This window comes from Boleophthalmus pectinirostris, unplaced genomic scaffold (genome assembly GCF_026225935.1).
Source record: "Boleophthalmus pectinirostris isolate CB_2022bp ecotype Guang Dong unplaced genomic scaffold, ASM2622593v1 HiC_scaffold_22, whole genome shotgun sequence".
NCBI classification, from domain to species: Eukaryota; Metazoa; Chordata; class Actinopteri; order Gobiiformes; family Gobiidae; genus Boleophthalmus; species Boleophthalmus pectinirostris.
Window position 1 is genome coordinate 30,323,481 of NW_026571190.1, and position 124,448 is coordinate 30,447,928.

The 124,448-nt window shown below is 38.6% G+C and overlaps 5 protein-coding genes across 5 annotated transcripts; 3 read left to right on the top strand and 2 right to left on the bottom strand.

The window, feature by feature from the left end:
- Nucleotides 1-5,903: 5,903 nt before the first annotated feature.
- On the top strand, nt 5,904-66,991 carry doc2d (double C2-like domains, delta). Its single transcript, XM_020930444.2, is given in 11 exon segments — nt 5,904-5,960; nt 5,963-6,278; nt 7,708-7,787; nt 8,190-8,264; nt 15,546-15,655; nt 42,025-42,151; nt 42,368-42,418; nt 44,303-44,427; nt 57,907-57,988; nt 58,805-58,901; nt 66,852-66,991. Coding segments are annotated over 11 exon segments (1,260 nt in total).
- A 4,799-nt stretch (nt 66,992-71,790) lies between these two features.
- On the bottom strand, nt 71,791-77,439 carry serping1 (serpin peptidase inhibitor, clade G (C1 inhibitor), member 1). The gene is made up of 11 exons (XM_020930555.2): nt 77,336-77,439; nt 77,149-77,193; nt 76,961-77,069; nt 76,453-76,608; nt 76,080-76,382; nt 75,315-75,536; nt 73,606-73,749; nt 73,325-73,528; nt 73,100-73,239; nt 72,194-72,416; nt 71,791-72,114 (listed from the first exon to the last, which is right to left on the bottom strand). Exons 1-11 carry the CDS (start codon nt 77,336-77,338, stop codon nt 71,867-71,869), a joined length of 1,797 nt encoding a protein of 598 aa, XP_020786214.1. The 5' UTR covers nt 77,339-77,439; the 3' UTR covers nt 71,791-71,866.
- A 536-nt stretch (nt 77,440-77,975) lies between these two features.
- Nucleotides 77,976-80,973, top strand: tmem134 (transmembrane protein 134). The gene is made up of 8 exons (XM_020930602.2): nt 77,976-78,171; nt 78,731-78,987; nt 79,309-79,376; nt 79,778-79,864; nt 79,943-80,019; nt 80,315-80,359; nt 80,549-80,602; nt 80,689-80,973. The coding sequence occupies exons 2-8, from the start codon at nt 78,775-78,777 to the stop codon at nt 80,769-80,771; spliced, it is 627 nt and encodes a 208-aa protein (XP_020786261.1). The 5' UTR covers nt 77,976-78,171; nt 78,731-78,774; the 3' UTR covers nt 80,772-80,973.
- A 490-nt stretch (nt 80,974-81,463) lies between these two features.
- Nucleotides 81,464-85,773, top strand: aip (aryl hydrocarbon receptor interacting protein). The gene is made up of 7 exons (XM_020930535.2): nt 81,464-81,627; nt 82,644-82,826; nt 83,154-83,342; nt 83,813-83,989; nt 84,066-84,207; nt 84,711-84,940; nt 85,024-85,773. The coding sequence occupies exons 1-7, from the start codon at nt 81,529-81,531 to the stop codon at nt 85,027-85,029; spliced, it is 1,026 nt and encodes a 341-aa protein (XP_020786194.2). The 5' UTR covers nt 81,464-81,528; the 3' UTR covers nt 85,030-85,773.
- On the bottom strand, nt 85,771-87,846 carry cdk2ap2 (cyclin-dependent kinase 2 associated protein 2). Its single transcript, XM_020930564.2, has 5 exons — nt 87,746-87,846; nt 87,039-87,194; nt 86,861-86,952; nt 86,527-86,647; nt 85,771-86,299 (listed from the first exon to the last, which is right to left on the bottom strand). The coding sequence occupies exons 2-5, from the start codon at nt 87,091-87,093 to the stop codon at nt 86,232-86,234; spliced, it is 336 nt and encodes a 111-aa protein (XP_020786223.1). The 5' UTR covers nt 87,094-87,194; nt 87,746-87,846; the 3' UTR covers nt 85,771-86,231.
- Between the last annotated feature and the right edge of the window lie 36,602 nt (nt 87,847-124,448).

A 124,448-nucleotide genomic window follows, 5' to 3' on the forward strand; every position in this document is an offset into this window, starting at 1 on the left:
AACATCACTGGTTGAGCGGTCAGATTCACCGACCCACAGATTAGAGGTGCAATTCCAGCTCCTGCAGGTGAATATTATTATGTCCTTGGCAAGACACTTATCCCACCTCGCCTCTAGTGTCTGCGAACACTGGTGTATGAATGTGTGTGAATGTGTGAGTGGTTCCTTGACGTAAAGTGCTCTCAGTGCCTTGAAGGTGGAAAAGCGTTGAATAAAAATGTGACCGCTTACCATAAAACATGCATATGTCTGAAAGGTTTTCATATTTCATTCCACACTCTTCTCTCTAATTTAATGTCTCTCTCTCTCTTTTTAATTTTCTGATGATTATTTATGTTTTGATTTGTTTGTATTGTGATTTTAATGTATTTCTTATTCTGTAAAGCACTTGAAATTACTTTGTGTACGAATTCTGCTATACAAATGAACTTGCCTTCCCTTGCCTTACCATTTTCCTCATAGGTAAACTTGTCCTTTGCATTTGACCCATCAAGAACCCCGTCAGGACCAGCACAGAGCCCAGAGACCCCTCAGGATCTTGGCCTTGAGTTCCTAATTGACCATGCTTTGGATTGACGAGGCAAACAAGAGCACCAGACATTTTATTTGGAGCCATTAGCTGTACTTAACCATGATTATTATCAAGGACTTTGCGGATTCAAATAGGTAAAAGCACTTTCACAAAGATTCTTGCATATCCTGAATTTATTACTGAATTTCAGATGGCATCACAACATCCTATAAGCCAACAATATGTAAAGGTGCATTATGTAACTTTTCTGGTGGAGGGTCTGTCATTAGATTTTTTATTTTTCTGTGAAGAAGTTATTGCTTTGCCTGAAATGTTCCACAGTAGCGTTACACTTATCTATCTTGCATTTATTTAATCACATGTTTTCATTGCTTATAAAGAACCTCCCTATCTGGGCCAGAATCAAACCCAGGACCTTCTTATTTTGATCAAAGTGTGCCAACCACTCTGCCACTGTGCTGCCAGCTATAGACGCCAGATATTATATAATCAGAGATGGGGGCAAGAGTGAATTTTTCTTTATTATTTACATGGACTTTGCCATGAGATATCCAAAAGGTAAATTCACAAATATTGGACGTGATGATTCCTATTACAGATAAGCCCAAAAATTCACTATATTATAACAAACTTTTTAACAATATTCATTTTAGCTGCCCCTGCATCTGTATTTAATTTAACTGTGTAACTTTTTTGGTGGAGGGTCTATTGCCTAAACTTCTTGGGTTCTTGTTGTTGTCATGTTTCGGCTGCTGCTACAAGTCGTCTTCAGAACTGTCACCTGGTGTTGGTGGTGACGTGTTGTAGATCAGCTGTTGTTACTTCCTGTAGGTGTTGGTGTTGCTGGTTTTCTCTGGAGGAGGGTGTCCCAGGTGTGAGAAAGGAGGAACGCTCCATCATCACGGTTAATGCTGTCTGTACCTCGTTTCCTGATTTCGACGGGCTCCCTGATCCAGAGTTTGAACTTGTTGTTTTCCGATCCAATGACCCGTGCCCCGTCCCAATCCAGTGGTTATTGCTTTTACAGCGCTCTGATATGGTGGATTTGAGGTTTTCCTCCTCTGCTTTTTCGACACGTCACCACTAACACCGGTGACAGTTCTGAAGATGACTTGCAGCAGCAGTCGAGACATGTCAACAAGGAAAATACACTTTATGGTATTGAGTTAAAAAAAAAAAAAAGAACACAAGAAATTGAAGTACATAAGAAGACAAAATGAACATCTTTGGTTTGGTCTGTTGCCTGTTTGTCTCCACTGCGATCTTGTTGCTTTGTCCAAAATGTTTCATAGTATAAACGTGACACCACATAGCCAAGTTTCAAGTCAGATCTGTGGAGAGGCGACCCTGCTTATGTTTTTTAAAGCAATAAAAACACCTGTAATGGAATAAATTCAAGACAGATAAATGTAAGGCTATTGTGGAACATTTTCAAGCAAAGCAATAACTTCAGATGACAGACATTCCACCAGAAAACTTACATAATGCACCTATAAATATTGGCTTATAGGATGTTGTGAATGAATTCAAGATATGCAAGAATCTTTGTGTAGGTGCTTTTACTTTTTTAGTTCACAAAGTCCTTGACAATAATCACGGTTAAGTACAACTAATGGCTCCAAATAAAATGGAGACTGATTTTCCAGAAGTGATCTCCACATCTCCGCTTCAAAAATAACATATAATCTCACATTTCTAGTCAGACTCTTACGCTGATATTTCATTCATAATAGCGTGATTACATTTGTATTTTAAAATGAACTCACTTGTTTCTTTCCCCGTGTATTTTTTTTCTTCTTCACACAGATTGAGAGAGTGTCAGATATGCACCGTCTGCAATTCACTGGCGGGGATTTTAAGTGGATACGTCACAACCGAGGAAAAAGAGAGAAAGAGAGAGAAAGGGAGGGAGGGACGGCAGAGGAGCGGGAGAGGAGTGCGTGTGATGAACAGACACAGAAAGAGGGGCAGAGAGAGAGCGAGAGAGTACAACGGCGGGAGATATTGAGTCCAAGCTGGTCTGCATGCTCCTCAGTGTGTGGAAAACGCAGGACATGAGAGCAAGCAAAATGCACGACTGGCACAGATGAAGACTGTCCCAGGGTATGTATTCTCTCCCTTTTTCATTTTCAACTGTGATTGCGTGCCTTCTGTGTATCCATATTTAGGGCACTGGCTTGGTTTGACTTTGAAAGCAACATGGTGACAGACATGTGTGCCCTGAGAGGTTTTCTTATTGTTATATAAGTGTAATTGGGTAAATGATTGTAAGTGCTAAAAGGTGTCAGGTTTGATATGAGTCAGACGGACAGAAGTGGAACACTGAGGTATGTATCTCAGGAAATTCAAGTTTCCGAAGGAGCTGCAAGGAGTTCATCCATCCTGCGTGGATATTTTTGGACACCCTCTCGGATCTTGGTAGCTGTAGATCAAAAGAGTTTGGATAAGCTTCTGTTTCAACTCGGAGTGGTGCAATTTTGTAATTCAGAACAGTGTGTACAAGACCACTTATGGCCCACAAGACTTGAAATGATCTATAAAATTATTTCAGAACTTGCCAAAATCAGGGATCTTCTTCAGTGCCTGTTTCATCCTTTGGACTAGACACAGCCTCCAGCAGTTGTGTTAAAAATTAAAATCTTATCAGCTCCTTCCTGACTTCTATAATTGAATTGTATAGAAAAACCACACATCATTACTCGCTGAAAACCTCAACTGCTTGGATTCCAATTTACTGCTTGTAAGCATCATTGAACACAAAAACAATCAGATAATTAAAAGTCGCCACACTAGTTTATGGCATAAGTCGAGGCATTTATGAGAGGTAATCGTCTCAGTCCATTTCATGCCATTTGAATTCTTTTATCCCTCTGTTTTCGGTCATTGTTGTATTAAAATTACAACATCAACCCAAGCCAATTATAAAGAGACTGGATAATAGGTTCTCAATAATATATTAATTAATCAGACAGCACTATGAGAGTTGAAAATGTTGACCTACAGTTTATACTATACAGAAGGTGCTTATACTATATTTAAGATTTGAGGTGTTTTCATAATATAAGTAATATTACTGAGGCTGAATTATGTAATTTTCTATCTGTTGTATTGATGCTGTTTTGTTGTTCATTCCTTTTAAATTCTTACTTATGATTTGTGTTTCTGGCAGTAGTAGAAAGTCTTAGAATAACATCAAAGCTGGAAACGCAGAGAAGCTGTCCTTGTTGTGCTATGAGACTGTCATGATTATACTTTAAAGGTCCTATATTACACAAAATGGACTCTTGTGAGCTTTTAGCCATGTTATATATTATATATAATGCTGTTATCTCATCAGAAACCTACCCAGAGTTGTGCTTTTGAGTAATTCTTTATTATTACTCTGTCTACATCTCTACAACAAAGCTTAAAATGCTCCGTTCTGCCTTTTGATGCCTTTAGTTGAGTAAAGATCATCAATTCCAGGTCTGAAATAATTCAAGTGAATCTAGTGAAGATGCGTGGAGTTTAAAAACACAGTGGAACACTTCAGTCCTTGTATCATTAGTTCATTAATTTTACAAAATAAGAAAACGAAACAAACAATTATTTTCGTCATTATTTGTCTCCAAAACCAAAAATAAAAATAATAAATAACAGATAATGATTTGTTTTTTCAGTTTTCGATTTTGGGGTTAAATGAATATCTGAAAAAACGGATAACGACTGTTTCTCATTTTCGTGACTTAAACTGCAATGCCGGACTTTTGCACTGCATATGGACTGAACCAGGACTAAAACAGGACAAAAACAGGACAAAACAGGACAAAAACAGGACAAAAAACAGGACTAAAACAGGTTGAAACCAGGACTAAACCAGAATTGAACCAGGACTAAACTAATCTCAGTCCTGGTCTGGTCCCAGTCTCACTCCTGATCACCCGACGGTCTACATGGGCACACCTCTGGGCTTGTCCTGACACTCAGTCCTGGTTCAGTCCGTACGCAGCGCAAAAGTCCGACATTGCAGTTTAAGTCATTATTCATTTAAGCCTAAAATCAAAAACTGTAAAAAACTAATCATTACCCATTTTTTCATTTTCGTTTTGGAGAAAAATAATGAAGAAAACAGTAGTTTTTTCATTTTCTTATTTTTGTTTTTATTTTGAAAAACGAATGAATGAATGATACATGGATTCACTCCCTGTATTACAACATGACATCATAAGGTGGAACCGAGTGTATTTATTTTTCTTTTGCGAGAAAAAACAGCCTAAATATGCAGGGTTTGTGTGTTAAACATGTGTGAATGAAACAAAACACAACCCCAGGTATGTTTTTGATGAGAAAACAACATTATAAAATAGATCAGGAAATAGCGTAATATGAGCCCTTTAAACAAATTTCATTATAGGTGACAAATATGCTTCAGAGTGAAAGTTTCAGCCTTATTATGTAAATTCTGTTGAGGGGGCTGCGGATGTGTAAGAAGGAAGAGTGAAAAAAGATAAGAGTAGGATTAGAGTCAAGTCAAGAGATGCACATTTCCCAGTTTACTTCAGTACGTCTGAACACTGATTCACGCTGTGTGTTCTTCTGACAATGAATGACTCATTTGTAAAGTGCAAATGGTTTTAAATGAATTCAGTTTTGACTTTCTAGAAGTTTTTTCTAGAAGATTGTGTCACCGAATGAAACAAGCTTTTACTCTGGTTGGGGGAGTTGTGACTTGTTCATTTGTTGTTGTTTTCAGATAGTTGTGTCCCTTCTGCACCTTCTGTACAAACTTCAGTTGTGACTTTGACAGACAGTGTGATTACGGTTGTGCTTTTGCCTTTTGTTGTGAAGCTTTTCTTACTCATTCTTCTCTTGCTCTAGTGTCCACAGATTCAGTTTTTCTTATCGGTTGTCATGAAATATCCAAAAAGTGAATTCACAAATGCTGGACTTGATGATTTCTATTATAAACGAAACCCAAGAATTCACCGTATTACAACAAAAATGTGCTTTTTAAAGCTATTCATTTTACCTGCCCCACCCATCTGTTTTAAAGGTGCACTGTGTAACTTTTCCGGTGGAAGTGGAGGGTCTGTCATCTGATTTTTTTTATGGATATGCCATTACTCTGCTTGGAATGTTCCACAGTTTGACTTTAAGCAGCTCTACCTTACATTTATTCAATTACAAATGGTTTTATAGCGCAAAAATACCTAGAAAAACAGAAATTCTGACCGTGAGCGGGGTTGCCTCTTCACAGATCTGACCTGTAACTTGGTCTCTCATTTGACAGACCCTCCACCTGAAAAGATACACCTTTAAATATTGTTGATGTGAAACCCAGTGATGTTTTTCTTACTCTTTCTTCTTCTTGCAGTCGCGCTCCACTGTCCACATGAGTGTATCCAAACCTCCACCGCACCCCCCCACCTCCCACCTGACCCTGCCCCCACCTCCTCCTCATCGTCGGCACCCTCCTCCTCCGCCACCTCCCCGTCAGTGGCCGCGCCCCCGCCCTCGCCCGTCAAGATCTCTATGCAGGAGCACTTCGCCATCAACGTGTGCCCGGGACCCATCCTCCCCATCCCTCAGATCTCAGACTTTTTCCCCCGGTTCCACGACTACCCCTGCACCCCGCCGCCGCCCCGAGAGAAGAAGATCCTGAAAGAGGAGACGTTCAATGGTGTGACAGGAGGTTTCAAGGATGGAGAGAGACGAGCAGAGAATGAAGGAGACAAGGAGGAGGTGTTTGACTCTGATGATGAAGACAGTGAGTATCAGCCCGCACAATACTAGTAAAACTATCACTGTCTTTAAAGGTCCTATATTACGCAAAATTGACTCTTGTGAGTTTTAAGACATGTTAGAATGTTTTTAGCTCATCAAAAACATACCTGGAGTTGTTTTTAGTGTTTTGTTTCACTCACACATGTTTGAGTAACCCTTTATTACTTCAATGTTTACATCTCCAAAGCTCAAAATGCTCTGTTTTCCAATTAATAGCTACCTTATACCTTTTGTTCAGTAGAAATTGACAATTCTGCGGCTGAAATTATACACATTTTTGTGAAATTGTTGTGTTTATTAAACCCAGTGGAGACATCACAAGGTGGACCAGTGTTAAATATGCAGGGTTTGTGCGTTAAACATGTGTGAATGAACCAAAACAAAACACAACTCCAGGTCAGTTTTTGATGAGGAAACAACATTATAACATAGATCAGAAAATAGCGTAATATGTTCCCTTTAAGTATCACATTTATTCATGAATATGTGTACATTTCAACTTAAAAGTATTAAAACAAGTTTAAATAAATAAGGCTAAATTATAGTTACATCAGGGATAGGACAATCGCTGGTATTGAGATATTAAGGTATAGTGCAGTATTAAAAGACCGCAGTATCAATAACACAAGGATGGACTTCCTGACGAGATTTAGAGCTCATTTATTTCACTGAGTCTGTGGAAAAAGCAGCTCTCCTCACAGCCTTGAGTTCATAAATAGATTATTTTTGGTCGTCATATGCACGTCACGAATAATAGGCTGAAGTCTATTTTAGTCCATGTAACGTTATGCTTATAGACTTAACCTTATATATAGGCAGTTATAAGACCTGTTGGCTGAGATACTTTGTTTTGCTTTGATAATTTCCCTTAAATGTCCTCACAACAAAGTCGGGCAGCTTTGGTCACGGTTATCCCACCATGGAAATATCGTACCGTCTCATCCTTTGGGATCAGGTATTTTATCTGTTATTCAGGCAACCGTCTGGCAATAACTGTCAATCTGAAGCATGGTTGTTTATGGTAATTGTTGTTATCTTATCACAAAAAAATGCAAATGAGTTCTGAGCTTGTTTAAACAATTATGAAGTTGAAATATTCCTCGTTTTCAAAAAATGTTATCAAGAAAACTAAAGTGTGCTTCAGGGGGATTGCAGAATATTTTCCTAAACCATTCGTCACTCCCACATTTGTGTGAGAATGTGACGTTAAAGATTTATCATCCACCTCTGATGATGTAAGACAGGCTTTTGGTTGCTTCCCGACCAGTAATCAAACCAGACAGATCAATTAATATTAGGTAGCCTTAGCTTTAAAAGGCCATCTGCTGTCCACATGACTCAGAGCTTTCAAGTGTGCGTGAGTGAGTGAGTGCCGTTTACTTCCAGTAATTGCTCTGCTTATGTCTATGCAGCCTACTTGGGAACTTTGGAGTTCACCCTACACTTTGATCAAGACAACAACTGTCTTCACTGTACGATTCACAAAGCAAAGGTATGAAGCACTTCTCTTTACCTCAGTAACATTTTTGTCTGTTAGTCTGAGTCATTTTTTGTTTTGCTTCCTTTCATTAGACTCGCTAGCTCTGAGTCACTGTTCCATTGTTAAGGACGTGAACCTTCAATCACATAGCACTGTGATATGTCATTAATTATGTAAAATGTGTATGTATGGTTCCCTCGAGGACAGTGCATTTGAGGAGGACAGAGACGTGACATGAAAAGAAATGTCTGGGAGCAGTGATATAACTACAGTAGCCCTGTCATAGTCGCTGTCTTTTCCTGACCCTGTCACCCTGTGAAGTGTTTTGGGGCTGCATGACGTCATACTGTAATATAATGTGTGTAGACATTTGGTTTTGTGTGTAACACGTGTGTGTCCTTCTTGTATCCATAGGGACTGAAAGCCATGGATTCCAACGGGCTGGCCGATCCATACGTCAAGCTTCATCTTCTCCCAGGGGCTAGCAAGGTCACTGCTCCAGCCTTACCTCAATGGCAATTAGCGAAACGTGCTCACAGATTGGATAGCACACACTCTGTCCCAGACAATGACACTTTCTGATCGAGCTCGGTGGGGTTTTTAACCCAATTTATAACCATGAGAACAGTTGAACAGCAGTACGCAGCTAATGTTGCAAACCACTGAGCAGAGTGTCTTTTCGATTGCTTACTGCTTAATGTGGCTAGTCCAATGCTCTGCTTTAGTGAGCACGAGCATGTTCTGGTCTGCTGCTCCGCTCCCGTCTTGTCTTCTTGCTCCATAGATAAGGCTTGGAACGGCAGGACCTACAGTTAAACCAACCTGTTGTGGTGTTCGTCGTGCTGGAGGCGGACACAAACGAGGTTACGATAACAGGGGTAGAGTATTTGGCCGGGAGAGGACGGGAGCCTGTCCTGGGTCCACAGAGCTAACAATAACAATGTCTGGGGGATTCTGTGTCCTCCAGCTTCCCTCTGCTTTTGTTCATCACTTCCCTTTTTGCCCACTTTTCCAGCCTATCTGCGTCTGTATCTCACTATCTGGCTGTGACCCTCTGTGACCTTGAAATACCAACAGTGTGCGAATGGAAGGAGGAGCAGACAACAGAGAGGAGAGAGGGAGAGGGAGAGATGGAGGGAGGGAGTGGTGAAATGGGGAAGGAGGGAAGGAGAGACGGATGAGGGGAGGACAGCAGCAGGTGGTTGTCATGGAAACAGGGAGGATTGTTACACGGCTCACGTCAACAGGCTCGCGTTGATGGGCGAGCGGGGCGGCGGTGGGGGCGAGCGTCAATGAGTAGGTAAGTACCCATGAACCAGAGCTTGTTAATATCCAGCAGACAAAGCCGCGTCACTCGAGAAGGGGGAGTGTGCGCGTATGCAATGGGCAAAAGCACACGCCTCCAACTCCTCAGTGCTCCGATGAGTAAGCCGCCGCACATTAGACCTTGTGTTGTCCACGGTGAGGAGATTGATTTCACTTCCACCCTATGCTGTTTGATATCCATATGCTCTGTCGTAAAATATGCAGTGAGCGTGACGACATGGAGAGCAACCCCACCAGCTCATGGCCATGCATTTATTCTGACACATGTGTGAATCATGCAATCTTAACTAGTTTCCTGGCTTTCACGTGGGCCATTTGGTTGCAGATAGTTGATGTTAAAGTCGCACTGCATAACATTTTTTAGAAAAGGGTCTACCACCTACTTTTCTCCAAGGAAATGTTATTGCTTTATCTTTGTTTTGAGTGTTCCACAGTGTAGATTAGCCTATGAAAAGCAGGTTACAGCCCTGCTCTACTTTACAAATCAGATCTGTGGAGAGTCGCTCCTATTCACAAGAGGAATAACTGTGTTTTTGAGCAACACAAACACATGTAATGATTAAATGTTTGATTCAAATGTTTAAAGTCATACCATGGAACAAGCAATGACATGTCCGTGGAGACAAGAAAGTGGCAGTAGCCAGGCTGGAGAAACCTAGTGCCCTCATTTCTCTCCAGCGACTAGGTCAGGAATCAGAATACACTAGACATTTCACAATCAGCAAAAGGCCATACATTCAGTTTTGGCAACGAGATCAAGGATTTAAAGCCGGAACAAAGAGAATGTTCGGTGAATTTTATCAAGGGGAAAGACGTTATTGCCTTTCTTCCTACGGGATTTGGAAAAAGCATAATATACCAGTTAGCCCTGTTAGTGGCGCATTACATACATCACGAACAAATAGCAACGATTGGTTAAATGAAAAAAAAAACCCTGACAACTGTCGAGTGAATCCTAACGCTACGAGGTCAGACGGTTTCTACAAAGTTACTAGATGTTATGCAGTAGGGATGGAACGATATCCAAATCTCTCGGCACGATATTAGCACAGTATGCATCTCACGGTACAATATTTATGCAATATTTTGGGGAGACTGATGTAATTGTAGATAGGAAACTTTTTTTTTGCTTTTAAAACACCTTGACAAGATTTTGGTGTGAAAAATTTCCATTGTAATTTCAAGACTTCAAGTAAAAAACATATTCTTCATGTTCTCTGCACTGAAATGAATCATCTGAAATGAATCATCAATCAATCAATGAATCATCGATGTTTATAAGCCGTTACTACAAAACAATTCGAAATATTGCGACAGGCCACGACATTATTGTGAGACTTTTGACGATACGATATCACGATATTTTGGTTATGGTTACATCCCTATTACGCAGTGCACCTTTAACACCAACTATCCACCAGAAAAGTTGCGCAATGCACCTTTAAGTCAAAAGCAGCCATTTTTTGGGGGTTTCTAGTTATTTTAATGTGACAGTAATACAAAAACACTCACTCTCTACACCAAAACATTGCTAATTAATGACCTTCCTTAAATTTTCACAAACAGAACTTGCAGCCAAACAATAATAATCCCATGTGATTGTTACATTAAGATTAAGACAACGGGTTTGCCTATGGGCATGCTTTGATCAGTGCTTTTTTAATGGATTTGAATCTGTTCATTTATTTTAGCATTTTGTTTTAATTGATTCGACCCCAAAAAATAAAAATATCTGCTGCTTGGAGAATAGGGTTTTTAAATTTATCTCAAGAGGCAAAGTGCAGGTGCAGATAAATAGCAGAGAGGGAGCAGATGCATTGGTAAAGGTATAAAGGTACACAGAAGGCACAGCGAAGAGACTGCTGTTTCCATGTGAGGTTTACAGGCTTTTCTGACTATTAACGAACCAAAGAAGCAACAAAAGGAAACACATGTTCACTTCATGGTTTGAGCTCTGGAGGGGCTGAGTCTGAGTGATAAGCCCCCAAGTTCCCAGCTCAGAACCGAGGATAAAAATGAAACAGTGATGGGGAATGTGGGAAGGAGAGGACAGGCATGGCAGCCCAGGCAGAACAATGGGATGAGAGGAGCGAGAAAGATGGAAAAAAGAGAGAGAGAGGGACAAAATGTAAGGGGACAGCATCTGGCCCAAGGCGCTCTGTGGTGTGAGTGTGGCAGGGAGGTGTTTATCTTGTAAACGTCAGACTCCGCAAAATGAACTCAGCTTCCTCGAAGAATAAGAGACATATGTTAATCTCGCAATGATTTTGTGTGGTTGTTGACTCAAGAAGTTCTTGGTTGACTAATGACTTGCAGTGTTTTCCCACAGGTTTTTCTCAGACTATGGTGGTACAAGTGATACATGTTTGAATAAGTTTAGACAATTTAAGCAGTAAAAATATCACTTCCTGCCCTAATTGATCAAAAAACAACCTATCTGTTACTTCAGTATTTTTACAATCCTGGAACCGTAAAGTAGCATTTGCATTAACAATTTGTGTTCAGTTTACTTTTAGACCATGTGAGCAAAAACCTGATTATGAACGTAGATCACTGACTTGCCCTGGGTATCGATTAAAGGGACAGTCTGGAATTTTGGACATAGGACCTCATTTCCTAGTCAGCCAGGTGTTGGAGACGTGTGGAGACACTTTTTAAAATATTCCATACAGTCCTTGTATTTGCAGAGGTCACTGGTGCTAGGCTAGTGCATGTCAATGGCCATAGTTAGCCTGCCACTAAAAACAGTCTTACCCACTCCACAAAACACCCGACACTTAACAATTATAATGCCAGACTGTTAGTATAAATGTCTGTGTTGATAGAATAATGTTTGAAATAAAACTAACCTTGCATCGCATGAATCGTCACATGTTGAGGGACTATTTTCTCATATATCAGTCCGCTGCTGCCAAGCTTTCTATCAAGAAGTATAACTCGCTGCTGTTGTTCAGACATAAATCCTTCAAATGCAAGGTTGGTTTTACTTCTAAAATTATTCTATCGACACAGACGTTTATGTCGACATTCTGGCATAATAATTGTTTTGCTTCTGGTACCTTGTTTATTGGGTAAGACTGTTTTTAGTGGCAGGATAACTATGGCCATTGACATGCACTAGCCTAGCACCAGCGACTTCTGCAAATACAAGGACTGGATGGAATATTTAAAAAAGTGTCTCCACACGTCTCCAACACACTGGCTCACTAGGAAATGAGGTCATATGTCCAAAGTTCTGTCTGACTGCCCCTTTAATATAACTAAAAAAGAGATGTAGCGTGGATGTAGCAAAAGCTCTCAAAATTATGAAGAATCTCACACAGAAATTACATTTGATACTTTGCAGTGACATCGCTTTGGGGGTGTTCTGCCTGTATGCTTATGACTGAATGTTCAGGAGGTGCCATGGTGACACGATGCACACATTAGCAAACACTGTCAAAAAGTTTTAAGATCTGAAAACTACTGAAAAAAAGAAACAAGCTGAATTTAAGCTGCACATTTTCAGAAGCGTTCCTGGTCCTGTTTAGGTGTTTGATTTTCTACAGAAAGGTGAGACTGACTAACTGGAAAAACTGCAGGCTAATGTTCACACGCTTGTGACTGTAATTGTAAGTGTGAGAGATTTGTTTAACAGCACAAATCAGCTCACCTATTGTAGTTTCAGCCAAGTCAGCTCTTTCTGGTCAGAGTGTTAAAACAAAAATCAGATTAAAGTGTAACTGAATCTGACTAACAGAGCTTCAGACAGATTTCTGTTAGCGTCACACCCCAGGGAATGTTCGATTTCAATTCAATTTAAATTTTATTTTTTCCACAATTTTAAATTATAACCCCACAAAGGCACACATTTGTATATATATGTAAATATGTACAGGCATTTGACATATATATTATTTATGCCATTGTGTTAACTGTGAAAAAAGAAAAAAACACTAGGGATGTAACAATAACTGAAATACTGTGATATTGTATTGTCAAAATTCTCACAATAATATCATGGACCATCACAATATATTGAATTACAAGTCTCTTTGCTCAAATTAAGAGTTAAGGTGCAGCAATAGCTTAAAAAAAAAAAAAACGACAGAGGGAACTACATAGACCATGATCCTTTGCTCCATTTCAGTGCAGACGACATGAAGAAATAACAATTCTAAGCACTTTTAAATCTTAGTTCTTTGGATTAAGTCTTGTCAAGGCATATTAAGAGGAAAAAGTAGCATATTTTGCTTGCCTCCACAAAATATTTCAATAAATATTTCACCATGAGATGTATATCATGAAAAAATCATACCAAGAAATTTGGATATTGTTACATCTCTAATCGTGAGCCTCTCCACCATATCGTGAGTTTTCCCATGATATCGCAATAAATATCGTACCGTGAGGTTCACACCGTGATGTATTGTATAATGGACTCCCAAAGAAGCTGGGCACGCTTGTGTAATATGATGTCCATCACCACAGCATGATTAATTTAGTGGCTTGACAGGTTCAATTTTTGGTTAAGGTACAACAACAGACAAGACAATAAATTAATAACAATAATAATAATAAATGCAAAAGGAAAAAAAACAAAAACAAAAAAACAATACAAAACCAAATTAAAATAAGTGAGAGATATTGATGACTTCAGCTGCAAAGTATCAATAAATACAGAGAAGTACTGTTAAACAAAATCTCAATTGAAAAGACCAGTCATTTCCAAAAGTCCAGCCTACTCAGTTGTTCTTGTCCTCGCTGCTGCTGCTGTCTTAAAAATCCTAATAAAATAACAAGCCAACAGATAAAACATTTGGTCAACTAATTAATACACCAGCCGTTTAATTAACAAAGAGTGCACAGCCAACAAGATTATTAGAATTGAAAATTAAATTTACGCTATTTTCTAATCTATGCTATAATGCTGTTTCCTTGTCAAAAAACAGACCTGTAGTTGTGTTTTGTTTCATTCACACATGTTTAATACACAAATCCTGCATATTTAAGCTGAGTACTCTTTTCTCTCAAACTGAAAACACTCTATTCCACCGTGTGATGTCATATGGTGATACAGGAAGTTCTCCAATGTATTGCTAAACTCCATATATATAGAATCACTTGGATAATTTCAACACTGGAATTGCCAATCTTGACTGAACTAAATGTAAAAGGTTGAACTTAAAAACTACCACTTCATGACAAACACACTAAAAATAAAGGATTACTCATGATTAAACATGTATGAATGAGACAAAACAAAACTTGAGTATATTTTTGATAAAGGAACATTATAATATCGCTTGAAGCGCACAAGAGTAAATTTTGTGTAATATAAGACCTTTAAACAATGGACGTTCTTGTTCTTGTCTATCCAGTGAAAAAAGTTGATTTATATTTGATGTTTTGGAACGATTACTGTACTTCTGCCTCCAGCGTTACATGGTTTAATAATCTGCAAAAAGCGCTTTGTAATTTGTACATTTTTTGCCAGAGGTTTAGATTTTCAAGGTTGAGTTGGGACACACTTTATTTTGGGTTCAGGGAAGCACTTGGAACTGGACGTAACTGGGAGTTCTGCCCAGTCCCCAAAGAACTTAAGATAATAAAGTAAACAGGAGTTTAAAAAAAAAAAAAAAAAGAAGAGGAAGAAAAAATTGAAAAAAACAACAACAAAAAAAAACAAGTCACCCTGGCAAATCTAAACCAATTACAGCAACCTGGGACAAAGAATGCTACAAACAAGAAGCATAAGTGTGATCCTATATCATTTTAGGGCATTTTCTGTTCTCTCTGGGAAGCTTTCATATTTCATTACAATCATCATTATACTGTGCCGTTTTAAAGCCAAGTATTGTGCTATTTTCTGATCTACTGTATGTTGTGCTGTTTCCTGAACAAAAACATGCCTGGAGTTGTGTTTTGTTTTGTTCACACATTTAACTCACAAACCCTGCATATTTAGGCTGAGTTCTTCTCTCTAAAAGAAGTGCTCCACTGTGTTTTTAAACTCCATACACCTTCGCTAGAATAGTATGGAAACAAAACACAACTCCAGGTCTGTTTTCTGATGAGGTAACAACATTATAACATGATTAAAAGCTCACAAGAATCCATTTTGTGTAATATAGGACTTTTAATTGGTTGCATCACAGTCTGGTTAGAACCGTTATGGGGGTGTTGTGCTTTGGGGGCTATAATATAATGTTAAGGGACAGCAGACGGCACAGGTGAGGCGAGGCAGTCATCCTCTCGTTCTCCTGTGCACCCACAGCAGATGTCTGGCCTCTCCTCAGGGACGCAGATAAATGATGTTTTTCCACCCTTCCTCGCTCTACTTCTTTCTTGATCTTTCCCTGTCCCTCTCTTTTTCTCATCTTTCATTTTTCCTTATTTCTGATTTATGATATCCTCTCCTCTGAGTTTTTTCTCTTGAGGTAAACGTTTCCTTTTTGTCCGCAGGCTAACAAGCTTCGCACAAAAACCTTGAAGAACACTCTGAACCCAGTTTGGAATGAGACGCTGGTGTACCATGGCATCACCGCCGCCGACATGACCACCAAAACGCTCAGGTAGGAGCTTCATGTTCAAGTTGATTTATTTTATATGTACAATGCCATACCGCCTTGTCAAAGACTGATCCTGTCAGATACCAGAAGCTAAACATGGCTGGGCCTGGTTTGTACTTGGATGGTAGATCGCTGGAAATACCAGGTTTCACAGTGGGGCACCAGTGGCAAAAACTGATGTTGTGTCCTTAGGCAAGACACTTCACCCACATTGCCTAGTATGAGTGTGGTGATTGTGTGCATGATCGGTAGTGGTCGGAGGGGCCAATTAGGCAGATTGACAGTCTCGCTTCTGTCAGTCTGCCCCAGGGCAGCTTACCACCACTGAGTGAGGAGTGAATGAATAATGCTCTGTCAAGTGTCTTTGAGTGAGTGCTATATAAACCTCTTTTTATTATGATTTATTTATGAGGGGAAATGCCCTTAGAAACACTGACCTACACAAACACGTAACATGTTTGTACCTGTGGTCCCATTCAATACCAGTCACCACATCCATACAATATTCACGTACATACTTACATGGTCAGCACTTAGCTCTATCCCCTGACAGCACATGAACGCTTTATCATGCACAGGATGGGGCCTGTGCTTAATACTCCAGGTGAGCGGCTCTGGGCTTCCCACTGAGCTTTTCCTGTAATTCATTATCGCTGTGTAAGCCAATGGGAGTGGGCGGTTTGATTTGCTGCTTCATCATCTCTATCTGGGTCTTTTTCTTCCTCTTTGGAAGAAATCAGGGTGACTTATCACCAGGGTTTCTCGATTATGGGAAAAAATATAATTAGAACTATTTGGGTCAAACATGAAATTGTAATTATGATTTTGAAGGGTTAACAGTGGAGGAAATAGAGACCGCTGGTATAGAATTAATATCAGTTTTTATCACTGATAATCATATAATATAATCACATGGCAATTATATTCTAGGATATGTTACTGTTTTAAATAAACACACATTACTTCAGGATTTCTCATTATACCTCTGTCTACATAAAAAGACAAGACTTAATCAAATATACTTTTTAAAAAAAATCATGAAAACCATGAATACGTCAGCTGCATTACACACACAATTAGTCACAATAAGTCAATATTTTGTCACACTAATATTTATTATTAATATATTTGCTTTAATAAGTCATGTTTTAAAAGTCAAGATTCTACAAGTTCCATGTTTTAATGGCAGAATAAATGCCTACATCATTTAAATTACACCACTTACACCATTTTATTTGTAATATAATTTTAGACATGATAAAAATTGGATTCATTGCACCACAGCCACTTGTAGCGCGAATACTGGAACAGTCATGTATTTTCCTCGCCAGATTTATTGCACAATTTGATGTGATCGTTGTTGATGTTATGAGGAAACACGCAGCGTTGCGCGTCATATATCACCGGCAAACGTGAGGTGTGTATATTTCTACATGTCAAGGTCAGTCACCGGCGGACAACAGTGTGCCCGGCACCTCCTCTGTAGATGGAGAGGCACATGTCCTTGAGGCACAGCGCACACATGTTCAGAAATAGCATTTACTCTGCTCCAAAAAGAGACACATGTAGAGTGGCTCTTGACGAGGGACCTCTTTAGTGGTTAACTGGAGGATCCCCACTTGACCTCCAGCCAAGGACACAGCCTGCAGAACCACAGCAGCAACATGTGCAGGGGGGCTGGCAATCACAGGGGTCCCTCACGATTCGATACGATACACAATACATGGCTCACGATACAATATTATCACGATATGGTGATACTATTACGCAAAATTGACTCTTGTGAGGTTTAAGCCATGTTAAAATGTTCTTACCTCCTCAGAAACCTGAAGTTGTGTTTTGTTTCATTCACACATTTCAGTAACCCTTTATTATTAGTTTACATCTCCAAAGCTCAAAATGCTCTGTTTCACCTTGTGATGTCATGAAGTGGTAGTGTGTTTGTTTTGTTTTTTTTTTTTACCTTGGACACCTTTAGTTCAGTAAAGACTGGAAATTCCAGAGCTGAAATTATCCAAATCATTCTAGTAATGGTGTATGGAGTTTAAAAACACAGTGGAGCACCAAGTTGGAAAAGCATGTTTTGATGAGGAAACAATCTAACAGAGACCAGAAAATAGCTTAATATGGGCTCTTTAACAACTAAACACATTTTAGCAAAAAATTTCTTTGTTAAACCAGTACTTGTGCAAAGTTAATATGATATCTATTTTAATCATCAAAACAGTGAATATGTCAAGTGCACTGCATTCCTTTCACTAAATAAGAAACAGAATTGTAGTATGTCACACACAAAAATTACTAAAGGATACAAAAAAATATGATATATTGATAGAGCCACAATAATGATACTATCACCAAATTTAGAATAACGATATATCAATACTTGGATGTGGGAAGTGAAAAGACAGGAGAGAAGGAGGAGGCACGTCAACCAAAAGATGAAAGAAGAATGAGCAGGCTGCCAAGTACAAACCTGGCAGAAGAGTGAATGATATAAACGCATAGAAACAGGAAAAGAGGAGGAGAATATGGACTGGATGGACAGAAGCCAGGGGTCAGGGCACAGACGGATAATGTGATGAATAGAAAAATCTACTTATTTCTGAGATAAGAAAGCCCAGTGCCAAATCCGGGTTTACCCCAAGGAGAGCCAAAAGAACTAAAGAATGAGGACAGGGAGACAGAAATATGTGAGTGAATGAGACAGTACGTGATGGGGCGAGATTAGGCTTGGATACATAAAGAATACACTTAAAGCTTCATTTGAATGCTTTAGTGCAAAAAGATAACTGCTGAAACGTGACTATACAGCTCTCCTATAGGCTTGTGGTAAAGAAAGTGCCCTGGGTGAGTTTGTAGTAAATTTAAAGGTGCACTACGTAACTTTTCTGGTGGAATGGCCGCAACATGCTTGTCTCCATGCAGATGTTTTTGCTTTGTCTTTGCAAGTCCCACAGTACAGCATTAAACCTGTCTATATCCATGGAGACTAGCACATGACTGTACCAGGTAAAGTTACAGGTCAGATCTGGGGAGAGACAACCCCACTCACAGTAAGAATACATGTTTTTTAATGTATTTTAGGGCAGAAAAACACCTGTAATTGTATAAATGCAAGATACATAAGTCTAATGCCATACTGTGGAACATTAAAGACAAAACAATAACATTGGCATGGAAAAAAGCAGATGGGAGACCCTCTACTAAAGTTAGGGTTAGTTACACAATGCACCTTTAAATATCATAATTTGGGAAAAAAAAAACTTCTATAAATCTATATCAAACTCTTCAGTCAAGTATAGAAAATCAGATACTAATCCATACCAAAACTAGAAACTAGATATTTATTAGAGCTGCGCTAAAAAAGTCACATTCACAGGACAGAAATAATCTTTGAATAGCTTTAAGGCAGTCACACACAACAGGATTTTTGGGTCTTAAACGATTTTTAAATATGCGACAAAAAGCACACACAACACAGACACGAGGAGAATTTTATGAGATTTTAAATCTCTGATTGCAAAGACTGCAGCGGGATATGTCTGCAGACCACAAGTTGTGAGCACGATCGCGTCAGCTCTTTCCTGTCTGACAGTAAAACGACTCGCTTTGAGACTCTTAAGTGTCCAAAAGATCAGAGCACTGCACTTCTAGTTTAGATACAAGTCAAAACTGTTTTATTATTACTTTTGAAATGTGGTGCGATACTTCAGATACATGATTTTTAAAGCTTCACCTCGATCCGTGCGCTGTGTGGATGTAAACAGACACACCTGAGGAACTACTCTCGCCTTTTTACTTTTAAAGAACACCTCAAACTGGATTAACAGCTGTGTTTTGTGGACTACGTATGTCCATGGGTGTATACATAGACTAGCATGCGCCCATGGACCACTATGGAACCTACTTGGATGACTGAGGGACTACACAGATCACCACATGGTAATACAAAAGAAAGTACTATGATTTAATGCTGAAAATGACATTCCCAAAGTCTGCAGTGCGGTGGCCCCCTATATAGACTTAGACTAAGACAAACTTTATTGATCCACCAAGGAAATTACTTGGACACAGTAGCTCACACATCACATTATATTACAATAACAAAGAGTAAGCAATATATAAATGGCAATAAAACTTCTACATAAGTAGCAATACAAAATATTGATGCAAAGATTGCTTGGAGCCTCCCTAATAATAATTTTCACAACATTTGATTGAAAATGTCATGTTTTTTCCTTAGCAATACAAGTTAAAATGATATAATTATTAGGGGTGTCAAATTATGGCGTTAATTGCGATTAATTAATTACAGTCATATTTAGCGCGTTATGTTTTTTAATCGCGTTAATCTAATTTTTAATCTCTAACTTTAGTATTTCTGTATGCGAGTTGCTTTATTATAAAACCTGTTTTTATGTGTTGTTGGGACAACAACACACACACACAAAAAACACATTTATACATTTTTTTATTTCGGTAATTCCACTCATTGCCGGAAACCCACACAAAACGTAAGAGCGATGTAAACGTCATGTTCACGTTTGCGGCGTCAGTCACACAATTGACGAGGTCGAAAAGCCAGTAGAACAGGTGCACAGGTAAAAACACATTCGTGTCTTGGAAATTATTCTCCCGACGTGAAATATAAAAGAAAATAACAAATATAAAATCGCCTACAACGTAAATGTCACTGGTGAAAACAACCTGCATAGGCTCATGATGTCTGCACTACTGTCCTATAGTGACCTGCCACATGAGGGGACACGCACACAAACACACACAAACACACACAAACACACAAACAAAACACACACCTTCATCATCGTCATTAACCTGAGAACGCGCGGACCACGTTTCCTTCCGTAGTTACTGCGCGGACACCGACGTGCTCCCGTGAGCCGCGTGTGGATCGTGTTTTCTCGCGTACGCTGCGTAAACCGCGCTTCCTCCTGTGAGCCTCTAAACCAGAACTAACACCAAGACTAAAACCAGGACTAATCCAGTCCAGAACTAAAACCAGAACTAAAACCAGAACTAAAACCAGAACTAAAACCAGGTCTAAACCAGGTCTAAACCAGGACTAAACCAGCACTAAACCAGAAATAACACCAGGACTAAAACCAGGATTAATCCATTCCAGGACTAAACCAGGACTAAAACAAGGACTAAAACAAGGACTAAAACCAGTGATTTCATATATAAAGCATTTCTCTATCAATAATATTTTTAATATGGTTAAGGAAAGACTGGACTTTTTATTGTCTTTAGACAAAAGTTATTATGTTCAGATTTCCTCGTCTTTGCTACTTTACAACAAACAGTTTCTTATTCATGGAGACTTGGGCTCAACAACCAATTTGGAGAGATTTGTTAAACAATAAATGACTTTATAAAGTCACTTTTTTTTTGTTCTATATCAGTCTTTTGATCTGCCACAATAATGTAATAATGAATTTAAATGAAAATACCTCAAATTGAAGGCTTTTCTCAGCAATTTTTAGGTGAGATTAAAATGAGATTAATTAGATTAATTAATTACAGATCATAATTAATTAATCTCTCAATTTTTTTAATCGCATGACAGCACTAATAATTATACCTGTAGGCTTAATACTAATATAAAGTAGTAAATGTAACCAAGTATAATATGTAAAACTGATTTCAAAACTCAATTTTCTTTCATGCATGTTGTGTGGAAAACCTTGGGGAGCCCCCTGCAATGCCTCTGAGCTTTCACACATGTTTGGGAACCACTGGTCTAAAGAAAGAGTGTTTTATTTTTCATCATCATGGCATTTGAATCAGTATGGAGGTTGGAATTTATTCCTTAGTATCAAAATTGAGTTTGAAATTTCAGTATCGTGACAAAACTAGACGAGACAGCGCCGAGCAGCTGTCAGTAAATATCGTCCATCCGTGCCAAAGCAGGGTTACTCCAAGGAGAGCCAAAAGAACTAAAGAATGAGGACAGTGAGACAGAAATATGAGAGAGAATGAGACAGTACGTGAAGGGACGAGACTGCGGTTGTCTGCATAAAGAATATACAAAAAGCTTTAACCGAGCGTGCAAAAAGATAACTGCTGAAAATGTAACTACTAGTACATTTAACCAAGCTAATCCAACTTTATTTGTACAGCACATTTCACCAACAACAGTCTCCAAAGTGCTGCACTGAGTAGGCACTGTATAAATTAACACATGAAATAAAATAAAGCATAAGAAAATTAATAAGCAAGTCAATAAAAACATAAAAAAAACATTAGCAAGTTGAAAAATAGAAAATAAAATCAATAAAAGAAAGTCAGAGGACCATACAATTCTCATTCTGGGTTCAAAGCCAGTGAGTAAAAGTGTGTTTTTGAGTAAGACTTAAAAGCATCAACTGAAAGGCCGGTCTTAAACAAATATATTATGTAAAACTGTTCAAAATGTTTGTATCGTGACAACACTACTGCAGACGAGAGAGAGCTGAGAAGACAACGCAGGCGTAGAAATAAAACAGCCCCTCATTTCTTCTTCTTCTCTCAGATCCAGACTCCACACAGCAGCTCCGTAAATAGACTTTGTTCTCATTGCAGCACAGAAAAGCCAGGTTACCCCGGAGACATGTTTTTACTCCGGGGGGTTGTGGCCGGTGCGTGAAGGCCCCAGCAGGAAGAAGAAGAAGAGGAGACGCTGTGAAGGCTGATACCTGCTCCTCTCTCCTCTCTCCTCTCCACTGCTCTCGCTGTCTCTCTGTAGACCGTCTGTAGACACGAAGCCTCAGGGCCCAAAACTTCGATAATAGTGTAATTAGACTAGTCGGCACTAAAAGACCAAAAAGGCAAATTTAAATTAAATATCGGGCATCAATTTGTTTGAATTCGAAACAATATAAATAAATCTTGCATATTTTTGCTGTGTTCTTCTCTCAGACAGAAAACACCCTGTGCTCCAATGTGCTTTTAAACTTCATACACCTTAAATAGGACAATTTGGATAATTTCAGCCCTGGAATTGCCGCTCACTACCTAACAAAAGGTAAAATGTAGCTGTTAACTTAAAAGCTACCACTTCATGATATCAAAGGTGCAACAGAGCATACATTTTTGAGGAAGTAACAACATTTAAAACTGCTGAAAGCTCATAAGAGTCAATTATGTGCAATATGGGACCTTTAAATATCATTGGTCTATAGCAGGAGTGTCAAACTCAAATTCACAGAGGGCCGAAATTCAAAACTGGGACTAAGTCGTGGGCCAAATTAAATATTTCTTGAAAAATTTCAACTACATCTGCATGTTTTATTTTGTTTCTAGATTTGTAATGTTAAACCTTTTTTTTATTAAAATAAATATTTAATAATAGTTTTGCTTAAACACTGAATCCAGAACAAGCATCATATAAAATAATAACAAAATTTTAAATAAATAATGTCTTTATATCCTATCTGTAGCTAGCATACCAGCTCTAATACATATTTGAAATGATCTTGCGGGCCAAATATAATTATATCACGGGCCAACTTTGGCCCCTGGGCCTGAGTTTGGGATGTCTGGGCTATAGGATGTTGTAATGTCATCTTAAACATAGCAAAAGAAACCATACCCAAGAAAGAGGACTTGTGTACAACTTCTAGGATAGTTAGGCTAGTCAGCACTAAAGGACCAAAAAAAAAAAACTCATTCAAATTAAATATCTGTCATAGGTTTGTCTTGTATTCTAAAATATTGGTATCGGGATCGGCCATGTAAATCTCTAGTTATCAAAAGTATAGAAAATTCAGACACTAATCGATAATACAACCAGTGGTGGAAGAAGTACCTAATTTTGTTACTTAAGTAAAAGTATCACATGAATAAACCACTTAAGTAAAAGTATTAAAGTGTCTGTTTAAAAATTTACTTAAAGAGTAAAAAGTATTTCATGCATATTCTGAGGTTTTATAAGGTTTCAAAAGTATTTATTTTGATTATTTCATTTCTGCAGAATTGTGTTCAACAGAAGCAATTAAATTATTTATTGTATTTTATTTCTTTCTAGCTGTTTTTATTTGTTTATTTTTGTTAAAAAATAAACCCACAGCCTTTTCAGCAAGTCTGAAACTAAAATCTATACTTAATTACAGTAGTTTACTCGTTTTACTTTGACTAAAACTCAAAATTAGATTGTCATTTGAGCTGCACTGATACTAAAAAAGTCACATTCACAGGACAGAAATGAACCTTTCCTGAACAGCTTTAGAATGATCTTGACCTGTATCAGAACAAGTATAAGGGCACATAGAATGGCACATGCCCACGGACCACTATGGAACCTACCTGGACCATTGAGGCATCACACAGAAATAAGACCACATAGTAATAACTGCACTCACGGTCTCCCTGCAGACCGTCTGTACACACACAGCCTAAGGGCCGTGCACTCAAAACTTAGATAATAGTGTAATTAGGCTAGTCGGCACTAAAGGACGAAAAAAGCTCATTCAAATTAAATGAAACGACAACAAGTGACTTTTACGTGTCCTAGGACCTACTTTATATAGCTGCAACCTTGTACAGTGAGAGGAGAAGCGTTTTTTTTAAAATTAAAGGGCCCATATTATGCTATTTTCTGATCTGCTAGAATGTCATAATGTTGTTTCAACATTAAAAAAAGACCTGGAGTTGTGATTTGTTTCATTCACACATGTTTAACTCATAAATCCTGCATATTTACACCACCACTAATGACATCAGAAGGTAGCACAGAACTTTTTGAGCTTTGGTTGACAGACTAACAATAAAGGACTGCTCAAACATGAAACATGAATGGAACGAAACGCAAGTCCAGGTATATTTTTTATGAGGTAACAACATTACAACACTGCAGAGTCAATTTTGTCTATACAATGCTGTGAAGTCGTCTAAAATCCACCAGCAGGATCATTACCCAAGAGAGCACTTGTGTAAAACTGCTGACATCTCCTGCTCCTGCATTTTTCTTATTGCATTTGGTATTGTCATTTCTGATGCAATTCATCGGAAACAGGGTGGAAATGCTGTCTGTAACTCAAGGTCCTGCTGCCATCACCCATACATATTATAAATGTATTCTTTCACTTCTAGCTAAAGCAAGGCAAGTTTCTTTGTTTAGCAGAAAACAAAGAAAACAATGTAATTCAAAGTGCTTTACAGAATAAGAAAAAACATTAAAGGTTCTATATTTCTTGTGAGCTTTAAGCCATGTTAGAATGCTGTTAATTACTCAAAAACATAATTGCGTTTTGTTTCATTCGCACATGCATGACGAATCCTGGTTTATTAGTCTGTCTACATCTCCAAAACTCCAAATACTCACGAAGTGGTAGTTTTCAAGTTAACAGCTACCTTTTACCTTTAGTTCAGCAGAGACTGTTAAAGCCATCGCTGAAAACATCTCGATGATTCCAGTGAAGGTTTATGGAGTTTAAGAAGACAGTTGAGCACTTTCTGTATTAACACATGACCTCACATAAGGTGGAACACTGTGTTTCTGCTTGAGAGAAGAGCCTAACTATGCAGGGTTTGTGTCAAACATGTGTAGGGGGTGTAACGGTACATGTGTTCATGCCGAACCGTTTGCCGAACCGGGACGTTTGATTCGATTGTTTGTGATTGGGGTGGCAGTGTCTCCCGCGGCGCTTTATAATTAGGGTGGCCGCCTTGACAACAATTGCCCCCCATCTTGACTACGCTCCTCCAAACCATGTGAATCCTCGCAGAACTAAGGTCGTTGCGCTTACATCCTCACTTTTGCCTTCGTCAGCATGAAATCCCCCCCCACCCCCCAACTGCCAGCAGATCTGCACTTACTGCAGACAATGTGGACAAGATGTTTTTTCTGGCAAAAAAAAAAAATTGAAGATTGAGTTAAACTTTATGCTGGAACTGTAGGTGCTGCGCTTAACTTTTAAAAATGTTTTGTTTACTGTTTACAAGGAATACATTTTGTATAATATTTCATACTTATTTGAGAATATTTAATTTAATTTATTAGTATTACCAAGCAGCACTTTACATTTATTTTATTTTCCTTTTTGTATAATGTTGAAACAAACTGTTGGTTTAATAAACACACAAATAGACACCTGGTTTTGCATTTTGTTCTCATTCTGTACCAAAATGAACCGAACTGTGACCTTAGATCTGAGGTACTTACCAAAACCGTTTTGTGTACCGTTACACCCCTAAACATGTGTGAATAAAACAAAACACAACTCCAGGTATGTATGTGATGAGGAAAGAACATTGAAACATTACTCAGAAAATAGTGTAATATGGGCCCATTAAAATCACAATACAAACAAATCAATACATAAATAATCATCATAAAGTAACACTAAAAGAGAAGACTGATCCACGTGTGAATCATCGTGCAGTAGAGGGCAAATAGTCTGGAGTGGAGAGCTGAAAGTGGAATCTCTGAGAATCCTTTGAACCTTCTTGCACTCACTTCACTCATTAAAAGTTTGTGAGATTTGTTTCCAGGAGGCGTTAAAAGCCTGTGTTTTACATAAAGTGCCTTACGCTTTTTTTCCTTCACATCCGCTCCCTCATTTGTGGTTCCACTGATTATATAAAGCTATTATGCACCAGCAAAACGTACTTAATGACTGAATATGAGTACGCTGCATACAAAAAGTCTGAGATGAATAAAAGCTCCCTAAGTTCCATATACTGTATGTTCCACTACGTTGTTTTCAATTTCCTTTTTAAAGGTCCTATAGTATGCAACACTGAGTCTTTTGAGCTTTATTATGTTATAATGTTACCTGATCAAATCATACCTGGCGTTGTGTTTTGTTTTGTTCACAAATGTTTGAGTAATACTTTATTAAGCTCAGAATGCTATGTTCCACTTTGTGATGTCATGAAGTAGTTACTGTTTACTTTTTGTTTAGTAGATATTGGCAATTCAAAGGCTGAAATTATCCAAATTATTCTAATGAAGGTGTATGGAGTTTAAAAACACAGTGCAGCCCTTCCTGTATTATCACAAGACGTCACAACCTAAATATGCCGGGAGTACTTTTCTAGCTGCATACTTTTACTAATTCCTTTTCTGGCATAAAAGTTTTGGTTATAGTTCCCAGAGTGAAGTGTACAAGGGACAAAAACTTTATGTTGATTTGCACCAGTGTAATTTTTGTGTCTAACCTTTGAAAACAGCAGATTTTGACTTTGTCCTTCCAATTATAAATCCAGTGTTACATCTCGAAAGTTACTCTTTAAAGGGACAGTCCGGAATTTTGGACACAGGACCTCATTTCCTAGTGAGTCAGAGTGTTGGAGACGTGTGGAGACACTTTTTAAATATTCCATCCAGTCCTTATATTTGCAGAGGTTGCTTGTGCTAGGCTAGTGCATGTCAATGGCCATAGTTATCCTGCCACTAAAAACTGTTTTACCCACTCCACAAAACACCTGAAGCAAATCTATTATTACACCAGCCTGTCGATGTAAATGTCTGTGTTGATAGAATAATGTTTGAAATAAAACTTACCTTGCATCACATGAACTGTCGCATGTTGAGGGACTATTTTCTCATATATCAGTCCACGGAAGCCAAGCTTTTTATCAGGAAGTACAACTGCTGCTGCTCAGATGTAAATCCTTCAAATGCAAGGTTGGTTTTACTTCTAAAATTATTTTATCAACACAAACATTCATATCGACAGTCTGCCGTTATAATAGTTTTGCTTTGGGTATTTTGTGGAGTTGGTAAGACTGTTTTTAGTGGAAGGATAACTATGGCCATTGACATGCACTAGCCTAGCACTAGCGACCTTTGCAAATACAAGGACTGGATGGAATATTTAAAAAAGTGTCTCCACATGTCTCCAACAGTCTGGCTCACTAGGAAATGAGGTCCTATGTCCAAAATTCCAGACTGTCCCTTTAAGTTACTCTTACTACCCAAATATTTTTAACTTGGAATTTCTTGTACCACTACTTTGTACTTCTACTTGAGTAATATTATTTTGAAGTGACCTTGCTTGTTCTTGAGTACAGTTTTTGGCTATTCTACCTCATCTGTTTCTGAGTGTGCTTGTTTTATTTGTAGAGGCCACTTGAGGGCTGGACACTCATAAAGGCCGGACCAGCTGTGCAAACGAACTTGTGCCCTCAATCCAGACTTCACGCTTGGTCTCATACTGACTAATCCTTTAATTGTTGTGGAGGGACTGCTTGAGTTTGTGGAGTCTGTGATAGAGTAAAACAAGAATTTCGTTTTGATCTCTCTCAAGATTTTGTATCTGTAATTTAATCCTAACAGTTGTTTTTGAAATACACCATATGGTTTTGAAAGTGAGGGTATTATCCAAAGTCTTTGTACCATGTTATAACGTTGTTCCCCCATCAAAAACATGCCTGAAGAGGTTTTAGATGTCATCCACGTATGCTAGAGTAAGCTTGTAATCTCTCCCAGCGATATTCAAACCCTCTTTATTGCTGCTTCTAAGAGTCTGACCAAAACTCAATCTACAAGCCCACGTCATCCTTCCTCCCACACAACATTCATCCATAAATATAAAAAAGCATTATACAAAACGATACACTACAACTTCACAAACCAATGACGTTTGCAGTAGTTTAATTTGCGAAAGTCAAGCTGATTGTATTGTGAATATTGGGGTGTTTGTATATGTCGTATGTCTATGATTATTGTTTCTCTCTTGGCACAAACTAGAAATAAGAACGAATCAATCAATAGTGCTCTGAAGAGGGAGTGACTCAGCATAGAGAGCAAACAAAAGGGAGACTCAGAACGTGAAAAAACAAGACATACATACATAACGACATTGTTTTTGCTGATTATATCCTTTTCAAAATAATAAAAGATGACATGGTGATCTAAATATGTTATGTATTAGAAATTAATACCTCAAGAAGTAAAATAACGCTTCTTCAAGTACATGACAAAGATTTTAAAGGTGCATTGTGTAACTTTTCTGGTGGAGGGTCTGTCACCTGCTTGTTTCTATGGATTCGTAACTCCTCTGCCTTAATGTTCCACAATATGACATTAAACAACTCTACCTCACATTTATTCAATTACAGGTAGTTTTATAGCTCAAACATACCTTCTGGCTGTGAGCGGGGTTGCCTCTCCACAGATCTGACTTGCAACTCGGTTTAGTTTGGTCTCCATGAAGATCATAGATTGTATAAAAAAAAGAGTGGTCTGAGCGAGTGTAACGTCACCCACAGCGTTCAGCTCCACTCAAATGAAGCTCCTGATGCTCCAGGACAGTTACAGGAGCCATGTTCCATAATTGGAAATCTGACCGCGAGTATCATAGCAACCACAAGAGCCAATCATGATCGGGGTCGTTACATGTGCCCGCCCTTCTCACCGGGAAGCGGGAAGGGGACTTAATTAGCAACGAAACGCACTACCTGTCAATCAAACCTGTTGTTAACGCTAGTGGGAGTGACCTCAGGAAAGCGGAAGGCATCTAATTGGTCCATTATTTATGTCCATATCTTGATTTGGAGATAAAATAACAAAATGAAAAAAACACGATCGTGTAGAGCGGGTTAGTATGAACATTTTAAGACCAACATGATGAGACTCACAGCAGCAGGTACAGAGTGAGGAGCCACAAGATCCCAATGTAGGTCAATAGGAGCCAGGGTCAGAAGGAGCCGGAAGAGCCTCGTGGCAAACTTCCTATCTGGAACGCTAGAGAGTTAATTATGTCCATTCATATATATGGTCTATGGTGAAGATAGAAAGGTTTAATACCATACCGTGAAACAGCAAATAACATCTTAATGAAGAAAAGCATTTGACAGACCTGCCTCCGGAAAAGTTACATAATGCACATTTAAGGACATTTTGTTTCTGAAGAACATTTATTGAATTCACTGGTTTAAAGCAACCATCATCTCCTGCTGGCTTCACTGGCTTCTAGAGCTGTTCTGATCCTCTCCAGTTTGCAGTAAACCCAAAACAGCTGATATGACGTGTCCTTGGCATATGGCAGGTCCTGGCATCGCAGGTTCTACTGGGACTGTACTGCTGTTTTTAATCAGTGGCACCCCATGTTACAACTACCACGTTTAATACTCTTGCATCTATTGTAATTTTCAGATGTTTGGGGGCAATTCTGTTCACTCAAACTCTGGCAAACGCGCTTCAGTGGAGAGACAGCACCAGTCTAGTTTCTCTTTGTACTATTTCTCGCCCCCTCTCTCTGCCTCCCCCTGCCTCTGTCTGGGTTTTGTAATAGACTCTTCAGCAGTTAGGGGACTGGGACAAAAAGGACTTGATTTAGTGGTGAAAGGGCGAGTTAAGATTGGATGCCTTAGGTGAGCTCCAGGTTAGGCTGCCGAAAAGGAAAATCTCTTTGATCTGCTGGAGCTGCAGTTGAAATAGGGAGGACTGTGAAAATCGTCTATTGGCTGGTGAGGCAGATATTACGAAAATGAAAATGCAGTGTAATTTTAATTAGAAGCATGGAGTGTTTCACATTAAAGGTCCTGTATTATGCCAAATCGATTCTTCTGAGATTCAAGCCATGTTAGAATGTTGTTACCTCATCAAAAACATGCCTGGAGTTGTGTTTTGTTTCATTCACACATGTTTGGGTAACTGTATTATTAGTTTGTTTACATCTCCAAAGCTCAAAATGTTCCGTTCCACCTTGTGATGTCATGAAGCAGTGGTGTAGTGGAGATTTTTAGGTGGGAGTACAGGATTCGTGACTGAACCAGGACTAAACCAGGTCTAAGCCAGGACTACATCAGGACTACAGCAGGACTCAACCAGGTTTAAACCAGAACTACACAGGACTAAACCAGGTCTAAACTAGGTATAAATCAGGACTACATCAGGACTACAGCAGGACTAAACCAGGTCTAAACCAGGTCTAAACCAGATCTAAACCAGGACTACATCAGGACTACATCAGGACAAAACCAGGTCTAAACTAGGTCTAAATCAGGACTAAACCAGGATTAATCTTGGACTTGAAAGAGAGGCAAAACCTCGAGTCCACGGAGCACGGTGTACGCAAAGCATGATCGGGTGACGGCTGCTCCTAGCCCCGCGAGGAGCTCTGCACCGGTCCTTTTCCGACGGTCTACGTAGGCGCACCTCTGGGCTGGTCCAGACACTTAGCCCTGGTTTAGACCTGTTTTAGACCTGGTTTAGATCTGGTTTAAAACCTGGTTTAGACCTGTTTTAGTCCTGGTTCAGTCCTGGTTCAGTCCTGGTTCAGGCCTGGTTCAGTCCTGGTTCAGTCCTGGTCTAATCATGTCGCAGATCACTACAGGACAATACTGCAGATATCATGAGCTTATGCAGGTTGTTTTCACCATTGCCAGTAGCTCCAGTTTGACATTTATAAGTTGTAGGCTGTTTTATACTTGTTATTTTTTTATATCTCATGTCAGCAGAAGTGGGTGGATGGCATACCCCCGCGTACCATGCCCACTACACCTCTGTCATGAAGTGATAGTTTTTAAGCTAAGAGATACATTTTTTCTATTTCTTTAGTAGAGATTGGATATTCCAAGTCTGATCCAATTATTCAAATGAATCTAATGAAGGAGTTTAAAAACACAGTGGAGCGCTTCATGTATTATCACATGACATCCCAAGGAGGAACAGTGTTTTTTGTTTGAGAGAAGAACTCAGACACAAAACACAACCCGAGGTATGTTTATGATGAGGAAACAACATAATAACAATAACATTTAAAGCTACCATTTGTTATTAAAATACATTGACGGATGGTAGCTTTAAAGGTGCATTATATAATTTTAAGGTGATTGGTCCACTACAGCCTTGTCTCCATGGAGATGTTATTTCTTTACCTGAAATGTTCCATGCACACAGCACAGGCTTGCTTCCCCGTAGATCTGACAATTAACGTGTCTCCATTGTGATTACCAAGTTTATTTCCATTAATGAGGGCAAAACAGTAATATCTCCATACCTCCTAACCCTAACATCTCCTAACCCTAACCCTCCAACAGAAAAGTTACACAAGGCACCTTTTAACACCTTCAACTCTAAATAAGTTTTAATAGTTTTTTATTTATTTATTTTTTCACATGGTTGAATTATCTCAAAAGTGGAATTATCTGAAAGTGGTTTTGCAGCTTGAAAAATAACACTTTAAGGTCAAAAATGCAATAAGAAAGAATTGATTGCTTTTTGCTGTAGATCCAAAACAAAGTCAGGATTAGGTCAAAGATACCAACTCCAGCTCACGCGGTCAATGAGAGAACAATTGATTATTTGCCACAGTGCGATATAAGGGCGTTTTGGTTCAATAGACAGAGCCTTTGCCACTGAACAAGAAGGGTCTGGGTCAGAAGCAGGTCCTGGAGGCTTTATCTTAACAAGGATGTTGATTCTTCCTCTTACGTCCCAATTATCCTTTTGATCCTATAACATTTTATTTGTTCGAGTTTCCAATGAGGTTAACTAAGGACACGACTCTGTCTGAAGTTAGACTTTAATCTGAGCTTTGTTTTTACACAATCAGACCATAAAGAACTGAGTGAGCCGAGACTGCAACTCGTGAGAGGATTTGTGCTGAAAAATAAATACATAACAGGACTATGAATACTGGTATTGATTACGGGCTCTTGAAAATGTGTTTTTTCTTCAGTTTTCAAATTATTTTATTAACTTCTCTGGCAGTGTTTGCTAATGCGTGCACTGTGTCACCATGCATATATCAATACATATTATTTAAAGGGATAGTTCGGATTTTTTGACATAAATCTGTATGGCATCCCCGTCATCAGTGTTGTGCATCCACACCGACTTACGTCCGGTGAGCCGAGATACTGGCCCGTTTTGGTGCTGAGGAAAGTAGTTTGGCAAGTTGTGTGGGGACTGTATACTAAAGCGTTTTTCTTCTCAAAGCAATATTTGTTCAAAAGAGTGATACATTTGCATCACAAAACCATCGTCGCCAAAAAAGTCAGATCTCATAATCGCTTGGTGCTATTTTCTCTCCGTACGTACCACTGCGCGCGGCCGCCAGGTGACAGCCGCGCACCGATCCATCACTTTCTTCAGTTGTTTGGCAGTGTTTACATGCGCAGACCGCGCCACGCGAGAGAGCTAACGAGAGAGCTAGAGCCATAAGTATATGAGCCTGGTTCACTTTGTTTACTGCTCAGAATGTTAGCGACAACATGTCTGATTATGACACCGACAATAAAGACTTTGCCTTTACCACAAACCCAAGGGGAGATCTTTGTGAACCCGAATATACTGATGCCGAATTTCACCAGATGGAGTTAGAACGAGCAGAGAGAGAGAGAGAAAAGACAGAGAAGTGGTACAAGTTGACGCTGGAGCCGTGAGAGACCGAGTGAGCGACAATCACCATCACGTCATTTATAAACTCGTATACAGCGAACATAGAGCCTCCACTGTGAATGAAGTATGGACTACTAACAGAAACATGGAATCATCCACACGTCCACGTAGCTGCTGCCAATAGTGTACGCGACATTTACAATAGTAATAACAGTCGACTTATAAAGTTACGTTTTGTAGGAGCTTCACTGGTGATATGACACTGAGTGATTTACAGCTGATTCTTGAACCTGTTCTCTTGTAAACATAGCGGCACTTCTTCGTTCTTACCTGGTTTGGTTTCCACATTGAAGCCAAAGGCAAGAAGCCAAAGTTTCTTCAGCGCAAAGTCCGTGACAGGAAAACAGTGAAATATGCGTGGAGATTCAGCCAGATTTTTGTTGTTACAACCTGGATAATCAAGAGTTCGCACCATTTTTTAGATATATTCATATGTATCTTATACAAGCTCATATACTTATGGCTCTAGCTCTCTCGTTAGCTCTCTCGCGTGGCGCGGTCTGCGCATGTAAACACTGCCAAACAACTGAAGAAAGTGATGGATCGGTGCGCGGCTGTCACCTGGCGGCCGCGCGCAGTGGTACGTACGGAGAGAAAATAGCGCCAAGCGATTATGAGATCTGACTTTTTTGGCGACGATGGTTTTGTGATGCAAATGTATCACTCTTTTGAACAAATATTGCTTTGAGAAGAAAAACGCTTTAGTATACAGTCCCCACACAACTTGCCAAACTACTTTCCTCAGCACCAAAACGGGCCAGTATCTCGGCTCACCGGACGCTTTCGGGGGTAAGTCGGTGTGAATGCACAACACTGATGACGGGGATGACACACAGATTTATGTCAAAAAATCCGAACTATCCCTTTAAAACATACATACAAGAAAATAAAGCAAGATTGCACTTAAATTGAAAGATATTTGGATTGGTATTATGCCACTTACTCAGATTGTTATCAAAATAATTAAGCAAAATGTCCTTTTTCCCAAGTTTAATTCCCACACCACGCAAAGATTTTTTTAACTTTTCAATTTCACGCCAAAAAATGTTGAACTGATTAATTTTTCATTACAAAATATACATGGACCACACTTTACTAGGGCTTCTCAATTATGGAAAAAATCATTATCATGATTTTTTTTGGTCAGTATTTAAATCATGATTATGCAAACGATTATTTTTTTAGTTCCACAATGCACTTATTCAGTATTTCTCTCTCTCTCAAAAAACAAAACAAAACAAAAAAAAGAAAAAAAGACTTTGTTATTGATAATTTATGCAAAACTTTGAAAATAAATATAGGCTACAAATATGAACCTTAGAGCAGTTTTATGTATAAAACATAAAATTAATAAAATATACTTTGCACATGAAATAAGGCATAAAAAAAACATAAATGTAACCAAAATAAACTATATATCCAGCTGTTCTACAATCTCTGTTTTAAAACAATAAAATAAATATACTTATTTATATAAAAAAAAATCCACAAATAAATTTATTAAGCTCATTTAAATGCAAATGGCCTCATATAATTGTTTCAACTCGATTATATGACTTTGGAGATCGTTTGACACACAAGTTGACAGTTTGACACTTACTCATATATATTTATTTTCTGTAAAATAGTTTCACCATAGTCACACATGCAGTGCACCCCCAGCGTGAGTATCAGTTGAGTTGTGAGGGCACCTTATGAATCTGGCAGCTCAGGTTGACTCTGGTCCACTGGCAGCTGCTCAGTTTGGAGAGAGTTTCTAAAGATGGAGGTTTCTGTGGGAGCTTGCGTGAAGAAGAAGAGGAAGAAGAAGAGGAAGAAGCGTCAGGACAGAAGGCGGTGACGAGTCTGGCCAAAAGCTTCACGCCATCTCAGGAAAAAAACACGCAGGTCATGTGACAGCGCCGGCCGTGAGTCATGAGTTATTTGAAGAATCCTGGAAGAGATACTCATCGCTCATGAGCAAAAAGCTGGAACCGGCGCATCAAACATCCAAATGTCAGAGGAACAGGATGCAAACAGCAAGATCAATGAGAGACGGAGGGATGGAGAGAGAGAGAGAGAGGGAGAGAGGGGAAGAGATGCAGATAGAGAGAGAGAGAGAGATGGGGGTGGGGGGGGGGGGGGGGGGGGGTGCAAGAGAGAGAAGGGGAGAAGGAAAGAGAGAGACAGGGAGAGAAAAACAAAGAGACAGAGAGAGGGGGGAAAGAGAGGGAGGGGGAAAGAGAGAGACTGAGGGAATGATGTAAACAATGAGAGAGAGAGAGAGAAATTGACAGGAAGGGGAAGAGAGAGTGGAAAGAGAGATGGGGAGGAAAAAGAGAGGGAAAAAGAGACAGAAAGAGAGAGGGGGATAAAGAGAGTGAAAGAGAGAGACAGCGGGAATGGAGTACACAGTGATAGAGAGAGAGATAGAGAGAGGGAGGGTGAGAGAAATGGACAGGGAGGGGACGAGAGAGAAGGAGGGAAAGCAAGAGGTGGGGAGGAAAAGAGAGGGAGAGAGAGAAAAAGAGAGGGGGAGACAGAAAAAGAGAGGGAGAGGGAAAGAGAGACTGAAGGAGTGAAGTAAACAATGAGAGAGTGAAAGAGAGAGAGAGAAATGGACAGGGAGGGAACGAGACCGGGAAAGAGAGAGGTGGGGGGGGGGGGAAGAGAGGGAGAGACAGAAACAGAGAGAGGGGGAGACAGAAAAAGAGAGGGCAAGAGAAACAGAGAGACAGAGGGTGTGATGTAAACAATGAGGGAGAGAGAAATATGGAGGGAGAGAGAAATGGACAGGAAGGGGATGAGACAGAGAAAAAGAGAGAGGTGGGGTGGAAAAGAGAGGAAGAGAGAGAAAAAGAGAGATGGGGAGACAGAAATAGAGAGGGAAAGGGAAAGAGAGAGACAGAAGGAGCGATGTAAACAATAAGAGAGTGCGTGCGAGAGAGAGAGAGAAAGAAGGAGGGAGAGAGAAATGAACAGGGAGGGGAAAAGAGGAAGAGGTGGGAAGGAAAAGAGAGGGAAATAGAGAGAGAGAAAGAAAGAGAGGGAGAGACAGGAAAATAGAGATGTGGATAAAGGGAGGAAGAGGGGAAAAAGAGACAGAGGGAGTGAAGTAAACAATGATAGAGAGAGAGGAGAGAGAGAGAGAAAGAGGGAGAGATAAATGGACAGGGAGGGGACAAGAGAGGGAAAGAGGGAGGTGGGGAGGAAAAGAGAGGGAGAGAGGGAAAAAGAGCGACTGGGAGACAGAAAAAGAGAGGGTGAGGGAAAGAGAGATAGTGGGAGCGATGTAAACAATGAGAGAGAGTGAGAGAGGAAAGGGAGAAAAGTGGGGAGGAAAAAGAAAGGGAAAGGGAGAGAGACAGGAAAAGAGATAGGCAGAGAGTAAAGTGAGAGAAGGGGAGAGAGATAAAGAGAGGGAGGGAAAGAGGGAGAGTTGAGAGAAAGTGAGGGAAAAGAAAGAGAGAGAGAGGAAGGGGAGTGAGAAGTCAGAGGTGTCCTCGTGGGAATACTCAAGCACACAGGGATTTCTGCAGCAGGTGATGTCTCTGATGGAATATTCACCCTCCATTGAATTTCAGCAGAGCTCCACGAAAAGGGTTTGACAGAACCACTACGGCAGCAGAGATTATATTGATTCAGGTGGAAGGAAACAGAGAAAACACAATCCTGAAGGGTGTACGTTAAGATTCATCAACTTTTACCACATCACAATCTCCAACCATGGGAACAGACTTTTATAGTTGGATAAAGTAGGTGCAGTATATGGACTCTATAAAGAAGTGGACTTAGAGAGCGTTCGACTCTTGTCAAATGAAGCTCACAAGTCTAGCAGTTACCAAACCATACCAACTTAATTTATAAAGCTCTTTAAAAACTTTACAGCTGGCCAAAGCGCTGCACACAAACAGAATAGATAAAGACATTATAGGAGCAGATTTAGACTCTTGTTCCACATTAGGAATGGGAATTGATTTAGAGAAGAAACAGCAAAATAAAAACACCAGGATCACGTAGAGCATATTAATTCAAACATTTTAACACCAAAATGACAAAGTGAATTGGAGCCAGAGTTCATGGAGCTGGAAGTGTGCCCATGGTCACTCCCTCATGTCAAATATCACCTCTCTGTAATATGATTAATTACTGGCCCAACTTTTGTGGAACTGGAGTTTTGGATTTTTATTTAGAGTCTCAATATTGTTAGATTAGCAAATTATTTGTTGATAAGATGATTCACTGATGACTCATTCAAACTGGGGACTCCTAATTCTCCTCCAGAAACTAATAATGATGAGTGTTTGGCTGGTTGCTTCAATCCCTTTTTGGCACATAAATCAATACACACAAAAAAGTACAATTTTCAGAAAATAAAAGTCAGAATAAACATAAAAACACACTTGGATCTTAATTATAACATATTTAGCTTCAGTTGTTGTTTTTTCCCCTGGTTCTTACACACCACAGAGCCATTTTAGTTTGTGTGTCCCGCTGCTCTCTGCCTCTTGTGTGAAGAAAAATTGGCCAGTGTTACTTCAGCAAACTGTGAGCCCGCAGGGACTTAAAAACAAATTATTTACAAAGTATAAAACCAAGTTATAATCGCTGTTTTCCTCGCCCAGTGGTTGGGTCTCTGAGGTTTGCCAGTCAAAGTGACAGAGAACAATTCTGGGTTCTGGTTCATTAATCGTCAAATTCCAAACGGATATCAGGCCAGTGAAAGCAGAGAGGGTGTGAGATTTTACAGTTTTGCCAGCTGAATTTTAAAGGTGTCAAAAGTTAGAATGACTTAATTTGGGAGTTGTATCTTGGACAGTGCCTGCATGGTGTTGGATTTTAAAGGTCCTGTATTACACAAAATGGACTCTTAAAAGCTTTTGTTATAATGCTGTTACCTTCAAAAACCTAAACTTGTGCTTTGTTTCATGTACAGATGGCTGAGTAATCCTTTTATTATTAATCTGTCTAAATCTCCAAAACTCAAAATGCTCTGTTCCACCTTGTGATGTCATGAAGCTGTAGTCTTCAAGTTACCTTTTACCTTTAGTTCAGTACAGATTGGCAATTCCAGAGCGGAAATGATCCATATGATTCTAGTGAAGGTGTATGGTTTAAAAACACAGTGTATTTCCACATGACATCATGAGGTGGAACAGAGTGTTTTCTTTTTGAGAGAAGAACTCAGCCTAAATATGCAGGATTTGTGTGTTTATTTATTTATGTATTTATTTATTTATAAGAGAAGCCCCTTGAGATGTAGCATCCTGTTTGCGAGGGGGGTCCTAGTACTTTAACAAAAGCAGCATTTACAGAAGAGAAAGAAAAAAACAAATCAAAACAGAACAAAGACAAACAGACTAAGACAACATTCACACAACACACAGACAGCCTTCATATTATACAATCCAGGATCCTAAGATATCCGTAAATCTCTCTGAATTTTATCATCACCACACCTATATTTGTAAATTAGTGGAAAAAAAGCAACTCTATGTACAACAGAAAGTACATAAAACAAAAATGTATTTTTATCGAAAACAGGAGCAGGAAGTTTTTAATTATCTGAAGACTGATGCCTTAAACTGGTGGATTGATGTAACTGATCGAATTGAGGAGGGTAAGTTGTTCCATTCATTTGGAGCTTTGAAGTTAAATGCTCTGCGGACCAATTTCTTTTTTTTTTTTTATTATTATAGGAACATTAAAAAATAATTGTTCAGTGTGACGTAAATGATATGCTGATCTAAATGGAATCAAAACTCTTTTAAATAGGGTGGGAACTTTGAGTAATAACATTTAAACACAAATTGCAAAAAGTGTAGCTGTCTTCTGGATGTAAGAGAGAGCCAGTTGATGAATACATTTGACAGTGGTGAGTTCTATAGGGACATCTTAATACAAACCTACATATACTATTATAAATGACATCTAACAATTGAAGGTTAGATGCTGAGGTGTTCTTATAAATTATGTCTGCGTAGTCGAGTATTGGTAGAAGTAATTGTGAGGCAATAAACTAAACAATTAATGTTTAGTGTTAAACATGTGAATGAAACAAAACACAAATCCAGGTCTGTTTTTGATGAGGAAAAAACATTAAAACATAGATCAGCAAATGGCGTGATATAAGCCCTTTAAGATTTGAGACTCGTGTGGATGATTAGGCTCGGTGGTCGGCTGGAGTGAGGTGGATACAGAGTGGTGCAGTTCATGTATTAGAAACTATCTTCTGTAGAGCTCTGACAGATTGAGGGCACGCACACTGAGGCTGTAAGAGTAATCACTATCAAATCGAAAACCTCTGTTGTGGCAATTAGAAAATTACAATGGCAGTTTTGGTAAGATAATATTCTGCAGAGAACAAAATACCTCATCTTCATCATGATGTCTAATTGACAATTGATCAAATATGCAAACAATCTCGCTACAAACAAATATGTTCCTAAATCAAGACATTTTTTGTAAAAGTTGGCTACAGCTGTTATATTCTTTATGAATGTGTTTAAAATGTGCACTGTGAACTGATTTACATTTATTAGAACAATTGCAGTTCAATATTTTCCTAGAATACATCCCTAGAAAATAAAAAAAAAACTTGCAATGTTGTTTCCTCAAATCATACTTGGAGTTGTGGTTTGTTTCATTCACACATGTTTAACCCTGCATATTTAGGAATTTTTCTCTCAAACCTTAAACACTTTGTTCCATCTCTTGAAACTCCATACACCTTCACTTTGAACCTAGAATTTACCATCTCTACTGAACAAAAGGTAAAAGGAGCTGAAAAAAACGACCGGCTCATGACATCACAAGATGGAATAGAGCATTTTCAGCTTTTCAGATGTAGACAACCCAATAATAAAGCATTACTCAAACATGTGTGAATGAAACAAAACACAACTCCAGGGATGTTTTTAATGAGGAAAGCTCACAAGAGTCAGTTCTGCTTGATATATGCCTGTTAAAGTTCAGTATTTCATTATTGTAAGTATTATCTGCTTTAGTTAAGTGAGCAGATGGAGCCACAAACTCAATTATTAAGCGCCCTGTCCCGTGGAAGCCCCTGCCCACTCTGCTGCTCACACAAACCCTCATCATTCACGAGTCAGTTCATGTGAAACCACCAGGACCCCATTCTGCGTGAACACACCAAGTGCCTGACTGATTGTTCAACTGCTCTTTAGATATATTTGGCTCTGGCGTCTGCAATGACCAGTGACGTGAAAGCCTCATTTGTAACTTCTCATTGACGTATTCAGTGATGGGGAGAATACTTTAAAAATGTATTTTCTTACAGAATACTGAATACCTGCATTAAAATGTATTTTGTAACTTATTCATTTAGATACAGGGGCTAATTAGAGTACTGTATTCTGAAAACTTAGAATACTTTTACATTGAGTTAGATATAAATTACAGAGTAAAAATCCAACATAGGATTAAAAAAAGCTTTATTTGTTTTGCTGTTCTTAAAGCATTTCCTATCACTAAGCAGAAAAGTTGTGAGATCAGTAGTAGTAGTAGTAGTAGTAGTAGTAGCAGTAGCAGTAGTAGCAGCAGTAGCAGTCAGAGTCCTGCACGGGTCCATTTTTGGAGTCCCACACCCGCCCGTTAACCCGTGATTGAACCCGCACCCGCTTGGACCCGTTAACATTCCACTCGTTACCCGTCCGTGCCCCTGATAAATCGGGGTCAGCCCATTAGTCCGACAGCCCAATATTCCAGAACTAAACCAGGACTGAACCTATGCCGTGTCACTGGTGGATTATAAATATATACACATGCCGCAACCACAGAGTCGATCACCAGGACTACACCAGGACAGGACCAGAACTGAACTAGCACATAATTAGGTCTAAACCCGCACTAAATCAGTGTCATTAGCATAAGTATATACACACCACAACCGCCGAGCCGATCGCCAGGACTACACCAGGACTGGATCAGGACTGAACCAGAACTGGACCAGGTTTAAAACAGGACTAAGCCAGGACTGAACAGGTCTCAACCAGGACTTCACTAGGTCTAAAGCAGGACTAAACTAGAAGCGCGGCGGTTGAGCTGATCACCTCCGCTGATTGTTTTTTATATAATAAATGCACTAAAGTCACCCTCTCAGCCTGATTTGCCATCGTTACTGGAAAAGATCGGGAAATGGCACTTGTTTCCAGGGCAAAGGACATCCTGGATACACGTTACGTATTTTTCTCCTGTTCGTTGTTCATATTATTCACCTGACCTGCCCGTGTGCAATCACTACTCACCCTCATACCTGCCTATAAAATTCCAGAACATTAAAACCCACCCGTTTCAGCAATTATTTGTGGATACCCATTGAGTACCTGCCCCGGTGTAGGACTCTGGTAGCAGTAGCAGCAGTAACAGCAGTAGTAGCAGTAGTAGCAGTAGTAGCAGTAGTAGCAGTAGTAGCAGTAGCAGTAACAGCAGTAGCAGCAGTAGTAGTAGCAGTAACAGCAGTAGCAGTAGTAGCAGTAGTAGTAACAGCAGTAGCAGTAGCAGCAGTAGCAGCAGTAGTAGCAGTAGTAGCAGTAGTAGTAGTAGCAGTAGTAGCAGCAGTAGTAGCAGTAGTAGTAGCAGTAGTAGCAGCAGTAGTAGTAGCAGCAGTAGTAGTAGAAGCAGTAGTAGCAGTAGTAGTAGTAGTAGTAGTAGTAGTAGTAGTAGTAGCAGTAGTAGTAGCAGTAGTAGTAGCAGCAGTAGTAGTAGCAGCAGTAGTAGCAGTAAGCAGCAGTAGCAGTAGCAGTCAGTAGTAGCAGTAGTAGTAGTAGTAGTAGTAGTAGTAGTAGTAGTAGTAGTAGTACCAGTACCAGTACCAGTACCATTTATATTTTTGTACGTACACAAATTAATTCAAAGTGTTTTACAGAATAAAACATTAAAACAAATCAAATCATAAATAATCATAAAATGTACATTCTGAACAACTGTTTTTGATGTATTATATGTATAATCAATGTATTATATGTATTCAGTTACTTCCCAACACTGGACACATTTATCTTTTTTCGCCCAATAGGCTCTGTGTCTGTGATATGGACAGGCTCGGGCGAAATGAATTCATCGGAGAGGTGAGGGTGGCTCTAAAGAAACTGAAGGAGGGAGAGAGCAAGCGCTACAACATGGGCTTGGAGAGAATTGCACAGGTGAGTTCAATACATCACACTCAGAGGAAATAGATTTTTGTCCACGTTACTGCATATAACGAAATGTGTCCAATTCTCGTTGTGGCCGTTCGCCTTCAGGGCAATAAGGAATCAATTTGAACTGTTGTATTATATTATATTGTGCTATGGATAGTCACCTGCAGGCTCTTTAGACAATGCTGTATATATGTGACGTATGTGTCTTTGTGATTGCAGAATAAAGAAAGCAACAATCAAACAGTGGAGCAGGGAGCGGAGGAGGAAGAGGTAACTGTATTTTCAGCTCTCATAAGTGTCATTAACAATCTTGGATAGTAATTTCTGCCAAATGTAAGCCAGTATGGTTTCTGTGATTTTCTGTAATTTACGTACACTAGGTAGCCACTTACCTTTAAACATGTTTGTCTGAAATGAGCGAATCACATTTCCACTTGAGTGAAGCTTATAGGAAAGGTTTGTGCAGATACATGTTGTGTAGTAGTACAACCATAGACTGTATAAAGAAGTGGACTAAGGGAGAGTGAGAGTGGTGTTTACTTTCAGCCAAATGAATCTTATTGAGGCTTGCAGTTATAGGAGCGGAGTTTTATATTTGGAATTACAGCTATGAGTTTCAGCGCAACTAAAGCCAATCTGGAGAGAGGCTGTTGAAGGTAACCCCCCTACTGGTTTCGCAACACTGTCAATCAAACCTGTTGCGAATGCTAGTGGGAGTGACCTCGGGGAAGAAAGACGCCTGGTGGTTTGTTATTAATGTTCATATCTTGATTTACGGACAAAATAGCAAACACCAGGATCATGTAGAGCGGGTTAATACGACCAAAATAAAGAGCCTGACAGCAGCAGCTACGAAGAGAGGGGTAACCGTTTTTCAACAGAAAGTGAATTGCAGCCAAAGTCAATGGAGCTGGAAGCGTGCCCATGCTCACTTCCTACTTAGAACACTGTTAGTAGAAAGTTAGCTCTGTCCATTTGTATATACAGTCCACACAGCAAAAACTGGAGTGTAAAATATTTCAGTTGTTTTGAGCACAAAAAGTGTTATTTTTAACCATTTGAAAGTTAAGTGTGGGTTTGAGTTGGAGTTATTTGCCAGAGTTGATATGATCGAAGTTAATTCAACTTCTACTAGTGTTAATTTGGCACCTCCCACCCATCCCTTCAAACTCCCACCAGAGAAGATCAGTTTGAACCATCTTAAATTGTCTTAAATGAACTAAAATAAAGTGTAAAAATAAAACACCTGTGTGCTGTTTAGCTAAGTCAGGATAACCCTACAAAGTGTTATTCATTTACTCTCAAAATGTTAATGTAATGTTAATATTTGGGGTTAAACAGGAACTTTGGCCCAGTGTTACTTAATTAAAATTTGCAAAAAATGTTAAATTAACTCTGGAACAGATTGTACTCAAATAAACCCTGAGAAAATGTTAAAATTGATTCAGTTTTAACACTCCACTTTTTGCTGTGTATGTTTGCAACAACTGAATGTTCTGAACAGCACATTACTTGTCAAAATGCAAATATTTAGTCCTAGTTTGCAGTAAATATCTGCAAAAAAACAAAAACTTTTCTTCTCCGTCAGCACAAATCCTGCTAAAGTTGCAAAAAGAGCCAATGATATTCTATTATTTAAACATGACTAGCCTGAGGATTAATATTGTATTAAGTTTATGGATTTAAATCAAACAAAAATATGGATTATTTTGAGTTTAAACTTTTGAACGTTGTCCAAAAATGTTATCTTATTCAATTATGCATGAGGGAGATTTTTGTTTAGACGACTGCATAGTCTTTCCTCTTGGGGCGACAACTTTTTATGATCTCCTTGATTTTCAGACCAGTGGGTAATCACATTTTTTTCATGGTCCATAATGCAGCCTTGAGATGAAATCCAACCAAGGCCAGTGTAATTTTGCAAGTCAGAGATAAGGACTTCTTTAATTACTGACTTTCGTTCAGGCACACACAGCACAGCCACACACTCAGAAATCAAAGAGGCTTTATTTGCATGTATTATTTAAGCTGATGCATTTTTCATGGCGGGGACACAAACTGATGGAGGATTCCCACAGTGCGTATTTGTGAGATCAGGACATGTCAGGGTAGAGGCGGGTGCAGGTGGTCTGACGCTTGTTCCTTTGTCTCCAGCGTGGCCGAATCCTGGTCTCTCTCTGCTATAACACGGAGAAAGGCTGCCTGCTGGTGGGGATCATACGCTGTGCCCATCTGGCTGCCATGGACTCCAACGGCTACTCCGACCCTTTTGTCAAAATGTAAGTCACGTCACCAAACCCGACCGGTGACTTATCTGCCTAATTGTACCCAGCTGCACACCACTTTGGGCTTGGCGTCCAAGAAAAATGATGCAATAAAAGGTAATGGTGTTGTGGAGCCGCTGGTTTACAGGACTGAAAGATACCCCAATAACATTTCCTGGGATAGAGCACACGCTTTCAATGTTTACACCTCTCACAAAGTGGCAGGTCTATTAGTAAGAGCCAGGTGTGAAGGAATGCTGTAGGTGCAGAAAAGTAAACATAATACATAGTCATTAGTTTTTTGAGTCTTGTATCTTCTAACAAGGTTTAATCTGCATATGCAACAGTGTTGACTTCTACATAAAAACCTCCAGTGAAAATGTTTTTGACTCGCTTCCCTTTATTCACAATTTAATCTTATATCTATTGCACCATCATTATTATCATTACTTTCTTTATTCTTTATTTTGATTTATTAATTTTGCACTAATATAATAATAATAATAATAATAATAATAATAATAATAATAATAATAATAATAATAATAATAATAATAATAATAATAATAATAATAATAATAATAACACACACTAAATAAAACAGTAGGTGCTGGAAGAGACAAAAAACCCAAAAGGGCTTACATTAAAATCTCCACCTAATGAATACATAAACAATTTTACATTATCGCTGTGCATAAAAAAAAATTAATAAAAAATCACATTTAAACATGATGGATTAAATTTATTTGATTCTACATGGATTAAAACACAATGAAACATCCACAATTGAATGATTATCAAAACATTGCCATGAAATATCACACATTTCCTCTTTTTAAACAATGCCCGTAACTAACCAGATGTGAAAACTGGCTCCAGAATTTACAGCCTCTGTATCATAGGCAAAACTGAGCTCCTGATGTGACACATTTTGGAACATGAAAATTATGATTTTGACAAGTTTTGTATCTATGAATCTCTGCGTTGGTTTTAAAGTAAAATGTGAAATGTCTGGAGATCATTGTTGAATTATAAAGAATTTTATACATAAAAATACAAATTTGATAAATATTAATCTCATAGATATTAAGAATGTTAAGTTTGGTGAATAAATGAGCAGACTCTATCTCTATTAAGCCCTATTTTTACGAGATAAGTAGAACCTGGTCTGGTAATTAGCAAATTACTGCCCCACCTCTGTGCTACTTGCGGCACATTTGCATGGGATAAGCAAATTCCGTAAATTACTCTATTTTACTGAAACTGACTGAGATTGAAAGAGAAAAGAACGCGAAAAGAAAAGACAGAAAAGGCGCGCAATTACAACAACAAACACTGAGATGCAGATTTGCAGGAGACTAGTATTATCACCGGACATCTGTGTTGGTGAAAATATAGTAGGTAATTTGAGGTGGAATTTTTTTTTACGTTAAAATTACAGACATGGCGGATTCGCATGGGATTATGATCTCAGGTATCCTCCTCAATTATTACAAATCACCAAAGGTCCACAGGTAATACTAATCCCATGTGAATAGGGATTTAGTGTCCCAGCTCAAAAACAAATGTGCCAAAATTATAAATGCACCAGTCCTGCTTTTTCAGATCCAGTACCGATTCTGAGGTGCGTTGTGTAATTTTTCTGGTGGAGGGTTCATCAAATCCATGGAAATGTTATTGCTTTGTCTAGAATGTTTCTCATTATGCCTTTCTATCTTCATGGAGACCGATCCAGACCAAGTTACATGTCAGATCTCTGGAGAGGCGACCACGCTCACAGTCAGAATACAAGATTTTCTAGCTGTTTTTGAGCTGTAAAACCACCTGTAACTGTGGAACATTCCAGGCAGAGCGAAGACGTATCCATAGAAACAAGCAGGTGACGGACCCCCAACCAAAATGTTACACAGTGTGCCTTTAAGTATCTGCTAATCCGCAATATCAACTGATACCAGAGCAGAGACTGAAAACAGCATTTATTTCCTTTAAACAAAAATAAAACAAGACAGCGCTGATCCAAATGTGTTATGTAGCTGTTATTTAACCCCAAGTAACTTCAGAACAGCTTTGTATAAATAAAGATTCTAACATTATGAGACATTCTGGACAAACTATGATGTTAATTGTCTTATTACATCAATTTATATGTCCAGCAAGGATATCGCCTGAACCAATATTGAAATCTGATCCAGTTAATTTTTCAGTATTGGTGAAAAATTAGCCTGTCAATATTAAACTAACATTAAAAGTGAGTAAAACCATACCTACCATTTTAATATTTCAATAAGAACCTTGCCCAGAGTATTTGAGAAGCTCTCAAAATCCTCTGTAATTATTTCCATTACAATTTAAAAGTTGCCCCTTTTGCATGTGTTGCACAGTATTTAGTTGTCACTCACCACTCGTTCGTTTTGATGAAGAGGTTTGTTGGGAACTCGAGTGGTTGTGTTCATCAGAGCGAGGCTGCATCCATGGCCTTTACTGTTGACTATAAAAACCCACACAGTTTAATCTTTGATGTGGCCGGTGTGCTTAACCTGCCTCCACCTCAGCAGTGGGAGGACAGACACAAAGCTCCCTGTTTGTTGTTCAAAAGGGTTTTTAAAGTCATAAGTTTTAGCTGTTTACTTTGAGATTTGTACCATTAAGCATGGAACAAGATGCTCCATTAATGTGATAACTACGGGTTTCAGATGACAGCACTATTTAATGTTTTGACATTTTATGGATTCTTTGGAAATGCTGTAATTTGCCTTTGTTTCATGATATGCCCACTCATTTTCTCAGACACATAGTTTTTCCACCAAATACTGAGCTCGGCTGATAGAGTGTTTGTCCTCTGATCTGAAGGTTGGTGGTTTGAATCCTGCTCTCGGCATAAACATCATTGGTAGAACAGTCAGATCCACTGACCCACAGGTGTTTGCGTACACTGTTGTGTGAATGTGCATGTGAATGGGTGAGTGGTTCCTTGAATAAAAGTGTTTTGAGTGCCTTGAAGGTAGAAGTGTTGCTAAATAAAAATATGACTGTTTACCATTTTACCCATAGTTTGCACTACTAGTAAAAACACTAGTTCTACAGTGTTGGGAAGTAGCCAATAATACATATTCAGAATACTAATTTAGAGTATCTATATTCAGTTACAGGTGCAGTTACTTTTTAATTTTTGCAGAATACAGTTATTTTTCTAAAATCAAAGGAATCCATTACAGTACCTGATCATGCAATTTAGGCTTCAAACTGTGCAGAATCATTGAGAAAAATAGACAAATCTGCTCTTGTGGTGAGGTGATTTTTCCATCTCCAGTCAGTGACAAGAAATGCTTTAAAAACAGGATAACAAATATTAAAGCTGTTCTTAATAATATGTTGCATCTTTACTTGTGCTGTCAGTTGATTAAAATATTCAATTGTGATTAATCTTATAAATGTCATAGTTAACTCTTGATTAATTGCATATTAATCAGACATTTTTGTCCCTTGAATAATAATTTTAATACTCTTACCAACATAAAAAAAAAAAGTGGATAGGCTTGCTTTGTGTTTGTCTGCCCCAATCATGCTGTACTAAGGACGATCATGTGGCACTGTTTGTTTACATGTTGCAGCAGCAGCAGAGCTAAAACTTTTAGTGCAGAAAATAAGTCCAGCGGCAGAATCATCTATTATATAGTGAGACAGATATGAGTCATGCTGGGATACACGCTCCTCCGTGAGTTTATGGATATAACAACAGCTTGGAGCAGTGAGGACAGCCAGAAGAAAGCCTGCAAAACTTGTCTCTGTCACAGTCCTTATTGAAGGTAAGTGCAGATTCACCATATGTTTTGGAGCTTTATTTTGTGTTTTCCTCATATGAGTGACATCAGCGCACCTGACAGGGCTACTCAGTTGTTGTTTTCCTTCCTGTTTACAGCCAGATCCTGTAGTTTTTCTAATGTTACTAGCAGTGGCCACAGCTTATGAAAAGACTAGTTCTTGATAAAAATAATTAATTAATTAATTAACGCAGTTAAAAAAAAAAAAGTTTTGCATTAACTTGTTAATAACACGATATTGTTGACAGCACTAGTCTTTACTCTATACATGCAACTCGCTCCTAAGGGTTCAGAATACAATACTCTGATTTGCCCATGTATCAGAATACATTATAAAATACATTTTAAAACAGGTATTCAGTATTCTGTAACTAAATACATTTTCAAGTATTCTTCCCATCAGTGTTGCTTTAGCATGCAATTGTTGGTTTCTGTGTATACCTCTGAATTATGGGATTATGATGAACCTTGTAACAAATAACCTTTGAGAATTTTCCTCTGTGCAGTACTATCCTCTGATTGGTTTACTCTCTACTGCACCTGAATGACAAAGCTGTAGCAGAATTACTGTAACTATCTGTGGAATACAACAGAAACACAAAAACACACATTTCTGAGCTTCTTGGGAGTTCACATAGCAACATAAGGACAAAAAAGTGAGGACTTGAAAGAATAATGTGGCCTTCACTTGATTATAAGTGAGGTACTGTGTAGAGTTTGAAGTGTTGGATGCTGAGAGGAAGTCTGTTGTTTTGAAAAAGAGACGGTATAAACTAAAGACAAGTCTTTCCTCCAAACACACTGAGGCATCCTTTTTCATCTTTCCTCGATATTGATTTGCTCCTCTGGCGCCTGCTCCTTTGTGAGGTACAATGTTTTAGAGAGGATTTCTTAACTTACTTGTAGTGCAGTGCAGTGCCTCGGCTTCTGTAACTTCTGTTCATCTTTTCTTGTAACAGACTCTGCCGCATTTTTAAAACAGCCTGAGGCACTTGAATCGCCTTAAAAGACACTGCACAACATATGCAAATGAATCAGTACAAGGGCCCTAATTTGTTCCTGTCTATCTCAGTCTGACGAGCACAACACAGAAAATCTAATCACCTATTCAAAACCATCTCCTCCTGCGCCCCATTCTCTCAGATGGATTCGTCTTTGAGGGAAGTACAGGCAATGAAGTAAATTATTAAGAGCTTGTGGAATCTCCAGTCCACTCAAGCACACAACTGCTCATCATTCACAAGACTGTTCATGGGAAACTACCAACTATTTATTCTCGTACCCTAGACATAAAGTGTATATATAAATAGACAGAAATAACGCACAAGCCGCTGTTTTCCAAATAGGAAGTGTTTATGGAGGCGCTTCAGGCTCCATCGACTCTGGCTCCAATTGACTTTACATTGATAAATTGTCGCCCATCTCTCTGAAACAGCTGCAGTGAGCCTTGTCATTGTGGTCTTAAAATTTTTATCTTAACTTGCTCTACATGGGGTATAGGTGTTTTTATTTAGCTATTTTGTCCGTAAATAAATTCCTCCTATAGCTCAAGTCAATAAACTTAATTCGACACTCCCTTATTCCACTTCTTTCTACAGTTTTTGACCCCTGGAAATGGATGTAGAGACATAGTATCTCTCTCGTAAGTCAGCCCATTTTTTCTTGCATTCGTCACAATTGTTTACGGTAAATTCTAATATTGCGTTTTATTTCTAAGCTTATTTCTGTCACACAAGACCGCTGCATTCATTTGTAAGCTTTGTCAGAGTCTCAGTTTGGTTCATTTTTCTCTAACTCCTACTTTATTTATCCAGCACAGGGGTCTGCTTACAGCTCCTTATTCATTCTGTCTCAGTGTTTACTACAATGTTATTGATTCTCATCGCAGTTCTCAAACCACGACATCAATATCACATCATTTTGTTCCCTATTTCTCTGTTTACTGTTTGGAATGAAGTGACTATATTTGCTAATACCTGACTATTTGAGAATCTGAATGAGTTTTGTGCTGAAACAAGCTCTAGTTAGAGAACAATTGCTATTCACTATTTATTTGTTAAATTTACTTTTAAAATACATGCTCTTGTTTTAGCAATTTTAGGTTGCCACTATTGATACTTTGCAGCTTATGTTATCAACATTCCTTGGGAGTATGATACTAACTTTACGGACTTTCTGAAACTTTATTAGACTTTAATCTGAACTTTGTTTTAACACAATCTGACCATAAAGAACTGAGTTAGAGCTACAACAGATAAGTTGGTTTGTGCTGTTGAACAAGTCCCTCTAAACTAACATTACAGTCAAAAACTAATTAGATCAGCCAAAAGATTTCAGTAGTCACTCTGGTATATGGTCACATTTTTATATAGCACTTTTCCACCTTCAAGGCACTCAAAGCACTTTACAACAAGGAACCAGTCATCCATTCGCACACCAGTGGATGCAAACACAAGCTGGCATCACACCAGCCAACCTGTGGGTTAGTGGATCTGACTGCTCACCAATGATGTTTATTTTGACAGGGGGATTCAAACTAGCAACCTCTGGATCAGTGGACAAATGCTCTTACCTACTGAGCGACGCCCCAACTGAGCTACTGTTGCTCTCACCTTTTTGTTGAAAATAAAATACCTAAGCAGGACCATGAACATTTGTATTGATCACAGGCTCCTGAAAATGTGCTGTGTAAATCTAATTTGTATTTCAGACTATTCTAAGTTTAAGTTTTCAGTCTGACAGAAGAACTCAGCCTAAATATGCAGGATTTGTGTGTTAAACATGCTTGAATGAAACAAAACACAGTTCCAGGTATGTTTTTCATGAAGAAACAGCAATTACCCAATTACACCCCCAGAGCGATGTCACTGCAAAGTCTGAACATTATAAATAGTTTGGTGTTGGTGACAGATTTTGTTCGAGTGCTTTTCAGAAGTAAACACTAGTTTGCAGCTACTTAAGTCTACACATTTGTTATTCATGTGTCAGTTCAGAGTTAGCGTGAGATGTCCTGAGGTTCACACCAGGCTCCTCTGTTGGTAACTAAAGCTGATCTGGTGCCGATCTCTGACCTGTGCTGCTGTCTGTCTCCAGGCTCCTCTCTCTGACTCACACTCACTCCACACTCACCATCACAGTGACAAAAGGTCAGAACTATCTCCATACCATTTGTTTTCCAATCACAAGGAACCACAAACATTTTAAAATCACTCGAGTTTAATGGTCCTGTTCTTTCTCTCCTTTCCCTCTTTTGCTTCCGTCTGCATCGTGAAGTCCTCAGTAAAAGGTTATTCTGTCACATTTGACATGTGAAGGGTAAAAAATGCTAAATACGTCAATTTTTCCTGCTGACCCAGCGTCACTCCTGCTCCCTTTTTCTCTCTCTTTCTCACTCGCTTTCACTCGCTTTCTCTTTCTCTCTCTCATTCTGTCTCTTCTCTTTCTCTCACTTTCACCTCTTTCTCCCTCTCTGTATGTCCCTTCTCTCTCTCCGTCTGTCCCTGCTCTCTCTCCATCTCTGTCTTTCTCACTCTCTCTCTCTCTTGTTCTGTCCTTTCTCTCTTTCTCTTTCTCTCTCTCTCGCGTTGCTCTCCCTTTCTCTCTCTCACTCTGTCCTTTCTCTCTCTCTCCTCATACCTCTCCCTCTTGCCTCTCTCTCCCTCTCTCTCTCTCTCTCTCTCTCTCCCTCTTTCTCTCGCTCTGTCCCTTCTCTCTCTCTCTCTCTCCCCCTTTCTCTCTCTCTGTCCTTTCTCTCTCTCCCTCTCACCTCTCCCTCTTGCCTCTCTCTTTCTGTCCCTTCTCTCTCTCTGTCTCTCTCTCTCTCTGTGTGTCCATTCTCTCTGTCCCTCTCTTTCTCCCTCTGTCTCTTTTTTCTTTCTTTCTGTCTCTCTCTCTTTCTCTCTCTGTCTGTCTCTCTCCATCTCTCTCTGCCCTGCCCCCCTCTCTGTCTCTGTCTCTCTCTCTCCATCTCTCTCACTCTGTCTCTCTCTTGTGTTCTGAATACTCACGAGAAATGAAATTCATGAGTGCTTTCTAAGCAGAGCATATATTTAGCGCCTTTTTCCAACTGTCACTCAACTTATTTTATCACGTTGAAAAGCATGTTTCTTCTTTGTGCTGTTTGTGGTCTGTTTCAACTCAGTCGCCCTCGCTGTGTCCGCGCCTGTTACTTCGGCGCTTTGATTTTTCAGTCTCACTTTGAGTTCACTTTTTCGCACTTTTACTGAATCAACGCTTCTCTGCCTCATGCCCTGGCCTGCTGCCGTACTCAAATACTGGATTACTCACAGTCACAACCTCAGTCGCAGTGCAGAAAATGTGCAGCTCCACAAGTAGATTAAAGGCGCACTGGTGCGGAACATTTACACTGGAGGGTTCACCACCTGCTTGTCTCCTTGGAAATTTTATTGTTTTGTCTATAATGCAGATTAAACCCTATCAGTCACAAGGGAGACAAACAGGTAACAGCAATACACTACATTACAGTTCAGATCTCCAGAGAGTCGCCCTTATTCACAGGTGGAATTATTGTATTTTTGAGCAACGGAAACACCTGTAATAAATAAATGCCTTTAACTTGATACAAATCATGAGACAATTTGTTTCTGTCAGTTTCACTTTTTTACTGAGTTATTGTATTGCACTGCATTCAGAAACTGGCCGACTCAAAGACAATCTGTGACTCTCTCCATTTTCAGGGACTTTCAACCCTGTGGTCTGGAGGCAAACTCACAACGGTGATGTCACTGTTGCTTCTACTACAGCATGTTAATGATTTGCCTAAAGTTTAACTTTGCCTTAGCATTTGCACTCCAGAAGTCAGAGGTGGTGCTACCATTAGGCAAAAGTAGGTGGCTGCCTAAGAGAGGCCCCCAACCAATTGCCCTCAATGTCACTAATGGCCGAGACCTCTCTCAGTATGACATTAAATGAGAGTAGTTTACTTTTAGACAATAACCATAAAAGAAAAAAAAATATTGTATGCAATGGGTGTAAATAAAAATGTAACTGTATTAGCAAAAAAATAAAACTACTTTCAGTTCTGGTTATCTTGCTGGCTTCCTAACTAATAAGACCAAAAGTTTCCAATCCACCGGTAATTCAAATAAATAGACACATGCATGTCTCAAGAACAATGGGGAAAACAGATTATAAATATACTAAAAAACTAAACAAAACAAAACAAAATAGAAAAACTATGCATTATAGTGAGGGCCTCAAACTCAAGTTCGCTTAGGGCCCCCAAATTGCTAACTCTGCCACTGCCAGAAGTAATTCTATGTGGCATGTTTACTGTCAGCGTTTATGTAAAAAAAAAAAAAAAAAAACATATTTAGATACAGTTTGTGAATCTCACTAAAGTGTATAATATAACACAACAGCACATTTCTATAAACCCTCCCAAAAAATAGATAATCCCTCCTATCTCTGTGCAGCAGACAGAGCTACATTATTTTTTCCCACTGAAATCAGTACAGTAATTCAGCCACATTGGGCCTCTCATGATTATTGTAAGCAATGCTGTCAAATGCTGTTGTGTTCTTGTGTGAAAGGGGCTCTCTGTCAGTGCTGCGTCAGAGCCACCTGTAAAATGTGATCTGGCACAGCTCGCCTCGGCCTGGTCCCACGGGCTCTCACCTTCTCGCGGCGCCTGGTCAAACTCTGCCTTTGTTTGGCTGCTCCTCACCACTGATTCTGCACCCCCGCCTCCCCTTCTGCTTTCTCCTCTCTGAAGAGACAAAGCCTGTCTCGTGCCCAGGGTATTTTAGGATAAGCTCTAATTGGCTCAGGGAAATGGTCATTTTGTACACAATACTGTATAAGCAAACAGCTAGCCTTCGGTCAGCACACTGCTTCACATGTCAGACTGAATTAGATAGTCTCCAGGAAACTGGGAACTGATTATGAATAGTGCAGCTTCTATTTCATTTCATATTGCACATTGCAGACGAATTGTTCAAGGTTCATCCATTGAATATAACAGGGCAAGAAACTCTTTAAAGGGCTTATATTTTCTGGTCTATGTTGTAATGTTGTCTGCTCATAAAAAACATACCTGGAGTTGTGTTATGTTGCATTCACACATGTTTAACACACAAACCCTGCATATTTAGACTGAGTTCTTCTCTCAGACAGAAAACACTTTGTTCCACCTTATGATGTCATGTGGTAATACAGGAAGTGCTCCATTGTGTTTTTACACTCCATACACCTTCACTAGAATCATTTGGATAATTTCATCCCTGGAATTCCAATCTCTTCTCAACTAAAAGATAACTGCGAATTTGAAAACTACTGCTTCATGACATCACAAGGTGGGACAGAGCATTTTGAGCTCCGAAGATGTAGACAGACTAATAATGAAAGGTTACTCAAATGTGTGAATGAAACAAAACACAACTGCAGGTATGTTTTATATGACTTAACAACATTATAACATGGCTTAAAGCTCACAAGAGTCCGTTACACAATACAGGACCGTTAATCGCAATTATTCTGTCCATGATAATTGTCAATCAAATTTTCAATATCATCTCATGTCTAATAACTAGATTATATGGACATAAACTAGATTAGGAGAGAAGATTTGTAGAATGAAAAAGTGAGCTGAACATGATTTATCTGACATGTTTTTTGCCTCATTATTTTGTCAAAACACTCGATGTGTGGATTCAGGGCCATTTCTCCCAGACTGCTTTTTCCTTCAGTTATTTAAAAACCTGAAAATCCATTTGTGTGTGACGTGATCCGCAATAGGCTATGATCACCATAAGTCATGTCAGAATTAATGACTTCATACACTGTCAACACAACCACACATAATAGTACAGCCTCTGCCTGTCAATTTTCACATGGCATTTCCAGGACTGTGGGTTAATATACGCAGACTTCACTATTACTCCCTCTTTCCTCTCCTCCTCCATTTTCCCATCTTTCTTTCTCCTGGTCTGATTTGGGCCATGCACTGACAGCCTGAAGCCCATCTCATGCATCAGCTGTCAGGCAGGGACTCGTCACTGGTCCAGGGAAGGCTGGAGAAGCCAGATATCTCATTCTGAGGTCCAACATCTTGATTCTGAATATATGTTGAAGACAACTCCTGCTGGCCCCCAGTTATCTTATTTTTCCACTGAGTTGGCGTGGTTCAGATCATGGAGTCTGTTGTCTCTACCTTTTTGAAGTTGTCATGTGTAAAAATATCAAAATATCAATATATCGTGATACTTAATTTGATGATAAGGTATTCTTATCGTGGGCTGCTGTATCAAAATATTACCAAGCTTATTTTTGTTGCTTATTCAGTGGAAGAAAACTTGACATATTCACTGTATTGATGATTTAAAAAGATGTATTTCATATTAGCTTTGCACAAGTAGTGGTTTAACACAGAAATATTGTTGCTAAAATGGATTTGGTTCTTAAAAACCAAAGACAATATATTGATTATTACATGTATGGGCATATAATAATATAATATACATGATAATATCCCTGTATCAAGTATCATATTGAATCGTGAGAGACTTTGATTTCCAGCCACACTGTTTACACTTCCATTGCATCTTTAAATCTCACTAAAATAATGAATCTGCATTTTGATCTCTCTTAGTATTGCACAGTGAAATGTGGATAAAATGTGGTTACAATTTAAATATAAAGACTACAACCATAACAAATTTTGAAGTGATTTACCATCTATTGCTGAAGTAAATATACAGGATAAACGATAATGAAACCAAACCATAAAGAAGAATTACCCCCAAACTGGTTCTAAATGCACAATATTGTTAAAAAAAACATAAACTGCAATACATAAATCCCAAGTAGTAAAATTTTATAGTTTCAGTTAATAATTCAACCCCCTATAGTGTCATATTGCAGAAAAAACAACCAAAAATTCCCACTAGCACAAAACAATAAATATTGACCTCACTGTTTCATCAGTCATGTATTGAACTGCAAGGCCTGTATACTGATCATGGACATGGGATTTATCTGAGGACTTTGTGTTGCTTTTCACAATAAAATACTTTTCTCTGCAAAGATTTATGCATTTGACCTGTTAGTTGGTCAGATGCATAAATCTTTGTAAATTGGGCACCCCCCAGTGATCCCCAATTTCCAGGGCAAAAGTCCAGGGCTGTTTTTTGGTCCCAGTCCATCCCTGCCTATTAGCAGCTTGAAATCAGATAGCTAACCTTGATGCTCTGACACCTGGCTACTGGTGCACTATTACTGTGTGTCACTGTTGCTTTTCAACAAAAAAATCTAACCAGAAACCAATGGCAACATTTGGAAAGAGAGAGAAAGAGTCAAGTCGATGTAATCCCTCATTTATCCAGTACAGTAAAGAGGGCATGTATTTGCAACTGTAGGTTAGGTTACTTTATTTTCCATTTGAAGTAAAAAAAAAAAAAAAAAAAAAAAGTAGCCTGATCAGCTGGTTTCACTTTGTGGAAACCATCTGACCTCGCAGCATTAGGATTCTTTCACTTGACAGTAGACGGGTACTTTTTTTATTTAACCAATCGTTGCTATTTGATGGTGATGTATTTAATGTGCCAAATCCTGTAAGAAGGACAATAACGTCTTTCCTTTTGATAAAATTCAACAAACATTCTCTTTGTTCCGGCTTTAAATCCTCGATCTCAGGAATCGTTGCCAACACAGAATGTATGTCTTCGTCTACATTCATCTCGGCCACTTTGTTTACTGTTGTGCTGTACCACAAAAGGGACCCAAACAGGTGCTTGAGTTTGACGTCATGGCTTCATGGCTCTTCACTGATTGGTCGGTGCACGGTCTCACACTTCCAGGGTTATTGCAAATCGACTAGTTTATTCCGATTCCTGACCTAGTCGCTGGAGAGAAATGAAATTGAGTGGAGGCACTAGGTGACGCCAGCCTGGCTAATTGAAAAGAACCACATGATCAAATATTAGACAATAGTTACAAACATGCATCTTGACACAGTGAAATAAACACGATACAAAGATTAAGTAGCTAAAAAATGAAGGTGCTACATCAATGTTTAAAGTGCATTGTCTTACATTAAAAGGTGCATTGTGTAACTTCTCTGGTGGAGTATCAGTCAAATGCTTTTCTCCATGATGACGTTATTGCTGAAATGTTTCACAGTATGGTATTAAACCTTTAAACCTATCTTCATGGAGACCAAATCAGACCAAGTTACAGGTCAGATCTGTGGAGAGGCGACCCCGCTCACAGTCAGAATGCCTGTTTTTCTAGGTATTTTTGAGCTATAAAACCACCTGTACTTGCATAAATGTAAGATAGAACTGTTTAATGTCATACTGTGGAACATTCCAAGCAGTGCAATGATGTATCCATAAAAACAAGCAGGTGAAGGATCCCCAACCAAAAAGTTACATAGTGCACTTTTAATGGAGGGATACCTAAAGTGTGTCTAAATGTGTTTAAATTGAGACAACTGAAGAATTAAGCCAAATGCATAAATACAATAGGTATTCAAGTAATGGTAACAAGACAATAACAGTGAAATTAAAGCTGTAGAAAGTTGCTGCTTTTAATTATTTTTATGGAAAAGCTTGCAAGGGTGTGGGAGTTGTGTTGTGAACAGAAGCAGACTATGTACCTTGTTACGATTCTTCTTCGTGGGCTCTGTGCTAAACATTTTGTATTTCTATTCCAGCATCTTGCAGCCAGATATGGGGAAGAAGTCCAAGTACAAAACGTCTGTCAAGAAGAAGACACTTAACCCAGAGTTCAATGAGGTACCACTCGACCTCTAAGCTTCATCACAGTCTTATTATTATTATAGACCCTTTTTGAAATTCTAAACAAAAACATCAAAAATTCCGCCATGGAGGCAGCTGGAGGCAAAAGCGAAGTGTGATAATGTGATTTTAATGGGAAAACTGGGATTAGCCTCAAAATATGAGAAAATATGAACATACAAAGGAAAATATAGCAAATGAAAATCACTCAAATATATGTGAGTGATATCAGAGCTCGGTTTAAAAACATTTACAGTTGTGTTTTATGTTATTTGTTAATTTAAGTAGAGATTATGATAGACACTAAGCATTTTTGACAAAGGAAGAAATCGGATTTAGGTTTTAGTGGACAAATCCTTACAGAAAACTTGAGCCCACTACAGTTTGCCATTTTATCTCCACATATATTTCACATTTCACCATAAATTATACTTTTTGTGAAGCTAAAATACAATTTTGAGGTTAGAAAACTTTATTTTTCCAGCCATCTTAACAGAGAAGCAAATGAACTAACATGTGTATCTTGGAAATTCAAAATAGTTCATTTTTTGTTATAACATCGTAAAATCAATCAGATAATCATGAAAATAAATTATGTTAGCTTCACTTCTCACTCTAGAGAATTATAAAGATTCAGATGAAACAGGATTTTAAAGGATATATAAATGTAAGTGAAGAACCACCATCACACTCTTTCATTCATTTACATTTTCCATTTGCCTTGAGATACTCTTGTAGCATTATGCCTCTTCCTCTTTCATGTGCCGATGAATCATTGATACGGATATGTGTTTGTGTGTGCCACCTGCATAGGAGTTCTCGTATGAAGTGTCCCTGGACCAGCTGGCAAAGAAAACCCTGGAGATCACCGTGTGGGACTATGATTTGGGAATGAGCAACGATTTCATTGGTAGGTTTGACTCAATCACCGGAGGGTGGAGTAGAGAAGATAGTATATAGGGCGATGTAGGCAGTGGTGAAAGAAGTACTTAAAGTTACTTAAAGGTGCAGTGTGTAAGGGTGGGGGGTTAGTCACATGGTTTTCTCCATGGAGATGGTAAATGGTACATTTTTATACAGTGCTTTTCCAAATTCAAGGCACTCAAAGCACTTTCCAATAAGGAACCACTCATCCATTCACACACCAATGTAAGCAGACACTGAAAGGTTTTCATTCCGCACTCTTCTCTCTTTTTTAATTTTAATCTTCATGTTTTGATTTGTTTTTATTATGATTTTAATGTATTTCTTATTCTGTAAAGCACTTTGAATTACTTTGTGTACGAATTGTGCTATACAAATAAACTTGCCTTGCCTTGCCTTGCCTTACACTAGGAGCAAGGTGGGTTAAGTGTCTTGCCCAAGGACACAACGACAGCATTCGTCTGTGGGAGCTAGAATCACACCATGAGTGGACCTGACCACTCAACCAATTATGTTTTTTTTTTTAATCTTGAAAGCAGGATTTGAACCGCCAACCTTTAGATCAGTGGACAAACGCTCATACCAACTGAGCTCCTGTTGAGATGTTGTTACTTTGTCTGCAGTCCTTCTCAAATAGTGGGGCATGCGGTGAGCTGCTGGGGGGGTTCGTACTAGAATAAAGTGTAATTGCATGTCCACTACAGTAGTTGGCAGTGACACTCTTATTGTCAGAGTGTGCGCTGAGAGTATTAGTGCCATAGTATTGTTTTTTTTTTGCATCGAGCATACGCACACACAGCACAGAGCAGGAAATATGAAGTGCAGCGAACAAACTGTATATAAAGCGTTTGTAGCGCTCGGCTTCACTGTGACTATGGTGGGAAACGAGGAAAGACGGTGTGGTTACTGTGTCTAAAAATGTTGGCAGCGTACAGCATGAAGCCAAATAAATTACAGCATTGCTTAAAGACATTGTACCCCAGTCACGTTGATAACACACTTCATTTTTTTTCAGCGAAAACGTGTCCAATATTGCCAACAATCATCCCGCTTTGTGAATGCTACTTCAGTAAACCAGTGAGCACATTTAGCATTATATAAGATGCCGTACCAAAAAGCAGAGGAGCTGATCGTGCTGCAGCATTAGACACGGATTCTGTCATGCTGGATGATGCAAGTGCCCCGAACTATAACACGGACATGATCTTTAAAGACAAAGAGGACACAGGAGCGGACCGCCTCATGACGCAAGTGAGCACAGCGCAGAATACCCACAGACACATGCTACGTGTGTCAAGAGAGTCACTTTGGAAACGTGACTAAAACATTTGCTCTCGTACGTCGGGTACTGAAGGCCAGGGTGTGATTTGTCCACGTTTAGTAGTGGTTCTGTGGAGTGGTGGGGCGCGAAATGTTTTCATCTTCCTTGGGGGGGCGTGACAAAAAATAATTGAGAAGCACTGCTTTGTCTGAAACATTTCACAGTATGGCCTTGAATCTTATGGAGAAACCAGGTCAAGTTACTGGTCAGTTTAATGTCATACTATGGAACATTCCAGGCAGAGCACTGACATATCCACAGAAACAAGCAACCAGACATACATACATATTGACACTAGAAATGTAACAATATCCAAATCTCACGGTACTACATTTATTGCGATATTTTGAAGAGGCTAATATAATTGTAAATATGACTCTTTTTTGCTTTTAAAATACCCTGACAAGATTTTGGTGTGAATTATTTCCCTCATAACCCCAACAATTCAAGTAAAATTAATATTTTTTCATGTTGTCTGCACAGAAATGAATCATGGGATATGTAGTTTCCCATGTTTATAAGCTGTTGCTACTATAAAACCATGCATTTAAGCACAGGAACTTGATATATTGTAACAGCCCACGATATTATTGTGAGACTTTTGATAATACTATATCACGATATTTCGGTTACTATTAAGTCCCTAATTGTCACTGACTGACTCCCATCTAAAAAGTTACATAACGCATATTTAAGAACAGAAATACTTTTGCTTCATTACATTCCACCGATGGATGTATGCAGTGTTTTCCCGATGAATTATGTACGGTTACAGAAAACATCAAAACGGGATGGGTGAAGGCATCATTGGGGATTAGGAAGCGGAAGAGCTAGCGAGAAGAGGAATAATTATGAGATTCAAGAGAAGTGGATATCCGAATGCCAAATGATTTCTACTGTATCCTCTCAGTGTGGTCTTGGCGTTACAGCTCGCCACTCTGCCAAACTGCTAAACAGCTTTGCCCTGTCTCTGCATGGAGGCAAGTGGGGCACCCGTGGGAGCTTGGGGGAATGATGGGAAGCTACTGGTGGTGCACAGTGGGAATGGATTACCAGCCTGCACGCTTGAAGGCCCTCAGATCAAAGCGCTTAGTCGCCACAGTTACATGTTCGGCCCGTTTGATTGGCCGGGTGGGCGTAGGGTTCAGTGGGACATACTCTGCGTTAAGATAAGCCCAGTGAGTTATTAGCTCCGCTGGTAGAAAAGGCCATCAGAAGAAATGCAAAGCTCCAGATAACAGCCATTTCCCCCCGACTGTTATCATTACAGGTCTTGTGCTACGGCGGGCTGCCAGTTATGTTAATTGGGACTGGGAAGACGAATGACGCAGACACAGAGAAGAATGGTGGGAATGAATTGATAAAGGACAATCTTGAGAGTGGAGCTATGCGGACAGGCACCGCTAACAAGCACGCTAATGGGCTGAGTTGGAGATACAGAACTTGTCAGGTGGTTAAAGGTGCAATTTTGGAACACAGGCAGAGGAGAAAAGTGAGCACAAGACTCAGGCTAAAGTGAGCACAAGACTGAGGCTAATAATCGAGAAATAAATCACATCATGGGACTGCGAGAATGAAAGAAATTGTTTTTTTCCACTCTTTTCTAAACCGTTCAGTGTTTCCTGCCATGTTTAGTATTCATGTATTCAACACGAAGGGCGCATTACACAAGCACAGTCCTCCCATCTTTGAAGTCTAATCTCCTTGCTTTGAATGGTGGAAAGTAAAACAATCGCGCAGTGGAATTTACCAGCGTGGCATTTCATTTTACGCATTTGCGAAGCCGGTCGCAGCATGTTTACACTGTTGTTACGGAGACTAGCATGTTGGCGTGTTTTCTCTAATTGGAACACTTATGAGGTCAAAGCCTAACGCATGAATGTCATTATTTAGTCTCTGAGCCTTTAACGATTAAAGAGTCATTTGTGAAAACTGTTTATCCGTCAAAACCCAGAGAAATCTTTAGGGTTTTGCATGGGTAATTAATTTCTTTATGCAAATAGACATCAGAATGTGTAGCACTTTGAATTACCGACCTTGAGGGTAGAGCGAAAGGCAAACTGTCCCGTCACACAAAAAAACATGGTGATATTTATAACAGTTTTACACACAATTACACTAAAACCAATCATATTATCAGGGTCAATAGGGTTAATGATGTGTAATGTAAAAATGACAAAAAAATGAATCTATACTGGACAAATCTGCATAGCGACGCATACATACACAGCACAGGGTAATTATGATTAGTTTGTGATGTTGTTGTAAATTTTCTAGAATACTAATATGGAGTGTACTGGAAAAATAAAAATATTAGGGATGTAACAGTAACTGAAATATCGTGATATTGTATCGTCAAAAGTTTCACAATATATCAAATTACAAGTTCCTTTGCTTAAATGCATGGTTTTACAGTAGCAACACCTAATAAACATAGGAAACTACATATCCCATGATTCATTTCAGTACAGACAACATGAAGAAATATGTTTTTTACTTGAATTCTTGGGATTATGATGGTAATAATTCACACCAAAATCTTTTCAAGGTATTTTAAAAGCGTCAACAAGTGTCAACAACAATTATATTAGCCTCTTCAAAATATTGCAAGAAATATCGTACCGTGAGATGCACACCGTGATAATATCGTATCATGAGATTTGGATATCGTTACATCTCTAAAAAATATACACTTTTTCATTAAAGGTGCATTACTTTTCAGCTTGTGTCCATGGTGATGTCAATACTTTGCCTGGGATGTCCTATAGTATGGCATTAAATCAGTATTTCTTCATTTATTTATTTATTTATTCAATTACAGATGTTTTTATTTCTCAAAACTACCACACTATTACCATGAGTGTGCCCCCTTCTCCATAGATCTGACCTGTAATTTAGTCTGGCGATGGGGCCTGCTTGTCTCCATAGAGATAGTTAAATTAAATGACACACTGTAGAACATTTCACCTTTAATGCACCTTTAAGGATTCTGCTGGCAAATCATATCACTTCCCTGTTTGAGAAATATTCTAATCTAATCTGTTTGATAAAATGATGCGAGTTCATGATGCCATATGTACAGTGATTACTAGAGCTTACAAAATCCTGGTTTTACTATATTTCTATATGATCTGAGAGCCTAATGCAGGGCTGTCCAAACTGTTTTCACTGAGGGCCTATTTAAGTGTATTGGACACGGAGGCACAGACGGTTGGTCAATACAATGACTCATTCAGTTCAGTGCATTTAACACGGCCATTACAGAGCCACTGTGCCTTTAAAAAAGCTTGGGGCATGGATTTTAGGTCTGTGCCATAATACTAATGTGATGTCATTGAGTTTATAGTGGTAAAATTATCTAAAATTACTTCAATTTGCAGTAAAAAAGTTCAGTCTATGATTCAGCAGGAGGCTTGAGGACCAACAAAAATTGCTCCACATTTGGTGCCTGGGCCATATTTTGGACACGCCTGCCCTAATGGAAGTCATTGGGCTTATATTTCAATTTTTTTCAGACATTTTAGGACATATAGCTTTTTTCCAATTTCAGTATAATTCCAATATAAATATGGCTTTCACAGTGATGGAAATCTTGCACCTTTGTGGAGCAATTAACAACTCAAAACTTATTATTATTTTTTATGAGCTAAGTCCTCAAATATCACATATAAACAGAAATCTGAGATCTGAGTTGCCCACCAATTTTTACTTTTATCATTACACTATTTTCTGATCTATGTAATAATAATTTATCCCCAAACATACCTGGACTTCACGCATGTTTAACATATAAACTGAGTTGTTCTCTCTAATGGAAAACACACTGGTCCACTGTGTAATGTCATGTGGTAATACAGTAAGCCTTGGAATTGTCAGTCTCTACTAAAAAAAAGGGGGTAAAAGGTGTAGCTGTTAACTTGAAATCTACCACTACATGACATCACAAGGTGGAACAGAGCCTACTGAGCTTTGGAAATGTAGACAGACTAATAATAAAGACAAAAAGCACAACTCTGGATATGTTTTTGAAGAGATAACAATATTACAACATGGCTTAAAGCTCACAAGCATCCATTTAGTGTAATACAGAACCTTTAACATTCAATAACAGCCAACAGGAGACAGCTTCTGGACTGTCGCCATCCTCCCGCACAGTCCCCTCTTCATATATCTGATCTCCAGCAGAGTCTCATCCCTCTGCTGTCCCCCGTTCGTCTCGTCACGTTGGCTGACCATTCGTTTGTCACTCGCTCCCCGTCGGCTCAGGCAACACCTCATCCATCTCCTCTGTGGAAGTGGGAGCGCCGCGGGGGCACGGGTGAAGGTGACGCACCAGTCTACGTGATTACCCTGTCAAAACCCTCTGACCAAGGCCACACCTGCGCGATTCTGCTCAGTCTGAAGATGAAAAAGAACCACTTGCACTATAAGACTTGTCATAATAGAGTTTGTAGTGAGATATATTGCTGAAGAGGATATAGAAATGATAATACTAATAATAATTTACATTAAAGGTCCTATATGACACAAAATTGACAGCTTTAAGTTGTGTTATAATGTTGTAACTTCATTAAAACACACCCGGAGTTGTGTTTTGTTTCATTCACGTGTGAGTAATCCTTTTATTATTATTTTGTCTACATCTCCAAAGCTCAAAATGCTCTGATCCACCTTGTGATGTCATATAGTGGTAGTTTTCAAGTTAACAGTTCCTTTTTACCTTTTGTTCAGTAGAGATTGGCAATTCCAGTGCTTAAATCAACCAAATGATTCTAGTAAGGGTGTATGGAGTTTAAAAACACAGTGAAGCACTTCCTGACATCACAAGGTGGAACAGAATGTTTTCTCTTTGACAGAAGAACTCAGCCTAAATATGCAGAGTTTGTGAATTAAACATGTGTGAATGAATCAAAACACAACTCCAGGCATGTTTTTTATGAGGAAACAACATTACAACATAGATAAAAAAAATAGTGTAATATAGACCTGTGGCACGTCCGACTGCTTCTACCTTGATTTCTTGTAGTAACTACTGGCTGAACCAATAATTACCATTAACATTTACATTAACATTAACATAACATCTAATAAAGGAAAAGAACCAACAACGCCATCTGGTACCAGTTAATATAAAAGGCACATAGGTTCGATGTGGATGAACAGAGGCATAATTGACATATAGCAAAAGTATACAGTTTATTTATGTATTTTCCATAAATTTCTTCATTGTGACAGTAATATTTCCAAGAGTTGGGACAATTCAGTTCACAGTTCACTGAATGACTCTTGGTTCCAAAGGCAGTTTGTTTGTAAATCCAGTCCGAGTTCAAATCTCTGGAAAACACCAGTACACATAAAAGGCAAGAAAAAGCAAGACGGCGACAATGCTCTCAACTCCATGGCTCAAGATCGATAAAGTAAAATGCACATTGGCCCCAACTGTACAACTAAGGGATAGTTTTGAAGCTGTATTAGTCCTGGACAAGTCGCTGGACAAGTCGCTGGACAAGGACAGACACCAAACAGTCGGCCCACCTGCAAGCCGGCATGATGGGCAGTGCACAAACGCAGTAGCAACATAGGCCCATGGCAGCAAGCACTAAATTAAAGCAAGTAATCAACGCTACAGGCCTTATTGAATCTTGAACTTAACACTGAATCTGGAATACTACCTGAGAATGGTGAACAAACGGTGTCAACAATGGGAAACCAGAAGTAAGAGACGGAAAGGGAGCACTTTTATAGATTGACTGATGTCACCGCTATCCAATAGTTAGACTGCACCCAAGTGGCAGATCCCGCCTGTAGGCTCTACTGTCACAGACTCTTTAAATAAGTAGCAGAATTAAACACAATTTACATCTATACTGAGTCAAAAGAAGTTATTTATTCAACTCTCAACAGCTCAAATACTAGCACAGAAAAATAAAACATCCCCCACTAGTACAAAGAAAAACTACCCTTGATAAATATAGCCCTCTAAAGAGGAATTGCTCCATCTATCATGTATTAAACAATAGGGCGATATAGTAAAATATTGTGACAGGCCCTGTACGCCCACGGCCACTCTCGGGGGAATAGGAAAGCTCCAGTGATTCACAGATCAACAGCCAAGGCATGTTTTCAGCGTTTTCATGAGCCCATCATTTCTGAGGCTCCAGTGGCAGCTGAATTACCAAAATAATGTGTTTAAAACTTCTTGCCCCATTAGCTTTGAAATCACAGCCAAGGGAGTAGTACGATGATAATGTCAACGGGCTAACTGCAGTGCTAACCGTCTTTGCTTGACAGTCTACAGTGTATTCACCTCCTTTCCCCTCTCTTGGAGTCATATCCGGCTTCTCTGCATACGAACAGATCTGACATCAATCCTAGTCAGTGCCTCAGCTCGTTCAATACATCTTTTGTTATCGCAATCTTCCCAGCTACGTGCGTATTCGTCTTTTTAGAAAATGTCTGCTTCTACATTTGTTTGTGGGTGGTAATTTCTGTATAAAGCAGGTGTTAGGCTTTTGTTTTTCTAGCTCATAGCACCTCCCTGAATGGAAAAGAAGATATATTTTCCAAAGCTTTCTTTTAATCTAAACATTTTGTCTCTTTGTCTCTTCCGTGCAGGCGGAGTGGAGCTGGGGATCAATGCAAGTGGACAGAGACTCAGACACTGGTTCGACTGTCTCAAAAACAAAGGGAAGAAAGTGGAATACTGGCACACACTGACGCAGCAAGGAGCCCCCAGCAATGACAAACCGGACTAGATTACAGAAAATGCTGAGAAAAACACACACAGATGCACACATTGACATATGCCCTGACTAAAAGATGCCTGAAAGCTCCGACCAGGCAAGACAAAAACCACAGCAAAGCTAAAACATGCAATAATGGTGGATATAGAAGTTGTCATTTATTGTTATGCGTACTGGACCAAGTATTAGTATATGGTATTGATACTAATCTTAGTCTTAGTGGTAAGATATAATCTGAATATATTTTAAAGGTAAGCAAAATCGTGACAATGTCCCCGTAAGAAATTCACACGAGATTGTGTATATAAGTCGCTCATAATTCTGTCATTCTTCACCCAATAAGGAACTTTGCAAAACCAGGTCTCCAAGTGAATTTGGGCCAAGCATGTGTGCAGCCGTACTTCATGGTGTGGTCTTTAAGATACAGTATGCTTAGAGGGTACATTCAGATATTTAGTGGTTGTTGACTTGATGCAAACAACACCATTATAAAGCACAAAAAATCCATTTGGTGGATTTGTACCTTTACCTGTCTCAGTATTCTTGTTCTTATGTCTTTCATTGTCTTTAAGTGACAGTGGCTTTCTAGACATCCTCATGTGTGTGTGTGTTGCCGTTTCTATGTGTATGCGCACAATGGACTTTTAGCAAATATGAGTGCCTACATTGTCTGTGTAGTTTTGTCTGTTTGGATTCACTTCGGCTCCATTGGAAACTTCATGTGTCCATCTCTGGAAAAAGGCTCAGAGGTGTGAGGAAATGACAAAGGACACGACAGACACACATTAAAGTCCCTTTGCCGTCAACACAACCCTGTGGTCCTAGTGCTGATGTTGGGAAACACTGACAAGCTGTCAATCATTTGTATCAGACTTTTGTCCAGCAGCTTCAAAATGGCAACCACTTTTATGTGTCAGTGTTTTTGACCTAAGAATATAAATCATGGCGATTGCTTTTGAACCATAGACTGTATATATAAATGAACATAACTAACCCAATGACTCTCCAATTTACTTTATATTGACAAAACATTGCCGCTCTCTCTGTAAATACTGCTGTCAGGCTCCTCATGTTGGTCTTTAAATATTTATCTTAACCCACTCTACTTGATCTTGTTTTTTTTTTTTTTTTTTTTTTTCGCTATTTTGTTCATGAATACATTATTATTCCTAAAATGAAACTGGGTCCAAATTCACCCCATAATCGCTACCCTGTGTGAGCTTCATTTGACTGGAGACGAACACTGTGGGCGGCATCACACTGTCTTAGTCCACTTATGTATACAGTCTATGTTTTGAACAGTCGGCCTTGGTTTACTCTTAATTTTGTAAATGCATGTAGAGCTCAAATGTAATTAAATACTAGTCATTTACAGACATAGAACTTTTGAACAAACATACATTGAATATATACGACATAGAAATATAGAAATATGAACTTTTTACTGAGTTTAAAGGTGCATTGCATAACTTTTTTGGTAGAGGCTCCACCACCTGCTTGACTCATGTTTTTTTCCTGAAATATTCTACAGTATGGCATTTAATTTAACAATCTCCATGGAGACCACCAGGCCACATCACCAGGCCAAATTAGAGGTCAGATCTATGGACAAGAAGCCACACTCATGTTAATAAAGCACGTTTTTGTCATAATATTGAGAAAATATAATAAAGTAATTGAATAAATACAAGATATATTTGTTTATGGAGGCAAGCAGAAAAGTGGAAAGGTTACACAGTGCACCTTTAAAGGTCCTACATTGCACGCAATTGACTCTTGTGAGCTTTTAATCATGTTATAATGCTGGTATCTCACCAAAACCATACCTGGAGTTGTGTTTTTGATTCATTCACACATGTTTGAGTTTATTCTGTCTACACCTCCAAAACTCAAAATGTTCCGTTCCACCTTGTGATGTCATGTAGCAGTGTTTATTTCAATTTTTTTTGTTGACAGTTTTTATAATTTGTTTAGTAGAGATTGGCAATATCAGTGATTCCAGTGAAGGTGTATGGAGTTTAAAAACACAATAGAGCACTTTCTGTATTACTATTTGACATCACAAGGTGGAACAGAGTGTTTTCTGTTAGAGAGAACATTTTAGCCTAAATATGCAGACTTTGTGTGTGTGTGAATGAAACAAAACACAACTCCAAGTATGTTTGTGGTGAGGAAACCACATTATATAATAGATCATAAAATAGCGTAATATGGTCCCTTTAAGAGTTTTATTTCACGTGTGCTTGCATGTGAAATTTTGTCCCTCTATTCTACGCAGGCCGTCACATATTAACCTGTAAATTATTCCACCGGGGAAATATCGTCTAGATTAATTTGAAAGATAGCATTTTGATTGGATAATAATCATCTGTATCCAGCTTGAGATTCTCTCCTGGGAAGGCGGGTGTGGAAAATTAACACGAGCTATCAGTGGAAGCCATTGTTGTGATCAATGTTCCACTCACTCCATTATTTCTGACCTATTAACATCCATGTGTGTGGCTTATATTTCATGGTCTGGACAGGGGCAGGAGCAGTGTGGGGTGACAGACATTGGCAAAATCATGTTTGAAAATCACTCAGATATGACATAAGAAGTGTACAGTGGTGGAACGTAACATAAATAAAAGTAGTGAAGTGTGCTTTCCCTGGAATGCACCACAGTATGCCCTTAAACTTGCTTATGATTTAATTATAGGGTTTTGTACAGTCTGTCTGTCTGTTCTCGTGGGCTTCAGGGGCCTATGTGACTCTTTGCCCTGCCCTCCCCCCAAATTTCTGTTGACGGGCCTGCAATTAAACAATACATGGAAAAATATGCATTCTCTCCATGGAAATAAGTAAGTTTAACATCATACTGTGAAAATTGCAGACAAAGCAAGCGACATCTCCATGGTGATGGAAAGTTACACAGTGCACCATTAAGTAAAGAGCTTAGGATGCTGTACTTTACTTAAGTACCTTTTATTGTGGATACTTTTTATTTTTACTTAACTACATTTGAGAGCAGGTATCTGTACTTTTTACTACACTACATTTCTGAACAGGACAAAACAGTAAAAGTATTTTTTAATTATAGTTTGAGACCAGCTGAAAAGGCGGTTTATTTTTTAACGTGTTCATGGTTTAAGCAAACTGAAATATCCAAATGAAAAACAGCAACATCAATTCAGTTGTTTCTGTTCAACAAAATTCTCCAGAAATATTTTGCGAAATCACTACATTTGAAGATTTATTAGATCTCAAATCAGAACGAAATGCTTTTACTTTTTACTCTTTAAGTACATTTGAAAACTGGCATATTAATATTTATACTTAAAGGTGCACTGTGTGCCTTTTTGGATGGGGGTCCGTCACCTGTTTGTTTTTATGGATATGTCATTGCTCTGCCTGGAATGTTCCACAGTATGACATTAAACAGCTCTATCTTACATTTATTCAATTACAGGTGGTTTTATAGCTCAAAAATACTATAAACAGTCAGAATCTGACCTGCAATTTGGTTTGGTCTCAGTGAATATAGAAAAGTTTAATGCCATATTGTGAAACATTCCAGTCAAATGAATAGCACATTTCCATGAAGAAAAGTATTTGAAGGAGCCTCCACTAGAAAAGTTACACAATGCACCTTTAAGCAGATTTTTTCATGTAATACTGTATGTTTTGCTCCAGTTTCTGTACTTTTACTTAACTAAACTGGAGATGTAGTAGCTATAGCCTGGAGAAAGATGAGCCCTGTAATGCAACTCCAGGAGGTAAAGGCAAAATCCACACATTAGCCAGCAGGGAGCACCAGATAATCACAGATGAGACGATTACATCACATGACGTATTATTTCATTCCGTTTGTCACAACTTTTTGGCCTGCGTAACAGAGAGGGCACTATTCTCAAAATGTCTAATCGATCGGATATTCTCGGAAGTCGCTCTGACCTTGTAAATGTCTCGTTAATTTAGCAGAAAACTGTATCCCCCATGTGTTAAGAGTATAAAAGGGCTTATGTAAAAATAGCTCATAACACATTCTTTATTCAAGGCTTGGGTTTTCTGTTTTCTCTATGCACATCTAAACCCCGAGCACGTCGCAATGAGATAATCAAACCAAAACAGCATCTAGTTATCAGTGAATCAGGAGCACATTTAGGGGAATCATTTCGCCGTTCGGGTTCGGACTGGGCGACAGTGATTAAATTGAGCTCATATTTCTGTCGCCTATTTCTGTCTCTGGGCTGTGCTGGATTTGTGGATTTGTTTACAGACACCAAATATTTCAGGCTCCTGTCTATTAGTCCCGCTTTGCTTATGTAATCTTTTTATCTGCAAATACAGACGCATGTTTTGCAATCATCAGGAGCCGTTGTAAAAGAGTGCAACCTTGGCTAATCCAGCAGAATGCTCATATGTTGACACTCTTATCATTCTCTCTCCTGCTGCTGCTGCTGTGTAATGGGCTACATCAGTTACTACAATGAATCAGGGTATTTGCTTCTTCACTCAAGCCTAAAGTGAGCTACTGCTTTAACAGCTTTTTCCTGTGGTCACACTTGTGTTTCTTAAACTGGTATTGGTCACTAGTGACACTGCAGAAGGTCAACAATGCAGAAGGGAATACATGAGGAGTTATCATTACAGTTTGTGTATTCACTGTTGGTCAATCACGCGGCATGGCTGCCATCATGTGGCCGGTTTGTGTAGTACTTTGCAAAATAAATCAAGTTGTTTCTGTGTTTTTGGACTTCCTTTCAATTAAAGATGGAATAGAAGGCAGACCAGAAGCATTGTTTTAAGTGTTTTAATCATAATCTCATAATGTATGATATCAGGGAGATTAGTTCCTGGAAATATACACTTTTCTACTGGTGTATATTTTGTTACACATCAGGACCCTCACGGCTCCAACACTCTGCCAATAAACAGAGGCACTTGAGCAGAGTCGCTCCACAGTAAGAGGAGGAAGGGGCGCAGAGCGGAGAAGGACAGATGAGAACGAGAAAAGCCCATAGCGGTAACAGCAGCCGCCTCCACACCCTGCTCTGTCAGAGACAGAAAGGCTTTGTGCTTGGCCTCCTCCAACACCAGAGGCTCCTCAGCGTACAGGCCACAGAGGTTGGGACTTTCATAGAGTGAGAACAGCCCTGTGGTGGAAAGAAAAGTGTAAAATATACATAATGTTTAGATAATGGAATAAGATTGAGAGAGATGTGAAAATCAAACCTAATTTCTTGATCATGACATTCATGTCTTGTTCAGTGTTGAGTTTGATTTGGGGCAGGGTGACCTGGATGCGCTGTGGAGCCGCTTCTCGTATTTGGTTGATCATCTGATGCACAGCTGAATCTGTCAGCCTCGACTCCACCTGCTGCAGGTCACTGGCTTTATGACTCTGAGGCAGCAGGATGTACAGACTATTGTTCCCCGTCAGCTCAAACCTCATTACCTGAAAAACACAAACAATGGGAGGTGTTCTGCCAAAGGTAAACAAAACTGTCAAAGAAATGGTTCAGAACAAACCATACGTTAAAGAATCTGTTCAGTTTAATACACATATACACAAACCCTGCATATTTAGGCCGAGTTCTTACCTCAAAGAGAAAACACTCTGTTCCACCTTGTGATGCCATATGGTAATACAGTAAGTGCTCCACTGTGTTTTTAAACTCCATGCACCTTCACTAGAGTTATTTGGATAATGACCAATCTCTACTGAACAAAAGTTACCACTACATGATGTCACAAGCTTTTTGTGCAATGGAGATGCAGATAGACTAAAAATGCAGAATTACTCAAACATGTGTGAATGAACAGTGGAAGGTAAGTCTGGGCCTCCCTGCTCAGACTGCTGCCCCCAGACCTGGCCCCGGGTAAAGTGGAAAAAGATGGATGGATGAGTGTGAATGAAACAAAACTCAACTACATTTATGTTTTTGATGCAGTAACAACATTCTAACATGACCTAAAGAGTAAATTTATCGTAGGACCTTTAAAACTCAAGTAGAGAGCATCTTTATTTCATAACTGAGTGTGTCTTTCAAAATGCTGTTTACGACTAATGTGTCTGTAATTACTCCACCCACATGAATCCTCAGCCTAATGTAAAACTGTGAATATAACACATTTTACCTGTGCTTTCAGCTCTGGTACAAACACCATAGATCCTTGAAAATCGTCATTTCTCAAAGTAGGCACTTTGATCATGTCGCCATCCAGTTTAGTAAAGTATCCTTTTGAGGGCTTTTCATCAAACTTTATGGTCCACAACCCTGAAAAATACAAAACAAAAACACAACAGCCATATTTATTTTTAAACCACAGAGTACCTGCTTCTATAATGAACCATTCACTGACCATTAAAGGACACAGCATTGAGTAGCATCAGTTTAGTCTGTTGTGAAACATCCTTCACCAGTTCTGTGATTTTATTTTTGGTTTTATTCGCCACCCAACTGTTGATCATGTGGACATTCTCAAGGCTGTCTTCCTTCAGCTTGACAGGCTCTGAGTCATAATATTCACCCGACTGCTTTACAAATGATGTGGTGAGATTGGACTCTATGAAGAGATATTTATACATATATAAAGGCTTGCACTGTCCACTGCTGCTATTTTTAGTTTATTAAATGCAATACCTGTGTTGTAGAAGATTTGAGAGGCCATTTGCAAAGATCCAGACAATTTCTCTCTGAGCCTTTTCATCTCTGAGTGAACACAGTGGAACCTGGGAGGGAGAAAGAGAGCCCCCTCCAGAGCAGCCCGGGTTATATTCCTCGATCCTAAACATCACAAAATCAGACAGTTTTCTTTTAATATGTCAAGTTTTATGTTTCAAAAAAGGTTTAAAGGTGCTGTGTAACTTTTCTGGTTGAGTGTTGACTCCACATTGGTGTTATTGTTTTGTCTGGAATGTCCTTGTGTGGCTTTAAACATTTTTTATTGAGCTAAAAACGAGCATTCTTACTGTGACATGTAACATGGCCCTATGGCTTCACCTGCTGAGATAGAGATAAATAAGTCTAATGCCATATTGTGGAACATTTGAGGCAATACCTAAAGAGAGAAGCAAGTGACGGACCCTGCACCAGAAAAGTTACAAAGTGCACCTTTAAATGCATGACAGGTAGGGTATTCATTTTTTTTTTTTTTCTAAATTTGGTGGGATAATACTTGTGGTAAATATATATTATAGTTTTCAGTGGTTGAACGTAACATAGTAAAAACAGTAACATACATTTTTTTAGGTAATTGGATACTTTTTACTGTATTTTTACTTCACTACATCTCAGAGCAGGTATCTGTACTTTCTACTCTACTACATTTTTGAACAGGACTGAAAAGTAAAAATATTTTTATTATAGTTTGAGACCTGTTGAAAAGCCTGAGGGTTTATTTTTTTTTATCAAGTTTGTAGTTTGATCAAACAAAAATATACAAAAATAAAAACAGCTAGAAAAATAACACAATTGATTGAATTTCTGAACAAATCTGTATCAAAATCACTGCATTTGAAGATTTATTAGATTTCAAATGTGTGTTTTCTTTTTCTTTTTCTTTTTTTTTATGTGATACTTTTAAAAATGTGTAGGGAAAAAATACAAAAATACAGTAAGCAGTGCTGACTTATTAAACTGAATTCCTCTGCCTATTTTCAATCAAATGTATCTAAAAAAAATCTAAAAAACAATATGTGCAGCGCTAGGATCACATTTTCTTTCAATATTTATAGAAAAAGTTTAAAGTTGGTCTCTATGTTATTAGGCTAATCATAACTCTTGTCTAATGTATTTTTGGCCCTTGTTAATTAACATCATGGTTGCTAGGTAACCATTTTCATAGGTACCTCTACTTATAGTACATCTGCTGTCCATATTATTTCTATGTTCTGCCCAAGTCCAACCAGTAACCAGTAAAAATGTGTTGTTAACTATAATTTTGTGAAATTAGTAATAAGGTGCATTGTGTAACTTTTCTGGTGGAGGTTCTGTCGAATGCTTTTTTCCATGGAGATGTTATTGCTTTGTCTGGAATGTTTCACAGTATGATATTAAACCTTTCGATCTTCATGGAGACCAAACCAAACCAAGTTACAGGTCAGATCTGTGGAGAGGCAATCCCGCTCACAGTTAAAATGCATGTTTTTCTATTTTTGAGCCATAAAACCACCTGTAATAATGAAAGGTAGAGCTGTTTAATGCCATACTGTGGAACATTCAGGCAGAGCAATGACATATAGAAACAAGCAGGTGACAGACCCTCCCACCAGAAAAGTTACACAATGCACGATTAAGGCAGATACAAGTTTATATAAAATAACATTAATTAAGGATCCTTATTCTTTTACCTAGCAACAAATGCGTCAAAGCTCCAGTGATGCTTAAGGGCGAGTAGAGCAGGTTCTTGTGTTGTTGGGATTCTCCAAAGATCGAATAAAGTTTAAATGAAAACTCCGTCACTGATTCTCTCAGAACAGGGCCAGTGACACGCGAGTTTTCATTGTCGCCCTCACACTCTTCCCAGGGGTCAGTGAAGCCATCGCAGGAGTGAGGAGGAAGGGTGGGGGCAGCTGGAAAATGGACACCAGTTTTGATTAAAGCGTCTATATGCTATTTTCTGATCTATGTTGTAATAATGTTGTTTTCACATCAAAAACATACCTGGAGTTTTGTTTAGTTTCATTTACACATGTTTAACTCACCAATCTTGCTTATTATTTTCTCAAACTGAAAACACTATGTTCCACCTTGTGATGTCATGTGGTAATACAGAAAGTGCTCCACTTTGTTTTTAAACTCCATACACCTTCACTGGAATCATTTGGATGATTTCAGTCCTGGAATTGCCAGTCTTTAGTGAACAAAAGTTAAAAGGTGGCTGTTTAATTGAAAACTACCACTTCATGACATCACAAAGTGGAGCAGGGCATTTTGAGCTTTGACCATGTAGACAGACTAATAATAAAGGGTTATTCAAACATATGTGAAACAAAACACAGCACCAGTTACATTTTTGATGGGGTAACAGCATTATAGCATGGCTTAAGGCTTACAAACAAGTCAGTTTTATGTAATATAGGACCTTATACATTTTGTTGTATAAAAAAACTTACACATCACAACTAGCTCAACTGTGCTGAGCGTAGAGCCATCAGTGGATATACAATTGTACTTTCCCTCGTCTGTCATGGTCACTTCATTTAGGGACATTGTTTGGTCTTGGTCCATGTCGAAGAGCAGCACTGCTCTTCCATCTTTACTGACTGTACCATTACGATGGGTCAACAGTTTTTTATTTTTCATTAGTGTAAGTTTGAACCACTCTGCGTTGCCCCTGATTTGGTGATCAGATTGGTAATTGCATGGAAGACGGGCGCTGGCTCCTTCTCTGACCACAACAGTGTATCTGACTAAGTCTGCAGGGGAAAAAAAAGTTTAGATTTAAGTTCTGTATTATAAAAATATTCTTCACAAATGAAAGCCCACTTGTGACGGACACGGAATAAGATCTTCTCCTCTCTGTATCCAGGAATGGGTCCCTCGCTGAACACACATACTTGCCCTCATGTGCATTACTTACGGGATATATGGACAGGTGTGTGCCAGTGATTTCCACAGAATCTGAGGAAATGATGTCCTCATCTGTATGGTACAATGAAAAACTATTAACAATAAATAATAATACTACATTGTGTTTGAACACATTTCAAGACAGTCAAGGTCACCTTATACTATATAAATACAATATACAATGAAACTACTACTATTACTTGTAGTCGTACTATTGCGGGACACAGAAGAGGGACATTTTTGGTACTTCTCTCCTCAAACTACCCTGAAACAGATCTACTGACCCTCCCTGACTAGTCCTCCTGTGACCTATGACTGAGACACAAAGGCCACTGAGAAGCAGTGTGAATGTTGCTGCAGCAAAACTACTACCCTACTGTTGCTGTTCTTTTGTTTTCTAAATGCATGTCTCATAATTAATCACCATTGAATTTCCAGGTGATGTGCTCTTCTGAGAAGTCTGTTGGGAATGCAAAACATGGCAGTTCCAGTTTAGATCCAGGCACTACACTGATACTTGTGCCTGCACACAACTAGACATAAACAAAATTAAAACCGAGATTTTTACTGAAAAATTTATTATTTTATAAGAATTAAAATATATACATTTACCTCAAAAAGGATCTTCAGTATGAGACAAATTATCCACTGATTCATCTAAATAAATAAGTTCAACACATTAGCAAAAAGTATCTTCATCAGGTCTAATACTAATATTTAATCTATTAACAAGAGTAAAAACAACATCTTGATAATTTAAGGAAATCACTGGTCTATAAATGGTAAAATGTGATCATACCATCACAGAATGTTGTGTCCGGGGTCTCTACAAGCTCTTGAAATTAACTAGGCTTAAACCTCCAGTTTTGCCTGTAATAGTTACACAGCAATGACCTATCTGTGGCAGTGATTGTTGGTTTAGACGTGTTTGTTTGCATAATGTGGTGTTCTGACCACATTCGGGAAACCACATGATTTCTCAATTTGGCAATTTATTGCCAGGATATTTTGTAATTCAGTTTGGAATTTCAATTGGAATACTGTAAAATTGCTGATATATTTCATAGATTATTGCCCCACCCCCATCGTAGTTATAGGCTTGTTTTGTGGTCTGTTTTTTTTTTTTTTTTTTTTCCCCATTGATTTATTTCGTTTTTAATTAAGTATAAGATACCTGTTGTTTTCTTATTGTGTAAAGGTGTGTGTCCCCGGCAATCTTATAAAAGGCCATTCCAGCAGTGGCTATAAATTATATAAAGTGGATCTATACCCACGGAAAACCCAGGTGTGGTTGTTAAATCATGATCTCCTTCAGAACACTTGGTAAGCATAAACATTTCGTTCTGTATTTTAATATCCATAAATAGGCTTAGATATTTTGTAGATCGACTACTCTATGTTCGATTGCGGTGGCTGGCTCTTTGCACTTTGGGCGGAATCAGACATTAGCAATCGAGAGCCGGGTGTTAAAAAGCTGAGGAAGAGCAAACTTTTGAAAAGCTTTGTTGTTGTTAATAATCTCATATTTTTTATGTTTTTAGTACAGTGCTAACTGCGACGACAATCATGTGAAGAATTAGTAAATAGAAAATAGATGGATGGATCCGTGTTGCAGAGAGGAAACCTTTTAAAACAGTAAGTTGTTAGACTTGTTGGTCATCTGACCGACTAGCGGAAAAGAGTACAACAATGGCAGAAATCTACAACAACGTAGATGTTAGTCCTATATTGACTAAACTTAAAAAAATATATACACTGTTTGGATTAATCTACCACTGTTTGTTCTCCGAGTCTGAAATAACCTAACATTAACTTACTTCAAATGAACAAGAACATTTCCCTCCCTACTTCCACATAACACATTACTTAAGGAATTAATGCGCAGCCGTACATACAGACAGCTTTAAAGAGCCTCATCACATTTTACAGTCAACTGAGGTGATCTGATACGTTATGTTTATATTTGTTCTTTCTATACGGGTACTGGCGTGCCTATATTCTAATTCTGTGCATTGTGCTTTTGTGCCTATAGTATAAATCTGTGCATTGTGCTTTAGTGCCTATAGTATAATGTTGTATATTTTGCTTTAGTGCCTATAATCTAAATGTTGTATATTTTGCTTTAGTGCCTGTAGTCCAGTTGTGCATGCTGTGCTTTAGTGCCTGTAGTCTAATTGTGTGCATTGTGCTTTAGTGCGCTTTAGGCTTCAGGAACTCGGGGTGTGAGAGGCTATCACCATGGCAACGCAGTTCAGCATCGATGACGCCTTTGTGCTGGAGGGTGAGGAGGAGGGGGCTGTGTCCGACGAAGACATGCAGAGCTGGAAAGGCCGGGAGAAGGACAGAGAAACTGGAGACATGACGTTTGGCCCTCTGTCCTTTTCTAAACCACAGAGCAACCCCTTGCCTGCAAATACTGGGGCCCCGGAGCACACCAATTTGAAGTACCAGGTAAACCAGAGGACATGTATGAATCTGTCACGTCATGAACCTGTGGATTCTTACAGGCACAACTTTTTGATCTGTTATAATGTTGTTTCCTCATCAAAAACATACCTGCAGATGTGTTTCATTTGTTTAACATGTAAATCTAATCAGACTAATGATAAAGGGTTACTTAAACATGTGGGAATTAAACAAAACACAACTCCAGGTAAGTTTTCGATGAGGTAACAGCATTATAATATGACTTAAAGCTCACAAGAATCAATTTTGTATTATATTTGTATGTAATGTAGGACTTTTAAAGTATTCTAATGTATGTCTTTGCAGAATCTGGAAAATGAAGAAACACTTGGCAGTAATGGAAATTCTACTTTTAATAACTTCTTTAAAATTAAGTAAGTTAAAATTACTTCTTAAAGGTGCACTGTATGACTTTTCTGGTTTAGGGTCTGCTGTCTGCTTGTCTCCATGGAGATGTTGTTGCTTGGTCTGTAATATTCCTGACATATAAACACATCCATCTTGCATTTACCTCAATAACAATTTTACTGACTTAATACTTACATCTTACTGTGACTGGAGTCGCGTCTACACAGATCTGACTTGGCCCTACGGCATTACCTGCTGTCTGCAAAGAGATAAGTGTAATGCCATACATTACAGGCAACATCTCCATGGAGAGAAGCTGATGACAGTTTCTCCATCAGAAAAGTTACACAGTGCACCTTTAAGTACTGAGTCGGTATAATAGCCAGGGGGCAGTGCACTGAGATTTTTCTCTTATCTTTTTTAACAGTGATCCTTCGGCCCTGTCCTACTGCAGCTCTCAGTGGTCTTTCAGCACCTTAAGTTCAGTTACACAGCTCTCTGCACACTGTTGCGGGTAATTTTAGTAACATTCAGCCAAGATCAAAATATACCCAACAGCAACAAATTTAATTTGCCTTGACATGTTTTTCAGGTGGGTCTCTCACCCGCTGATCAAAAACAATAAAAAAGTTGTACTCGCCTCATTTCTTCTCCTTATTACTGGAATTGGTAAGTTTGTCAAAGAAAAAAAAAAAACTAATAATATGGCCATTACCAAATGCGTCAGAATAGAATTGGCTTTCTGTTGAGTTTAATTAGGAAAATGATTAATTATGGGCATGTAGCCAAATAAAGTTAATCTTGAAACTTGAGTTACAGCTCTAAATGGATAATTTGTTTAAGAGGTTAATAAAGGCAATTATTTATAATTTATTCAATTGATGTCAATCATTTTTTTGTTCGTAGTACTATTACAGCCATTAAACTCTAGATTCTGAATTTATTTGTATATTTCTCTTTTAAGCTCTCATCTTCACTGGTGTTGTCATACAGCTAAACCCAAAAGCAGGTAGGAAAAAGAATTATATTTTTGACACTTTGGTATTGTTAAGCTTATTTGTGATTTGACAATACATAGTGTACTATTTCTGATATGATGTAAACTCTAATGTCATTCTTGAGACTATCTTTATTGATGAAGACTTATCTCTTAGTGTGTGTGGATGTTGAATCACCACTGGCCTTGTTTCTGTTGCAGGAGTTTCAAGTGCCATTTTCTTTGTTCCTGGGTTTCTTCTTTTTATTCCTGGAGGTAAAGTTTACACATTTATTATTTATTTTACGTAAACTACATTTATATTGACATGAATGTAACAGTATTGTTGTCTTTATGTATAGTGTACCATGTCATTTATATAAGCTGTGCTGTGCGCGGGAGAAGAGGCTTCAAATTGTTCTACCTGCCTTATTTTGAGAAGTGATGTCTTTTGAACACTACATTTTAATTGCCATTTTACTATGTATTTTATGTGTGGCACTGGTAACAACCACTACTAATTCAACCACTTGGTGCATTTTACAATGTTTCCAAATGAACATGAATTCTCTATGTGTATTTTTCTACATATTTTCTGTTGTGTAACTATAACTGTGAAATTACAATAAAATGTGTCTTTAATGTCAGTTTATATGTGTATGGTATACAATCTATGATGTGTGATTTCTTTCTTTAAAGGGCCTATATTACACCTATTTGTCATCTGTGTTATAATGTTGTTACCTAATCAAAAACATTCATGGCGTTGTATTTTGTTTCATTCACACAAACCCTGCAAATTTATATGAGGTCTTCTCTCGAACTGAAAACCTCATGATGTCATGCACCTTCACTAGTCACTGGGTAATTTCAGCCCTGGAATTGCCAATCTGTACTGAACTAAAGGTAAAAAGTAGCTGTCAAGTTGAAAACTACTACTTCATGACATCACAAGGTAGAGCAGAGCATTTTGAGCTCTGGAGATGTAGATAGACTAATAATAAAAAAAACCTGCAGGTATGTTTTTGTAACAACATAATAATCATGGCTTAAATCTTGGTGGTTTACGGCACTTTAAGTATATACAGTGAGTCTCTGAACACAGTGGGGGCGCCATTTAGCCATTTTATCCATGTCTGACTGTGGGCCTGGTGAGACTCGGCAATCATCGTCATTTGTCGTAAAATCAGATACGCTTAAGGATGGAGGAAGTAGCACGAAAGCTTTTGGAAGAAGGGATAGTAAAGAAACTTATCAGCCCAGGCAAAGGAGAGCTACCTGGATTTCCAAATGGGACCAAGGTAAGAGTGGAGTCTCGTCTGGGCGAGGGATCGATGCTCTATCAAACCGTAATGAAAATAAACCACGGAACAAGCTAGCTTATGCTAACACAAGATCTCCTGGTCTATGTGTTCATTTATGAGGTTACATTTGCACGTACTTTACAACTCGCAACTGCGCATGTTTTATCTACGTGTTGGTTGTGCTGTACGACTGATTTATTGTTGATTTAGTTGTATTTTACTGTTTTTTTTTTCATGTAAAGAAGAAAATGTGTAGGCGGGACTTGGTGTGCTGTTTTCAGAGATCTGATTGGACCGTGGCACATGTCAATAACTTAAGACCGTCTCTTATTGGTCAAAATCCTTTTGCCGACTTTGACGGGGAATTTTTATTTATTTATTTTTTTTAGTTTACAGTACAAACGCCGACATTATTATAAAACCCTAAACAAGAGTACCCATAACTAAAAGTCACTGCAAAGCTAATTTGTTAGATATCGACTGGTGTACTTCTAGCTAAACTTTGTTAATTGTTAGAACAGAGGAAAGTCATACACACGATACAATCTATCCTGCAATCTCTATCTGTCCTGCAATCTCCTCTTGCTCCACATTCAGAGAGGGTGGAAAAACAAAACACAAACACAAAAGAAAGCTTTAATTATTTGGATTTTTTTTTTTTCATTCAGCTAAAACGTCTAATGCAATTCCGTTTTAAGCACATATTCTGTAAAAGAAAAAACGTAAGTAAATTCGGATAAACATCCCTTGTGTATTTGAATGGTTAAAGTGCACATAACACTGTATGGGTAAAATCAACCTTGTTCATAGTTATGGGTGTATTCCTGTGCAAGTGTGCAATAAACAGGAAAGAAGTGAAGATTTCTGTTAATGTCATACATACGGTTGCTGCAGCTTTAAAGTTTAAACCAGTATACTTTTGAATGTACATATCTTTTCTTTATTCTGGTTTAAATTGATTTAAAGTTTTATATGTATTAGTGTTAACACACTGGCTGGTATTTTGTTTCCAGGTGATTTTCCACTACCGCACCAATCTGTGTGATGGCACTCTGCTGGATGACTCCCGGACCATGGGCGGGCGTAGTAAACCCATGGAGCTAATCCTGGGCAAGCAGTTCAAGCTGGCAGTATGGGAGAGACTGATCATCACCATGAGACCAGGCGAAATATCAGCCTTTACCTGTGATACTAAGGTATTTTGAAGCTAATTTATCCAATACAAAGAAATGGCAGCCAATAAATGTGTTTAAAATTTGCTGAAGAATGCAGCTTCTAAACATATCTGCATTGCATTTGCATTAAATGAGCTACATTTCATTCACATCTATATACAGTATATATATGAACAAGTGTACAAAATCATAGGCACACGTATTGCTAATTAAGTATGGTGCCTTGAATTCACCGTACATGGGTGAAAAAACTACTTCCTGCAAATCAGTAACATTCGGCCATTGACCAGTCCGTGTTTGAATAAAATCTGCCTCCTTTGATAATAATTTCTTTGATCTCTTCGTCAGCATACGGCTCTTTACCCATTGGTGTCCCAGTCCCTCCGAAACATTAGTGTTGGTAAAGACCCTCTGGAGGGACAGAGGCACTGCTGTGGCATTGCTCAGATCCACTCCCATCACTCTCTGGGCAACAAAGACCTGGACAATCTTCAGGCGCATCCACAGCCTCTTGTATTCACACTAGAACTTCTGGAAGTGAGTTGAAAAGAATTACTGTTTTTTATTTTGTTTTTCTTATACATATTTAGCATATTTCTAATTATAATACCTTCAGCACATAGATTATAAAGAAGTAGAGTAAGAGAGTGTGGCATCACCATGTTCGGCTCCAGTCAAATGAAGCTCAGGAGGCTAGCAGTTATAGGAGCTGAGTTCTGTATTAGAAATAGGAATTTATTTAAGTACAAAATAGCAAAATAAAAACACCTGGATCATGCAGAGCGGATTAATATGAATATGTTAAGACCAAAATGATGAAGCTCATAGCAGCAGACGGGAAAGGGGTGATGTTTTTTTAACGTTAAGTCAATTGGAACAAGAACTGATGGAGCCGAAAGTGCCGCCGTGCTCACTTCCTATTTAAAACGTGGTGGCTTGTGGGTTAGCTATGTCCATTTCAATATACAGTCTATTATTCAGTTTAACTCTCTCCTGAACTTCCTTAGGTACTGCCTCCAGGAACTTTCCAGCTTGACTTGTGGGCAATGACAGATGAGGAGAAATTGTCTTTTGTGCCTCAAATCCACGAGCAGGGCAATCAGCTGTTCAAAGAGGGCAAAATACCTGAAGCCTCAGAAAAGTACTACAATGGCATAGCTTGTCTGAAAAATCTACAAATGAAGGTTAGTTAGTTAACCTTACTTTTGTGCATTTTGTGTTGTATTGTGTTATTAAAATAGCATTACTTTTGATGTTAAGGAGCAACCGGGTGATGAGACTTGGGTCAAACTGGACCTGATGATCACACCTCTGCTACTGAATTACTGCCAGTGCAAGTTAATGCAAGAACAGTACTATGAAGTCATTGAACACTGCTCGTCTTTGGTCTTCAAATATGAAGGTACAGTTCATCATCAGCTGCCATAGCTCAGCATTAGGCCTGTCACTATATCAATGTATCTTTCAATATAAAATCTGAAAAAAATGTTATTTTGGGGTCAGTTTTTAATCCTTTGATTTTTTTTTTCTTTGCACTACTGAGAAATGTTTGGATATTTTTTGATTATACAATATGAGTTAAGCCATAAACAATTGAATCAACAACTTTATGACTCATTCCAGATGCAAACTAAGTACTAAAGTTTTTCATTCTGATGTTTATTATTGCATCTTATTTTTTTATATATGTATTATAATATTGTACATGTAGAATAGTTTTTCTGGTTTAAATCTATGCTTGGGTTTTTGTGTTAGTGGCATGACTGGCCTACTTAAACTTATTTTAAAAGCTAGGCTAACAGTCAAATAATCATTTAGTTTATACAGTGGTTTATGCTCAGTTGTACTTTTTACATTCATATTTTTAAAGCAGTATTGTAATCAGTGTATTGTCATTTACATCAGATAATGTCAAGGCCTTCTATAAGCGAGGAAAGGCCCATGCTGCGGTGTGGAATGAAAAAGAAGCACGTGATGATTTTGCCAAAGTTTTGCAATTAGACCCTTCATTGGGACCCTGTGTGGCCAAGGAGCTGCGTGCGATGGAAGAGAGGATCCGCAGTAAAGAGAAAGAAGACAAAGGCCGCTATAAAGGTCTATTCAACTCCAACACAGCGCCTGCCACTGCTACCACAGTCAGTACTTTAACATGGTCAAAATCTGCTTCTGCATCTCCTCATTTTTAATATATATACATGTTTTTTTCATTTCTACACAGGGTTGACTTTGAAAACAAGTGCAGTATTTCCACAAATTTCAAGGAGAACCGTTATGCCGCCGGACTCTTTGTTTTCCCACCTGAGCCATACATCCCTGAACCTCACGGTCAGTAGCTGGTGTCACTACGGTGTGCAGATGTGTTAGTGCATTTGATTCTTTTATGGCCACTACCGGACTTAATTCACAACATCCAACCAAAAATCTAACTTGGAAGTATGAAAAACATTGGCCTGATGGCTCTATAATGACGTACAACTTTTGGCTCAACCTTAAGTAAACCTGTATATTTTTTATCTAGATGTAATATGAACATGTATCTATTTGCCGGTTTTAAAAATAGCCTGTTTTCGTTTATCAAGTGTAATACGTTGGATTATGTTACAAGTACATTAGCTCACTCATTTCCAATGTGCAGAGCACACCGTGACCCCCCAAATGTTTTTTATAAAGATATACATTTGGAGCTCCCCCCCCGTTGAACCTCAGGGCCCACGGGGGAGGGGCCCATACCACACTTTGGGAACCACTGAAAAGAACATCCAAATGCTGATGTCCAATCATGTAATCAACTTAATTTCACTCATTTTCATTCATCACTTTGATTAAATCTTCGTCTTCAGGTGACATTAAGGCTGATGATTGTTTAGCTTTTTTATTATGTACAATGTTATGCTTTTCATTACAATGTGGTATAATCTACACGCTTAAAATCTGACATGTATTTCTTTAATAAACACACATATGATTTCTTTTGTTATTTTATTAAACTCCATACTGAACTGCAAAAATCTTGATTACAAAATTTGTATACTTGCAAAATTATTTGATGTACAGAATTGACAGTATTACAAATTTCTCAACAAAAGGGGTACATAAAATGCAAAAACAAAGCAAGAATGTTTCACAATGTGCACATGGGGTTGTATAGGACATCACAATGATAGCATTACATCTATGAAGGTTTAAAAAAAAAAAATTCTGCACTCACCATAAATACGCACTGCATGTGCCCTTAATGATGAGCACTTTGCTGTGTATTTTTTGTTTTTGCTAAAGCCTGAAATGCAACACAGGTGAATTGGCATGCAATCAACAGTTTTATACTAATAAAATACCAACAAAAGGAAGAATTGTAGTAAAAATGTTTTGTAAAAATTTAAGTGGCATTTTGATGCAGAATTACACAGGGAAGGTGATCCTTAAAGGTTACGTGCGTGCACTTCTCTCAGTCTCTGCAATACACTCTCTCACAAGAGCACGGGCATGAATGATACCTGCAAAAATAATAATAATAAAAAAAAATAAAATCCATCTTGAGTCCTCACAATCAACAAAGGAACTATATTTTATTTATTTGTTCATTTGTTGTAACAGTGCAGGCTAAAAACATGCTAGATAGTAGTTATGGGCCATTCACACGCATTCATACACCAGTGTATGGACACCCTCTTTTCTGTGTTTGAACTATGGAAATTATTCATGTGACCTTATGAGTAAATACCTCTTTTTAGTCTTTCCATGGCACTTTTGCTCCCAGCATATGTAGGCCTGATTTCACGACTCATCTCCTCGATTACAGACAAAAGTTCACTGTATGTTGATCCTTGAGATACTTTTACGGGCTGTTTAAAAAAAAAAAAAAAAAAACAAAATAGACCTTATTTAAGATTTGTGCTCATTGCAATCAAATGTTTGCAAAACTGAATAGTTCAAGAAAACCTGTGCACTTTTATTAACATTATTTGGGCTATTCTTACATAAAACCATAATTAAATAATAAGTAACATTCCTAATACACAAACCCTACAGTGTTTTCAATCGGTAGAGATGCATACCTGAACAAATCCCATGGATGGTGGACCAAAGTCACTAAACGCTGGTCTAAAACTAGAGGATGATGGTAGAGATGGAGATGGCACAGAAGAGCCTGAAGGTGAGAGGCATTGCATCATTATGATAAAATCTAAAACAACAAAACTACAAAACTTTGACATCTCTGCGTTATTGTCAAACCTGGAGGGGTGTGGTTGGAGCCAGATGGCGCAGGAGCGATGGGTTTGTAACTCATGACAATTTCAGCAGGCAGCTCCCCGTATGACACGCCACTTCCTTCGGTCCCGTCAACCCGGAGCTTATACAGCTTTACTGTTGATGAAGAGCTCCTAAGAGCTGCAGCCGAGACAAAACAGAAAGTACAATTAAAAATAATCCAATATAGCTGCAAAAGAAAACACACTACCACTTATTTTCCAATTTTACAGAATGACATTAAAAAACAAACAATTAAGAAAAAAAAACGGATTGTTGCTGCTGATTTTGCATTTATTGGCATTTCCTCCTCCAGAAAGTTGCACAGGGACCTTTAATGAAGAGCATCCCTTGTTTTCGCCGCGCTTATGTACAAAATAAAAGCATAAAATTAACACTAGACCAGCACGTGTGGCCTGCATGTTAGCGGGATATTCACAGACCGGTGTGGCCAGAGGGACACGGGGCGACGCATGAAACAAAACCTGAGGAAACAGAGGTACAGAGGAAGGCTCAACTTGTCGATTCTACATGCTAATGCTAGCTTACCGGTTAGCACTACTCAGGACAACAGAATAAAACATTTACAGCCGGTATACTCAAACACGCCAAAGATCGGATGTAGTGATAACATATAATGCATTTGGTAATTCATGATATTTTCGATTCCGCAAAATAACGGTTTTGTTTACCTTTTTTCTAGAGAATAAAATCCTTCGGTGAACGGGAGCCGTCTGTTCCTCCGAGAGCCGAGTCTGCGCATGCGCACAACACCTCTCCGAGCGGGACCGCGTACTTCCGGTGAGCTCGCAGTTCGGGCGCGTCCAGTTTCTATAGGTTGACCAGACGTCCCTATTTGCACGGGACAGTCCCAGTTTTGAGCCCTGTGTCCCCTGTCACAGCAGATTTATCCAAAACTATTGATTTGTCCCAGTTTTATACAAGAAATGTCCCAGGTGTCCCTATTTTTTTATCAATTTGATACCAGCCAACTACTACCCATAAGCAGTCCAAGCTCCTAAAGGTTCCTGACCTTGTAAAATATTATACACTGGTCATTTTATTTAGAACATTCAACAGTTTGCTACCAAGTAATCTACAAAGCTTGTCCAAAATGAGAGAGAGAATAATTTAACCACATAATTTTTGAAACTGTCATGAATAGAGGTGGGTTCATATAAGTTGTTCTTTTTCCCACTCCTTTTCGAGAAATGTGCTTTTCTGTTATTTACAATGTATATGTAGTATACATGATTATTGTTTCTCTCTTTGCACAAACTGGAAACAAAAACAAATCAGTCAATCAAAGAGGGTATGGACATTTCAAATTGCCTAATGTTCGAACTACCCGTAAAAGTTTCTGTGTGTCTATATGTGGTTTAAAAATCAGGAACAGTCTGGATACACATCTCAAGCAATGCCAAACTCTCCATCATTTCAAGCTGTTATATAAACATATGGTCTGGTCACAGTACATAGAGAGTGGGTCTTAAAGAACAATACTGCCTTCTGTAGTGCTTGTTTATGCTTGTTGTTTCCTTACCATTGTTGCTATGCACTGCCTATTACCATTACTTGTATGTGCTACTTGTATCTGCTGTCTGTTACCATTATTGTTTACAAGTAGGGTACAGGAATCACACAAATTCACTTTTTCCACAATCAAAACTGTTAAAACTATATGATCTTGTTCAATTACAAATAATGCAAATCGTGTTTAAAGCAAATAAAAACTATTACCACCCAATCTTCAAAATATGTTTAGTTACAGACAAGGGATCTAAAGTCTAACAGATAATTTCAAGTTCAATCAACTCAGAACACAGTTTCTGTTTCAGTACATGGAGTTAATCTGTGGAAAAAATTATAAAGAGCTTTAAAGGATTGTCAGTGAATTCACTATTTCAAAGTACTAGTCAAACATGACATATTGAACAGCTGTAGGTTGGAAAAATGGCAATAATTCCATTTGAGCTGAGCAGTATTGAAAATGTATTTAAAATGGATTAGAAAATGTGAAAAAGCACATAAGGGTATAGGGATATGTACTTTTTTTTTTACCCTGGATACTTGTTACTTTTACTTTACTACATTTGAGAGCAGGTATCTGTACTTTCTACTTCACTACATTTTATATGGACTGAAACTTTTCTTTATGGTTTGTGACCTGCTGAAATAACTGAGACTTAGTTTTTGCCACATTTAATTTGAGTTACTGTCCAAATAATGAGCAAACCAAGTACACAAATACACACAAAAAAAGCTGGAAGAATTAAGAAATCAATTGAATCACTTAAAATCAGCAAAACCTCTACATTTGTTGCCTTAATTGTTCTTAACATCTCTGCAAAATACTTGTACTTTTTTGCTCTTAAAGTGCATTTTTACAACAACGGGTATTTTAATAGTTTTACCAAAGTAGATTTTTTTTGATACTTTGACTTGTATGTATGTGTACTTTTATTGAAGTAACAAAATAGAGTATTTCATCACTTCACCATTGCCCTCTTGCAAACAAAGAGGCTATCATACCATGACCCTGTAGCCTAAAATAATGCATGTTTCATGTATTCGGCACATAATGCTCAAAGGCACAGAGCCTTGTACCAGAGTCCTAAAATGAACAGCAACAACACATGTCCAATTATTCTTGACAGTGAGATACACAGGAAACTTGTGGAGTCAATGATCTGAGCCAAATTATCACCTGACTGAAATCCATTAATTCATAATCACCAGCCTCTGAATGTCTTTTTACTGCAGCAGTCGGGAGTTTCATTTTCAAAGCCTTTTCATATTGTTGAAATATGAAATGACAAGAAATCATCAAATACTTCATTGTGATTATAAAGGAAGAAGTTGAAGTGTTTTCTATTGAACTGAAATTTCAAATGCACTTTTTTTGAGGCTGATCAACAAGAAAGCTCAAGTTAACATACACTGAATACTCACGCAGACAGTGGCTCCCTCTTTTCTGCATCACTCGAGGAAAAACTAAAACTAAAACACAACTCTGCTCACGCCAGTCCGTCTTTCCCACAATCATTTAGCTCCATGTAATGCTTCTTTATAAAAGAAAGATAGATATTTATACAACTGTACACTGTATCTATACAGCATAAGATGGGGCAAGGATTGAAGAGAAAGATCAATAAATCAAAAAAAGCCCTTTCCCTTTCTTATTTATTTATATAATGAGACAGGGAGAGCACACAATATACATTAACCTTAACAGGAGAGATGCTTGTACCAGGTTGTAGCACCAGTGCTATTTCCACCTGTAGTCCCTGGGCAGGTTCATTGATTGATTGTATTTAATTGACCTTAGCTACCATCTATTCTTCCTGGCGACCTATATAGCATGTCTTGGGTCTTCCACCATTAAAGTTCCTAAATTACACAAAAATGATTCTTGTGAGTTTTAAGCCATGTTATGATGCTGTTACCTCCTCAAAAACAGACCTGGAGTTGTGTTTTGTTTCATTCACACATGTGTGATTAATCCTTTATTATTAGACTTTTACCTTTTGTTCAACAGATATTTTCAATTCTCGGTGGAGCACAGTGGAGCACTTCTTGTATTACCACATGACATGAGCATGCAGAGTTTGTGTGAATGAAACAAAACACAACTCCAAGTAGATTTGTCATGTTTAAACAACATTATAACATAGATCAGATCATAGCGTAATATGGGTCTTTTAAATATATCTGCTCACTTAAAGTTACAAAGGGCTGTGCTGTTATATTTCCCAACTGCGTCCAAACATCTTTGCAGTAAAATTTAAAGCTCAAATAGAACGAGCCTGTTGTGCATAAAGCCAAACTGTATTTTGATTTTGTGCATCTCATTTAAGATCCAGCTGATGTCCTCTACCTCATGCTGATGGATTTCTTTATTCTGTGGAAGTATGAAAAGTCCTGCTGTGTGAGATGTTTTGAAAACGTTACATCCTGTGATTACCTGCATATTGTCAGGGCTGTATAATCGGCCTGCAGCTTCTACCACCAGGATCTGAAACAAAGATCTCCATAACACAAGTAAGCTATTTTCAGGTTCATTGAGCGTAATGTAATTGTTGGAACTATAATGATTGAACCACCACGGTTACCCTACCCCCTGTACACTACATTATTACATACAATTATACAACTCTTTTAAAATAACTAAGTTTTAAAAGCATCAGGGTTTTAATTTAAAACTCCTATTATGCAAAACTGACTCCATGTTATAATATTACCTCTTCAAAACCATACATGGAATTGTGTTTTGTTTCATTCACATGTGTTTGAGGAACCCTTTATTATTTGTCTGTCCACATCTCCAAAGCTCAAAATGCTCTGCTCCACCTTGCGATGTCATCAAGCAATAGTTTTCAATTAACGGGTACCTTTTACCTTAAGTTCAGTGGAGATTGATAGCAGTCCCAGTGCTGAAACGATCCAAATGATTCTAGTGAAGGTGTATGGAGTTTAAAAACACAGTGGAGCACTTCCTGTATAACCACATGACATCACAAGGTGGAACAGAGTGTTTTCTGTTTGAACTTAAAGTACAGGACACACATGAGGTGGAATCACAGTTTTCAACAGAGTAGGAGAAGAACTTAGAGAGGACAAAAACTTACAGGACTTGTGTACTAAAAATGTAAATGAAGCAAAGCATAACTCCAGGTATGTTTTGATGTGGAAACAACATTATAAAATACATCAGAAAATAGTGTGTGATGGAAATTTATATTGTGGAAAGATTTTCTCTAGATTGATGTGATTTCTACCTGAGACCCAGACCAGTCATTAGCATGTGTAAAGGCTCAGCAGACACAACTGTCCCCACCCTACAGGAAACTCTTTGTTGTCTTACCTGTCCTCAAAAGTATGTTAAGTTGATTAGCACCAGCCTGTGAGATAAGTGACACTCTGCTTTGATATTTATATAACTTGTATTTCTATGTAAATACTCAGAGCTCAGAGGCTCTGGGGTGGATACTTGGGCTGAGACTCGGGTCAAATGGAGTGGGGACATACTGCTGGGGAGGATGTTGGTCTTTGGCCAGGCCAGAATAAACCTTGGTGTGCACTCCAAAAACTTATCAGGCTTCGCAAATGGATTAATTATTTATCATCAAGAGATATATAATTTTTTCACAATAAGTACAATATGGGCCTTTAATGCTTCCTTGCTGACATACAAACACAAACAATGAGACATCCTGTTATGAGAAACATTTTCCCAATAGTGACAGACAATTCTTATAGGCCCATAAAAGCACTCTCATATCACCTCAGATGTGACTCATGCGCTTAGAATTAAACTGAAAATATCTTCAGAGTTTTTAAGGAGACATTTTTTTCAGTTTCAGCTCCTTTATTAATATTTTGGATCAGATATGATAAAAAAAAGTGTTGTGTTATTGCATTTTAGCAATAAAGTAGATTAATCATATTTTTGAATATCTAGTATCCTTAAAGCCATGTCATGTTTTACAAATATGTTATTTTTGAATACTAGGACTCCAACAATACGCTCTGCATGCCCATCAGATAAAATAAATATTAAAGGGCTCATATTACATTATTATTTGATCTATTTATAATTTAGTTTCCACATCAAAAACATACCTGCAGTTGTGTTTTGTTTTACACATGTTTAACACACAACGCATATTTAGGCTGAGTTCTTCTTTCAAACAAAAAACACTCTGTTCCACCTTGTGATGTCATGTGGAAATACAAGAAGTGCACCACTGTGTTTTTAAACTCCACACACCTTCACTAACATCATTTGGATCATTTCAGCCTTGGAATTTCCAATTTCTACAGAACAAAAGGTAAAAAGGTGGCTGATAACTTGAACTCCTTCTTCGTGGAACAGAGCATTTTAGGAATGCAGACAGATTCATAATAAATGATTACTCAAATGTATAAATGAAATGAAACACAACTCCAGGTATGTTTTTGATCAGATGACAACATTATAACATGGCTTAAAGCTCATAAGAGTCCATTTTGTTTAATACAGAACCTTTAAAAAACACAAATGACAAAAAACACCTTTGTCCCTTTGGATTATATCTTGACTTATTCGATCTGTCATTTTACCAAGTTTTAATTAAAAAGCACAATACACCTTTACTTGACAGCAATGAAGCATGTCAGCTATTTGAGAAAGATTTGGCAAGGTTTTGAAAAATGCATAAAGCTGTGAATTAAGTGCAGGAATAAATTAAAGTTTTGCCTTTTCCTTGATCAAATATTGTTGTGTAAAAACAAGTTTTTCTGTCTACATATCCGTTTTGAAGCTCATGAAATGCTAATTTGCAGCACAGCTTTCTCCAGGGTAAATCTGACTTTTTATCATTCACAGATACTTTACTTGAACGCAATGTACCGATTTTATAAATACGTACGCTACATTTCTAATAGCATTTTCACCTCAGGCAAGATACATATTTCTATATGTCCCACACGCCACATGGGGCAATTATTTGATTGGTAAGGTTAACCACTTCTGGACTTGTGTTTCGATTTGCATTTAGATTTAAGCTTCTGCACTTCTGATTTTCATTCAGATTTAAACTCAGACTTTTCCATTTATTCTTCCTTGTTTATACACTTGGGAGAGAGAAACACAATTCTGATTCTTCATGTTTAGTATGAAGAACTGACAATAAACTTCTTTGAATTTTAATTTTAAAGGTGCATTGCGCAATTTTTCTTGTGGAGGGTCTATCACCTGCTTGTCTTCATGGAGATGTCATTGCTTTGTCTAGAATGTTCCACACTAGAGATTAAACCTCATCTATTTCAAGGGAGACAACTATAGCAGGTCTACAACCTTTTTTCCTCTGGTGAGCTGCTTTTACAAAACAAAAATGCCAGAGAGCTACTCATTTTAGCGGCCACAAGGAATTGAGATGATTATAAGAAAGAGGACAAGCCTTTGGGTACAATTAGATGCCTATAGAACATAAAGTATTGTCCATTTATTAGTGCACAAAGTTGGGCTTCAAAATTACACATTTACACTTGTAATAGGAATGTAATTAACCACATTTTTGTTATTCAGCACAATGATATAATTCTGAAATCTCTTAGCGAGCTACTTGAAAGGCGTTGGAGAGCTACTGGAAGCTCCCGAGCTACAGGTTGGAGACCCCTGCACTATAGGCTGCATTACAGGTCAGATCTGTGGAGATGCAGTCCTATTCACAGAGAGAATTGTTGTATTTTTGAGCAACAGAAACCCTCGTTATGAATAAATGCTATATAGATGTGTTTAATGTCATACCATGGAACATTCCAGGCAAAACAATAACATCTCCATGGAGAAAAGTTCCGTAATGCACCTTTAAAGGGCTCATATTACACTGTTTTCTGATCTGTGTTATAATGTTGTTTCCTCATCAAAAACATCCCTGGAGTTGTGTTTTGCTTCATTTGCACATTGCTTCATTTGCACAGTTTAACCCACAAATCCTGAATATTTAGGCTGAGTTCTTCTTTCAAACTGAAAACACTCGCAAAGCGCACCTTGTGATGTCACGTGGTCATACAGGAAATGTTCCACTGCATTTTTAAACTCCATCCACTTCTCCAAAATTACATAGGAATTTCCAATAAAAAAGTAGCTGTTAACTTGAAAAGTAGCACTACATTACATCACAAACTGGAGACTGGAGTATTTTGAGCTCTGGAGATATAAAGGTTTATGAAAACACATGTGAATAAAAAAAAAACACATTGCTGTAAGTGTTTTGTACTATGACAACGACAAACTTCCATCAACATGATTATGATTTGCAAACAAGGAAACTATTTGCATAATTGTGATGTTTTGACAGCAGCAGATTGAAACAAGAGTGCATAAATACCTTGTGTCATTAATCACCATGGCAACAGTTTAATTTCACTAGATTTAAAAATGTTACAGCCTGTGGTGATATTCAGTATATGTTTTTCATCAGATCCTGCAAACACTGTGTGGGACTAAACATGAAAGTAAACCTAAGACAAAGCAGGACTATAATTATTTTATTTTATTTTTGTTCTGAGAAACTAGAATAAACAAATTATCTGTCTCTCTCTGGGATAGAACGTGTTGTCAGATGGGTGACAGTTGCATCCATCCTTACACAGCCAAGTATAGAATAACACACGTTGGCCCAAGATAATTTTTTTCATTTATTCAGTTAGGCTAATAGGACAATGTACAGTTACATAATGCTTAAGGGCAAAGATCCTTCTAACAGATTATAGCTTTGGAAGCCAATTTCCTTCTGGGGGAGGGAATGGACAATGAATAATTACAGTGTAGACATACATTCACTTGTGTCTTCTGCGACATCACATCACATTTTACTACCAGTGAATACAACACAGCAGTCTCTTCATATTAAAATAGTGGAATAACAATAAATAGTTTTAGTTTTAACTGGAGCTGGCAATGTCTCCTTTGATAGTGGGAGATCATTTTACTAACATTAATTAAAAAAAAAAAATAAATCATTCATTATATTCTTTCAAACATAAAGTGTATATATAAATGGACTTAGCTAATTCCACTGGCCGCCACGTTCCAATTACGAGGTTTGGATGTGGGCGCTTCCAGCTCTGGATCCCATTGACTTACGTTGGAATATTGTGGCCCCTCTCTCTGTAGCTGCTGCAGTGAGCTTCGTCATTTTGGTCTTAAAATGTTTGTTTTAAACCACTCTGTATAATCCTGGTGTTTTATTTTTTTTCACTATTTTGTCCGTCCAAAAAATCCTATTCATAAGTCCACTTTTTTATACAGTCTGTCCTTTCAAATGAACGTACATATAGTTATTTCTGCTCTTTTCAATGGATTGCCATGCTGTGATGCTACTTTAGAGCACAAATGATAATGTTACATGATTGGAAAAGGGACAATCAAAGCTCAGAAAAGAAGAAAGATGTTTGGAAAATGTATGTAACAAAAGTAAGGGAACAGCGTGTGCTTTTTGACATACAGTCTGTGCTGGTGCATAACTTGCATAATAATTCGTTACTTTCCACCAGTGAGGATGAGTAGCTTTTTTCTTCACATCCCGTTGATAAAATTGCCTCTTTTTTGGTGCTTATCATGATTATACAAAATGTCCCACATACTATTATTGTCAACACTAAACTAAAGTTATAATAAGATAAAACGAAAAGAAAACATAGGCTACACACAATAAATAATGGATCATGTATTGAAAAATCTATTTAGAGACATGGCTGACCACCTTTTTCTGAATTTAACTACCATTTTGTTTATTACACAATCAGTATTTGAAGCAGTATTAGTTGTGATTAAGATTTCTCTCTCACTACACTTGTTTGTACTTCTGTACTTGTTTTGTGAAGACAATTTTCCTAAACCTAGAGCTGATGTTCTATTGTGTTGTAGCAGTGATGAATGAGAGCATCTTTGTGCATCTGTCCTTATTTTCTTAATTTCTCTGAACACTGCAGAGCACATTCTGAAAAACTGCTGAACCTTCCTTTGAGCACAGTGACCTCAAATGCTGAAATTGCAAGAAATTTAAAAAAGTGAAAGGTCCATGAATAAAGAACAATGCTTTTTTTTCTTTTTTTTCCCTTCATTTTAATGTTCAAACTGCATATGAGGAAAATGGTGCACCATGTTTTCCATTTTAGGGGGAAAAAATAGCTTGTTTCCATGGTTATGTCATTGCACTGTCTGGAATATTTCACAGTATGACTTTAAACAGCTCTACATGTGGTTTTATAGCTCAAAAATACTTGCTAAAACAGACATTGTGACTGTAAGCAGGGTTGCCTCTCCACTGAACTGGCCTGTAACTTCTTCATTAGGTCTGGGTATCATTAAAAAGTTGGCAATACAATACATACCTCTATACATAGGCCACAATACGATACATATCCTGACACAGTGAGCTTTCGATTCAATACGATATATTTCAAATTGATTCGATATGGTTCAATAAAAATAATGGCTAACTGATGACTGTGATACTAAAAGTGTTTGTTAAACCACTTCTTATGCGAAGTTAATATGAAACACACCGATTTTAACAAGCGCAATCAGAGATAGCAACCTGGTCCCCTATGAGGCATCAGTAAGGGCAGTTCATCACCACAGAAGCCACCTTATGAGGAGCCCAGCCCATACCCCGGTTATGTGTGTGCCAACTTGTGTGATGATTGGATGAATATTTTAGCCCACAGATGGTTCAGAAATAGCAGAAATCCTTTATAATGCCGTGACCCTTCAATTGACCCGTGTGACCTCAAATGACCTGAGATCGTCACCAAACTTTTTTTGCGGCATCGGGCACAGAGGCTTGACCCATGTACCAAATTTGGTGACAATCGGTCCATAATTGCAGGTGGACTGACACAGACACACACACACAGACACACAGGATGAAGACAAAATCATCTAAACTGTGAATGTGTGTTGCATAAATGAGTTTCCTTCCTCTAAACAAACAACAAAACTGTAGCGCTGTAACAAAATAATTCAGTAAAATATACTTAAAAATACTCTTTGGTGATCTATCAATACAGCAACCCACGATATCGATACTGTATCATCACATTAAACAATACGATATATCGATATTTTGATATTTTTGCACAGTCCTAGTCTGCATGAAGAAAGAAGGTTTAATACCATACCGTGAAACATTAGAGACAAAGCAATAACATCGCCTTGGAGAAAAGTATTTGACGCATCCTCCACCAGAAAAGTTACACAATGCATAATAAAATTTTCTGTATATACCAGAATTATCCTAAACAATAGGACAAGGACACAATGACAGCATTCATCTGTGGGAGCTGGAATCGCACCACCAACTTGTGGGTCAGTGGACAAATGCTCTACCAAGTGAGCTACTGCTGCCTGATATGCAAAAAAAAGACACTGTACAAAATTGCAGGACATGAAAAATATATTACTTTACAAGTAATTAATGAATTGAAATAAATTACTGTTCGACCTCTTTTTCATTTGGACTACTTGTGTCTTTCACATCGATAACTCTTACTAGCCTTTTAATTAGCAAACAGTATACTGAACTGCTTTTATCATCTTACCACCTCAATGCAAATAGCGTCCTCTGTAGGATCCCTTATAATGTCTATTCATTCATAATTTCTCTCTTACCTTATTTAACCTTTTAAAGTTTTGCTGTATTTCATTCATTTTTAACTTTTCACAACATTCATTTCTAAACACATTTTGTAGGGTGTGTGTTGTTCACAGCTGACACAAAACCTCATGTCATTAGTTGATTTATGTCAGAGGTAAATCTTCCCCTTTAATGGTGTAATTAACAAGGCAATGGTTTGAACATTAACCAGACAAGACCAATAATACTTAAAGCTCCAATATTATACAAAATTGACTCTTGTGAGCTTTAAGCCATATTAGAATGTAGTTACTTTATCAAAAACATACCTGGAGTTGTGTTTTGTTTCATTCATATGTTTTAATAACACTTTATTATTAGTCTGTCTACATCTCCAAAGATCAAAATGCTTTGTTCCACCTTGTGATGTCATGTAGAGGTGGTTTTAAAGTACACATCTGCCTTTTACCTTAAGTTCAGTGGAGATTACAGTTTCACGCTGAAATTATCCAAATGATTCTAGTAAAGGTGTATGGAGTTTAAAAACACAGTGGAGCACTTCTTCTATCACTACATGACATCACAAGATGAAACAGACTGTTTGAAAGTAAAACTCAGCATAAATATGCAGGGTTTGTGTGTTAAACATGTGTGATTGAAACACAACACAACTCCAGGCATTGTTGTCAGAACATAGAGTAATACAGGCCCTTTAAGGAAGGAACATATCCATGATTACAGATGCAGGTTTTATTACCCAGCATGCCATGTGTGTCACAGCTGACACAAGTCAAACCTGCTCGTGTGAGCAGAGAATCCAACCTGAAGCCAACAATCCTGGATTGTCTGTGTCAACAGTCGTGAAGAGGATTCATCAAAAGCCTGTAAAACCTTGGGTTGTTAGTTCAAATCTGGACTCTGGCCATTTCAAATTGTGACTGTGCAGTCAGTCGCAATCATTCAGCCACTGTATTCTGTTTTTGCTACACATAGGTATTACTTCTAAGCCTGTCACAATAATTACTATAACAACTTAAGCAGGAACAATATATATTTTTGGGCTCAGTGTTTAATATGGGAACTTTGTCTTTGAGATTTCTGTTGTAGAACAATAAGATTTGAGCTGTAGAGGGTTGAATAAGTAACTTATTATTATTGCTTCATTCTGCTATTTATTTGCTATAACTCATGTCTTTTAAATGGTTCTCAAACTGTGGTTTGAGATTTACTGTTTTAATGATACTGATGATATTTTACAATTGCTTTACTGGGATTATGTTACTTTGTGTCAGTGGCATAAGGTAGTTTAAATATGATCAATTATCATGGTATTTTTTGTAGCAATATACCATGCTTCAGAATATGTTATTGTGACATGCGTAACATAAACATAAGCCCTTCCAGCTTCGAGCTAAGGGAAGAGCATGAAGAGCTGCCTTTCTCTTGCCATGTCCTTGAGCACTTCAGTTTATAAAACAGAATATTTCCCTTCCACAGGAAATAATATAGAACCCCATCCATTAGACCTTCCTGTAAGATGTAATTAAAGTCATCTGCTACTTACAGTATAAATGAATCTGTCACTGTCACATTTATAGCCATCCATCACCAGTGATGTGAAGAATACTAATTATTTAATTAATTAATTTAGTTACAGAATACTGAATATCTTTGTAATGTATTCTGATGCATGGGCCAATCAGAGTACTGTATTCTGAATACTTAAGACACTTTTACATCGAGCTGTAAATAATAGTTTTAAAATGGAATGGAAAACAGCTTCATATTTGTCTCACGCTTATTGTTCATTTCTTATCACTGGAGAAAAATGATGCTTTTTTAGAAAAGTAACTTTATTCTGAAAACTGACTATACTAGAATACAGTTACTCAGAACACATGTAGTCAGTTACTTTCCAACTCTGTCTGTCACTCAGAGCATAACAGATGCTGATGAGTGCGTGATTAAGTGTCTTGCTAGAGCATTAAAGGTGCACTGCACAACTTTTTTGGTGGAGGGTCTGCTACCTTCTTGTCTTCATGGACAAGGGGGAAACACCTCCAAAGGTTGTGGAGAATGACCGAGCCAAGATCCTGTGGGACTTCCAGATACAGACTGATAGGATGGTGACGGCGAACCAACCAGACATAGTGGTGGAATAAGCAACAGAACAAGGCCCGGAAGGTGAAGGCTTCAGTGATGCCCATAGTGATTGGAGCACTCGGCTGTAGCCTCAAAACCGGAGGAATGGCTACAGCAGATACCAAGAAAAGCGACATCTCAGTCCAGAAAGGTGGGGTACTAGGAACAGCAAAAATACTGCGCAGAACTCTCAAGCTCCAAGGACATGAGCTGGATCAGAGTGAGAGAATATATGTATGTATTTTGTTATATGCCGCATGACAGCCGATTAATAAAATATTCCTGAACACCTGTAAGAATTTTACAGCTGGTCATGGTTAATATTGTTTTCCACTTGTGAAGCTTGTGTGAACATATTAGCAACACAGTAATGACAGCTTGGTTTTATTGTTGTCATACACACTTGAATATCTTGTTGTCAACAAATTACCTGCATCAGTAAGTTTTGGCCGCTGCCTGACATCATCTCCCCAGTGCTCCCTTTCCTTTGCCATTGTTAAAACACAAATCTACCTGTCACCTGACATGTGCATGAGCAGAATCTGCCTTCATTGAAAATGCGTCGAAAAAGCATTGGAGATCACTGGCAGGTCACAGTCCGCAGGCAGAAATGGCGGCAGGCAAGCTGGCGGTGCCATGGTCTGTATACAAATGTGGATTTTTTGGGGTCATGATCGATGACTGTGTAGAGCATGTTATTTCAAAGCAAGCTGTCTCGTGGCATTTTGATGAACTAATGACTGTTATTTGTTTTGATGGACAGATTGGAACATCTGATAAAAGTAAAGCAATAAATGTTTGATGATCAAGATGCTCGGGTTGTAATTTTTCAAAAGATGAAAATGAAACCAGCTCAGAAAGGACAGTGCTAATCCTTATCTGGTGTTTAATGATTATTTGTTTGTCATTGCAATAAAATGCACCACAGCGCAACATTATAACATAGATCAGAAAACAGCCCTTTAAACACTGTATCACAAAGACAACCAACACATGACACACACATCTGAGATTTTACAACCAAAATAAAAACAAGGGCTTATATTAAACGCATCATTGTGGAAGTTCAAACAGTCTATGAAAAAAGCGCATGATCATGAATGTATAATCTGGTTCGTTTTTAACCAGTTTTTCATAACTTTTTTGAAGGTTGAGTAGTTTGAACTTAAAATATTACACTCCATTACAATGTTACTATAATAATAATATAAAAGCTTCTTGTGTAAAGTTTTCAAAGTTTTCTTAAAGGTCTTGTATTACACAAAACTGATTTTTATGAGGTTTAACTCATGTTATAATGCTGTTTCCTCATCATAAACATACCTAGAGTTGTGTTTTGTTTTAATCACGCATGTATCAGTAATCCTCTATTAGTCTATCTACATCTCCAAAGTTCAAAATGCTCTGTTCCAACTTGTGATGTCATGAAGTGGTAGTTTTCAAGTTAACAGCTACCTATTACCTTTAGTTCAGTAGAGATTGGCAATTTCATGTCTGAAATGATCCAAATTATTCTAGTAAAGGTGCATGGAGCTTAAAAACACAGTAGAACACTTCGGTTTTACCACTTGATATCACAAGAGCTGTTTTCAGGTGGGCCAGAACGGTGCCACTTTCTGCACCAATTACACTTGGAACCAAAGTGCTTACCGGTGAAAGACCCGTGTTCAAACCATGTAAATGAACCTGTGATGCATCATCGACAGACGGTGTGGATTTGCCTCCAAATAAAACCAAGGCCACACGAAAGTGGATGTCACAGCGTCTGACCTCACAGTGTTAGAATTTGTTCGCTCGAGCTTTACTGCCACACTGTGAAACATTCCAGACAAAGCAATAACATCTCCATGAAGAAAAGCATTTGTCGAGCTCTCCACCAAAAAAGTTACACAATGCACCTTTAAAGTTTGTAACACGGTTCTGGTGTAGTTGCAGTACATACTTTCACATTTGTCAAACCAGACTCTGAGTTGGCTCCATATTTGGGTGTTCATTTAAGGGCTTAGTGATCTGGTGGTCTGCCTACAGCACCTTTGGACAAAGAAGCCCTGAACCAGAAAATGAGTCTTTGGTTGAGGCTTAAGGATGGTGGGGCTGTTATGGTGAGATAACGCAGAGCCATAGTTTGTCCATAGAGGAGAGGAAAGAGCTGCAGAGAGACATGTAGAGCCTCTTGAGGTCATTGTTTGGAGCTGTACACTACAACAAGTGTTTTTCTGTTGTGTCCCATCTGGTCGTGGAAGAAGTACTCAGTTTTGTCACAAGAGTAAAAGTACAGATACTGGAGCAAAGAAATACTCAAGTAAAACTATCAGATGAAAAAATCTGCTCAAGTAAAAGTACACATTTAAACCAGCTTGTTTCTATGGATACGTTATTGCTCTGCAGATCTACCTGACATATCTTCAATTACAGGTGGTTTTATAGTTCAAAAATATCTGGAAAAACAGGCATTTTGACTGTGAGGATGGTCGCCTCTCCTCAGATTTGACCTGTAGCTTGCCCTGGTTTGGTCTCCATGATGATTAAAAAAGTTTAATGCCATACTGTGAAACATTTCAGACAAAGCAATAGCATCAGGGAGAAAAGCATTTGACGGACTCTCTACCAGAAAAGTTACACAATGCTCCTTTAAGTAAATGTAGCCTACAGATACCATAGCGAAAAATACTCAATTAAAAGTATCACATGAAAAAATGTTCTCAAGTAAAACTATTTTTAAAAGTACCTGTTTGAAAAACTACTTAAAGAGTATCCTGCACAGATTTTGAGATCTTCAAATATAGTTTTTTTGCTACTGATTTAATATTTCTTATTACCAGTAGTGATTTTGATAAAGATTTCTTCAACTGAAATACGTTTTCTAGATATATTTGTATCATTTTGTTTGCTCAAACTGCAAATGTGTTCAAATAAACCCCTCGACCTTTTCAGCAGGTTTCAAACTATAATAAAAGAAATCCTTTTACTTTTCAGTCCTGTTCAAAATTGTACCTAAATAGAAAGTAGAAATACCTGCTTTCAAATGTTCTGAACTTTAAACTGTACTTAAATAAAATACAGATACCTAAACAATATACCTATACTTATACCTAAACTATATACTTATGTACAGTACTTTATTACTTTTACTTTAATTCTACCACAGGCCCCATGTATGCCACCGATCAATTGCATTACAAAATTGTATGGAAATCCAGAAATGTTTAGCCCAATTCCCATGATTGTAAATTTTGTGTTGATTAGGGATGCTCCAATCTGATACAGGTACCGGATATCGACTGTGTATTTATTTATTTATTTATTTATTTATTTATTTTAATTTGCTGGAGCTGATATCCATCCCCAAATATTGGTTCAGTCCATATTCTGGTTGGGCCCTAAAATTTATGTAATAAGAAAGAGAAATTTTATTTATACAAAGCTGTTCTGTAGATACTTGGGAAATAATTAACAGGTACATAACACATTTGGACCAGTTCTGTCATATTTTATTTTTGTTTAAAGGAAATAAATGCAGTTTTAAGTCTCAGAATTGCCATAGTATTGAAACTGGTATTAGAACAGAAAGAGTACGATTGGTGCATCCAGTATTGATACTTTGCAGCTGACTGTATGCACTGCTCTATCTGAAGCTTGTTAGACTTTAATGTGAGCTTTATTTTAACACAATCTGACCAGAAAGAATTGAAATTCAACAAGTGAGGTGAGCTGAGCTGTTAAACAAGTCACTCTCAAATAACATTACACTTACAACTTCACTATCTTTAGTCAACAAATTTTCAGTTAGTCACTCTCACATTTTTTGTTGAAAACTCATAAATGTGACCCTGAGCACAGGTATTTATCACGCCCTCTTGGAAACGTGTTGTTTAAATCCATTTTGTATTTTTCCTTGAGTTTTGAGACAGTGTTTGCTAATGAGTGCATGCGTCACCATGGTAACTGCTGAACATTTCGCCAATACACACGCATGAATAACACCACCAGCACTGCAAATTATCAATTGCAAAAATATGAATGGGCTACAAAACACAGTAGAACAGAAAAAGTCTATTCTCAGTTCATAAATGTACTTTTTATTAATATCGTATTAATATCTTGAGCTAAAACCAGCCGAGCCACAGCAGTTCAGAGTGAGTGATCAGGTGAAGGGCTGCTGGGGAATGGCGTTTGAGGCACTTGCAAATCTATTTCATCAATCTGAACTGCCTTTTTTATTCACAGTTTCCAGGTTGCAAATGCCAGACAACCTTGAGATGAAACCACAGCTCGTGAATTAAAGGTGCACTGTGTAACCTGAAGCTCCCACTAAATGCTGCTCTCCATGGAAAATGCATTGGATTGGCTTGAATGCTCTACAGTGTGCCATTAAACCAGCCTGTCTCCATGGTGACCAGCACCTGACGCCAACAGGGCAAATCTGTGCAGGAAACCTTGCTCTTATATGAATGTTTCGCAAGATATTATAATACTGCTACAATGCATAAAAACTTGAATGAAGTGCTTATTGCCATTTGCTGAACTGCTGCTCATTCTGATTCATGTACGTTCCAAGCTTCAGTGTCACCACTTAAAACAATTCACAGTTTATCTTGTCCATCAGAACAAACACTCAAGTTTGAGCATTAAATTACTCATACATTCTCATAAACTGTGTGTGTGAATGATAGAACAGAATGTGAAATTATCTTTTAAAGACAAAGTGCGCTCTTCTGTTTTCATGCTCTTGTGCTCTCGTGCTCTCGTAAAGCGACAAATGCACAAATGGACTGGAAATGAAATGTTAATGCAGTGAACACAGGTGGACTGTCCAAAGCACACATTGGTGTCACTGGGCAGAGCTTGGAATTGGCTCCTTGGACTTTTGGAGGCTGCTACATATTCAGATGCCATTTTCTCATTAGCTGGAAAGGTTGTGCTTTCTGTGGAAATGTCTTTGGTAGATCCAACATAGTCCTTTTCTATATGACTGTTTTTGTGATATTCTTATATTGTGATTCAGTGTTTCTCTATTTAATGGAATCAGTGTTGGACAAAGTACTCAATTATGTTACTTAGGTAAAAGTACAGATACAAAGCTCAAAAGTAAAAGTATGACATGGAAAAAACCTACTAAAGCAAAATTATTAAACGATCTAATGAGATTCATTTGGTCTTCCGATATTTTATGTTTTTCAGCTCTTTTTTCAGACCAAGAGTTTGTTTTCATACCTGACAGTTTCAACTGCTCACTTGCGGTCTTCTTCAGAGTGGTCACGTGATGTTGCTGTGACGTGTCCGGTCAGCTGATTTATACAGGTTTTGGCGCTGTCTTCCTACCAGTGGAGGCAGGATGACAGCGCCATCTGCAGTCCGACATCCTCAGGACAATATCCCAGGTGTGTGAGAGTAAAAAAGCCCCTTGTCCCGGTTCATCACGTGACCATTTTGAAGAAGACTGCAGGGAGAAGTCGAAACTGTCAGGTATGAAAACAAACTCTGGCTGTAAAAAGAACAGAATAACACAAAAGCATTACAGTACTTGTTCAAAAATGTGCTTGCATACGTAAGAAAGTACTTTTTACATTTCAGTCCAAATCTAATATATATTGGAGTAGAAAGTACAGATAGATGCTCTCAAATGTAGTGAAGTAAAGGTAAAAAGTATCCATTGTAAAATGTACTTAAGTAAAGTACAGCTACCTAAAATTTGTACTTAAGTACTGTACTTTTGCTTTTGTACTTCATTACCTTTCGCCACTGCGACCTATCCCTTTCTATATTGTCTTTTTGTGATTCAGTGTTTCTCTGGATAAGTTGTAGCAGGAGTTTGTGTAGTGTTGTTGTGCATAGTGTTGTGTTTAATGGCACAGTTCTTTTCACTCCATTCAGCCAAAACCACAGGTCCCTCACAGTGGACACCAGACAGAGCCTGTGCACAAACCAGACTCCAGCCATCCTTTCTTTTTTCCCCATTAAATTTATTATATATATACTACATACACATTATTTTAATCATACATACATGCAAACAATGACTCCAACCATCCACAATGTGCCAATAAACACTGTGATTTCTGCACTCTCCACAGCAACTGTATTTAAAATATTGTAGTGTTGAATATTTTTGGTTGTAGGTGTTAAAAAGAATGGGGAGTACAAAGACTTTGGCAAGGTATTGGTGGTCTATGGAAGTATAGATGTGCCAGAAGTTTTAAATTTGATTATTTCATGATGAATTAAATAACTTGAATAAAAAATAGTTGAAATGGAAATATCAGGGAAAAAAAGCATTAACCTGTGATAAGTGGGTATGATTTTACATTTACTTTTCAGCATCTTTAATTCAGAATGACAAAATTCAAGTTGAGAAATTCGTATTAAAAAAAATAAATAAAAATTGTTTTTTTCAGTTGCCAAATTCAAAAAAAAAAAAGAAAAAAATCTGATCAGAAATTCAGATCGAAAAAATCCAGGTCAAAGTGTGGTCTAACTGGTTATATCCAACTGACATGTTTTACACTGATGAAAGTGCGCTTTATAGGAACGTGATCTGATTTGACCTGTTTATCTCTGTTTTTCTATTTATAGATGTACACAGCTCTTTTCAACATTTCAATCTTTGACTCTTTATTTGGTTTTAATAAAATACAGGCCATTTGGGAATTATAGCATAGTATAGTGAAGTGTGACACTTTTTTGATATTTGTTTCATTTTGGTAATATTCATTTATGTGAATTTTGGTGTTCTATGTTATAATGTTGTTTCATAATGGGAAACATACCTGAAGTTGGAGTTGGTTTGCTTCATTCACACATGTTTAACACACAGGCCCGGCAAATTTCATCTGAGGTTTTGTCTCTCAGAGAGAAACTGTTCTGTTCCACCTTCTTCAGTCATGTTGTAATACGGAAAGTGCTCCACTGCATTTTTAAACTCTTTGGAGACATAGACAGACTAATAATAATGGATTACTCAGTGAGGTTACATCATTATAACATGGCTTAAAGCTCACAGGACTCATACGGCCATACCGGCTTGTCAAAGCCTGATCCCGTCAGATGGTAAATGGTCACATTTTTCTATTGCGCTTTTCCACCTTCAAGGCACTCAAAATGCTTTACAACAAGGAACCACTCACCCATTCACACACCAGCATTCATCTGTGGGAGCTGGAATCACATCAGCCAACCTGTGGGTCAGTGGATCTGACCGCTCAACCTGTGATGTTTTTTATGTTGAGAGCTGGAATCGAACCGCCAACCTTCAGATCAGTGGGCGAATGCTCTACCAACTGAGCTACTGCCGCCCGTCAGATCTTAGAAGCTCAGCAGGGCCTGGCCTGGTTAGTACTTGAATGGGAGACCGCTGGGAAAATCAGGTGCCACAGTGGGGTGCCAGTCATAAAAACTGTCATTGTGTCCTTAGGCAAGACACTTCACCCACATTGCCTAGTATGAAAGTGGTGTGTGCGTGAAAGATGGTGGTGGATGGAGGGGCTGATGGCACAGATTGGCAGCCTTGCTTCTGTCAGTCTGCCCCATTGCAGCTATGGCTACAATAGTAGGTTACCACCACTGAATGCTGAGTGAATGAATAATGAACTGTAAAGTGCTTTGGGTATCTTGAAAGGCGCTATATAAATGCAATGATTAATTAATGAATTAATTATTAATTCATTCATTCATTCATTAAGTAGAAAACTAATAGTCACAGTACGCTTTTTTCATGGGCTCTTTGAACTTAATTAAGCTTTTAATGTAGTTTTAATCTCTGAACTAAAGCTAAAAGGTAGCCTTTAACTTGAAAAACTACTTCATAACATCACAAGATGGAACAAAGCGTTTGAGCTTTGGAGATGTAGACAAACTAATAAAAGATTATTCAAACGTGTGAATGAAACAAAACACAACTCAGTAAAGAGCACTGTTCTGGTGGAGGTTCTGTGAACGCCTTTCTCCATGGAGATGTTATTGTTTTGTTGTTTCACAGTACAATATTAAACCTTTCTATCTTTATGGAAACACAAACCAGACCAAGTTACAGGTCAGAGCTGCGAAGAGGCACCCCACTCACAGTTAGAATTTATGTTTTTCTTGATATTATTGAGCTGTAATTTAATAAATGTAAGATAGAGCTGTGGAACATTCCAGGCAGAGCAGTAACATCTCCATAAAAACAGGCAGGTGATGAACCTGCCACCAGAAAAGTTACACAATGCCCCTTTAAAGCCCACAAGAGTGAATTTTGTGTAATATAGGACATTTAAAAAGCAGTGGACCTTTTATCTACATTTTTTTAAGTTGCCTTTGGCCTATTTCTTTAAATCTTTTAAACATGCCTTAATTGTTCCCGTTAATTGTTCCCTGATGATAGTTGCATAATATTTGATTGCCACATTCAGAGATTCAAAAGCAAGCATGAAAAACCTTTTCTGTAACAATTATGAACAGCTGAATTAGTGAAAGAAGACAAACTTTTACCTCAGCTTGTCATGATGATTACTATATTGATTTTTCATTCAGTATGAAAGCTGGAACAATATAATTTGGGGCTCATTATTTATTGTGTGTACAATTTCTATGCAAGAGAGAGGAGATTTTTTTTCTCTTTTTTTATGTAATCGGGTAATATTTTAACATTTTAATGATTCTGGCTATATAACATATATATCATTTATTTGGATTCTCCTCTTTGTGTCAGTGGCACAAAGTAGTTTCTATAGTATTGTTTATCTCAACATTTCTCTGTAGCGATATATTGTGCTTCAAAATGTGTTATTGTGACAGATCTACTTTTACTGCACTGTTTATGACTGTTACTGACACTGACTAAAGAAAACACAGAAAACATGCTTTATTTTGGTTTCTGTCACCTTGGCATGATTTTTATTTTATATTTTAGAACTTAGAAAATAAAGCCCATATTTGGAAAACACTCTTTAACACTCATGAAAACAAACCAGCCAAAATCATGCTAATATGCACATACAGTAGTGAAAATGCAGAGATGCTTTGTGCTTTGTAAACAGAAAAAACTTTGAAACTTTGGGGAAAAAAGGGGTGGAGGAAGTCTGCTCAGACTTATTTTCCTTACACCCACATATTTGCTTTTTCAAGATCTAAGAACTCTTATGTGAACAGGGCTAGATGCTAAAAGCCAAGATGTAAATGTCACTGTAATTACATGACAAATAACTGAAGAAGTAAAAATAGTTTTAAAAGTGCCGAGCAAATGCTGACGTGTCACAGAAAGACCACCAATTAGAAACATTGATTATGTTCTTCATCTCTTCTAAGTTGTCAGTGTAAATAGTTTCTTCGGTTTGTTTTACAACATTCTGTGTGTAGTCTATCTTCCTAGATATCTACTCATTGTATCTTGTTTTGATGAATGAATTTTGATTTGAGCCATGAGATGAAGAGATATGTGGCTGGGCTACATCTAATTATATCTTGAACTATTAGCTTCACTGACTGAATGGATACTCTGGGCGCTCTCCCACAACCTAAAACATGTTCCATACGTACAATCCTCCAGCTAATGTAGTACTGAGCAAGCCTCAAGATCATGGAGATGGATCCACGCTGCTCCTGACAAGTTGCCCCAGCGGTATTGAAGAATGCCCATCCATACATTTTCGTCAGCTTATCCGGGGCCGGGTCGCGGGGGCGGCAGCCTAAGCAGGGACTCCCAGACTTCCTTCACCCCAGACACGTCCTCCAGCTCCTCCGGGGGAATCCCGAGGCGTTCCCAGGCCAGCCGAGAGACATAGTCCCTCCAGCGTGTCCTGGGTCTTGCCCGGGGCCTCCTCCCCGCGGGACATGCCCGGAACACCTCCCGAAGGAGGCACCCAGGAGGCATCCGGAACAGATGCCCAAGCCACCTCAACTGGCTCCTCTCAACATGGAGGAGCAGCGGCTCTACTCCGAGCTCCTCCAGCGTGACTGAGCTCCTCACCCTATCTCTAAGGGAGCGCCCAGCCACCCTGCGGAGGAAACCCATTTCGAGCGCTTGTATCCGCGATCTTGTCCTTTCGGTCACTACCCAGAGCTCATGACCATAGGTGAGAGTAGGAACGAAGACTGACCGGTAAATTCGGCTTTCGGCTCAGCTCCCGCTTCACCACAACGGTCCGATACAGCGACCGCATCACTGCCTAAGCTGCACCGATCCACCTGTCAATCTCACTTTCCGTCCTTCCCTCACTCGTGAACAAGACCCCGAGATACTTGAACTCCTCCACTTGAGGCAAAGACTCCCCACCCACCCGGAGAGGGCAAACCACCTTTTTCCGGTCGAGAACCATGGCCTCAGACTTAAAAGAGCTGATCTTCATCCCAGCCGCTTCACACTCGGCTGCAAACTGCCCCAGTGCACACTGCAGGTCCTGGTTCGATGAAGCCAACAGGACAACATCATCCGCAAACAGCAGAGATGAGATCCTGTGGTCCCCAAACTGGACCCCCTCCGGCCCCTGACTGCGCCTAGAAATTCTGTCCATAAAAACAATGAACAGAACCGGTGACAAAGGGCAGCCCTGGCGGAGTCCAACATGCACCGGGAACAGGTCTGACTTACTGCCGGCAATGCGAACACAGCTCCTGCTCCGGTCATACAGGGACTGGACAGCCCTTAGCAAAGAGCCCCGGACCCCATACTCCCAGAGCGCCCCCCACAGGACACCACGAGGGATACGGTCGAATGCCTTCTCCAAGTCCACAAAGCACATGTGGACTGGTTGGGCAAACTCCCATGAACCCTCGAGCACCCTATGGAGAGTGTAGAGCTGGTCCAGTGTTCCAAGGCCAGGATGAAAACCACGCTGCTCCTCCTGGATCCGAGGTTCGACTATCGGCCGGATTCTCCTCTCCAGTACCCTGGAATAGACCTTACCGGGAAGGCTGAGGAGTGTGATCCCCCTATAGTTGGAACACACCCTCCGGTCCCCCTTCTTATACAGAGGGACCACCACCCCGGTCTGTTCGGCCCGTAGGCCGACACCACAGTGAGAGACCTGTCCCCAACCCGCAGGCGCATGGACGCGACCCTCTTGTTCAACACACAGCGGCTGAGCTGTGGGGCAATGAACAAGCCCACACCAGCCCGCCGCCGCTCCCCGCGGCCAACGCCAGAGAAATGGAGAGTCCAGCCCCTCTCAAGGAGTTGGGTTCCAGAGCCCAAACTGTTCGTGGAGGTGAGGCCAACTATATCTAGTCGGTAACGCTCAACCTCCCGCACAAGCTCAGGCTCCTTCCCCCCCAGCGAGGTGACATTCCATGTCCCCAGAGCTAGTCTCCATGTCCGGAGATCCGGTCGTCGAGGCCACCGCCTTCGACTGCCGCCCAGATGTCTTTGCACCGGCCCCATATGGCTCCTCCCGCAGGTGGTGGGCCCACGTGAGGACGACCCCACGTCGCTCCTTCGGGCTGAGCCCGGCCGGGCCCCGTGGGGGAAGGCCCGGCCACCAGGCGTTCGCTGGCGAGCACCCACCCCAGGCCTGGCTCCAGGGTGAGGCCCCGGTGACGCCAATACGGGCAATGTAACTGGCCTCTGTGTGTGACTCATCATATGGGACTTCTGAACCGTTCTTCGTCTGACCCGTCCCCCTGGACCTGTTTGCCTTGGGTGACCCTACCAGGGGCATGAAGCCCCCGACAACATAGCTCCCGGGATCATTCGGGCACTCAAACCCCTCCACCATGATAAGGTGACGGTTCAAGGAGGGGGAAGAATGGGTCAAATGCAAAAGACAAATTAAGTAAAAGGCCAAATCAAACAATATAGTTATCCTCTAGGTCAATGACATTGACCTGTAGCTTTGTCCTGTCCCACAATCAGCACAGTATAATAAGACCATGTGCATTAGTGCTGTCCATATGCAGCTTCATATGAAGTTACTCTTCGGGTTTGCACTTCCTGACAGAGAGCCAGACCCGCCATCATCTGTGCAATGAAAGGGAACTATTTGAAAGGACAATTTTCCACAAGTACTACCTGTTTAGACAGAGCAACGAGAACAGCAGCACTGCAGCTCTTTAAAAGCAGCGAAAACTGCTGAAGGCAACCCTCCATATGACCAAACTATAACTCTTAATATTTAATAATATATGATCATCACTACTGGGAGTATGAGGCCATTCCTTAGCCCTAAAGAGTTAACCCTACACAATTGCACAGATTGTCCAACTTCTCCAGGATGGCACATCTGGATGTGTTTTTGCAAGGATAATGAATGTGTCTCTCAGCACAATCTCCAGAACATGGAGGAGATTTCAGGAGACAGACAGATACTCTAGGAGAGCTGGACAGGGCCGTAGAAGGTCCTCAACCCATGAGCAGGACCCATATCTGCTCCTTTGTGCAAGGAGGAATAGGTTGAGCACTGTCTAACAAAAAGACTTCCAGCAGGCCACTGGTGTGAATGTCTCTGCCCAAAAGATCAGAAACAGACTTCATTAGGGTGGCTTGAGGGCACCCAGCACCACAGAGCTCCAGTAGCATTTGCGAGACGACATCAGACTTGGCAAATCCTCACTGGTGCCCTGTGCTTTTCACAGATGAGAGCAGGTTCACCCTGAGCACTTGTGACAGACGTGAAAGAGTCTGGAGAAGACAAGGAGAACTCTATGCTGCCTGCAACATCATTCAGAAAGAGCAGTTTGGTGGTGGGTCAGTGATGGTTTTGGGAGGCAGATTCATGGAGGGACGCATAGATCTCTACCGGCTAGAAAACGGCAGTCTGACTGCCTTTAGGTATCCAGATGAAATCCTTGTCCCCTTGTCAGACCCTTCGCTAGTGCAGTATATCCTGGGTTCCGCCTGATGCACGATAATACCCAGCCTCATGTGGCAGGAGTCTGCAGGCAGAACCTAGAGGATGAAGGGACTGATACAACTGAATAACCCTCACTATCACCTGATTTAAACTCGATAGAACATTTCTGGGACATTATGTTTGGGTCCATCAGTCAGCGCCAGTTGCTCCTCAGACTCTACAGAAGCTCAGTGATGCCCTTACGCAGATCTTGGAGGACATCTCACAAGACACCATCCGTCATCTCATTAGGATCATGCCACAACTTAGTCACACATGCATACAAGTACACGAGACACAAACAAGACACTGAGAAACATTTTGAGTTGCAGAAATACAATTTTGGCAAAATGGACTAAAGGCTGCCACATCATTATTTCATTTAGATTTTAAGGGTGTCTTTAAAAAGAAGCTCTCTGTAGGCTGAGCATTTTATTTCCATTAAAAGAGGTGACATCCTTTTGATCCTAAGACATTTCCCTGTCTATATAGATTTTTATTTATTTATTTATTTTTTTTCCACATTGAGATCTGATATGTTTTCAATGTGTTCCTTTAATTTCAGATGAAGAAAAAGAGGTAGAGCGCTTCATGGGGTATAGCAGTACAGGTGCTCTACGAGGGTTAAAAGAGTAGTCTTTAAACAGAAAGTTACCCTTACTGGAAAATGTAAAAGTGGGAAAGGTACAAACCCGAGGCACTCCGACTGAATATATTAAATTTCCTTTATTGCATGAACACCAACGCGTTTCGACCAGCAAGATGGTCTTCATCAGGGCAAAGTGTTTCTTTCTATTTAAAGACTAATGTTCTTTTAATTTTTTTGAGCAGTAAAGTAATAATTCACAACAAATCAGCCATACACCACATGCCCATCAGGCAAAGGGTATAAGCTCAATGAACTGCCTGAACTGCTGACCTTCTATAGGTGCCAATGTACTGAGACTCTGCTGTCTTTATATATTGGCATTTTATATCTGCTCTATTGGCAGTTTGAGAGACATTATTATCAGCAGTCTTCTGGCACTGTGCTCTCTTTTTGTAAAACAGCTGATGTTGAACCTTTGATTAAAAAAACAGCTCTTGATCCCACAATTTTATCAAATTAATCAACCAATTTCCAAAAATTTCTTTTGTGTCAAAAATCTTAGAAAAAAGTATTATTGCACAGCTGCAGGCTCATACAACTGCCACTTTCGACAATGGACTGACATCTCCAAAGTGTTTCACAGCATTGAGTCTCAGGTTTATAAAGGCCTGTTTTTAATCACCCTCAAGAATCATGTGCTCCCCACAGTCACCAGTCTTAGTGTCACCACAGACAGAGACTTGAAGTTTAACAATTTTGTCAGCAGCTTCTTAAAATCAAGTTTTTATTATCTGCTGCTTTTATCCAAAGAGAAAATTGTGTTCCCATTTATTTTGTCGCCTGAACACTGTAAAACAGTTTATTCAGGCTTTAAACTTTCTGTCTTTTAACACTGTGTGAGTTGTGTGGTCCCCTGTGTCTTTCATTACATTTTTATTTATTGATCAGATTGGATTAAATAAAATTGATTGGATTAGATGTGAGTGTACAATATTTCTGTTGGCACTTGAATGACAGCCTGGCCTTGCACACCCCAACTTCTTGTACTCTGTCATCCTAATGGACTGACGTCTCCAGATGGTTTGTAATGCTTTCAAGCTTGCCTGAGTGCCTGTACGTATGAGTCCTCTTCCTTTTAAATGGGTCATAATAGGTACATTTGATAATATTGTGGGGTTTTGGAAAGATTTTACTAGTAAAAATCCTTTTTTCACTGTTTTTTCTTAAGGTCTGAGAAGCTGCCATCCATTTAGAGAAGCAAATTCAGGTCTGCTTGAACAGTTTGACCCGTGCAGGTGGAGCACTTTTACTGAGTTTCACTCTGTTCACCATTTCACCAGTGTACTAGTGTATGGAATAAAACTTGTGAACCTGTACGGGTGGTCTTAAAGTGATTTCTGGGTGGGCTTAAAGTGAGTTATTTACACATCTTTAATGATAAATATCTTTATGATTTTGTATGTTTTGTATTATTAGACACAGCATGACCACATTCAGTTCATTTATTTGAGCCACGTGAAATATTATGATATCAACATGAAATATTATTGTTCATACTGAGCTGTATTACAATTATGTAACAATTAAAGGAGTTGGAAGAAGTGTAAACTTATAAACTCCTTCAACTGTCACATTTTAGATGCTGACAGCTGTGACTAACTGAATACTCATATCAAAAATATTGTTTTTACACCATTAGTAAGTTCCTTTGCAGTAATTGTTTGCGTACATTTCTACTTTTCATTTTTATTTTATTTATTATTTTATTTAATTTGACACAATTTAACAGACTCATTTTTTTTTCTTGTTCTCAACTTGTCATCCTCCTGCGTACTTTTTGTACATGTTAATTTTGTAGAATTATTTAAAGCTGTATTTAAGTAACTCATTTCATCTTCAGTTGTTCTGTATGTCAACCCCACATCATGTGATTCATATTTTCTTCTCTATTGCAAAACCTGTTTTGAGCATTTTCTGGTAGTTGTTAATGTTTTGAAGTTTACAAAATCTTAACATTTTTGAATTTTGGACTGAAGTCTTTGGTCTTTCTGCTCCACGTAAATTCTCATTGCTGTTGTCTCATTTGAATAAGGGTTTAGTGTTAGTTTTGTACTTGTGCATTCTGTTGATGCCCTAAATACAATAAGATGATTCTTTAAAAGGTTATTTACCTAATATTTCTTTTTAGATCTCTTTTTGCAAGTCTAAACTATCTGCTTATTGACCTTCATCTTTCTACACCACAAATGTTTTATCTTTGCCTCCTCTGCACATAGTAATTCCAATAACTTGACATTTCAAATTTGCTTAAAAAATGATGATAATTTCTTTGTGGTTGCTACGTCATATGTTTCTTATTGCATTGACAAATTCTAAAGTTTTTCTCTAGAGCAGTGGGTGGTTTTCTGTTAGGTATGCTGCCAATATGCTTTGATTCAACTGTAAATAAAGATGTCTTCTTTATTATTCATGTGACTTGTAACTGGTCACATGACTCCTATAGGGTCGCTCCTGTTGTTTGTGCACCAGCCCTGATGAAGAAACAGTCTAAAGGTGTTGGCCTGAACACTATAAATGTACGGCAAATCAAAGAGTGCCTCTGGCAACCTTTCATCATCTCTAAAATGATAAACTATTTCGTTTTTGAAAAAGACATGTACAGGGAAGTATTTGTGCACATTTTGGGACAGGAGAGATGTCTGTGCTTTTCTTTTTTTTAGAGAGCTTGTGAATTGGTCCTCATTCTACTGCCCCGTCATCACTGTCACAGGTGAACATCCAAAGAGGAGAGGGAGGACTCTCATAGTCACTGACAGTACATAGTAGTCTTGTGGTCTTACATCTTTTTGTAGCCTTAGATTTTGACTCTACTAGAAAAGTGTTGTGTTAGATTTGAGTATTTGACTAAATATAATGTACACCACTGGAATTTCCCCATTGTTGGACAAATACATTTATTATCTTATTATTTCCCCTTTTTGCATTTCAAATAACACTGCTTACGGCAAGTAATTTCATTCAGCAGTGAGTGTAATTTAATCAAGTTTGCACATCCAAACTTCTTACGCTGTCACAATCTTGTCTTCAAACAAAGCAAAAATGAAAATGTATTTGAAATCTTTTATTCATACTGCCATTCACCTCTTGAATTGTATATAGATGTAATGCCTTTTTTCTGGGTGATTCTTAGACTTCAGAGCTCCTCTTTGTTCAGAATCGCTCCATGTGTTCAGTGTTTGTTTGTCACTGTGAGTTCTTTACTGCTCAAACTAATTGTGGGATTAATAAAGTCATCTGGATCTGAAGCTGAAAGCATAAGGCTAATTTATCACCTAAAATGTTAAGGCAATAAGTGTACAAATGAGATATGATTTTAGTAAAACCAAGACACTTCAACTTCAAAGTCTAGCACACAGAAAAGAAAAGAGTTTGACAAAAAAGACTCTGATTCACCTGTTTCTTAGTTTTTATTTTTTTATCTGTTGTAAAACTGTCCCACAACTATTTCTCTTTCTTCTGTCTTCTGTTAAATTCAGCAGTGCCCTTGGGCGAAAGTGGTCCATGCTGTGAGTGGAATCTGACAACAAAGCGAAAAACATGCATCACCATTTAGTTTTTGTCATTCTCCCACTGAATGTATTAGCAGTGTGTTGCCATCCATTTGTCATTCAGTGTAATCAATCAATCAATCAAAAACCAAGCATCACAAAAACAGGTCCTACTGACGAGCAATCACATACAGTCACATGGATCGAGACTTTTGAGTATTTTAGTTAGAATGAAGTGTCTTAATCTGAGTTTGTGTTCGGAGATATTATTTTTTTTATGTTTGTGCATATAAACAGGCGAGGCAAAGGTCAAAAACAGGCAAGTGTGGCAAAATAAAGGACAAAGGCAGCATGTAGTGGTAATGTACAAAGGTTAAATTAATTAATTAATTAATCATTGCATTTATATAGCACCTTTCAAAATACCTAAAGTGCTTTACAGTTCATTGTTCTTTCACTCCACAGCTGCCCTGGGACACACTGACAGAAGTGAGGCTGCCAATATGCACCATTGGCCCCTTCAACCACCATCACTCACACACTCACCGCTTTCATACTTGGCAATGTGGGTGAAGTGTCTTGCCTAAGGACACAATGGGAGTTTTTGCCGCTGGCACCCCCTGTGGCACCTGATTTTCCCAGTGATCTCCCATCCAAGTACTAACCAGGCGTGGCATTGCTTAGCTTCTCAGATCTGATGGGATCAGGCTCTGACAAGCCATGGCCAGTTTATTTAGACAATCATGTGAAAAGGCTTTTCTTTTTTATATAGTAATTGACTCTTGAGGTTAGCTACACAAAAATAAAAACAATTGACAACACAACAAACTGGGACTGAAATATAGAATTTAACAGAATCTTACTAAAGTAAATCACTGGTAATGGAAAAAATGTAAATCCTATATTACTGTAAACCGAAGTGCTAGTGTTGTACAAAATGTAATATAAAGTGCTGTAGTTGGTCTGTAAGGTATAAAGTGCTCAAGTGCAACTGAATTAAAGTGTGCTGAGTTTTAGATGGTTAAATATTACACTAAATTGATTCATGTGAGCTTTAAGCCTTGTTATGAAGTTGTTCATCAGAAACATACACAGAGTTGTGTTTTGTTTCATTCACAAATGTTTGAGTAATCCATTATTATCAATCTGTGTACATCTCTAAAGCTGAAAATGCTCTGTTCCACCTAACACTGTCAAGTAGTGGTAGTTTATTTTAAGTTAACATCTGAATTTTACCTTTAGTTCAGTAGAAGTCAGCAATTCTAGGGTTGAAATCATCCAAATGAAGCTGGTAGAACAGAGTGATTTCTGTTTCAGAGAAGAATGAAATGTGCTTGTGCTAGCCCTGAAAGTTAGTTATAAATAAGCAACTATACAAATACAGCAAGTGCAACTCTAACAACAAATCTAAAACTGAATATCAGTGAAGGAGAAATGAGAACCTAATCTGGAACAGCATCAATCAGACATGACTAGGGGCTTTGGGCTCTCACTGACTGCCACCTCCATTATCCAAAACAACAGTGTGACCTGACTAGTGAGCCGGCATGCCCACCTTTTCTCTACTTGTTCATTAGTTTAGGCTGCTCTTTATATACAGTTTTATTACACTTTTTATCAGTTGTTGGCTTAGCTTGCGAGTACCGGTAAATGTTATCAAAGGTGATAAGGCTATTTTTAGTTATTTCACTTCAAAGATTAGAGGGTATATTTAATCCACAATACATTCTGAAAGTTTTCTAAATACAGATTAAGTTTGTGTTGTCTCTCCTTTAAAAACGAGGAGCAACTGTAATTCAGCCTGGAAGATCTTCATTTGCTCACTTCTGCCTCACCTCTTCTGAAAAGTTTACCTGCTCCTCTGTCTTGAACACTTCTTTCTTTCACTCTCCTCATCCTCTCATCATCTTCTTCACTATAATAATCCTCTCATTATTTGCTTCACTCTCCTCACCTTTTAATCATGTCTCTCACTTTCCTCATCCTCTCATCGTCCCCTTCACTCTCCTCATCCTCTCATCATCTTCTTCACTCTTCTCATCCTCTCATCATCTTCCACTTCACTCGCCTCATCTCTTCTTCCTCTTCACTCTCCTCATCCTCTTATCATCCTCTTCCCTCTCCTCATCCTCTCATCCCCTTCACTTTTCTCATCTTCTCATCATCCTCTTCACTCTCCTCATCCTCTCATCGTTCCCTTCACTCTCCCTATCCTTTTATACACTCTCCTCATCCTCTAATCATCCCCTTCACTCTCCTCATCCTCTCATTGTCCCCTTCACTCTCCTCATCCTCTCCTCATCATCCCCTTCACTCTCCTCATCCTCTCATACACTCTCCTCATCTTCTAATCATCCCCTTCACTCTCCTCATCCTCTCATTGTTCCCTTCACTCTCCTCATCCTCTAATCATTCCCTTCTCTCTCCTCATCCTCTCATCATCGTCCCCTTCACTCTCCTCATCCTTTTATACACTCTCCTCATCCTCTAATCATCCCCTTCACTCTCCTCATCCTCTCATTGTCCCCTTCACTCTCCTCATCCTCTCATCATTGTCCCCTTCACTCTCCTCATCCTCTCATACACTCTCCTCATCCTCTAATCATCCCCTTCACTCTCCTCATCCTCTCATTGTCCCCTTCACTCTCCTCATCCTCTCATCATTGTCCCCTTCACTCTCCTGATCCTCTCATACACTCCCCTCATCCTCTAATCATCCCCTTCACTCTCCTCATCCTCTCATTGTTCCCTTCACTCTCCTGATCCTCTAATCATTCCCTTCACTCTCCTCATCCTCTCATCGTCTTCTTCACTCTCCTCATCCTCTCATCATCCCCTTCATTCTTTTCATCCTCTCATCATCCTCTTCATTCTCCTCATCCTCACATCATCCCCTTCCCTCTCCTCATCCTTTTATCGTCTTCTTCACTCTCCTCATCCTCTCATCATCGTCCCCTTCACTCTCCTCTGCCCCACATTTTCCACCTCCAGTGTCCAGGTTATGGGGGAAGACCTTAGTTAGTTTAAGTTAGTTTATTTTCTTCGATCAGTTGACATCATCATATTAATCATATTACAATGATTTTTGAGTAACACAAAAATTACACATAATGCTAAGTTATTCTACAGACCAAAGGGGTTTAAGTTTAACAGGTTAGGACCTCTCCTAAACCTCTCCTACCTCCTACCGCCAGGCTCTGAGCGATAAAGTTAATTCAGTTAATAAATCTACTAAATGCTATTTCTCTGTGTCTGTCTGAAAAAAAAAAAAAAAAAAAGATATTTAATGTTCAACATTTAGGCTCCATAGGCACAAGATCAGGCACAAATCTGTAATGGTTAAAATTAGACTAAGGGTTTGAGCTTGTCTTTACATGTACTTAGCCAGAATACTGGATATTTTTGAAACTTATTTAGTTGAGACAGGTTTTTTTGTCCATTAGGCAACTAAGTGCACTTATAACTCATTCTTTGCATGCACTTAGCTTGCGTTTTTTAAACTATGTTTTAGGCTGTACATTATGTAAAAAGGATATTATGCAATCTATACTTCACTTGAAGCATTTAATGGGTTTTGTGATAGTTAGGGTCTTGATGAAACCTGTGTGGAGTTCAGCTTTTTACCTCTTAAGCATTTAGTTCCCTGAAATAAGACTCCCTTTCCTGTTAAAGTAACAATGGAGAACCTGGTTCGGTAGACTCTAGTCCCAGTAAGATAAACACACTAAAGTACATCTCTCCTCCTTTAAATCTGGACTCATTGGGTGTTTCTTAAAGGCAAGGCAAAGCAAGTTTATTTGTAGAGCACAATTTGTACACAAAGTAATTCAAAGTGCTTTACAGAGTAAGAAACACAGTAAAATGAAATCCAAATAAATCAAAACATAAAGAATCATCATAAAATGAAAAAGAGAGAGAGAGATTAAATGAGAGAGAAGAGAGCAGAATGGAAACCTTTTAGTCATATGCAGCTAAAAAGAACTGTTTTGAGCCTGGATTTAAACAGAGTCAAAGCAGAGGTCTGTCTCACATGTTCAGGAAGATTGTTCCAGGTTTTAGCTGCATGAATCTGAAACTCTGACTCCCCTTGTTTAGTCCTGACTCTGGGCACCAGCAGGAGGCCGGTCCCTGAGCTCCTCCGAGTGTGAGATGGTTCATATGACACTAACATGTCACAGATGTACTTTGGTGCTCAGCCATGGAGAGACTTGTACACAAGTAGAGCTGGTTTAAGGTCTATTCTCTGAGCCACAGGAGTCAATGCAGAGACCTGACCGCAGGACTTATGTGCTCATACTTCGAATCAGGACCCGAGCTGCAGCGTTCTGGATGTACTGGAGCGTCACACAGCTCGTTTGGAGAGGCCAGTGAGCAGAACATTACAGTAGTCTAACCTACTAGAGACAAACTCATGGATAAGTTTCTCCAAGTCTGCTTTAGACAGTATAACTTAGATTTTTGCTATGTTTTTTAGATGGTAAAAGGATGCAGATATTATTGATTTGATGTTCAAATCTAAGTCCATTATTACTTCTAGATTTCTAGCTTTTAGAGAGAGAGAGTGGAGGTGACACTGTCTCTTTGTTTTTGTGGGCCAAAAACTATTACTTCTGTCTTGTCTGAGCTTTGCTGGAGAAAGTTGTTTTGCATCAAACACAATAGAACTTTGAGTTTGAATAAAACTTAATGCTTCTACAAATGAAAAGGATTCAGACATGTCTTTGTTTTGATATTGTTTAAAACATGTGAATAATGAAGGCTGAATAATTAAGTGAATAATCTGTGAAGTGATACTGCAGGAACTTTTCCTCAAAAAATATGGTGGTGCTTTATCACAATATTAGTCCAACACAACTGAACACTGGAGAGAAACATCCTGCCCACACCACCAAACAAAAGGAAGAACATGCAGAGTTCAAAGCCATGAAAACTAATGTGTGGTGTTTGGTTTCAGGTATCCTGTGTAAATTAAGTAAATGAATGATCCAATCGTCATGTACAATAATTTGTTGTGAACTGCATTGTGTAAATGTTTATGTTGGACTTGTGATGGAATAATTGATTAATGCCATATTATCATCACCGTTGTTTCTCGTGCAGTCCTGGGTCTACAGGGGTGTAAAGGGTATATTGCTTCCTCATTTAAAATAGCACCCTCATTTATCTGCATACATTAATTACACTTAATTGCAGAGTTGTTTTTGCACCCCTACACAGGAAACAGCTCCCAAGACCACTGAGATAAAAAGTCAGTGACATCTAAAACTCCCCTTGCTCCAGTAGAGCCCAGAGAGACCAGCTACACTACATGTGTGATCAACTTATTTAGGCTGATAATTAAATAACCAGATACACAGCCTAAAACATCTTTGAAAGACCTTTTGCTGCATTTGTCCTGATTTGAATTCAGTCGATCTGAATAGTGTGTTCTGTGGTATTGCTGGCTACAACAGCAAAATAATGTGTTATTTTTTATTGTGTATTGTGTGTAATCTTATTAAAATACATTTTAAACCTTGTAAAGTAGTGATATGATCAGATTTTTTTCTTCTCTGCATTTTATCATTTAAAACAAGTTTTAAATGATAAAAGTGTTTTTGAAGAGCACCAAAAGCCTGTAGCAGCTGACCAAGGCTAAGCAGGTGAGTATCTAGTGCAGTACAGTCATCAACTAAAACTGAATCATACATTTTTCATCTACTAATCATGAAACATGAAAGCATATTTGAAGTGAAGAACATAAATTAGTAGAGGCACAATGCTAAATATGAAAATTAACAAAGATTAACAAAGAACTATTGGCCAGTTAGCTGCCTTCTCAACCATTTTAATACTTTCCACAACCGTCTGTATCAGGAAAAAAAAAAAACATGAAAAAAAAATATCACTCTGGGGTGAGTAACATGACAAATTTCTGCTAAATCAAGCAAAGCACTAAACTCTGTTAATCTGAGGTGGGAATGTAATTTTATTTGTAAATGATGGTGACTGATGAGCTGCTTTTTTTCACAGACGTCACTGAAGTAATAAACAAGATGTGATGCACAATCATGTTTGGCTTGAGATTTAGAAGAGGCAGTGGGGATTTATATAAACTTGTATAAAAAATACAAAGAGTTTTCATGTGTTACTTGACCTGTGTTGCCTTCCCTTCAGTGGTTTAACTATTTTCACACACACCACTTTCACAAAACATTACCGGATGCGTAATAGACCTTGTATTGATTGTACCTTGTTGAATGCCAACATGTGGCTCGCTGCGTGGCCCTGATGAGTAAAACTGCTGTGTTGCTCTCTCTAGACATAAACATAACCCTAACCCTGACATACGCAGTGGTAGATGAAGTACTCAGTTCTGTTACTCAAGTAAAAGCACAGATACCGGGGCAGACGATTACTCAATAAAAGTATCACAATTACAGGATGAAACATAATGATTTTGATAATGAATTTAGGTGACTTGAAGTCATTTAATTGATTTCTTAAAATTTCTAGCTGTTTTTGTGAATTTTTGTATCTAGTTTTCTCAAAGTTGAGATATTAACTTAAATTAAATGTGCTAAAAATAAGTCTAAGCCTTTTCAGCAGGTCTCAAACCATCAAGAAAAGTACTTTTTACTTTTCAGTCCAAATCTAAAATGCAGTGGAGTAGAAAGTACAGATACATGCTCTCAAATGTAGTAAAGTGAAGTAAAAGTAAGAAGTATTCACTGTAAAATGTTCTTAAGTAAAGCACAGACACCTGAAAACTGTACTTAAGTATTGTATTTTTACTTTTGCACTTCATTTCCTTCCACCGCTGCTTCCCTTCCCCCTGCAGACTCCAGAGTGTTGGACCTGATGAGCGTCTGGAGACTGCATCTCTTCTCTCCACTGAGCCACAACCACTGTGTGCCCCTTCTTATAAATAAACATCTATTTTAGTAACCTTCTTATTTTTGTAAACATCTATTTTGTAACATGTGTGGACTCCACTTTGTCCGAAACCTGAGCCAGTTCGTGACAGTGAGTGGCAAGTTATGTAACAGTTATTTTGACCATGAAAATACCTTTTGCAGCCACACCAACTCTGACAGAAGTGGACCATTTTTGTGATCTCAAGAGGAACAGCCACAATGTTATAGGCATCTCCAAAGTGAATATTTATGACAAGATAAGACTGAATTTGGTCAACTGGATAATTTTTATTT

Coding starts and splice junctions, on each gene's coding strand:
- serping1 (XM_020930555.2), bottom strand. Junction 77,070..77,148: donor TACTGAAGATCCTTTTTGAG/GTAAATGTATAT, acceptor GTTTATGTCTAG/TTGTGTGCAGGCACAAGTAT. Junction 73,750..75,314: donor TTTGACGCATTTGTTGCTAG/GTAAAAGAATAA, acceptor TGTGATGTTTAG/GATCGAGGAATATAACCCGG.
- tmem134 (XM_020930602.2), top strand. CDS start 78,775: ATGGCAACGCAGTTCAGCATCGATGACGCCTTTGTGCTGGAGGGTGAG. Junction 79,377..79,777: donor AATAACTTCTTTAAAATTAA/GTAAGTTAAAAT, acceptor CTTTTTTAACAG/TGATCCTTCGGCCCTGTCCT. Junction 80,020..80,314: donor TCTCCTTATTACTGGAATTG/GTAAGTTTGTCA, acceptor TTCTCTTTTAAG/CTCTCATCTTCACTGGTGTT.
- aip (XM_020930535.2), top strand. CDS start 81,529: ATGGAGGAAGTAGCACGAAAGCTTTTGGAAGAAGGGATAGTAAAGAAA. Junction 82,827..83,153: donor CCTTTACCTGTGATACTAAG/GTATTTTGAAGC, acceptor TCTCTTCGTCAG/CATACGGCTCTTTACCCATT. Junction 84,208..84,710: donor TTTGGTCTTCAAATATGAAG/GTACAGTTCATC, acceptor CATTTACATCAG/ATAATGTCAAGGCCTTCTAT.
- cdk2ap2 (XM_020930564.2), bottom strand. CDS start 87,093: ATGAGTTACAAACCCATCGCTCCTGCGCCATCTGGCTCCAACCACACC. Junction 86,953..87,038: donor CTCCAACCACACCCCTCCAG/GTTTGACAATAA, acceptor TCTCACCTTCAG/GCTCTTCTGTGCCATCTCCA. Junction 86,648..86,860: donor CATCCATGGGATTTGTTCAG/GTATGCATCTCT, acceptor TTTTTTAAACAG/CCCGTAAAAGTATCTCAAGG.